The 144,179-nt window shown below is 46.6% G+C and overlaps 3 protein-coding genes across 8 annotated transcripts; 1 reads left to right on the top strand and 2 right to left on the bottom strand.

Moving 5' to 3' along the window:
- The first annotated feature begins 20,907 nt into the window (after positions 1 to 20,907).
- On the top strand, positions 20,908 to 34,442 carry LOC132393802 (zinc-binding protein A33-like). Its single transcript, XM_059969195.1, has 3 exons — positions 20,908 to 21,125; positions 23,949 to 24,064; positions 31,279 to 34,442. Exons 1-3 carry the CDS (start codon positions 21,100 to 21,102, stop codon positions 31,821 to 31,823), a joined length of 687 nt encoding a protein of 228 aa, XP_059825178.1. The 5' UTR covers positions 20,908 to 21,099; the 3' UTR covers positions 31,824 to 34,442.
- An 11,336-nt stretch (positions 34,443 to 45,778) lies between these two features.
- On the bottom strand, positions 45,779 to 120,838 carry LOC132394489 (PHD finger protein 1-like). Of its 6 annotated transcripts, none has more exons than XM_059970706.1 (17): positions 120,693 to 120,838; positions 119,988 to 120,175; positions 110,167 to 110,353; positions 101,422 to 101,633; positions 99,829 to 99,910; positions 98,254 to 98,349; positions 92,509 to 92,606; positions 91,425 to 91,573; positions 85,288 to 85,383; positions 73,725 to 73,793; positions 69,697 to 69,820; positions 67,622 to 67,689; positions 64,831 to 64,980; positions 61,684 to 61,807; positions 55,876 to 55,967; positions 55,282 to 55,374; positions 45,779 to 49,189 (listed from the first exon to the last, which is right to left on the bottom strand). In XM_059970706.1, the coding sequence occupies exons 4-17, from the start codon at positions 101,590 to 101,592 to the stop codon at positions 48,820 to 48,822; spliced, it is 1,782 nt and encodes a 593-aa protein (XP_059826689.1). In that variant the 5' UTR covers positions 101,593 to 101,633; positions 110,167 to 110,353; positions 119,988 to 120,175; positions 120,693 to 120,838; the 3' UTR covers positions 45,779 to 48,819. The 6 variants fall into 6 exon arrangements, with proteins under 6 accessions (XP_059826689.1, XP_059826690.1, XP_059826692.1 ...); XM_059970707.1 differs by having other exon boundaries at positions 119,988 to 120,064; positions 120,693 to 120,832; XM_059970709.1 differs by lacking the exon at positions 110,167 to 110,353.
- Positions 120,839 to 129,016: 8,178 nt separating this feature from the next.
- grcc10 (gene rich cluster, C10 gene) lies at positions 129,017 to 140,232 on the bottom strand. The gene is made up of 3 exons (XM_059970711.1): positions 140,017 to 140,232; positions 138,572 to 138,748; positions 129,017 to 130,767 (listed from the first exon to the last, which is right to left on the bottom strand). Exons 1-3 carry the CDS (start codon positions 140,090 to 140,092, stop codon positions 130,628 to 130,630), a joined length of 393 nt encoding a protein of 130 aa, XP_059826694.1. The 5' UTR covers positions 140,093 to 140,232; the 3' UTR covers positions 129,017 to 130,627.
- Between the last annotated feature and the right edge of the window lie 3,947 nt (positions 140,233 to 144,179).

The raw sequence follows: 144,179 nt of genomic DNA, 5'->3' as shown, positions 1-144,179 counted from the left end.
AATTCTCTGCTTATACAATGTCTTTGTCCCCCCATTCTCTGTTAACACAATGTCCATGTCCCTTCATTCTCTGCTTACACAATTTCCATGTTCCTCCATTCTCTGCTTACACAATGCCCATATGATTCCATTCTCTGCCTTCCCAACGTCCCTGTCCCTCCTTTCTCTGCTTACCCAATGACTCTGTCCCCCCATTCTCTTCCTACCCAATGTCCCCCATGCTCTGCCTACACAATGTCCATGTCCCTCTATTCTCTGCTTACATATTTTCCATGTTCATGCAATCTCTGCCTACACGGTGTCCATTTCCCTTCATTCTCTGCTTACACAGTCCATGTCCCTCCATTCTCTGCCTACACAATCTCCATGTCCCTCCATTCTCTGCTTACACAATGTCCCTGTCCCACCATTATCTGCTTACACATTGTCTATGTCCCCGCATTCTCTGCTTATACAGTTTCCATGTCCCTCCACTCTCTGCCCAAACAATGTCCATGTCGCTCCATTTTCTGCCTACACAATGTCCATGTTCCTCTATTCTCTGGCTGCACAATGTCCCTGTCCCTCTATTCTCTGCTTATACAGTGTCCATATCCCTCCATTCTCTGCTTACACGGTGTCTATGTCCCCCCAGTCTCTGCTTACACATTCAATGTTCCTCCATTCTCTGCCTATGCAATATCCATGTCGGTCCATTCTCTGCCTACACAATGTCCATGTCCCCCAATTCTCTACTAATGCAGTGTCCATGTCCCTCTATTCTCTGCCTACACAATGCCCATGTCCGTCATTTCTCTGCCTACACAATGCCCTTCCCTCCATTCTCTGCTTACACAATGTCCATGTCCCTCCATTCTCTGCTTACACAATGTCCATGTCCCTCCATTCTCTGCTTACACACTGTCCATGTCCCTGCATTCTCTGCCTACACATTGTCCCAGTCCCTCCATTCTCTGCTTATACAATGTCCCCCCCCCCATTCTCTGCTTACATAATGTCCATGTCCCTGTATTCTCTGCCCACAGTGCCCTGTCCTTCAATTCGCTGCTTACACAATGCCCATGTCCCTCCATTCTCTGCTTACAAACTGTCCATGTCCCCCCATTCTCCTCCTGCACAATGTCCATGTCCCTCTATTCTCTGCCTACACATTGCCCATGTCCCTCCATTCTCTGCCTACACATTGTCCCTGTCCCTCCATTCTCTGCTTATACAATGGCCTTGTACCCCCATTCTCTGTTTACACAATGTCCACCTCCCTCCATTCTCTGTGTACACTATGTCCATGCCCCCCCCATTCTCTGCCTGCACATTGTCCATGCCCCTCCATTCTCTGCTTACACAATGCCCGTTTGATTCCATTCTCTGTCTGCACAATGTCCATGTCCCTCCATTCTCTGCTTACACAATGTCCATGTCCCTCCATTCTCTTCTTCCACAATGTCCATTTCCCTCCATTCTCTGCATACACAATGACCCTGTCCCCCCATTCTCTGCCTACACAATGTCCATGTCCCTCTATTCTCTGCTTACATATTTTCCATGTTCATCCATTCTCTGCCTACACGGTGTCCACTTCCCTTCATTCTCTGCTTACACAGTCCATGTCCCTCCATTCTCTGCCTACACAATCTCCATGTCCCTCCATTCTCTGCTTACACAATGTCCCTGTCCCACCATTATCTGCTTACACATTGTCTATGTCCCCGCATTCTCTGCTTATACAGTTTCCATGTCCCTCCACTCTCTGCCCAAACAATGTCCATGTTGCTCCATTTTCTGCCTACACAATCTCCATGTCCCTCCATTCTCTGCTTACACAATGTCCCTGTCCCACCATTATCTGCTTACACATTGTCTATGTCCCTCCATTCTCTGCTTATACAGTTTCCATGTCCCTCCACTCTCTTCCCAAACAATGTCCATGTTGCTCCATTTTCTGCCTACACAATGTCCATGTTCCTCTATTCTCTGGCTGCACAATGTCCCTGTCCCTCTATTCTCTGCTTATACAGTGTCCATATCCCTCCATTCTCTGCTTACACGGTGTCTATGTCCCCCCAGTCGCTGCTTACACATTCAATGTTCCTCCATTCTCTGCCTATGCAATATCCATGTCGCTCCATTCTCTGCCTACACAATGTCCATGTCCCCCAATTCTCTACTAATGCAGTGTCCATGTCCCTCTATTCTCTGCCTACACAATGCCCTTCCCTCCATACTCTGCTTACACAATGTCCATGTCCCTCCATTCTCTGCTTACACAATGTCCATGTCCCTCCATTCTCTGCTTACACACTGTCCATGTCCCTGCATTCTCTGCCTACACATTGTCCCAGTCCCTCCATTCTCTGCTTATACAACGTCCCCCCATTCTCTGCTTACACACTGTCCATGTCCCTGCATTCTCTGCCTACACAATGTCCATGTCCCTCCATTCTCTGCTTACACACTGTCCCTGTCCCTCCATTCTCTGCTTCCACAATGTCCATGTCCCCCCATTCTCTGCCTATACAATGTCCCTGTCCCCCCATTCTCTGCGAACACAATGTCCATGTCCCTCAATTCTCTGCTTATACAATGTCTTTGTCCCCCCATTCTCTGTTAACACAATGTCCATGTCCCTTCATTCTCTGCTTACACAATTTCCATGTTCCTCCATTCTCTGCTTACACAATGCCCATATGATTCCATTCTCTGCCTTCCCAACGTCCCTGTCCCTCCTTTCTCTGCTTACCCAATGACTCTGTCCCCCCATTCTCTTCCTACCCAATGTCCCCCATGCTCTGCCTACACAATGTCCATGTCCCTCTATTCTCTGCTTACATATTTTCCATGTTCATGCAATCTCTGCCTACACGGTGTCCATTTCCCTTCATTCTCTGCTTACACAGTCCATGTCCCTCCATTCTCTGCCTACACAATCTCCATGTCCCTCCATTCTCTGCTTACACAATGTCCCTGTCCCACCATTATCTGCTTACACATTGTCTATGTCCCCGCATTCTCTGCTTATACAGTTTCCATGTCCCTCCACTCTCTGCCCAAACAATGTCCATGTCGCTCCATTTTCTGCCTACACAATGTCCATGTTCCTCTATTCTCTGGCTGCACAATGTCCCTGTCCCTCTATTCTCTGCTTATACAGTGTCCATATCCCTCCATTCTCTGCTTACACGGTGTCTATGTCCCCCCAGTCTCTGCTTACACATTCAATGTTCCTCCATTCTCTGCCTATGCAATATCCATGTCGGTCCATTCTCTGCCTACACAATGTCCATGTCCCCCAATTCTCTACTAATGCAGTGTCCATGTCCCTCTATTCTCTGCCTACACAATGCCCATGTCCGTCATTTCTCTGCCTACACAATGCCCTTCCCTCCATTCTCTGCTTACACAATGTCCATGTCCCTCCATTCTCTGCTTACACAATGTCCATGTCCCTCCATTCTCTGCTTACACACTGTCCATGTCCCTGCATTCTCTGCCTACACATTGTCCCAGTCCCTCCATTCTCTGCTTATACAATGTCCCCCCCCCCATTCTCTGCTTACATAATGTCCATGTCCCTGTATTCTCTGCCCACAGTGCCCTGTCCTTCAATTCGCTGCTTACACAATGCCCATGTCCCTCCATTCTCTGCTTACAAACTGTCCATGTCCCCCCATTCTCCTCCTGCACAATGTCCATGTCCCTCTATTCTCTGCCTACACATTGCCCATGTCCCTCCATTCTCTGCCTACACATTGTCCCTGTCCCTCCATTCTCTGCTTATACAATGGCCTTGTACCCCCATTCTCTGTTTACACAATGTCCACCTCCCTCCATTCTCTGTGTACACTATGTCAATGCCCCCCCCATTCTCTGCCTGCACATTGTCCATGCCCCTCCATTCTCTGCTTACACAATGCCCGTTTGATTCCATTCTCTGTCTGCACAATGTCCATGTCCCTCCATTCTCTGCTTACACAATGTCCATGTCCCTCCATTCTCTTCTTCCACAATGTCCATTTCCCTCCATTCTCTGCATACACAATGACCCTGTCCCCCCATTCTCTGCCTACACAATGTCCATGTCCCTCTATTCTCTGCTTACATATTTTCCATGTTCATCCATTCTCTGCCTACACGGTGTCCACTTCCCTTCATTCTCTGCTTACACAGTCCATGTCCCTCCATTCTCTGCCTACACAATCTCCATTTCCCTCCATTCTCTGCTTACACAATGTCCCTGTCCCACCATTATCTGCTTACACATTGTCTATGTCCCCGCATTCTCTGCTTATACAGTTTCCATGTCCCTCCACTCTCTGCCCAAACAATGTCCATGTTGCTCCATTTTCTGCCTACACAATGTCCATGTTCCTCTATTCTCTGGCTGCACAATGTCCCTGTCCCTCTATTCTCTGCTTATACAGTGTCCATATCCCTCCATTCTCTGCTTACACGGTGTCTATGTCCCCCCAGTCTCTGCTTACACATTCAATGTACCTCCATTCTCTGCCTATGCAATATCCATGTCGCTCCATTCTCTGCCTACACAATGTCCATGTCCCCCAATTCTCTACTAATGCAGTGTCCATGTCCCTCTATTCTCTGCCTACACAATGCCCATGTCCGTCATTTCTCTGCCTACACAATGCCCTTCCCTCCATTCTCTGCTTACACAATGTCCATGTCCCTCCATTCTCTGCTTACACAATGTCCATGTCCCTCCATTCTCTGCTTACACACTGTCCATGTCCCTGCATTCTCTGCCTACACATTGTCCCAGTCCCTCCATTCTCTGCTTATACAATGTCCCCCCCCCCCCCATTCTCTGCTTACATAATGTCCATGTCCCTGTATTCTCTGCCCACAGTGCCCTGTCCTTCAATTCGCTGCTTACACAATGCCCATGTCCCTCCATTCTCTGCTTACAAACTGTCCATGTCCCCCCATTCTCCTCCTGCACAATGTCCATGTCCCTCTATTCTCTGCCTACACATTGCCCATGTCCCTCCATTCTCTGCCTACACATTGTCCCTGTCCCTCCATTCTCTGCTTATACAATAGCCTTGTACCCCCATTCTCTGTTTACACAATGTCCACCTCCCTCCATTCTCTGTGTACACTATGTCCATGCCCCCCCCATTCTCTGCCTGCACATTGTCCATGCCCCTCAATTCTCTGCTTACACAATGCCCGTTTGATTCCATTCTCTGTCTGCACAATGTCCATGTCCCTCCAATCTCTGCTTACACAATGTCCATGTCCCTCCATTCTCTTCTTCCACAATGTCCATTTCCCTCCATTCTCTGCATACACAATGACCCTGTCCCCCCATTCTCTGCCTACACAATGTCCATGTCCCTCTATTCTCTGCTTACATATTTTCCATGTTCATCCATTCTCTGCCTACACGGTGTCCACTTCCCTTCATTCTCTGCTTACACAGTCCATGTCCCTCCATTCTCTGCCTACACAATCTCCATGTCCCTCCATTCTCTGCTTACACAATGTCCCTGTCCCACCATTATCTGCTTACACATTGTCTATGCCCCCGCATTCTCTGCTTATACAGTTTCCATGTCCCTCCACTCTCTGCCCAAACAATGTCCATGTTGCTCCATTTTCTGCCTACACAATGTCCATGTTCCTCTATTCTCTGGCTCCACAATGTCCCTGTCCCTCTATTCTCTGCTTATACAGTGTCCATATCCCTCCATTCTCTGCTTACACGGTGTCTATGTCCCCCCAGTCTCTGCTTACACATTCAATGTTCCTCCATTCTCTGCCTATGCAATATCCATGTCGCTCCATTCTCTGCCTACACAATGTCCATGTCCCCCAATTCTCTACTAATGCAGTGTCCATGTCCCTCTATTCTCTGCCTACACAATGCCCTTCCCTCCATTCTCTGCTTACACAATGTCCATGTCCCTCCATTCTCTGCTTACACAATGTCCATGTCCCTCCATTCTCTGCTTACACACTGTCCATGTCCCTGCATTCTCTGCCTACACATTGTCCCAGTCCCTCCATTCTCTGCTTATACAACGTCCCCCCATTCTCTGCTTACACACTGTCCATGTCCCTGCATTCTCTGCCTACACCATGTCCATGTCCCTCCATTCTCTGCTTACACACTGTCCCTGTCCCTCCATTCTCTGCTTCCACAATGTCCATGTCCCCCCATTCTCTGCCTATACAATGTCCCTGTCCCCCCATTCTCTGCGAACACAATGTCCATGTCCCTCCATTCTCTGCTTACACACTGTCCATGTCCCTGCATTCTCTGCCTACACATTGTCCCAGTCCCTCCATTCTCTGCTTATACAACGTCCCCCCATTCTCTGCTTACACACTGTCCATGTCCCTGCATTCTCTGCCTACACAATGTCCATGTCCCTCCATTCTCTGCTTACACACTGTCCCTGTCCCTCCATTCTCTGCTTCCACAATGTCCATGTCCCCCCATTCTCTGCCTATACAATGTCCCTGTCCCCCCATTCTCTGCGAACACAATGTCCATGTCCCTCAATTCTCTGCTTATACAATGTCTTTGTCCCCCCATTCTCTGTTAACACAATGTCCATGTCCCTTCATTCTCTGCTTACACAATTTCCATGTTCCTCCATTCTCTGCTTACACAATGCCCATATGATTCCATTCTCTGCCTTCCCAACGTCCCTGTCCCTCCTTTCTCTGCTTACCCAATGACTCTGTCCCCCCATTCTCTTCCTACCCAATGTCCCCCATGCTCTGCCTACACAATGTCCATGTCCCTCTATTCTCTGCTTACATATTTTCCATGTTCATGCAATCTCTGCCTACACGGTGTCCATTTCCCTTCATTCTCTGCTTACACAGTCCATGTCCCTCCATTCTCTGCCTACACAATCACCATGTCCCTCCATTCTCTGCTTACACAATGTCCCTGTCCCACCATTATCTGCTTACACATTGTCTATGTCCCCGCATTCTCTGCTTATACAGTTTCCATGTCCCTCCACTCTCTGCCCAAACAATGTCCATGTCGCTCCATTTTCTGCCTACACAATGTCCATGTTCCTCTATTCGCTGGCTGCACAATGTCCCTGTCCCTCTATTCTCTGCTTATACAGTGTCCATATCACTCCATTCTCTGCTTACACGGTGTCTATGTCCCCGCATTCTCTGCTTACACATTCAATGTTCCTCCATTCTCTGCCTATGCAATATCCATGTCGCTCCATTCTCTGCCTACACAATGTCCATGTCCCCCAATTCTCTACTAATGCAGTGTCCATGTCCCTCCATTCTCTGCTTACACAATGTCCATGTCCCTCCATTCTCTGCTTACACACTGTCCATGTCCCTGCATTCTCTGCCTACACATTGTCCCAGTCGCTCCATTCTCTGCTTATACAACGTCCCCCCATTCTCTGCTTACACACTGTCCATGTCCCTGCATTCTCTGCCTACACAATGTGCATGTCCCTCCATTCTCTGCTTACACACTGTCCACGTCCCTGTATTCTCTGCCTACACATTGTCCCAGTCCCTCCATTCTCTGCTTATACAATGTCCCCCCCCCATTCTCTGCTTACATAATGTCCATGTCCCTGTATTCTCTGCCCACACAGTGCCCTGTCCTTCAATTCGCTGCTTACACAATGCCCATGTCCCTCCATTCTCTGCTTACAAACTGTCCATGTCCCCCCATTCTCCTCCTGCACAATGTCCATGTCCCTCTATTCTCTGCCTACACATTGCCCATGTCCCTCCATTCTCTGCCTACACATTGTCCCTGTCCCTCCATTCTCTGCTTATACAATGGCCTTGTACCCCCATTCTCTGTTTACACAATGTCCACCTCCCTCCATTCTCTGTGTACACTATGTCCATGCCCCCCCCATTCTCTGCCTGCACATTGTCCATGCCCCTCCATTCTCTGCTTACACAATGCCCGTTTGATTCCATTCTCTGTCTGCACAATGTCCATGTCCCTCCAATCTCTGCTTACACAATGTCCATGTCCCTCCATTCTCTTCTTCCACAATGTCCATTTCCCTCCATTCTCTGCATACACAATGACCCTGTCCCCCCATTCTCTGCCTACACAATGTCCATGTCCCTCTATTCTCTGCTTACATATTTTCCATGTTCATCCATTCTCTGCCTACACGGTGTCCACTTCCCTTCATTCTCTGCTTACACAGTCCATGTCCCTCCATTCTCTGCCTACACAATCTCCATGTCCCTCCATTCTCTGCTTACACAATGTCCCTGTCCCACCATTATCTGCTTACACATTGTCTATGCCCCCGCATTCTCTGCTTATACAGTTTCCATGTCCCTCCACTCTCTGCCCAAACAATGTCCATGTTGCTCCATTTTCTGCCTACACAATGTCCATGTTCCTCTATTCTCTGGCTGCACAATGTCCCTGTCCCTCTATTCTCTGCTTATACAGTGTCCATATCCCTCCATTCTCTGCTTACACGGTGTCTATGTCCCCCCAGTCTCTGCTTACACATTCAATGTTCCTCCATTCTCTGCCTATGCAATATCCATGTCGCTCCATTCTCTGCCTACACAATGTCCATGTCCCCCAATTCTCTACTAATGCAGTGTCCATGTCCCTCTATTCTCTGCCTACACAATGCCCTTCCCTCCATTCTCTGCTTACACAATGTCCATGTCCCTCCATTCTCTGCTTACACAATGTCCATGTCCCTCCATTCTCTGCTTACACACTGTCCATGTCCCTGCATTCTCTGCCTACACATTGTCCCAGTCCCTCCATTCTCTGCTTATACAACGTCCCCCCATTCTCTGCTTACACACTGTCCATGTCCCTGCATTCTCTGCCTACACAATGTCCATGTCCCTCCATTCTCTGCTTACACACTGTCCCTGTCCCTCCATTCTCTGCTTCACAATGTCCATGTCCCCCCATTCTCTGCCTATACAATGTCCCTGTCCCCCCATTCTCTGCGAACACAATGTCCATGTCCCTCCATTCTCTGCTTACACACTGTCCATGTCCCTGCATTCTCTGCCTACACATTGTCCCAGTCCCTCCATTCTCTGCTTATACAACGTCCCCCCATTCTCTGCTTACACACTGTCCATGTCCCTGCATTCTCTGCCTACACAATGTCCATGTCCCTCCATTCTCTGCTTACACACTGTCCCTGTCCCTCCATTCTCTGCTTCCACAATGTCCATGTCCCCCCATTCTCTGCCTATACAATGTCCCTGTCCCCCCATTCTCTGCGAACACAATGTCCATGTCCCTCAATTCTCTGCTTATACAATGTCTTTGTCCCCCCATTCTCTGTTAACACAATGTCCATGTCCCTTCATTCTCTGCTTACACAATTTCCATGTTCCTCCATTCTCTGCTTACACAATGCCCATATGATTCCATTCTCTGCCTTCCCAACGTCCCTGTCCCTCCTTTCTCTGCTTACCCAATGACTCTGTCCCCCCATTCTCTTCCTACCCAATGTCCCCCATGCTCTGCCTACACAATGTCCATGTCCCTCTATTCTCTGCTTACATATTTTCCATGTTCATGCAATCTCTGCCTACACGGTGTCCATTTCCCTTCATTCTCTGCTTACACAGTCCATGTCCCTCCATTCTCTGCCTACACAATCACCATGTCCCTCCATTCTCTGCTTACACAATGTCCCTGTCCCACCATTATCTGCTTACACATTGTCTATGTCCCCGCATTCTCTGCTTGCAGAATGTCCGTATCCCTCCATTCTCTGCTTACACAGTCCATGTCCCTCCATTCTCTACTTACCCAATGTCCCTGTCCCTCCATTCTCTGCATAGACAATGTCCTTGTACCTCCATTCTCTGCTTACACAGTCCATGTCCCTCCATTCACTGCTTACACATTGTCCATGGCCTTCCATTCTCTGCTTACACATTGTCCGTCTCCCGCCGTTCTCTGCTTACAAAACGTACATGTCCCTCAATTCTCTGCCTGCACAATGTCCATTTCCCTCCATTCACTGCCTACTCCATTTCCATGTCCCTCCATTCTCTGCTTACACAGTCCATGTCCCTTCATTCTCTGCTTACACAATGTCCATTTCCCTCCATTCACTGCCTACTCCATGTCCATGTCCCTTCATTCTCTGCTTACACAATGTCCATTTCCCCACATTCTGAGCTTACGCATTCTCCATGTCCCTCCATTCTCTGCCTGCACAGTGTCCATGTCCCTCCATTCCCTGCGTACTCGATCCATGTCCCTCCATTCTCTGCTTACACAATGTCCATGTCCCCCCATTCTCTGCCTATACAATGTCCCTGTCCCCCCATTCTCTGGGAACACAATGTCCATGTCCCTCAATTCTCTGCTTATACAATGTCTTTGTCCCCCCATTCTCTGCTTACACAATGTCCATGTCCCTCCATTCTCTGCTTACACAATGTCCATGTCCCTCCATTCTCTGCCTACATGATGTCCATATGCTTCCATTCTCTGCATATCCTTGAGCCTACTTAACTGCCTCTGTTGTATTTGCCTTCACCACTTCTGCTGGATGTTCATTCCAGGGACCCACTGCTCTCTGTGCCAAATAGAACACAAAACTTGTTCAGCACCTCCCTATTTCATAATGGGATAGAAGCTGTCCTCTGGCTTGGAGTTACTAGCGTAGTGGAACAAGCCATCAGGCTTTTGTTATCTTCTGCCCGCTGGGAAACTGGGGTGGAGAGAATGCCCAGTGTTGGTGGGGTCTTTTATTATGTCAGTTGCCTTACCCAGGCAGTAAGTGGTGCAGACAGAGCCTACAGAGGGGAGGCTTTTGTTTGTAATGGAAAGAGCTGTGTTTTGAATTGATTGCCTCTTATCTTGTAACTATGTCCTCTTCATCTGAGACTCTCCAGCCAATGGCAACACTTCAGAATCTACCCTGTCAGCTCCCCTCCAGGACTGTGTATGTTGCATAAGGTCACCTCTTACTCTTCTAAACATCAAAGAGTACAGACCCAAACTGTTCAGCCAGAATCCTGGACAAGGTAAGCACTTGCCTCACTCCATGCACCTCCTGAGCACCAGACCATCAAGAACTCCAACAGCATCAGATTGATGTGATAAAACCAGTCTTCTGAAATTGAGCTTGAAGATCTTTTTTAAACCATAGACATTTCTTCTTTCGAGTGGTGGTGAATCCTAATAATTCACTGCCCACATAAGTGGTAGAGGCCAAATTATTGGTTATACTTAATGTGGTGTATGATACACATTTTATGGATCGACGATTTGAGGATAATAGTGTAGGAGGGGTTGAGGATCTATTGAATGGTCGGCAAGGCTTGGGGACAAGTGCCCTTTCTTTGTATCAGTCTGAGGATGCCCAGGGAGGTTCCCTGGTGCTGGAGAACAAGCCGTAGTCCACAGGAATTAAGATCAAGGTTGAGTGATGACAAGAGCAGAAGGACTGACTGCACAAGCAGAAGGGAGCTGTCTGATAGTGTGATATTCTCCATTTGAAGCCTTTTACATCAGCCTGACATGCCACACTAGCATAGGAGCTCAAGAATTGGGACTCCACATTACAGCTGTTGGTGAGGAAGACGTTAGTGAGGAAGTTTATGGTGTGCACTTGATGGTAGAAGGAAAAAATGCATAGACTATTTTCTAATCAGGGAGTAAATTTGGAAATTAGAGGTGCAATATTACTTGGGAGTCCTATGCAGGATACCCTAAAGTTTAACTAGTCGGTTCATTCAGTAGTAAGGAAGGCAAATGCAATGACTAGAATGTAAAAATAAGAATACAGATGCTTATTAAGGATTAAGTTGGACCACTTTTGGCATATTGTGGGCAGTTTTGGATCTATTATCAAAGGAAGAATGTGCTGGCATTGGAAAGCATCCAGAGGTTTACAAGAATGATCTTGGTATTAAAAGGGTTAATGTATGAGGAGCATTTGATGGCTCTGGTCTTGTACCTACTGGAGTTTCAATGAATGAGAAGGGAGTCATCTCATTGAAACCTATGGTATATTGAAAGAACTGGATGGAGTGGCCATGAAAAGGATGTTTTTGATTGTGGGAGAATCTTGGACCAGAGGGAACAATCTCAAAGTAGTAGAATGAGGATGAAATTTGTTAGCTAAAGGATGGTGAATCTGTGAAATTCATTTCCACCAAGCCATTTGGTATGCTTAAAGTGGAGTTTGATAGGTTCTCGATTAGTAAGGGTGTCAAAGGTTATGGAGAGAAGGCAGAAGAATGGGGTTGAAGGGGAAAATAAATCAGCCATGATTGAACATTTACTAGTCTGGAACATCGACCACAGGATGCTCAAGCATTCAGTGTCCCAAGGGAGCCAGGTTATTGGAGTTTTACTGTCAAGGGAATGCTGCCCTGGGACCTAGCACAGACACGAAGTGTGAAAAGGCCTCTTTGTGTTGCTTTGAGATGACTAGTGCAGATTGTAGATAATGCTGGGATGCTGTAAGTGGGAATGTGTTCTTGTTTAGCAACAGCCTATTGAGTTTTAAGTACTTCCTGCACACTGATGCATAAACACTCAGACTTTTTTTGAGACCTCCTGTGCAATCAGTTGTAAATTTCTTTTCAGGATAAACTGGAAAAGTCACTCAGCTTCCTGCAGCAACAGATGGAAGAGGTTTTCAGGAGTCAGAATGAAGAGGAGGCAAATATGCTTAAACTCAAGGCAAGTTTCTGCGAAGAACGTACTCGAGTATTGACACATGGGATGGCAGCTCACCGTCTGTAGCTGGCGATTCTGAAACAAGGCAAGCATATATATCACCAGTGGTTAGCAACTGCGTTAACCACCCATATTAACAATCTTCTTCATGTTGAGAGACATCAGATTTTGTCTGTGGATTCCTCTGGCGAGGTTGTAGGGTTGCATTGAATGGGCCATTCACCCATCTGGTCTGTTCTTATAATACAAGCCCTTTACTGTCACTAGGGTTAGGTACTTACTCTCACTCAATTTCCTTCTAATTGTTTGCCCTCTTGCTTATCTTGTTGTCCCCTAAATTAACCGTGTTGTGGCCACCTCCAGCTACTCTCCATTCCCTAGGGTGAAAACCTTCTCCATTATTTCTCTTGGATATATACATGATTGTCTAATTTCTTTATGTTCTAGTTTTGGAGTCCACCAGGTGGAGATATCTTCTCCATGTCAACCCTTATTCATGGTCCTAAGGGTCTGTGCAGGTGGTCCAAAGTTGAAGTGTTGGCTTTTAATATGCCCTCCAGATGAGTTTGTTCATGCATGCAAAGAGATTGTTCTCTGCATTCCTCTGGGGCACCCTGACTCAATACTCACCACAATTGTACTTCCAGCTCGTCGTCTTGGTTTATTTCTATAGATTACTCGCCTTTGCATCCCAGCACACTTCACTAACTTGGAACCATTTCCCACTTCCTTTATACACCATTTCCCATGACACCTCCTGCCCAAACTGTATTTACAGTGGCCAGTGCAGTTGAATCTCTGGCACAGAGAAATTAGTATTGTACATTCTAAGAGGAAAACTCATAGAGGTCTGGAAAGTTTTTTTTTGGGTGGGGGACTAACTATTGGGCAATGGAAAGTGTTTCTCCCCACGGTCATGTTGGATGCATTTGAGCCTTCAAGGACTGGTTCCCTCTTCCAGCTGGTTTTTGGGTTACTCAGTGGAACCCTCAGGGATGCATCAAACCACAGTTGCCAACCCTTGTCTTTAATAAAGGGCCATGGCTCAACCAGTGCATCTCTATCTCCCACCATCTCTTTGGTGCTGCCTTCAGTGGCCTGTGATGGCCTCTCTGCATGAGTGTCCATAGAAGGCTGCTGGATACTTTCATTGGAGTAAATTCATTACCAAAAGTTTGCACTGGATTTCTGGTCATTTTCCTGTGAGATGATAGAAACCTCGCTGGCTCTCTCATCACAACTGTGGTTGGAATGTGGGATAAAACCCAGTGGAAACTGCATGTCCTCTATTTTTCCTCAATGTAAATAATGGTGAATGACACAACTGTTTATTTCACAGCTGACCAGCTCCTTTACATCTGGGCACTAAGTGTTTGTGCACTTGCATATGTCCACACGTCTCTGTATGGGAAATATGCACATGTGTGGACACGTGTGCAGGATCAGGATTATAAGTGTGCAACCGGCCTGCCCGGTTTATGTCAATGTGCACATGGAGTTTTGTTAATCAGTGTGTGAGATATGAACTCTGATGCATGCAAAACTTGGGAGTGTGGGTTTGTGTGCACCTGTGCAGTATCTATCATAAATGTGCTTGTGCAGTGTAAGAACTTTGTATCCATTCAAACATTGATGCAAAAGTGTGTGGATGAGATGTGTGTGCACATGCCAAATTAGGTGGCTGCAGATAAGTGTGTGTGTATGAATGTGTGTTTTTATGTATAAATACAGTATATATGTGTGTTCATCTATCTGTGAGTGTATAGATGAATGTTTATGTGTAAGTGTAAGTGTAGGTGTAAGTGTGAGAGTGTATGTGTATGTGCGTTTACGTGTGTGCATACAGTACAGCTTGTGCATGTATGCATATGCATGTATGTGTGTGTGTGTACACATAGGTATATGCATTTGTGCATACTGTATGCATGAATGCACTTTTGTGCGTGTATTTACGCATGTTTGCGTGTATACAGTACGTGTGTGTAACGTCTTCCTGTTGAACATGTTTACCTTTGGAGTTACTGACCTTGAATACAAGTGAACCTTTCACCTTTCAGCCTGCACCCTCAGCATGGACATCTCCTGTGTAAGTGCACCACGTAGAGAGTAGAGCTGGTCCATACATACCCCACAATATCCTTTGCTTCATCATAACCCATACACACTTGCATGAGCCTTTCCTCAGGCACACATCAGATCAGAGTGACGGAACCCCCTCCCATTTGGTGAAGTTTTTCTTCCTGATACCAAGCTCCCATTTGAATGGAATTGGCTATAGTCTCGATGTGGGAAGCATATGGAGTTAGGTGGGTTTGGACTGGTTTACTTACAGATTAACATAGGGTAATGACTCTCTTACCATAGCCATCAGAACAGGTCACCATAGGAAAGATGCTGGGTTTGAATTGGTTTCCTGTGATATTTGGGAGGTTTGAACAGCTAACAAGTGACTGACTGGGTTTGAACAGGTTTCCTGTGCAAAGTGATCTAATAATGTAAGATGGATTCATTCCTAAACTGCACACACAAAATGCTCAGCAGGTCAGGCAATGTCCACGGAAATGAGTTAAAGGTCGACATTTTGTGCCGAGACCCTTGATCATGAGTCCTGATGAATGGTCTTGGCCCGAAACATCAATTATTTATTAATTTCCATATATGTTGCCTGACCTGCTGAGTTCCTCAGGCATTTTGAGTGTGTTGCTCTGGATCTGCAGCATCTGCAAAATCGTTAGTGTTTATTTCTGAACTGGGTCAAATCCAGTTGGGTTGGATTGTGTGGGTCCACTTGGGTTTATTTTGGGGACATTTAGTTTGTGAGCAGGTTATTTGAGTTCATCTAATATGGTGCTACTATCATGGGTACTGTGATTACACAGTAGCTAAGTTATTGGGCTAGTAATGCAGAGGCCAGAGTTCAAATCACACTCGACAGCTGAAGATCTTTATATTCAGTCAGTAATCTGGAAATTAACAAGAATCTCATCAAATGGTGAACACAGAACAGCTGGATTGCAAGGGCCCATCAATGTAATGTGCTATCTCTACCAACCTCCTGATCCCTTGGTGTGGTTGAATATTGAAATGGTCCAGCAAGCCACTCCATTGTAATGTAAGTTGTTCTGTTGATGGAAGGGATGTACCACCACTTTCTCAATGGCATTTAAGGATGCCGGTTTTGCCAATGAGATCCAAATCTCCAGAGTGGACTGAGGTAGTTTGGTCATTGTGGAGTATATTACCCAGGGACAGCTCAAAGTGTGCTTGGATTGGTTTGAGCTAATTTGGTAACAGATACTCTCCAAATGGGTTCTTACATCGGTGTACGTCACAGTACCAGTAAGTCAGATTCCATACCAGTGGGCTTCAAATCTCCACCTTAGCGTACCTCTTGGTATCAGTCAAAATCGAAGCAAGAGTCAGGTCTTCTACAGGTAACTCTGGTGGATGACGATTTAAAGAGGGAAGAACTAGGAATACATGGTTTTCTATTCTTCCCATCCTTCGTAGCTCAGCTTAATCATGTTCTGTGTTTTAAGCAACAATTTAGCACTTGATAATTCACTGATGGCAGCCCGGTCAGAGTGTGCAGATGTACATGACCAGACTATGTCACCTGGGGATGAAATAGACACATTGGATGTTAACTTTAATTTTCGTTTGTGTCACAGTCCTGTGATACTAAGTTGACTCATTGCTGAAGGTGTCCAGTTTAAAGGGGGGAAGGGATGTTTTGGGTTATCCGCTGCCTGGTTGCTTTTGGGCTGGTCTCACTGTACACTCTGATACGGTGGCCATTCACAGCTGCACAGCATTCCAATGTATGGCCAAGCCACTGAAATCATATCACTACATTAGGTCAGCAGACAAGGATGACACAGTCTGGTGTATTCCGCCTTCTATTTTACTCAGACAAAAAGCTTACTGATGTCCCAATATGTATTCTGAATCCTTCATCTCTCAATCTCAACAGCTTTTCCCTCTGACTCTCCTGTCCTTCCCTCTCCACCCTGTCCTCCATTTCTCCTTCACTCATCACTTCCTTTCCCTTTCTGTTTAATCCCTTCCCCTCCTTTTTTTACCCTTCTCTCAGATTCTCTTTCTCTCTTGGCCTGTTCTCTTTCACAAAGATGTTCAGCACAGAAGGAGACACAGTCAACCATCCAGGTCACGTCAACCATCAAGCATCCAATCCTGTGCTTTTTCATCTCCCTATGTTTTAACACAGAGCACTGAACTCGACAGCGCAGGAACAAGCCTTTCAGACCACTGTATCTGTGCTGACGATGCTAATCTGTACTAATCCTATCATCGTGCATGTGGTCCATATCCCCTCACACCCTACCTGTTCATGTGGCTCTCTGAAACATCTGATCTGCCTAACCACTAACCCTGGCTGCCTTTTGAGGAATCCAGAACTCCCTGTGTAACAAAAAAAAACCTGCCTTTTTAAACATTTTCCCCTCGCCTGGAACCTGTGCCCTTTAGTATTTTGCATTTCCAATGTGGGAGAAAACGAACTATCCACATCTCTCTATGTTTCTCATAATTTAATAAACCTCTATCAGCTGTTCTCTAGGTCTCCAAAGCTCCAGAGAAAGTAGTCCAAATTTGACCAACCTCACCATGTAACTCTCTTTCTCTCCCACCTTCATCTCTGTCTCTTTCTTGTACTCTCCCCTGTTTATAATCAACTTCTTCTCTCCCCTCCTCCTCATCCTACCTCAAATCCCAACTCTACCTTCTTCTCCTACCCTTTCCCATAACCTCCCCCTCTCTCCACTCCCTTCCCTTTCTCCAGTGAAATGAAAGGCACCCCACACTACCTGGTCTTGTGTCGTTCTTTTATTATATATGGGTGGCTTACTTCAAAATGTAAAGATGATGTTAAACTTTTAGCGATGTCCTCTTCTATCTGGTGAGGCGCCAGGCTTCCTGGATCCATTCAGCCACACAAATATAATATACTGAGAGACAGTAGATAGTCTGTCACCTTGCTGAGCTGCATCACTCTGTACAGCTGATTCAGTAAATTCCAGAGGCACTGAAGGACTTGGGTAATATTACCAGATACCATCCTTACAATGTGACTGTTTGTCTGCTGTCTGGCTACCCCATGCCCTTCCTCCCCACTGGATTCTGCTTTGTGTGAGGGAAGCCATCTTGTCCATCACCTTTGCCCTAAGGGGTAAGCTTTCGGAAGATGAAGTATCCATCTCACCTCCTTGTCCTCTGTTTACAGAGAAAACTTTCTAAGAAGGTGGAAGAACTGATCTTCTGGGAATCCTGGTTTGATTCTTTATCTGGAAGAGGTGAACAAGCTCTGCAATAGGATCATAAGATTGTACAGCACAGAAACAGCTCCTTCAGCCTATTGTCTCCATCCTGACCCAGATACCTACCTACACTAATCCCACTTGCCTGCATTAGGCCTATATCGCTCTACTCCTTTTCTACCCAGATTTCATGTCCAAATAACTTTTAACCTTTGTTATTTAAATGTTGTAATCTGCCTCCACCGCTTCTTTTGGCAGCTCAATCCATACATGGCGCAACCCTCAGAGTGAAATTCTTACCCCTCTGATTTCCTTTAAGTTTCACCCCTCTCACCTTATGTTTGGTGTCCTTAGGATAGGTAGAGTTGTAGACTTCCCTGGCCTGGGAAAAGACTATCTATCCTAACTATGCCCCTCCTTCAACCTCCTGCAATCCAGTAAGATCAACCTTTCCCCTCTATTCCAGATAACATCCTGGTGAATCTCTTCTGCACTCTCTCTCTATTGCTACCATATCCTTCCCGTAGTGTGCCGACCAACGCTGTGCACAGTACTCTACATAAAGTACATCTGTGTGAGGAAAATCGAAATAGTGAGCCCTCTATTCATTTTCAGCTTGTCACAGACATCTGTACTCACTTCGTTTCAGAAGCCTGGGTGACTGAAACATACAGAATTTTTACTGAGGTTGGCAGGGTCTTTGCAGAGTTGGATCACCGCAACCCCCACCCCCACCACCATGACTGTATGTATGAACCAGGGGCCACAATCTCAAAGTGTCAGCCATGAGATGAAGTGTTCAGTTCTGGTAGACTCATTGTTTGAAGGATGTGGAAGCCTTAGAGAGGGGGAGAGGAAATCTACCAGGGTTAGAGGGCCTATCTTATCAGGAAAGTTTGAGTGAGATAGGGCTTTTCTCTTTGGAGTAAAGAGGATAAGAGGGTGACTTGATAGAGGTGTGTAAGATTATGAAAGGCATAGATAGACTGGACAGCCAACACCCTTTTCCAGTGGAGGTATAGGCCATTAGAGGACAACATTTTAAGGTGAATGGTGGAACATCTAGGGTAGATATCAGGGGTAAGGTTTTTTTTCACAAAGAGAGTGTTAAGTGCCTGGATTGCACTGTAGGGGTTGGTGGGTGAGGCTGATAAATTGGGGGTATTTAAGACACTTTTAGATAGGGGCATGAATGAAGGAAAATTTGATAATGGGCTGTGTTGGAAAAAATGTTTAGATTGGTCATGGAATAGGTTTATATAGGTCAGCACAACATCATGGGCCAATGAGTTTGTACTGTGTAATACTGTTCTATGTTCTAAGTGTGGCTACCCAGAGAATAGGGATTCTCCAGAATTCACCACCTAAGCAGGCCATGGGAGTTCAGTTTCTGAGTGTATTCAAGGCAATGTTCCTGATTTCACTTGAATTTCTCAACTGAACTACCGTCGTCTGTAACACCCACTGATCAATCACATCCTGCAAGCTACCTCAAGAGGAGGTTCTCACAGCAGGGTTTCCATTCTGCACAAACCTCTTCCTCAAACTCCCCTCTCCCTGCCGCACCCTCACCAACATATCTGAAGTTTAAACGATGCTGGAAGCTCTTAGCAGGTCACGCAACATCTTAGGAAAGAGAGGGTTAATGCTTGATGTCAATAAGCCACATGCATATGTATTTTCTCTCTCCTGCACGTCATGAATTTCCCCTTCAATCCACCTCTACAGTTTCCCTCAGCTAACCCCATTACCACTATTGGGGATGAGGTACAGGACCCTGAAGACACGCAGTCAAAGCTCTTCCCCTCCACCATCAGGGCTCTGGACCCATGAACACTACCTTGTTATTCCTTTTCATATGCACTATTATTTATTTATTCCATTTTGCGATTTATACCAATTTTGTCTTAGCATGGTACTGATGCCATAAAACAGTAAGTTTCATGTCATCTCGGTCATTGATAGCAAAACAGATCTCGTTGTGATTCTGTTCCCTCTGGTTGTTTGACCACGGCTTGTGGATCAACAGTTGGAACATACAGTCGACAATTGGCCCACAACATCCACACCAATCATGATGCCACATTGTTTAATCTCTTCCATATTCCTCCACTCCTTACATATTCATGTCTATCTAAACACCACTATCATAGCTTGTAAACACATTCATGTCTATCTAAACACCACTATCATAGCTATTTCCAACACCATCCCCTGCAGCCCATTCCAGCCATGTACCACTCTCTATTTAAGAAAGACTTGCCCTACACATAGCCTTTGAACTTTTCCCCCTCACCTTAAATACATGCCCGCTGGTATTAGCAAAAGATACTGACTGCCTGTGTTTTAGACTACTGTCAGGTCTCCCCTCAGCCTGTACTGCTGCAGAGAAACATCCCAAATTTGTCCAACCTTTCCTCGAATCCAGGCAGCATCCTGGTGAACCTCGTTTGCATACTCTTCAAAGCCTAAACGTCCTTCCTGTAACTCCAGAACTCTCAAGTGCAGCCTTTCAACCCAAGTTCAAATTAGTTGTATCATGACCTCTCCGGGAGTCACTCCTGTGAGATCAGGGACACAAAGCCTGGCCCAGAATGGTTAGAAGATTGGGTTGATTCCCTGAGTTTGTAGATTTCAGATATTTCAGTTGGCCCACATCAAGGGAAGCTGCCCATTGATGCACAGACCGAGAGGCAGACGGGATGCGATGGTGCAAACGGAAGGCTATTTGTATCCCATTGACCATATGATGTATTAAACTGGGAGCCAGACGGCAGGACTTAGGCCTTGTGAGGGATGGCTGATGGGGAATCCAGATGGCTCCTGCTCATTCTGGAGTCCTGCAAACCCAACCTGAGCCTTCATGCCTCTGAGATTTGACCTCGGACCAAGGTCTGGAGTGCAGGCCCCTGCCTGAACTAACTGGCTCTTTGACTTGAACACAGAGGATGGCGGAGAGCCTGGGCCAGAACATTGCCGCTGAATTCACCAACCTGCACCAGTTCCTCAACCAGGAGGAGGAGCAGATGAAGGGGAAGTTGAAGGAGGACGTGGAGCGAATCTCCCGGCAGCTGAGAGAGAATCTGCAGAGGATCACCGAGAAGAGGGCCTCCATCGAGCGCACCATCCTCGAGATCCAAGAGCGATTGAATGTGCAGGAGACCGCCTTCCTTGCGGTGAGGGTCTGGCTCAGCTGTTGGAGGGAGTGGCGGCGTTGATGGGTGGAAGGGGGTGGTGCTAGACTGGGCCAGTGAATAAGAGAGTCCCCAGTACCAGGCTCCCGCTCCACTCGCATCTCACTGGCTGAGCCGAGGGATCCCCATGCCTCTCACCCAGCCCTCAAGGGGAGCAGTGGGATCTATCTTAACGGCAGGTCCAGAGGGAGCAGAGAGATCAATTCCTGACACCACAGTGGGATTTACTTCCCAGGGAAGGCAGTGACATCAGTCCCTAGTGTCATCTACACCTAGAGAAAAATGGGATCATCTTTGATGACACTTTGGGATCAGGTCCAGAGGGGTCTCCTTTAATGGCAGGTCTAGAGGGAACAGTGGGATTGATTCCTGACATCACTTTGGGATCTACTTGCAGACAGAGCAGTGACATCATCCTTAAGGGCACATTAGGATCAGGTCCAGCAGTATCCATTCCTAACATCACAATGGGATTTACTTTACGATCAAATCCCTAACATCAGCTAATGATGAACGTGAAATGTGAGTCTGCCTTTAACTGGTGTGCTGGTACCATGACACAATTGGAAATAAAACTACCAACCAATCCGACCAATCTGTCCCCAAAACCTCACCCACTGCCTATCATGCCCCGCAGACAACTCCAGCCACGCTCAGCGCCGCTGTCCCCACTGTGTGCTGTGCCTCCAAATTACTCGCATGCCACAGGCAAGTGTGACTTCCTGGCAGGACCCTGACCAACTTCGCTTCTAAGTGAGCAGGCAGGGCTTGCTTCCAGCCCCTTCCTGGGCATCCGCAGCGTGCCCACTCTCTCACTGAACTGGTGCTTCCCGATGGTCCTCACTCTGTCGAGAGCTCCATGGAATTCGCAGCCTCCCACCCTGTCGGGTTCTCCAGAATGTCTGTGTACGAGATGATAACAGTCTTTCTTTCCTTTCTATTTTATTGCTTCACACCCCAAAGGACGTTAAATCCCTGATTGAAAGGTAGGTGTTGTTTTTCAAAATCCTGGTTTGTGTAGTCACATCAAAATGATTCCTGTTAGTGAATGAATCTGGCATGTCAGTGACCCAGATAACTGTTGACCATTCCGGAACAGGTCAGAATGAAACGCAGTTCTGTCTTAGAACCAAGGAGAGATTGATGCGTTAGGTACTGTAAGCTCCTTGTGGGAAATCATGGTTAGGAAAATCACTGAGGTCAAATGGGCTATAGCTCACTGTGGATTTGGTTAACTTCAGCACTGGTGATGCATGGATTCTGGTTCACCTCACTATTTCCTTTAAGTATGTTTCAATTAATTTCATTATTGATAAACAGTTGGCTTTGGTCAACCTCAGTATTGCTGTTGAATGGGGTTTTGTTAACCTCAGCAGTGGTGATAGGTGGGTTCAAAGTCAAGTCAAAGTTGAATTTATTATATGTACTGATGCAATGAAAAACTTACTTGAAGCAGCTTCGCAGGCAAGTAGCATCGGATAAGCAGTGTTTGTAAGAAAAACATAAATTATAAAATGAAGCACATGATTAGAACAAGAAAAGTCCTTTGGAGTGGTCACAGTGGTCACAGTGATCTCTGAGGAAGAGATTAGGGTTGTGCAGGGTTGGTTCAAGAACCGAATGGCTGAAGAGAAGTAACTGTTCTTGAACTTCATGTTGTGGGACTTTAGGCTTCCGTACCTCCTGCCCATTATGAGCTGCAAGAAGATGACGGCTCAGATGGTAGGCATCTTTGATGCTAGATGATCTCCTCTTAAAAATATTCCCAATGATGGGAAGGGACGTGCCCATGATGTATCAGGCTGAGCCTACTGCTTTCTGCAGCTCCTTAAGTTCCAATACATTCAGATTGCCGAACTAGACCATGCTAGGGTACATTCAACACTCTATCTGTGCAAGTTTTTTGGAGTGTTTGGTGTGCAGCTCGGTAGCGTAGTGGTTAGCCAACACTTTACAGTACCAGTGACCCAAGTTCAATTCCCGTCATTGCCTGTAAGGAGTCTGTACATTCTCCCTGTGACCGTGTGGGTTTCCTTTGGGTGCTCCAGTTCCCTCCCACAGTCCAAAGACGTACGGGTTGGTAGGTTAATTGGCCATTGTAAATTGTCCTGTGATTATGTTAGGATTAAATCAGGGGATTGCTGAACAGTGGGGTTCAAAAGGGCCAGAAAGGCCTACTCCGTGCCATATCTCAATCAATCAAACTCCCTTAAACATAGAAGAAAGTAAAGACATTGGTAGCTCTTCTTTGTGATTGCATCTATGTGCTGGGCCCAGGTTCTGAATTGTTAATAATTAATGACTTAGATGCAAGTGTAACGGTTTAGGTGGCATAATAAAAGCATTTGTAGATGACACTGGAAGTGGTGGGGTGTGGACAATCCTGATCCCGGTACTGTCTGGCGAGCCAGAGGATGAGAGGAGGAATAGATCAGGTGGGATTTCTCTGACAGTTGGCATTGACTGGATGATCAAATGGCCCCTTCTGCACCAGAGAGGTATGAGAAATAATTAAAACAGTGATCCGTGCTTCCAAATCCAGCTTCGACCCATTCTCTCGTTAAGCTGCATCCAAGTACTTGTGAGACAGTGTGGGGTTGGGGATTGGGCGGAAGTGTAGTAGGTATATTCCTTGGTTGGTGTTATCCGGTACCATGTGACCTTCCCCCTTCCTTCATCCAGTCAACATGTAGGCACTGTGTATGCTCCCTGGGTTAAATACCCCTGTCCAAGTCCTCTCAGATGTAAATGCAAAGGGAAAGTGGACTGTTTAATTTTCAGTGTAAACTTTGTGTTCTTCCTAAGGTCCTATGTGAAGTTTAAGAAACCACCCGAGGTACCCCTCAACCTGCTCCTTGGCGAGTTCGGAGGTCCTCTGCAGCTGATTGTGTGGAAACGGATGTTAAAGGTCATCAGTCCAGGTGAGAGAACTGTGCCCACTGCTGAGACCCCTCCTTGTTTGTGACAGAACAGGACAGGTACATGGACAGGATGCAGAGCTGGGCTGAGAAGTGGTAAATGGAGTTCAATCCAAAGAAATGGAAATGATTCACTCTGGAAGGTCAAACTTGAAGGCAAAATACAGGGTTAATGTCAGAATTCTTAGAGGAACAGAGTGATCTTGGGATTCACACCCACAGATCCCTGAAAGTTGCCAGTTTGGTTAAGAAGGCATCTGGTGTGTTGGGGAGTTGAGTTTTAGAGCCGCAAGGTAATGTGGCAGTTCCATAAAACTCTGGTTAAACCACACTTGGAGTACTGTGTTCAGTTCTTGTTGCCTCATTATAGGAAGGCTGTGGAAGCTCTGGAAAGGGTGCAGAGGCGATTCACCAGGATGTGGCCTGGACAAGAGAGCATGTATTGTGAGAATAGGTTGAGTGAACTAAGGCTTTTCTCTTTGGAGCGAAGGTGGGGGGGTGGTGGTGGTGAACGGTGACTTGATAGATGAGTATAAGATGATTAGAGGCATAGATAGAGTAGATAGTCAGCAACTTTTTTCCCAGGTAGCAGTGGCTTATACAAGAAGGCATTATTTTAAAGTTATTGGAAGAAAGTATAGAGGAGATGTTTGAGATCAGTTTAAGTGAAAGTGGTAAGTGTGTGGAACACATTGGCAGGGTGGTGGTAGAGACAGATGCAATGCATTTGGGCATTTAAGAAAAAATAGAGAGCTAGATTAATAATGGGGTAGACTAAATGGTCAGCACAATATCATGGGCTGAAAGGCCTGTACTGTGCAGTGTTATTCTATGTTCTGGGTTCTGTATGAGCCAATTGTGGGCAAATGGGAAGAGCACAGGTAGACAGCTTGGTCGGCCTTAATGAATTGGGCCAAAAAGACTGTTTCTGTGCTGTATAACTTTATGACTCTAGGAACAATAGGCTATTCAGCCCCAGGAGCTGCACCACCAGTCATCTCAGACATGGCTAAATGAGCATTGCACTCACCCCAATGAACTGAGTGACTCAGCCTCACAGTCCTTTGGGGTAGAGTATACCAAATGCTTGCACCCCCCTGGAAGCGTTTCTGCCCATCTCAGTTCTAGATAGCCCACCCCTTATTTTGGGACTGGGACTCCCGGCCCTAGACTCTTCGAGGGGGGAACGCTCTACCTGCTTCTGCAGCCAACCCTTCCCCTCCAGATTCCTCTGAGTTTCAGAGAGATTTCCTCTCATTCTTCCCAACTCTAGTGAATATCGTCCCAGCTGTGTTGTTATTTTTTAAACATACATACAAAAATATAAACATGCATACATAAAAAGAAAAACAGTGCAAATTTAGTACAGTGTCTTATAGCCAATGAGTTCAGTAGTGTTAACACTTTTTAAAAACATTGCCTTAGGGTGAGACACCATTTTAATGTTTCAGAGACTTCCCCACCCAACTCAGCCCCTCCATGTGTGGTCGCGGAAGGAGATTAGATTGTGGTCCATCCCCTCAGAGCCTTAGCACTGGTTACACTAAGCTTCAATGTGGTCCTCAGTATGTACTCCTGCACCCTGGAATATGTCAGTAGGCAGCATTCCCTTATGGAGATCTTGCTATGCTGGAAGACCAACAAGCTTTGGACAGAACAAAGGACATTTTTCACTGTGTTGATGTCCTTTCAGCAGCTCTTGACATCTCAGTTTACTCCAGAGTCCTGATGAAGGGTCTCAGCCTGAAAGATACACTGCTATTCTCCTTTATTGATGCTGCCTGACTTAATGAGTTCCTACCGCATTTTGTGTGTATTGCTCAAGATCTCCAGCATCTGCATAACACCTTGTGTCCAGTCTACTCTCTATCTCCTTATATGGGAAAACCTTGCCACCAGTGGAGTGAAACTTCAGTGCATTCCCTCAATGGCAAGTGTAATTTTTTTACATTAGAGTTGATCTTTCCACGCCTTGTAGCGCATCAGGCGGCAACCTTGCCATTTCTTTAGCATTTATTTTTTTTTGTCTGTTTCTTACAAGGCCGAGTTACTAGCTCGATGATGGAAAGAATGCAGGGAACCAGCCAGATTCAAAGCTGGGACCACTCACCTTGAAGACCAGTGCGGATCCCACTACACCACCAGCCAGCTAAACCTTTTACACCAGGGAAACCAAAACTGCACAATAGTATGTGGTTCTATGTCAATGAAATAAGGCATCTGTACTCCTCAACTCAAGTTCCCTTGGAATGAAGACTGTCATACTGAGTCCGCTTTTCAGGATGTATTCAGTGGGCTTCAATCATCGTGAGCACTTGCTTGTTTTGTTGAGTTGCTGTGAGGTTTGAAAAGAGCTCATAGCCTTTCAAGACTTTTCAACAAGCTTCATTAATAAAAATCGATTAGGCATTCGGCAAAGGCCAATAAAAAGCAAGGTTAGAGTGGTCAGGGTTTGGCTCAACAGGCTTGGACAAGCACAGCTGGGGTAAGTTTTTTTTTCTCTCTTTGTTTGTCTATTAGTACTTAGCCAGTGTGCTAAGAATGGGTTCAGAGTTAGTGGCATGTTCTTTGTGTGAGATGTGGAACACTGAGAGACCTCCAGACTCCCTAAAAGCTACATCTGCACAAAGTGCATTGAGCCGCAGCTCCTTTGAGACCATGTTAAGGAACTGGAGCTGCAGCTGGATGACCTTCAGCTCTTACAGGAGAATAAAAAGTTTATGCATAAGAGTTACTGAGCAGACAGGAGACTCAGTAGTTATGAAAGAGTTGGCATGCTTCTTCCAGGATGCCAAGATCAGGGATGTCTTGGCATTCTAAAGGGGGAGGGTGAACAGCCTGAGGTTGTGCTACATATTGATACCAATGACATAGGTAGGAAAAGGGATGAGGTCCTGAAGATAGAATATAGGCAGTTAGGTAGAAAGCGGGAAAGCAAGACCTCCAGTTTAGTAATCTATGGATTGCTGCCTGTGCCACGTGCCAGTAAGAATAGGATGATTTGGCAGAAGAAAGCGTAGCTGAGGAATTGATACCGGGGGCTCAGTTTCAGATTTTAGATCATTAGGATCCCTTCGTGGAAGGTATGACCTGTACAAAAAGGGTGGGCTTACACCTGAACCAGAGGGAGACCAGTATCCTGACGGCAAGTTTGCTAGAGCTGCTAGAGAGGGTTGAAACTAATTTAGCAGGGGGTTGGGAACTGGTGTGATAGGGCTGATGATGGGGTCTGTAGATATTGTCTGTAGTGAGATGGTGAAGAAGGACAGGCAGATGAAAGTATTGCAGACAGTAGGATGAGTTAAATTGTAATGGGGCCTAAACCTAAGAAGTGATGAATACAGGACTGAAGATGGTATATTTGAGTGCATGCAGAATACGGAATAAGGCAGGTGATCTTGTAGTGTAGTTGAAGATTGGTAAGTATGACGTTCTGGCTATGACTGAGTTTTGGCTGAAAGCTGGTCATAGTTGGGAACTTAACATCAAAGAATACACATTGTATCAAAAAAACAAGCAAGTAGGCAAAGAGGGGCGGCATGCCTCTGTTGGTAAAAGATGAAATCAATTCCTTAGAAAGTAGTGATAGAGGAACGGAAGATGTAGAATCCTTGTGGGCAGAGTTAAGAAACTGAAAATTAAAATGACCCTGATGGGAGTTAAATACAGGCCTCCAATCAGAGGCCAGGATGAAGGGTACAAATTATGAAAAGAGATAGAAAAGGCAAGTAAAAAGGGCAGTGTTACAATAGTAATGATGGATTTCAGTATGCAGGTAGATTGGGAAAGTCAAATTGATGCTGGATTCCAAGAGAGGGAATTTGTAGAATTCTAATGAGTTGAGCCCACTAGGGGAAAGGCAATTCTGGATTGGGTGTTGTGTAAAGAACCAGATTTGATTAGAGAGCATAAGGTAAAGAAACCCTTAAGAGGCAGTGATTATAATATGATAGAATTCACCTTGCTGCTTAAGAGGGAAAAGCTAAAGTCAGAGATATCACTATTACAGTGGAATAAATGGAAATACAGAGGCATAGGAAAGGAGATAGCCAAAGTTGATTGGAAGGGACACTAGCAGGATGACAGCAGAAAGTGCAGGATAGATGCATCCCAAAGGCGAAGATGTATGCTAAAAGGAGGATGATGCAACCATGGCTGACAAGAGAAGTCAAAAACAAAAAGGAGAAGGCACATAATATAGCCAAAAAAATGTGAAGTTAAGAGTATTGGGAAGCTTTCAACAACCAACAGAGGGCAACTAAAAATCCATAAGCACAGAAAAGATGAAATATGAAGGTAACCTAGCCATTATGGTAAAAGAGGATACAGATATTTTTTTCAGATACATAAAGAGTAAAATAGAGATTAGGTATTGGACTGCTGGAAACTGATGCTGGAGATGTAGTAATGGGGGGAGAAAGTAATAGTGGACAGACAATAAGTATTTTGCATCAGTCTTCACTGTGTAAGACATCAGAAACTCAAGGGGGTCGGGGGCAGAAGTGAGTGCAGCTAGCGGTGTTTCACAAGAGTGGGATCACTTCATTTCACAATGTATGTCAGTGATGTGGATATTGAAATTTATGGCATTGTGGCCATATTTGCAGATGATAGGAATATAGGTAGAGGGGCAGGTAGTGTTTAGGAAGCAGAGAATCTGAAGAAGGACTTGGACAGTTTGGAAGAATGGGCAAAGAAATGGGAGATAAAGTACAGTGTAGGGAAGTGTATGGTCAAACAGCTTGGTAGAAGAAATAACGGCATTGACTATTTTATAAACAGGGATAAAAAATCAAAAATCTAAGGTGCAATGGAACTTGAAAACCCCTGTGCAGAATTCCCTAAATGTTAACTTACAGCTTGAGTCAATGGTAAGGAAGGCAAATGGAATGTTGGCATTCACCTTGAGAGGACTAGATTATAAAAGCAAGGATGTAATGCTGAATCTTGATAAGGCAATGGACAGACCACATTGGAGTTTTGCAAGCAATTACAGGCCCCTTTTCTAAGAAAAGATGTGGTGGCTTTGGCAAGGGTGTAGAGGAGGTTCATGAGAATGATCACAGGAATAAAAGTGTTAAAGTATGGAGTTTAGAAGATCTGGGGGGTTTGGTGGTACCCCGCTGAAGTCTATAGAATATTGATAGAGTGGATGTGGAGACGGTGTTTCCTATCAGGGGAGTGTCTAGGACCAGAGGGTACAGCCTCGGAAAAGAGGGACATTTAGCCATTTAGAACAAAGATGAAAAACTCCTATAGCCAGAGGGTATGAATATGTGGAATTAATTGCCTCAGACAGCTGTGGAGGCCAAGTCATTGAATATATTTAAAGTGCAGGTTGATAGTCAAAGGAGAATTGATGGATGTTATTTACTTGGTTCTTGATTAGTCAGGACATCAAAGTTACGGAGAGAAGGCAGGAGAATGGAATTGAGAGGGAAAATTAATTCATCAAGATGGATTGGTGGGGCAAAGCCAGTTGGCAGAGTAGCATAATTCTGCTCCTGCAGTATGTCTTATGGCCTCATAGTCTTGCACAATTTTCTGCTCTAATTACTGCACATGAACTTTGCAAAACAAAGCCACTGAGGTTCACTACCACATCAACATTTTCTAACCTGTCTCCAAAGAGGATGACCCCAAAGAGACCTGTAAGACTCTGACTCTATCAATGACCTGTCCCACATCCAGGTGTGACTCAGATTTTCAGAAGGATAGGGGATCAAATGTTACAGGGAGAAGGCAGGCGGATGTCCTTGTCAGTGGGTTTCACAAGAACCAAAGTATACTCTCAGGAGATCAGCATTGGGGAGATAACAAAGGGTTAATATTTTAGATCAAGGACCTGTCATTATGACTTGATGTTTCAGTGACCTAACCTCTACGGCACCAGGGAGGGGCTGATATTATCAACCACCTGCCACTATCTCAGGGTCTTGAAATACTTTGCAGCAGTTTTGGAAATTTAGTTTCCCACTTCTTTCCAGACTGTGGATTCGCTAAGAGGGCATGGAGACCGATGCAAGAGCCCATGCCTCAGTCCATACCTGACAGTTGCATGAAAGAGGACTCTCTACTCTACAACCTGTCCCTGAGGACATACCAAAACAGATGTAAAGTGCTTCTGGAAGGCTATCAGCTTGGTGGAAGACACCCAATGGTCTGTCCAAAGCTCATTGGTCACCCTGCACAGCTAAATGTCCATAAGGGAATGCTACTGATTGGCACAATTCAGGTTGCAGGAATACGTACTGAAGCTCAGTACAGCCAATGTTGCCTCTGTGGGATAGGTCTGCAGTCTGGCCTACTTCCACTACCACATCTAATGGGAAAGCCCCTGAAATGTTGAACCCCAGGGAAACACGAGTGGTTACAGAGCTATAGTTTGAAACAACGATAGCACTACTTAATATAATGACTGTGAATGTAAAAAAATTAAGCACTGTTTCTGTATAGGTCTTTTTATTATGGATATAGTTTATTTTTGAAATATATTTTTTTTAATGTGGAGGTTTAGTTACTGTTGTAGGAAATGTGGCTGCCAATTGGTACACAGAAAGATTGGATAAACAGTACTAGGGTTAACAGTGAGATAATCTCACTCGCTTTGGTAATTGGGTAAATGTTGGACAGATGAGAGGCAAAAGGAGAGAAGAGTGGAGGACGGCGTAAGAATGTGGTAGAGAAAGGCAAGTCAGGAGTCAGGAGATCAGTCCAAGGGAAAATGGTGAGGAACAGAAGATGAGTGAGGAAAGGGGTGAGGTGCAATGTTTGAGGAGGGAGAGGAGCGAGGAGGAGAGTAGTGGGGAGAAGGATGGGAGGTGCAGTTTGATGGGAAGAGCATGAGGTGCAGAAATTGACAGTGAGAGGAGGGGCAGGTGTTTTTGGGAGGAGTGTGGGGGGAGGATTTTGAAAGAGAGGTGAGTGGAGTAGTGGAGCTTCGGGAAGTAGGGGACAGAATTTGTGCTGGAGGAGTGAGGGAGTGAGGCTTGAGGGGAAGGAAGAGAAGTGCCGGGTGGTTTGAAGGAAGAGGGCGAATGAAGGGTGGTAGGACAGGGAGGAAGGAGTGAGAATTTGAGAAGCAGTCTGATTGGGCAAACTGAATGGCCTGTCCTGTGCTGTGTTGTATGATGTTGAATGGCGGGGCCCTCCCGATTTGCCGAGTGGCCTGCTGCTGCTACCTTCTAGTGTCTGTTACCTCCCGCTCACCCCAACAGTGCCCGCTGCCTTGACGCTGGAGCCCAGCACGGCCCACCCCGAGCTGCTCATCTCGGAGGACCTGAAAAGTGTGCGGCTGAGCGACACCTGGCAGGAACTGCCCGACAACCCCGAGCGCTTTGACGACTGCGTTAGTGTGCTCTCGGCCCAGGGCTTCGACTCGGGCCGCCACTACTGGCAGGTGGAGGTGGGCAACAAGACCATGTGGGACGTGGGACTGGCCAAGGAGTCGGTCAGCCGCAAAGGGAGCATCATCCTCTCACCTGAGGACGGCTTCTGGACCATCTGGCTGCGAAATGGCAATGAGTACGAGGCTCTGTCCACCCCCTCGTCCTTCCTCTCCCTCCGGACCAAGCCTAAGACCATCGGGGTCTTCCTGGACTACGAGAAGGGCCAGGTCTCCTTCTACAACGCCGACGACATGTCTGTCATCTACACCTTCTGCGACAGCTTCAGCGAGAGACTCTTCCCGTACTTCAGCCCCGGCGAGAGCGACGGTGGCAAGAATGCCGAGCCGCTGAAGCTGTGTGCCCTTCGCTTGTAGGACCTCCCGAGTGGACCAGGACATTTCAGAGGAGCCTGTTTATTTTTCAGAAACAGATATTACCCCGACGTGCTTATTTTGATACAGTATTGTGCAGAGAACTTCCTCACTTTTTTTCCAACAGAGGTGTGGTTTTGATAACGTGTCAGACTTTCGGTGGACGTGGGGCTGATGATTTATTTCTCTAAAAGGAACTGTGACCCTGTACAGATTAACTGCTTCAGTGGAGATGTGTAAGTGGCTGACGACTCCCTCCAATTTAGGACAATGGCCTTCACCTGGCAGCTCCTCGATATTCCTCGGAGGCCTGTTTGTTTCCCTATTGGTGGTGCATTTGGACCTCCCTGTTTCTGTTCCATCTTCCACTCTCTTCATCCTGTGAGCCTTTGAAGTTCCCAAATGCACCGCCCACCTCATCTTCATCCCTCCCTTCAACCCTTAATACCTCGAGTCCATTGCCAACCACACCCATTCCCTGCACCCCAGACTACCACCCACTCTTCCATAAGCATTAACTCCATCTCCTACACCAACTCTCCATTTCTCCCGAAACCCAACACTATCACCTCCTTTTTTACACTGAACCCCTTTCCTCAACCTTATCTTATTTTCAACCTTACTCTCCCCTAAACTCCAGCCCCACCACTTCTCTCTGCCACTTCCCCACCTTCTGTACATTTTCATCTCTCCTCTCCATCCTTCTCCTCAATCCCACCCCAACTCCACCCTCTCACCAGCCCATTCCCATCCTCTGTCTCACCACATGCCCTTGATCGCTGCTATTGACCCTGCTCCTAATCCCCTACATACGTCCACACTTATTTGCCCCCTCCCCACTTTCCATCCTCCTTGCCCCAATTCCAACATCCAGCCTTCCCACCACTCTTCATTCACAAGCCCTCATGTTTCCCCTACCTGTTCCCTCTTATTAATTTTCAGTGGGGAGTGTCTGGGTGAGTTGGAGTTTGGACAATTTACCGCGGTATTCTTTTGGGGCCTTCTCTTGCTTCTTTATCATCTATTATAAGCTTTGATTGATCTGCTGGTGAAATCGATTCAACCTTGGGGGGGGGGGAGGAAGCCAAACCCCACCCACTGAGCAAGAAATGGGTGCTAATACCCCACCCCAACTGACTCTAGAGGTCAGTGGAGCTCCCAACCCAAATGGGCCACAAAATTGGGTTTAATGGACTCTTTCCCCACTCCTGAATGTCATGGGACTGGACCTTTGCCCAGCTTTGGAAATGAAATGGCAGCCACTGATATTCACGCTGGGTTGTTGGGATTAGCTGACCTCCACTGGCGTATGGTAGGAGGCAGGTGGCATTGGCTGGGGTTGTAGATCTGTTCCCTTCACCTCCCTAACATGGGTCTTGTCAGCAGTGTTTGGAGAATACATGTAGTTTATATGTATCCTCTCTATATGCAAGGAAGCCCGAATGTATGTGGTAAGAGTACAAGGTGTTTGATGGAGGTGTTTCATAAGATTTCTTGAGTGACTTGGGAGCAATAATGAAAACATGTTTATACATTCTGTACCGAAGAGGTCCTGATTAAGGACGTTTATTTGCAACTTTAAGGTCCTTTCTATTTGTGTCCACAATGTGAACGATTTCTGGTTGGATCTGTAATGAATAATTCCTTCCAATCAGCAGCTCAGAGCCTGTGTTATGCTGATGTTTAGGGAATTGCAGAGCAAATATTTTTATGTATGACATGAACTGGATGGGCTGAAGGGCCTGTTTCTGTGCTGTCTTGCTCTATGACTCTACGAGAAAGATGGTGCATTACTACCCCAGTCCACACAACTGGACATGACAGAACCAAGCCACCACCCCTAAGTATCACCCACAGCCTCTGCCTCCATCACTCACCATCTCTTCCCAGTGTAAGATACATCTTCTTGGTTACAGCCGCTTTCGGGACTTTTTCTTTGGAAGGTGATCCATCCACATAAAATCATACAAACTGCTTGCGTTAGGAACCTCTCTTTCACCCAAATTTAGTCACTCAGGTAAGAGACTGGAAGCTGGCAGAATTGGGTTGTATCCCTATAACATTCGCACGATAAATTTGTGGTATCTCCTGGGCTCAGAAATTTTAGACTTGAACAATGAACGGTGGTCAGCCCCGATGTTGCTTTACCTCATTCCAGCTTATAACAGTTTCATATATAACATTCCAGTTTGTTTCCCCGGTTACCATTGCCAGGGATGGCCTCTGATTTAGGTCTCTTGCTTTTAAGTATTTGGCCGCTGAAAGAAAGCCTTGCATATATGTAGCAATTTCCTCAAGCTGAGGATGCCCCAGAGGTAGTGCCAGCATGCAGATCGAGACTTATGGTGTGGGAGTGATGTTTGTTCAGGGTCGGGGTCTCCGTTTCATGTTTCCTCCACTAGGCAGGACATTGGACAATGCAGAACTCCCTCGGCGCTGCATTGCGGGCATAAGGCACTCTTTTATCTACTAGCCTTACTTCCATCTCCTAAAAACTTAATGTCTAAAGCTCCAGTGAACCTCCAGTCTCTCGAGCATGAATCTGAGAGGAACCCTCACAGCTGTCCACCCTTTGGGTGAAGCACTGCTTTCAAATCACTTCACAGCAAACTTGATACCACCCACTTCTGCCTCTCCCCCACAAGATATCGCTTCCTTCCCTCCTGCTGAACTTTCAATTATTGCCTTCCGATCACCATCAAATCTGTATTCAGAGCAATTTAAGCCAAATTTGTACAGCCGGTTCTCATGGGGACGTTGCCTTTATCCTATTCTGGTTCTTCAATGCTCAGGGTACAGCTCTCGAATTACATAACGGACCTACCAGTTTCAGCTCAGTATTCAAAGTCTGTTCATGCAGCTCAATGTAAATGAAAATTTCACCTGAGGAGCTGATGTTCACCCTTTGAAGAACTTAAATAACTACTTGATGTCACAAAATTATCATAGAAACACACCTCAGGCAAATGGGACAAGCTTCCTTGGTTGGCATGGATGAGTTGAGCTGAAGGGCCTTTTTCTGTATAACTTTGTTACATTGGGTAAGGAAACTTGATATCCAATGTTCATGTGTTTCCACCTTTTGTACAGGGTCTTGCTGAACAAAGTCTAAAAATCCATGTAGATGCCGTCTACTCTATTTTCATCATCTACCTTCTCTGTCACATCATTAAAGAACTGGGAGGTTAGTTATGCATCATTTTCTTTTAACATATCTGTTTTAGTTTCCCGTTCTTAACAAGGTCCTCTCAGCGTTTTGTATTATTTCTCTGGGTTTCCCCACCATTGAATTTAAACTGTAGTCACTGTAGTTATCCTTGCACTCCTTTCTGGAACAAGGCGTTGTCAGATTCCCCAGTCTACTGGCATCCCTTGTCCCAGGAGGATTGGAATATTATTCCCAGCTGCCCTACATCCTCCTCATCCAACAACCTGGGATGCACCCCCTCTGCACCAGGTGACTTGCTTATTCCAAGGATGGATCTCAATCCCAAACGTTGACCGTTCATTTTCCTGGTGCTTGGTCCGCTGAGTTCCTCCAAATTCCATAAGACATTAGGTAGCACAGTTGAGTCTGCCCTGACGTTCCATTATGGCTGGTTTACTATCCTTCTCAACCCTGTTGTCCTGCCTTCTACCCATACTCTTTGATGTCCTTACTAAACAACCCCTACTTTAGATATAGCTCTGTAGACACCTGTGGCAATGAGTTTCACAGATCCATCAAGAAATGTGTCTGTATCACGGTTCTAAAGGTATGTCCTTGTATTCTGAGGCTGTGTCCCTCGGTCCTAGACCCCCTCCCCCACCAGAATATGTAGTCTCTTGTGTCCCCATCTGATGCTTTTTTTTGTTCAACGCATTGAATCTTCAACTCTTTGGCAGAATATCTTCCTTTCATTGATTCGAAATTCTCATTGAATTCTTTCCAGCCCTGCCCTCCCCCACCCCACTCCCAGTCACCATTTGGTCCCATTCCCTTGCCTTATAATCGGAAACACTGGAAAATAGGAGCAAAACTGGCCATCTGGCCCTTCCTGTCTGTTCTGCCACTCATTAAGAACATGGCTGTTTCTCAACACCACATTCCTGCTCCTTTTCTGATGCATGGAAATATATCTGCTTCTGAAACATATTTGGTGACCGGGCTTGCAGCTGGTGGAGAAGTCCAGGGATTCTCCCCGCGCCCCTAGGGTCTCTCTTTGTCACCGTTCCTCCGCCAAATCTTGGGATTGTGACCCCTATTTCGAGATAACAACCCTGCCCTCCACTCCAGACCGGGAGAAGCATCCTCCCTGCAGCCACAGCCTCGAAGCTATCAGAATCGAGTACTTTTCAACAAGATCTACTGTTGTTCTTCCAAAACAAGTTGATCCAACCAAATCTGCCCTCAAACCGCAGTGCCAAAAATTAGGCTGGAGACGCAAGAGACCGGAGATGCCAGAATCTGGAACATCGACATCTGCTGGGCGAACTGAGTAGGGCAGGCAGCTTCTGTGAGGGGGAAGGATGGATGGTCAATGCTTTGGGTTGAGAACTTAAATAAATGCTCTATCAGTTCCTTCCACCACCACCTCTACCCCCCACCCCCATACCGATACTGCTCGACCCATTGAGTTCATACCGTGCTTTCTCTGCTTCAGCCTTGTGAATCATCGCTGCACTGCCAGGTACATCCATAATTGGACTGAGATTTATGCAATCGAGTGAGGGTCCACATTTTAACCCACCTCGCGGGTTTCTTTATCCGTGCTGATTTCTACAAGTTATTCGCCCGACCCATTATTTTCCTATCCTCGTATCTGAGATTTGCTTCACTGTGTACCTGAAACACAGCGGCCGGCGAGGAAGGAAGTCGTCATAGATCAACTGTGAAAGTGGGCAATGGAGCGGCGAATGGGATTTCTCTAGAATAGTGCGGAGTGATCTACTTTGGGAAGTACACAGACAGCCCTGGGGAGTGCTGTTATACAGAGAGACCTAGAGTTCCCCGAAAGGAGCAACACAGGTAGACGGTGTTGAGAGAGGCGTGTGGTGTGCTTGCCAGCGGACGAGGTGTTGAGTAAAAAAACGAGATTAGTATAGATGGACAAAATGACACGAGGGGCCGAAAGGCCGGTGTCTGTGGTGTACTGGTTTGCTCGCCATTGTTTACACTTGCTTCCGCTTTACTCTGACCGCATCCCCGTTTGCTCCATTGCCCTCCTCCCGTCAGGAATACCTGCGCAATCGTGCCTTGGCTCTCCCACCACCCCCCACCCCGTCGCCAATTTAAACCTACAAATGTAAATTGCCCAGATATCGCGGAGACTTTCACGAAGATTTGCACCTCTTTCTTCCCGGATAATCTGCATGCCGGGACAGATGTCCGAAGCCCCGCAGCAGCGGACAAATACACCCCATCCATTCTGCCGGTCTCCCAAACATCCATTCAAAATCAGAATCAGGTTTATTATCACTGACATATATTGTGAATTTTGTTGCTTTATGGCGGCAATACAGTATAACACACTTAAAAATACTTTGTGTTTGTAATTGCAGTGCTAAAGAAGAATAGTGAGGTAGGTGGTGTCCATGGGTTCGTAAATCTTAAGCACAATATATTCTGGGGATGCTGGAAATCCAGTGTAACATACACAAAATGGTGGAGGAATTCAGCAGGTCAGGCAGCATCTATGGAGAAGAATATAGAATCCTTTCAGAGGTTTTGTGGGTGTTATTCCGTTCAGAAATCTAAAACGTAGAGTGTGGGACTTTAGGCTCCTTCACCTCCTCCCTAATGGTTGCAACGAGGAGAGAGCGTCTCCTGTTTGGTGAGAGTCCTAAGTGATAGCCGCAGCATTTAGACAACGCGTTTTGAAATCATACATAGAGATTGTATATAAATCGGGCGATTGTAACATGTCCTTTTCCAATCGGAGCATTACGTGGCCATCCCCTCCCCTCTTTTAGTTATGGTCTCTGCATTGTATTTCCGCGAGGCTCTTTGCTCCTGCAACATTCCACCTTCTTCCCCCGCAAGCTGATAGGTATCTTATGGATAGGGGAATCAAGGGATATGGGGACGAGGCAGGAACCGGGTATTGATAGTAGATGATCAGCTATGATCTCAGAATGGCGGTGCAGGCTCGAAGGGCCGAATGGTCTACTTCTGCACCCATTGTCTATTGTCTGTGCATTTACTTTGATTCCGTGCTTGTTTTCTACCTCGTCTTCTCCTTCAGTCTGCGCTCACCCAACGCTGTACAGTACTCCAAAGTTCCCTGTCAACCCACTCCTGCTCTACCTTATTCCACTCCACTGCCCTACCTGGTGCCTTTAACCTGCCCACTACTTTACCCAATGGCACTAGATAACATATCCGCGGGGTAATTGACCCCTCTCTGTTGAGCTACAACCTATTAGATTGCGTGTTCACTACTAAGCAGAAGGCTTTTCAGCCTGTCGTGTATATGCCAATCCCATTCCCTAACCCAAGCCCGTTTACACCCTCCTACACTGGGGGTAATTTCCAACGGCCGCACGTCGTTGGAAGGTGGGAAGAAATCGGTGCGCCCAGGGTGAGGGCGCTGGTGATCTCGCACGGTCACAGGGGAAAAGGGCAAACTTCACACATCTAGAGCAGATTTCCGACGTCCCGGTGACCTGAAGCGAGGTGTAATATTCTAGGTCATCCTGTTCCAAGTCCTTGTTTATGTCTGGCGCTGGAATAAATAATATTTTGCCTTCCTCTGCTACTTCTCGAAGTTTAGCTGTACCATCGCTATCGCAGCCCTTCTGACGTTTTCGGGACCAATGTACACAAAGACCTCTGGGTCAATCACACGCCCCCCGACGCCGAACTCTCTATACCTTCATCTTGAACTCCAATACCCCGATGGCGCAGCATATAGGCGTTACGTTGCTGTCAGAAAGCCTGGCGTTTGCACATCTCCGGGACACCCCATCCGATGAAGGACTCTTTCACCTTTGGCATCGTACAGCCAGATCCCACGAAGAGCGGGCCACTGATTTTAGAACCAAGTTGATTGAAGGACAGGAGGGAGTGTCTCTGATCATTCCATAGTAGCGTTCATGAAACGGTAGACCGGAGCACCACCCAACACGTCGAACAAGGGTGACTACGCCCACACCCCAACCCCCACCCAGTTCATCACTCACAGTCCCAGGTCCTGGACCTTAGTTCTGTAACTTAGGGGCAAGAAATGGGTTAGGGCGAACAGTCGTGGGCTAAATGTTCATGTAACTCAAGGGCCAAAATTTTATAATATTGGGAACCACCTGTAATTACAGTTTCCTACTTCAGGTATCCCACCCCCAGCCCTGCTCAAGGAGGTTATCTCAGGTATTCTACCAGTTGCACTTAAAATTGTCCTCTACCACTGTTAGCGTTATCCTGTCTGGCTAACCTGGTCCATCTAGACTCCAGAGCATATACAAGTTATCCATTCTGTTCGTCGCATTATCTGTATTTTTCGTGTTTGTCATGATTAATATTTTATTATCCAGTCTGCCACTCCTAATATCCCATATCAATTAGTCATTAATATCCAGTCTGTTAATATATCACGATTACTAAATAAGATGGATATTTTTATCTCTGGGATTTTCAGTACTAATATACTTAGATCACCAAATCTCTCACACACGTAATACCAAGTGTGTTAACCGGTCTGTTATCTATTAAGATCTGTTGGAGTCTCTGTCCTGATATCTTTGGCAGTTTCCCTCGTCCTGTGATTCCTGAGGGCGGAAACGACAGACTCTTCCGCCTAGGGGATAGGAAGTGTTTGACGAGGAGCGGTAGGTGTATAATCCGCGACGCGGGGCTTCAGTGTGTCCCCGACGTCCGGACTCCAATCCCATTCCGAGTGCTTCTTCACCACTACGAGGCCTGAAATTCCCGATAGTCGGAGGCAGTGACCACTACGAGCCCTACAGCTCCAGGAAGCCGGTTCAATCCCGACCTCCGGCATTCTCCCTGTGAGCACCCGGAGATGTGAGGGTGCATGGGGGGTTGTAAACTGTTCTAAGAGTTAGTGGGACAAACGGGGAGTAGGGAGAGGTGATGGGATGCAAAGAGATGGTTCGAAGGGCCTAATTCCAGTCTCCCTCTACAAAGATCAACCTGATTAGTAATCCTTTCCAGGGACAGTGTGTGTGTACATTTCAGGACTCTGGTGTGGGACATGTGAACGAGGTGACTTGGAGTGGACGGAGGCGCGACTGGGGCCTCTGTGCTGGGTGTGTCGGTCTGGGAGGGTTCGGTCCCCCCTGGACGTGGTTAATTCTGACGAGCTATTGCCCCTCAAGCTTGCCTTGGGTTCTTTCAGAAGGGTCAGAGTGGGAGTGTGTTGTGGGAATTGAAGTGGCAGGGAGCAGGAAGATCAGGGTCCTTCTGTTTCACGAAACGACCACCATTCACGTAGTGGCAGAATATTCAGTAGGTGACGGGTAAGCGACCCAGTTTGTGCCGCAACTTCGGTGGAGAAAGGGATGAGGCAGATGTTTTAAGGCAAGCAATTAAGAAGGACCCTCAAAGGTAGGAACCTCTATACTACTCTTTCTGTCATGTGAATGGGGTGATTGTGTGGCCAGAGACAAAGCCCAGGAGGAAGGCAATTGGACCCATTTCTGGAGTTGGGTGTGGTCTATGAAGGTCAGAGAGATGACACTGCCAGGGCGCCAAGAAGGAGATTTTGGGAGGGGGTGTCTTGCTGGAGACTGGAGGCGGCGAGTCTTGGTGGAAGCTGGAACTTGGTTTCAGAGGGGAGACGAGCATAAGGAGAAACAGAAGAATGGGATTACCGAGAGAGCTGAAGGGCAGCGAAAGGTTAGAACAGAACTGAGAGCACAAGGCTGCAGTTAGTGCTGAAGGGAAGGAGATTAGTGGCTGGAAGTGTGATGCTAGACTATTGGAGAGAGGGGCAGGACTGGGAGCCTTCGCTATGTTTTTGCAAACAAAAGACAGATGGGGAAGGAGGGCAAAGTCAGAGGCAAAAGAAACAACGATAGTAGCTGTGATGTCGGATCATCGGCTGAGGCTAAGAACAGAACACAGCCAGATACAGCGTGTTGCGGACTCGCAGACAGCTCAGGGGATGAGACCAGGAAAGGCATAAACTGCTGCACTGACCAAATCCTCAACCACCTCCCTTAACCACGGGACGAGGGTATCCCACCGCCCCTCAACCACAGGACAAGGGGAGGGTATTCCACCACCCCCTCAACCACAGGACAAGGGGAGGGTATTCCCCCCCCCAACCACAGGATAGCGGAACTAACCCGCCCCCTCACAAACTATTGGAATTAACTCGTACTTGCATGCGTTGTTTAAGACCCAGTGCAGGGAGGTGGGAGAGATTTCTTTTCGTCAGCCACTGTGATTTTCAGGATCAGAATCAGGTTTATTATCACCGGCATATGTCATGAAGCTTGCTGTTTTGCGGCAGAAGTACAGCGCAATACATAATGTATGCAATAAATTACAATAAGATATATATATATATATATATATATATATATATATATATATATATATATATATATATATATAAACAAATAAATAAGTCGCGCAAAAAGAGAGAAAACATATGACGTTGTGTTCATGGGTTCATTGTTCGTTCAGAAATCTTATGGGAAACTCCATGATTCATTTCTCACCTATTTTAATTTCTTAAAACTGAGGGAATAATTTCGTACCTAAAGGGAGCGCTTCTCATTTGCTTTGGTGTCATTTTACCGTCGGGTCTGTCCTTTCATTCATTTTGTTCGACTCTGAGGAGGGGGAGGTTTCCAAAACAGAATCCGACTGCTGATTAATATTCATGAGCTTGCCTTGGACCCTTCCTCTGTGCAAAATAACAGAGGAACGAGTTGTTGACAGGTTCTCCAAATCTTCCATCCGCCGAGTTTCCCCCTTCTCCTTTGAGGTTTCTGTACAGCTGAAGGTCAGTGGTTCGCGGATTTAGTGTAGGAGTGGGGCTGCTGCGATGTGAGAGTCTGGGCCTTCAACCTCACCCAGTGTGATAGCCACGGGACCCCAGTCGTTGATCTTAGGGGTGTCCAGCATGGTTGTTCTGGTTGTTAAGGCAAACGACGCATTTCACTGCGTGTTTCGATGAACAAGTGATGAATAACTGAATATACATCTGAATCTGAGAGGATACACAAACAGGCCCTTCAGACCACCAATCCATGCCGACCATTCTATACTCATCCCGTTCACCGCCACTTGGCTCGTTGCCTTGGTGACTCAAGCGCTCAGTTAAATATCCCCTTGGACAGTAGCTCCAGATTATAGCCACCCTCTTCCTGCTCATCTTCGAGCTATGCCCTCGCGTCTTTCACGTCTCACAACGGATAAAGGTTTCTTCTCATTCACCGTTACCCAGATCCCGTGATGTTCATACGCCGCCGTCAGATGTTTATACGCTTCCTCAGCCAGAAAAGCAAACCCAACCTCTCCTCTCTCTCTCTCTCAACTGAAACACTCCACCCTTGGCAACTCCCTGGGTAATCTCTCCTGCACTTCACCGCGTTCCTTTCAGAATCCCTGAAGGGGGGGAAGTGAGGTTCAAAGTGCACCCACTCCCCGGAAGGGCTGAGGAAAAGACGGAATTTCGACTATGCTTACTGCCTCACTGGAAGGAATTTGTAACTGTGGATCGTGGGATGGAGAGGAGGGAAGACGGTCGACGCGGTAGCTAATCTCGGCCCTTTATCAACCTGCTGCATCTTGTATAAATTGCCCGGCTTCCAATGTCAAGATTACTCGTTCATAAATCGTTCACCAGTTCTCTCCTGTGGCATCAGTGTCCACGCAAAGCCGGAAGTACCAGATTGCACCCCACGAGAGCCAGATATTCATGGTGTCAACAAAGCAAACGGCGTGGAAGTGGCACCTTTGAAACAATGGTTGGTGCTTCTTCCTTGTAGTTCAGGGGGCCCTGGTTCGATCCTGATCTCTGGTGCTATCCGTTTGGAGTTTATGTATTTCCCACCGTGTCATGACATTTTCTTCCTCCACCATCCCCTCAGGAAGTCGTTCCAGATTATAGCCACCCTCTTCCTCAGGTCTCCTCTTCCTCCTCACCTTCAGATTATGCCCTCGTGTCTTTCACGCCTTAGCACGATCTCCAAAGGGTTCCACACACCGCTTCACAGGGTGCTTCAGACCCCCATCTCCCAGGTCGGTGGGTCAATCAGCTGCTTTAAAGGTGAGTGGTGGAATCTCAGGAGAGGTGACGAATAAGTGATCCACACGGTGGCCTGTCCAAAGCAGACAGTGACTCGATACTGGGGCACTGGGCTGGGAAAGGGCAACAATATCAGTTCAGTTATCCTGCAGTTTGTGGAGACGGTGTTGGTGTGAGGATATAAGGAAAAGAAAGGGCGACGAGAACTGCTGGGAACTGGAATGCACAAGAGGGTCAAGTTAAGTTATACGATGATTTTTTTTTTATTTTTCATTTTAATATTCACCTATCTGAAATACTTAGCAGGGTCAGAGAGGGTGAAGGGCCGAACCCCAGTTTTATCCTAATTTAATCCCAGTTGTGGGACGTTAGTATCACAGCCCCCGCCTGGTGAGCTTGTGCAGGGCACCCTGCTATTAATGTCTGGTTCAATTGCATTCTAGTTCTTCACGAAACAAGAACACAGACGAAGCGTGTGGAAAGGTCCAGTGTGTGTGCATGAAACCGTGTTTCCTGGGAGTTTATACAGCTAACTGGTCATGTAAAGTGTACGAAATCGATACTGTAAATCTCAGGTCTTGTTGGAGAATAAAAAATGTTATTTTGAAGCATAATTGCGCCAAGTGTGGACTACTCAATTGATTATTTAAACAGAGAGGGGTTGGGTAGGCCCGCGCTGGAGAGTTGAGGTCGGGCACACTGTAGTAGTACTGGTTTATAGACAGCCTCTTTTCTCTGCAAGCAGTGTCTTGGGATCAAGGCAGACACACTTTGTCTGCGTTTTACGGTATCGGAGCAACTGCAGTAACAACTACTTACGTGACGGGGGGGCGCGAGCGGGTGGTCATTGGTATTGGGGTGTTAAGTCCATTCTTCCGCTTACACTGTGCCTCAAAATTCCCAATACAATCCAACATACCCCGTAACGGCTTTGAATGGTTTTACTCTAGAGAGACTCCCAAACACCATAAGGGGTTCCTGCAACTTCGCAAAAATCCGACCTCTTTATCTCCCACCCTGCCCTGCCACCTCTTCCCATGACAGAGCACAGATGAGTGTGACAGTATCAACAGGCTGGAGTGGTGCTTCTGAACCCCGTGGGATATTAATTTGAGAGAGGTCATTGGTTCGCTTCTCCTCCCTGAAGATACGGAGAAAACCGTGTTGATTGTACCTTTCCAGTGTCGTGAGCTCCCAGAACTGGGTGCATTGACATGGGAGTGGGGAGTGGGGCGAGAGGTGGCGGCAGTAACTGGAGGCTTGAGGTGAACACCACTCTACATGCCGTCAACCAGTTGGGCAGACATTTGCGTTTCGGAGTTGGATCCAGGTTGCTCCCTGATTTGTGGAGAACTCCCCTCATTAGTCCAGCAGGAGGGCTTCACGCTCTGAGGATGACAGGTTTCTTCTGGCCTGGTGTCTCGAGCGCTCTGCAGCTTCCCCAGTCTCAGGCTGGTTCAAGCTCAAGGATGGCAGATCTTAAAACCTGGCACATGGCGACCTCCGTCGACATCAGTAACTGGCCCTCGGTAATGGATTGAATCCCGGTGTGTTTTGCAGAGTTAAGTAACAAGAGTAGGGCTCTCAGCTACTTTAGCCTGCCTTGCCATTCAATATGACCATGGCTGATCTCACCCAGGTATCGACTTCCTTCCCTTTGCTAGTTCTCTTCACCCTGAAAATCCTGACAACTCAAACATGGCCCTGTCTCCATTTTGAGATACTTCTGAGATTCAGAGAATCCATACCCCAAATCTCAGTCATGTTACGTGCACTAACATAACGCAGACCACAAGATACAGGAGTAAAATTAGATCATTTTTCCCACTAATTCAATCATGGCTGATTTATGTACCCTCTCAACTTCATTCTCGTCTTCGCCCCATAACCGTAGGTTACTAATCAGGAACCTATTAATGTCTGCTTTAAATATACCCAACGATGGCCTCCACAGCCGTCCGTGGCAATAAATTCCAGATCTGCCACCCTCTGGCTAAAGAAATTAATCATTTTTGTTGTAAACGAACGTTCTTCTATTTTGAGGCTGTGCTCTCTGGTCATATGCACCCCCACTAAAGGAAACATCCTCTCCACATCCAATCTATCTACGCCTTTCAATGCATGGTAGATTTCAACAATATCCTCCTGCATTCTTCTAACCTCCAGCGAATACAAACCTAGACTCATCAAACGCTCCTCATACTGTAATACGTTTAGTCCTGCATACCTCCTCTGGAGCCCCTCCATTGCCAGTACATCTTTGATAAGCGGTGAGATTTGAGTGCCAATGTAAATCACCTCTTACCAAGCCTTTAGTCCATCGAGGATTAAGGGGCAAGTGAAGGCATTGATGGGGTGGGGCACAGTAACAATGCACCTCCCCAGTTAAGAATCCAGAGCAATTTTAAGATGGAGCTACTGATGGAAGGTGCCTCTCTGCATTAACATCAGAAGTACTTCTGCCAGGTACACCAGAGAGGCTGGGAAATTGCAAATCTGGGAATTTTGGCTCAGTGTGATAATGGGGTTGAGGAGACCCTTTTGTTCAGTAACACATGGTGAGGCTTGAGGGAGTCCATGGTGTACGCAGGGTTCTGAAAGCATGACGCAAGATGCCTGGAGCTTGACAAATCCAGTCACTAGCTTTTAAAGCAGAGAGTGAACCAGGGAGAAGAACAGAAGGGAGACACATCGCACCTTCCCACTTCTCACCGAATCTGGGAGGAACAGCAAACCTTTCCACTCCAATTACAAAATCAATTTACACAAAGCAAAATCTTTATTTTATATAATTATATATTTATATATACTTATCTATATACTGTATGTGTGTAGAATATTTTTAACAATAACAAAATAAACTTTCCCTCACTTCACTTTGACATCGGAGACTGGTGCCTCCTCCCTCGTTGTCCAACTCTCTCTGGTGACACTTCGGAGACCTCCTCAGTGCCTATATCTTTGGGGGTGTGGGCTGTCTTTGAGAGAGACAGCCGACTCCCTGGGACACTGGACTTGGTGCAGGGAAGAAGCCAGTGCCTCGGTGGAGTGTCTGCGTGTAGCTTGTGTGCTAGCCATCAGTTTCACGCACAGATGACAGGAGGCAGCTGTGTATTCGGAGGGCAGCAGCCACTCTTCACCCTTCCGCCTGGAGTTATGCAAGTCTTTATCCATCCCCGCAAGGCGCCCACAGCAGAGACCTCTCCTTGTTCCATCTAGCTGAATGACTCCCCTCTCCCCCACCACACCGCATCCAAAACTGACCCCGGGCTATTCGACTCTGAGAGGCTGCATAGCAGAAACCGAATCTCTTTGCTCCCATCTCACTCTATCTCCCAGGGGTACTCGACTCTCTTCACATCCCAATTCTTCGGATGGCACTGAGGCCAGATGTAGCAGTTTAAACCATGGTTTCATGTCGTGTTTGCACAGAGCATTGGGGGGGGGGGGGGGGAGTGAGGGGAAAATACCGAGGAGATAATGTGGGTCAAGGAGGAGGAAGGGGGGAGAATAAGAGTGGGGGAGCAAGACAGAGGGGGTGGGAGGAATGGAAGCTGGGACAGTCCACCTGCTCCCTCACCTTGAGGACACACAATTCCCATAGGGAATTCTGATCCAAGCGCCTCGGAGGTAGAGGAAAGGACAGTGCAGGTGGGTCGTGGGGGGCGACTCACTGGGAGAGGGATGGGGTGTACATAAAGATTCCCAAGTGTGGCTCCCTCACACAGCAACAGGTCCAAGGACCACTCAAGGAGGGTAGGGAGTGTCTTATATCAGCCCCTCCTCCCCAGCAGAGTCTCTTGGCTTTGGGACAATCCCCGACCCCCGAGGCTCAACTGCCTACCCACAGTCAGCATGAGATCCCTATTCTCACCCCACACATCCAGCCCCTCCACGAGGGAGCAGACGGGGTAGGCAGCCACAAATCCCAAACCCCGGGTCAGCCAGAGAGGAGGTGGAGATGGGTGAGCAGACCCCACTGTCCATAGGTTCACCTCTACGCTAAACACAGGCCCAGCCGAGAAACCCACTAGTCACTGGGTCCAAACCCAGCACCTTCCTTAACCCTCCACAGGGTCGACACCAACATCCCGCTGGGATTAACCAAACGACCGTGCAATGAGAGATATTAAGTCCTGATTTAACCACCGCCACCCTATAGGATTAAGCCTAAAAATCCCTGTGCGATTAACACCAGCACCACATGGACTCAATACTCACAATAATTTTGAACATGCTCTCTGCCACCAGGATGGAAGGATAACAGCTCTGGGGCTGAGATGGGCGGTACTGCCCATCTCCTGTAACAACAGGGCACGACCTCTGGACACTGTGGCTGTCATGCTGGGGAAACTGGGGGTAAACTTGGAGCTTGCCACCACCAACAGAGCAACTCCAGCCCCCAAATCCCAGCCCATCTTTGGCAAGGAACAGATGGGGGCGGGGGGGAGGGGGAAGAGAAGGTTGCTGTAGCTGTGGGGATGGGATGGGGGGTGGGCAAGGGTGTGAGAGGAACTGTCATGTGACCAGAGGGAGTTTCCAACTATGAAGGTTATACCCATCGACAAAGATAGCAGGCCTTGGGGAGGGTTCGATTTTGGTGTTTGAAATAATGATAAAGGCTTGGAAAAAAGATATACATAGAAAGATGGCAGGGAGAGGGTGTGGGAAAGGGGTAACAGACTCGGTGGCCTAATTCTGCTCCTATGTCTTATAAGGGAGAAGAGAGTGAGTAGAGAGGTGGTAAAGAGGGTAGAAAGGGGGGACAGAGGTGGAAGGAGTGGAGGATAGAGGGAAGAAAATGGGAAGAGAGGAGAGAGAGGGAGGGGCTATTCCTATCTGTCAGATAGAGGAGAAATAAACAAAAAAAAGATTGTTCTCCGAGGTCAGCAAACGGAACAATGCGGGGGTTAATCTAAAAACCTGGGTGTGAGGAGATGCCTTTTGCATTGGAGTCTCGTTCCTGACTCCAATCAGCATCACATCAGAATGGCGGAGGCTCTGGTCCACTCCTGATCGAACCCTCTTGCCAACGGGATGGAGGCGGCAGGGAGAGGAGGTTACAGGCAGAGAAGAGTTTATACAGGAAGAGGAGCACAAGGAAAGAAGCAAGAAGCTGAGGCAGAAGAAAGGAATAATGATGAAGGAGGAAGGGCAGAGGACAAAGGGAATATAGATATACAGAGAGGGAGAGAGGCAGAGAGAAAGATGGAGTAGTGGGGTGGGGAGATGTGGAGGAAAGGGGGACGGGGAGATGTGGAGGAAAGGGGGACGGGGAGAGAGAGATATGAGAATAGGAGAAAGGTGGGGAGAAGTAGGGAGGAAGAGGGGGAATAAGCAGAATGCAAAAGCATCATTGGGTGATGGGGCACACCCATGGGTGCCATAGACAACACAGTACGTTAACAGGATCACCAGTGGGTGACAAACATATCGATGTATATCAGAGACACACTCATGGGTGATGACGACACACGGCCAACATCCAAAACACTGGCTAATTTACGAAAGGGCGGACTGGACGAGGATCTCTGCACACCCTCTCCCCTCCCCACTCTCAACTCCGCGTCTCGCACGTCATGTCCCAGCAGGCCGTTGGTCTCCCAGGACAGGTATGACTCCCACACTCACTTCTGAGACATGACGAGGGCTGAAACCCAACCATCTGAAAACAGTAACAGTGTGCTCAAAGCCTGCAGAGCTGCAGGGGAGAGGGGAGCGAGACAGCCAGAGACAGGGAGCAGCTGACACCTCTGTCCGTGCGACCCCAGCTCCCTGCTCTCCCATCCCCTCGACAGCTGCTAAAACATGGAAGAGCCGCCCCACTCGACCAGGTACTGGACCTTATTGTCGAGAGTCAGCCGGCGGGCCAGGATCCGCACCGTCTCGCCCCGTGCCAGTCTGCCCATCGCTCCGAAGTAGCTGTTGACCGAGGAGCAGAAGTAGGAGAGGGGCAGGTCCTCGTCACTTGAGTCGCACTGGGAGCGGCTGTCCGCCATGTTGTCCAAGCACTCCTCCTCGTCCTCCTCTTCTCCCTCCTCCCCTGCTTCCTCTTCGTCGTCCACCTCTGCCTCCTCCTCCTCCTCTTCCTCAGGAGGATCAGCGCCTTCCTCACCGTCTGATAGCCGGGCCCCGCCTCCAGCTGCTCGGGTCGGGCAGCCCGCAGTGTCACTGTGGAAGAGCAAGGGTGTGGGGGTGAGAGTGAAGCAGCACTGAGGGGGGGATGTGAGCACAACAGCAATCTTTGTATTGAGGGGCACAGTCCTTTCTCCCTCTGTGTATGTGCGTGGGGGGGGGGGGGAGCAAAATTCCCCACCCTGGGCATGTGGGGAGGGAGTTACAGTCCCATCCCTCTTTGTACGCAGGTGGTACAATCCCATCTACCTCTGTATGTGCATGGTGAGGGTTTCAGTTCTGCCGCATGTGTTAAAGCAGTACAAACCCCTCCACGTATGTGTGCGTGTGGTGGTGGGTGGAGGAGGGGTTGGAGTTATAGACCCCTCCCCCTCACTGTGTGTGTGGACCTCCCATCCAATTCCACTTTACCAGAGAACCCATCCGTCTGAGCAGTTCATGTAGAGAGGTGTAATATCATATAACCTATGAAAACACCTGTCTTATATTTAAAGTACAGGATTGTTAAAACTGTAACTATCTTATATAATGCACAGGATTATTATTATTGTTGCACTGTGTGATTTCAACTTCCCCAATATAGACTTGGATTTCCTTGGTGCAAGAGGTTTACTTGGGGAAGTTCTTGTTAGGTGCATCCAGGAGAGTCTCCTACATCACTATGTAGACAGACCAACAAGAAGAGGACGATACTGGACCTGGTGTTGGATAATGAGCCCAGCTTGGTGAGATCAGTGAGGGAACAGCGATCACAATTTCTTAGGTTTTAAGACAGCTGTAGATAAGGATAAGTATGGAAAATGAGGAAGGGTCTTAAATTGGAGAAGGGCAAATTATGGGACTAGGGAGAATTAATTCGGAACAACTGCCTCCGACAAGTCCACATTTGACATGTGGAGGGTGTTTAAAGACCATCTACACAGAGTACAGGACTGATATATTCTGGTCAGAAAGAAGGACAGAGGTGGCAAAATATGTCGATGGAGGTGATGAATTTAGTCAATAAGGAGAAGGAAACATAAGTTACATTTAGGAAGTCGGGGGGGGGGGGGGCATTTAAAGTTCACGGCAAGTAGAATTAACAAGAATCCCAGGGCATTCTACACAAAAATCAAGAGCAAGAAGGTAACTAGGGAGAGGGCAGGACCACTAAAGGTGATAGAGGTGTAAGACGTAGATAAGGACCTTAATGAGTACCTTACATTAGTATTTATCAACAAGGATGTGGAGGATAGGGAGATCAGTGTTGAACATGCTAATTTGCTGGGGCATTGAGATAATTAAGAAGGTAATATTGGTTAGCCTGTAGAAGCATTAAGGTGGATAAGTCCTCAGGGCCAAATGGTATCTACCCCATGTTATTGAGAGAGGGAAGAAATGAGATTGCTGAGGCCTTGGCCAATATCTTCGTGTTCACTCCAGCCACAAGTGAGGTCCCAGAGGACTGGTGAGCAACTAATACCGTTTTACTATTCAAAGAAGGGAAATGGGAATAACTGTGGAAACTATGGACTGGTGAGCCTTATGTGAGAAATGGCAGATTGAGTTTAACCAGGTCAAATGTCAAGTATTGCACTTTAGGAGTTTAAATGTAAAGAAACAGTATGCTGGTAATGACAAGATTCTTAACAATGTTAATGAGCCTGGGGACCTTGTTCATAGCTGCACTGGTTGATCAGAAAAGACCACACAACCATTACATATATTAGGCCATTGGGCCCATCGAGTTTGCTCTGCCATTTCATCACGGTCAATCCAATTTTCCTCTCAGCCCCAATCTCCTGCCTTCTCTCTGTATCCCTTCATGCCCGATCTAATCAAGAATCTATAAACTTCTGCCTTAAATATACATAAAGGCAGCTTCCAGAGCTGCATGTGGCAACAAATTCCACAGATTAACCTCCCTCTGGCTGAAGAAATTTCTCCTCATCTCCATTCTAAAAGGAAAGCCCTCTATTCTGAGGCTGTGTCCTCTGGCCTTGGATTCTCCTATCATACGAAACCTCCTCTCCACATCCACTCTGCCAAGGCCTCTCACCATTTGATAGATTTCAATGAGGTCACACTTCATTCTTCAGAATTCCAGTGAATACAGGCCCAGAGCCACTAAACACTCTTCATATTACAAGCCATTCAGTCCTGGAATCATTTTTGTGATCCTCCTTTGAACACCCTCCAGTTTCAGCTCATTCTTTCTAAGGGGCCCAAAACTGCTCACAGTATTCCAAGTGTGGCCTCACCAGTGCTTTAACAAGTTTCAACATTACAGCCTTGGTTTTATATTCTAGTCCTCTCGAAATGAATGCTGACATCACAGTTGACTTCATCACCACAGACTCAACCTGTAAATTAACCTTTAGGAGTCCTGCACAAGGACTCCCAAGTCCCCTAGCGCCTCAGTTTTTTGTGTTTTCTCTCCATTTAGAAAACAGTCAACCCTTTCATTTCTTCTACCTAAGTGCATGACCACACACTTCTTGACACCGTATTCCATCTGTCATTTCTTTGTCCACTTATCTAAGTCCTAATGTAGCCTCTCCAATTCCTGAAAACTACTGGCCCCTCCAGCTATTTTCATATTGTCTGCAATCTTTGCAACAAATTCTATCATTCAAATCACTGACATATAAAGTAAAAAGATTCGGTCTCAACACAGAAGGCTGCAGACACCACTAGTCACCAGCAGCCAGTCAGAAAAGGCTCCCCTTACTTCCACCTTTGCCTCCTGCCAATCAGCCACTGGCTTACCCATGCTAGAATCTTTCCTGTAATACCATGGCTCGTGGCTTGTTAAGCAGCCTCACGTGTGGCATCTTGTCAAAGGCCTTCTGAAAATCCAAGTACGTAACATCAACCCATTCTTCTTTGTCCATCCTGCTTGTTGCTTTTTCAAAGAATTACAATAGATTTGTCAGCCATGATTTTCCCTTAAAGAAACCATGGTACTGACTCCAACATCTTCCCCACCACTACTGGCAGACTAACGGGCCTATAGTTTCCTTTCTTCTGCCTCTCCCCCTTCTTGAAGAGTGGAGTGAGATTTGCAAGTTTCCAGTCTTCTGGAACCATTCCAGAATCTAGTGATTCTTGAAAGATCATTACTAATGCCTCCACGATCTCTTCCGTCACCTCTTTGAGAACTCTGGGGTGTACACTATCTGGTCCAGGTGATTTATTTACCTTCTGACCTTTCAGTTTCCCAAGAACCTTCTCTCTAGTTACAGATACTTCACACACTTCATGCCCGACACCTGGAACTTTCAACATACTGCTAGTTTTCCATAATGAAGACTGATGTAAAACACTTATTCATTTTGTCCACTATTTCATTGTCGCCCATTACTACTTCTCCAGCATCATTTTCCAGTGGTCTGATATCCACTCTCAGCTCTCTTTCACACTTTAAGTATCTAAGGAAACTTTTGGTATCCTCTTTGATATTATTGGCTACCTTACTTTTGTTTTCCATCTTTACCTTCTTAATGACTTTTTTAGATGCCTTCTGTTGGTTTTTAAAAGGATTGTAAAGGCATATAATATTCTCAACTTTATTAGTTGAGGAATTGAGTTCAAGTGTCAGGAAGTTATATTGCAGCTTCGTAAAACTTTTATTTCGGCTGCATCTGGAGTACTGCATTCACTCTTGTTGCCCCATCACAGGAAGGACATGTGGCTTTGGAAAGGGGCAAGAGAAGAGAGTTTACAGGACGTTGCCTGGATGAGAGTGTGTGTGGTATAGGGGGAGGTTGGACAAATCTGGGTTGCTTTCTCTGGAGTGGCAGAAGCTGAGGAAGATCTGCTGGAGGCTTCAAAGATTATGAGAGGCAGAAACAAACAGCCAGTATCTTTCCCCTAGGACTGAAATGTCTAATAGCAGAGGGCATGCATTTAGGATGAGAGGGGAAAATTCAAAGGAGAGATATGGAACAAATTTGTCACGGAGAGAGAAGTAGGTGTCTATAATGTGCTTCCAGGGTGGTTGAGAGAAATATGATAGAGGTGGTTAAAAGGCTCTGAGGTAAACACAGAAATGTGCAGTAAGTGGATGGATATGGCGGGTCTCATCAGCAAGAACAAGTCAGCTTACAGAGAGGAGGTGCAGCAGCTAACGGACTGGCGCAGAGCCAATAACCTGTCTCTGAATGTGAACAAAAGAGATGGTTGTTGACTTCAGGAGGGCACGGAGTGACCACTCCCCGCTGAACATCGACAGCTCCTCGGTAGAGATTGTTAACAGCACCAAATTTCTTGGTGTTCACCTGGCGGAGAATCTCACCTGATCCCTCAACACCAGCTCCATAGCAAATAAAGCCAAGCAGTGTCTCTACTTCCTGCGAAGGCTGAGGAAAGTCGATCTCCCACCCCCCATCCTCATCACATTCTACAGGGGTTGTATTGAGAGCATCCTGAGCAGCTGCATCACTGCCTGGTTCGGAAATTGCACCATCTTGGATCGCAAGACCTTGCAGCGGATAGTGAGGTCAGCTGAGAAGATCATCGGGGTCTCTCTTCCCACCGTCACGGACATTTACACTACACACTGTACACGTTGCCCTATTGTCCTGTTTATTATTTATTGTAATGCCTGCACTGTTTTGTGTACTTTATGCAGTCCTGGGTAGGTCTGTAGTCTAGTGTAGTTGTTGTGTGTGTTTTTTTTCTCTGTGTTGTTTTTATGTAGTTCAGTCTAGTTTTTGTACTGTGTGATGTAACACCATGGTCCTGAAAAATGTTGTCTCGTTTTTACTATGTACTGTACCAGCAGTTATGACCGAAATGACAATGAAAGTAACTTGACTTGCCTTAATGGACATTGTGAAGGCAGAGAGATTAGTTTAGTTGGGCACTTAAATAGTCTGGCACAGCACTGTGAGCAGGAGTGCCTGTTCCTGTGCTGAACAGTTCTCTGCTCTATGTTTCTGTGACACACATACTATTTTATGTAGCAGTATTAAACTCAGTAATATAGAGATACAACAGAGCAACAGGCCCTTCGGCCCACTGAGTTCATGCTGACCACCAACCATGCATTTACACTGTTCCTATTCTATTTTCCCCACGTCCCTATCAACTGCCCCCAGATTCCACCACCCACCTACACACTAGGGGCAATTAGCCCACTGACCCGCACATTGTCGGGATATGCGAGGAAGTCGAAGAAACCTGTGCAATCACAGGGAGAACACGCAAACTCCACACACAGACAGCGGTGGAGGTCCGGATCAAACCTGGTGTCTGGATGCTGTGAAACAGTGAGACGAAGATGAGTTTAAGGGGACTGTGGAAAATGGGATCCTGGTGAGCTTCAACACAGGGCCTTGCTGACAACAAACCTTTGGGATTTCCAATTCATCTGGAATTACAACTGCAGCACACTGCATGCCACCATAGATGTCCAAGCCCTCTATCCCATATCCTAGTGTGTATATGTTATATATTGCATGGCTGCATCAGACCTCAGGAATACACGATATCGTACGAGTCCCTACTATGTACCTAATAAACGTGGCCGCATTTCACCCCAAAAATACCATAAAGTATATAAATATGAGATACGATGGCGAATACTGAGGGCACAACTCTGAAGTGCTGGGAGAGGTATGTCAGACACCTTTGTTTTTTTTTTACACAGAAAGCGGTGAGTGAGTGAAATGCACTACCGGGGGTGCTGATACACAGATATATTAGGGACATTTATGACACTCTTAGAGAGGCACATCAGGGAAAGGAAAGTAGGGGTTATGTTGAAGGGAGGGGTTAGATTGATCTTGGAGCAGGTTGAAGAGGTGGAACAACATTGTGGATAGAAAGGCTAGTACAGCGTACTAAAAAAGAGTGATACCCTGCAGCACGATGTGGTGCAGGAAATACACATCTCTGTATCAGCTGTACTTGGTCAGCAAGGACTGTATACCCCACCCCTACACCACACTGTGTTACATGGTAAGCACAGCAATGCTGTAACCTAATGATTTGCTGGTTATTATACACAGCACATCCTTTGGCATTGTCATAGGTATCTTGGAATTCAAAACCAGTGAGGGGAGAGGAAGGGGGATCAGTGATGGAGGAGTGGGAGTAAACAGACGTACAACAAAGTATGAGAAAGGGAGGAAGGAGACTCTTACCCATATTCCAAAGAGGAGGAGGACGATGATTCCAGACTGCGGACAGTGTTAGATGACGGCTGAATGGAGGCGAACATCATCTTGGGAGGCGTTCTGCTGAGAAGGAAAATGGCTGAAACACTTGTCCACTACAGCACACTACCATGCATTCACTGGCTTACTGTGTAGTCAGCTGGATATGACCTCTGGTTTGTATTTCAACAACTGGACATCACTGGGAAGATTGGCTTTTATTTCCCATCACTGGCCATCAGAAGGTGGCGGTGAGACGCCTCCTGGAGCAGATCTTTCAACAGTGTGATACCCAGTGACGAAGCAAGACTGCCACACAGGGAGAGGGGTGGGAACGGACTGGGGCGTGGGCAGATGAGGGGGGCAAGCAGACGGGGGGGTGAGGGGACGAGGGGGAGAGAGGGGGGGAAGGGCCGGAAGAGGGGAGGAGAGTGAGGTGGTGAAAGGGGTGTGTATGCACAGAATAAGTATGCCCCTCTCCCTGGTCCTCTATGAACATGTTCAGCAGCCCACTGAGAAGGCCGAATGCCGGCTGGCTCCCACCCACCTGGCCTGCCTGCCTATCTGTGGAGTGGTTCCTACCTCTCGATGTTTTCCCAGGCAGGGCATGCACTCACACTGCCTTTGCTGCCTCGGTAGGCCTGGTTCGGGCTGGAGGGGTTCACCACCACATTCTGCAGGCAGAAAGACACCATCAACACCCCAGACAGAGCCCAGCCCTTACTGAGGACCTGCCAGCCCCGATAATGCAAAAACCTACCCACCCAGGATTGAACACACCCAGCTGGAGAGCCCAGGTGTGAGGACAGTCTGGGCCCTGCCGAGTCCCAGGGCAGCAAGACGTCAACTACTGTCATCCTCGGCAGTAAACAGTGCCTGTCCCCTGCTCCACTGATCTCCCCACAGACCACAGATCCCATGGCTGAGACTTTCCGGGAGAGGATGGAGGGATGTGCAGGAAGGAGCTGGAAATCGTCAGCAAGTGTGGATCAGATTAAACAGACAAGTCATAGATAATGCAATATCATTCCTAATATTCTGATTTCTATACACACACATCCACATTTACACTCACTACACACACATGCACCTCTTATGCACCTATCCACATTCATTCCACACTCTTCTTACACTCACCCAAACTCTCACACTCACTATACACACACAGAAACAACCTCACTCACACCTCACACAATGCATTCATATGTACATTGCCCACTCTCTCAGCATCATATATACATCCAGATTCAGAAACACTAAGGATTTCTCTCACACACACACAAACAGACATTCTCTCACAAACTTGTATATACACAGTTGGAATGCCAACTGTACTGTTGCAGTTCAGACAACGAGTAGGCAGAGAATATGAAGTGCAGGGGCTACAATGAGGGAGACTGGAAGATCAAAAGGTCAATCTTTATATCTTAAGCAACACACGCAAAATGCTGGAGGAACTCTGCAGGTCAGGCAGCATCTATGGAATTGAAGAAACAGTCATCATTTTGGGCTGAGAGCCATATTCAGGACTGGCAAGGGAAGCAGAGAACAGCTGAATAAAATGATGGGGGAGTGAACGAGGACAGTCAGACGATATGTGATGCCAGGTGGGTAGGAAAGGTATTGTTATCGTCATAATTGCTCAAACTACACAGAACCTCTCTCTCAATCACACACACACGGTCTCTTTCTCTCAATCACATACTCTCTCATAGTCTCTCTCTCACACACAGTCCCCCTCTCCCACACATGTACACGTGCACTCTCTCACACATACAATCTTTCACAAATAGGCACACGTAAAGAAGTACATACACACACAGTCTTCCTCTCTCTTACACACACACACACAGAACTCTCAGATTCTCTCACACACAGCTCGCTCTCCCTTCTCTCTATCATGTACGTACACACAGCTCTCTATCTCTCATACACATACACACAGAGGTCTGTATCACACACACAACCCTTAGTGTATCTGTAACTTGTTGTTAGGAAGGAATAGTGAAGAGTGTGACATCATGGGACTGAGGTGAGTGGGAGATTGGTGGGTACCCCCTGTCCTGGTACACCACAGTGATCTGTGGGACCAGCTTGGGCACGATAGCAAAAGCGGCTTTGTCTTACAAAGGAGTGAGTGTGGATTCTGATCATCACAGAAGGATTGGTCAGCTGTAGAGAGGACTGTGTGTTATAGAGAAGGAGTGAGTTCGAACTCTGATCATTACAGAAGAATTAGTCAGGATGTAGAGAGGACTGTGTGTTACAGAGGAGTGAGTGTGGATTCTGACTGCGTGTTACAGAGAAGGAGTGAGTTCGGACTCTGATCGTCACAGAAGGATTAGTCAGGAAGTAGAGAGGACTGTGTGTTACAAAGGAGTGAGTGTGGATTCTGATCATCACAGAAGGATTGGTCAACTGTAGAGAAGACTGCGTGTTACAGAGAAGGAGTGAGTTCGGACTCCGATCATCACAGAAGGATTAGTCAGGATGTAGAGAGGACTGTGTGTTATAGAGAAGGAGTGAGTTTGGACTCCGATCGTCACAGAAGGATTAGTCAGGATGTAGAGAGGACTGTGTGTTATAGAGAAGGAGTGAGTTCGGACTCCGATCGTCACAGAAGGACTGATCAGATGTAGAGAAGGGGAAGTAGAATTCAATGTGGAGAAGTGTGTGGCACTGCACACTGTCCTCTGAGGGGGCAGGAGAGGGAATGCCGAGTAAATGACACGGAGGGGCAGGGGGATTTTGAAACAGAGTATACAGTCACACAGCACAGAAACATCTGATCTGTGCCGAACCATTAATCTGCCTCGTCCCATCAAGCTGCACCCAGACTATACCCTTCCATAGCCATCTACCCAAATTTCTCTTCAATGTTGAAACTGACCCTGCATCCACCACTTGTGCTGGAAGCTCATTCCACACTCGCATCACCCTCTGAGTGAAGAAGTCCAACTTTATGTTCCCTTTAAACATTGCAACTTTCACCCTTAACACATGAACTCTAGTTGTAGTCTCACTCAACCCTGATGGAAAAAGCCTGCTTGCATTTACCTTATTTACACCTTTCATAATATTGTATACCCTTATCAATGTGCCAGGGAGAAAAGAACTAATCTTTCCAACTTTTCCCTATAATTCATCATGAAGTACTGACAACATCCTTGTAAATTTTCTCTGCACTATTTCAATCTTAGTTTCATCTTCCCTGTAGCCAGGTGACCACATATTCCATATTAGGCCTCACAAACGTCTTGTAGAATTTCAAACTAACATCCCAACCCCTGAATTCAATACGTTGATTTGTGAGGCCAATGTGCCAAAAGTTCTCTTTATGAACCTATCTAACTCTATCACCCCTTTCTAGGATCTCGCTATGTAAGATCTACCCTGGTTGGTTCTCTGAAAGTGTAGCACTTCACACCTGTCCGCATTAACTTGCATCTGCCACTTTTCAGCCCATTTTTGCAGTTGGCTGAGATCTGCTGCAAGCTTTGATAGTCTTCCTTGTTGTCCAACCCGAATCTTGGTGTCATCCATAAATTTGCTGATCCAGTTTACCACATTATCATCCAGATTGTTAATATAGATGACAAACAATCACGGACCCAACACTGATCCCTGTGGCACACCACTATTCACAGGCCTTCAGTCAGAGACAACCATCTACAACTATTCTCTTAGCTTCTCCTGCGAAGCCAATGACTAATCCAATATAATACCTCATCCTGAATGCCAAGCGACAGAAGCTTTCTTGACCAACCTCTTATGCGGGACCTTATCAGACATCTTGCTACAGTCCATGCAGACAACATCCACTGCCTTTTCTTCATCAATTTTCTAGTATTTCTCTAAAACAAATTCTAGATGATTGGTTAGACACAGCCCACTGTGCACAAAATATGACAAATGTGCAGATGCTGGAAATCCAAAGCAACACACACAAGAGACCTGATGAAGGGTCTTGGCCTGAAATGTTGACCATAGATGCTGCCTGACCTGCTGAGTTCCTCCCGCATCGAGTGTGCTATTATGCACAACTGCTGGCTGGTGGTGTGTTGGCATCAGCTCTGGAGTTCAAGGCGACTTTGTATCTGGCTGGCTCCTTGCACGTCTTCCATGCTGGGTTAAGCGTTGAGCTAACAACTCGATCTCATAAAAAATGCTACGGAAACGGCAAAAATACCCAATGCGCCAAAAGTTGTGAAAAGGAATGACAACAACGCACAAAGCCAAGTTGAATATCTCCAATCGTTCCCCATCGATCCAAACGCATATATGTCCAATGCTTTAGAATACCTTCCAATAACTTTCACACCATAATGTCAGGTTCACAGTCCTATAGTTTCCTGGTTTATTCTTAGAGCATTTCTTAAACATTAGCTATCCTGCAATCCCCCAGCACCCTACCACGGCTAAGGATGTTTTAAATATCTCTTGTTTGGGAACACTTTGTCAGGCCCTGGGGATTTACCCATCCTAATTTGCTTCAAGACAGCAAACATCTCCTCCTCTGTAATCTGTACAGGATCCATGATCTTACTGCGGCATTGTCTCACATTTACAGACTCCGTGTCCAGCTCCCGAGTAAATACAGATGCAATCAAATCCATTTCAGATCTCTCTGATCTCTTTCGGCTCCACGCACTGATTACCACTTTGACTGATTTGTCTCTGGCTTTCCTTTTACTGCTCTTACTGTATGTGTAGAAGTCCTTAGGATTCTCCTTCACCTTGTTTGCTGGAGCAACCTCATGCCTTCTTTTAACCCTCCTGATTTCCTCTTAAGTGTTCTCTTGCATCTCTTACACTTCTCAAGTACCTCATTTGTTCCTGTCTGTGATGTCTCTCCTTCATTTTCTTAACCAATATTTCTCAAAAACAAAGGTTCCCTAAAACTGTTATCCTTGCCAATTAACCTAACAGGAACATACAAACTCTGCACTCTCAAATTTTCACTTCTGAAGTGACTCTTTGTCAAAAATCAACCTGTTCCAATCCATACTTGCCAGATCCTTTCTGATTCCATCAACACTGACCCCATTTCCCTTTCAGGTGTGTGGCAGGAAGCAGAGGGAGAATAAAGAAATTTCTCCACAGACAGTGAATGTAGAAGGTTTGGGTCTGGCTGCCCAACAAGGCAGTAGAGGCAAAGAGTTCTTCTGAGAAACTAGCCTCTCCTCCTTTGACTCTCTTCTCACTGTCTTGGTAAGGCACCCAGCATAATCAAAGACCCCACCCACCGAGGACATTCACTCTTCTCCCCCATCCTATCCGACAGAAGATACAAAGTCGACAAAGCACCTACCAGCTTCTCCCCGACTGCAATCAGATTATTAAATGGTCTCTTGATAACACTATCTACCTCATTATGAACTTGCAGTTCATCCTTTACCTGCACTGTACATTTTTTGGTAGCTTTTACACTTTATTCTGCAATTGTTATTGTTTTATCTTGTTAAACTTCAATGCTCTGTGTAATGATGTGATCTGTATGAACAGTACCCAAGACAGGCTCTTCATGGTACATGTGACAATCAAAAACAAAAACCATTGAGACACGGAATAGTCTATGGATTGACAGCTCAGGAGAGAGATGAGCCTTTATCCCTCTCAACAAACTGGGCTATCATGCCAGAGTTGTGGCTTACAGTTCTATGATGTGAAAAGTTCGAGGGGCTTAGTGGCCTTATCCCGTCCTGAATATTTGTTCACATGGAAGCTCTCCATCACCGCAACAGACTCTCCCCATCTCCACCATCCGCAACGCTCAGTCTCATGTGCCAGCCCCTCTCCTGACCTCCAGTACCTCTTTCCCTTTTCCACTTTATGTCCCAACCTCCCTTGTAACCTCCGTTACTCCCCCCGCCCCCCCACATTCATATCACTCGGAGTTCCATCCCGAGCCCAGCCTCTCCCCTCATCTCCATCTCCCTTCCTTCCCACTTCATGTCTCAACCTCCCTTGTAACCTCTGTTACTACACCCCCCCCCATTCATATCACTGGGAGTTCTATCCTGACCCCAACCTCTCCCTTTATCTCCATCTCCCTTCCTTCCCACTTCATGTCCCAACCTCCCTTGTAACCTCCGTTACTACAACCCCCCCACATTCATATCACTGGGAGTTCTATCCCGACCCCAGCCTCTCCCCTCATCTCCATCTCCCTTCCTTCCCACTTCATGTCCCAAACTCCCCCGTGACCTCCACTACTCCCCCACTACCACCACATCCTTATCCTTATCCCAGCCTCTCATCTCCCATCCACCCAATTTTTGCCCTATGGAGGACCTTGTGTCCCAGCCTCTCTCATCTCCCATCCACCCAATTTGTGCCCTATGGAGGACCTTGTGTCCCAGCCTCTCTCCTCAATCCTGACCACCACACCTGACTGATGGCTCTTTGCAGCAGGCGTCGAGCTTTCCTCGTCTTCAGGGCGTACAGGTCCTGAGGGTCTCTCCGGCGCAAGGGTCTTCTCACCTTCGGTTTCTTTAGCCCTTCGAGTACAGACCTGGACGAGACAGGTAATGAGGTCTGAGTGAGCGGGAGGGGAGCGAGGTCCGAGTGGGCGGGAGGGGAGCGAGGTCCGTGAGGGCGGGAGGGGAGCGAGGTCCGAGTGGGCGGGAGGGGGAGGTGAGGGAGGTTGGAGTGGACGGGAGGGGACTGAGTTCGGAGTGATGGGGAGGGGACTGAGGTCCGAGGGAGCGGGAGGGGAGCGAGGTCCGAGGGAGCGGGAGGGGAGCGAGGTCCGAGGGAGCGGGAGGGGAGCGAGGTCCGAGGGAGCGGGAGGGGAGCGAGGTCCGAGGGAGCGGGAGGGGAGCGAGGTCCGAGGGAGCGGGAGGGGAGCGAGGTCCGAGGGAGCGGGAGGGGAGCGAGGTCCGAGGGAGCGGGAGGGGAGCGAGGTCCGAGGGAGCGGGAGGGGAGCGAGGTCCGAGTGAGCGGGAGGGGAGCGAGGTCCGAGTGAGCGGGAGGGGAGCGAGGTCCGAGTGAGCGGGAGGGGAGCGAGGTCCGAGTGAGCGGGAGGGGAGCGAGGTCCGAGTGAGCGGGAGGGGACAGGTCGGAGTGAACGGGAGGTGAGTGAGGTCGGAGTGGACGGGAGGGGACTGAGTTCGGAGTGGACGGGAGGTGAGTGAGGTCAGAGTGGACGGGAGGGGACTGAGGTCGGAGTGAACGGGAGGGGACTGAGGTTGGAGTGAATGGGAGGGGGCTGAGGTCGGAGTGAACGGGAGGGGACTGAGTTCGGAGTGATGGGGAGAGGACTGAGGTCGGAGTGAACGGGAGGTGAGTGAGGTCGGTGGACGGGAGGGGACTCAGGTCGGAGTGAACGGCAGGGGACTGAGGTCGAAGTGATGGGGCAGAGAGTGAGGTCAGAGTGCCAGGGAAAGGAATGATGGGGAGAGGGGAGTGGTTGGAGTGGCAGGGAGGAGCAAGGAGAAACTTATACCCAACACTTGCAGAATGGCACCTCACGTGGAGGCCACAGGAAAACAAAACAATGCAGGGCTCAGCATAATGCTGATCCCTACCCCAGTCCATGCTTCGATCTGACTGTCCAATGTCCACCACCATCACTGTGCTGGATCTGCTGTTATCAGACACTGGGGGGGGTTGAGCTCAGGAAACAGGTATATGTGACAGGTGGTGTCAGCTCGAACACAGCAAACTGTGACCCTACCCGGCTGTATGACATACTGACAGAGGCAAAGATAACCGTGAGGAGCCATGGGACAAACCCGCAAGGACTGGGAGGATGGATTGACGGTACGGCTCTTCGAGTCAAACATGGAAACAGGCCCCTAGTCCCCACTGGCTCTGTCAACCGTATACCCCCACTTTCCCTCTCAGTGGCTGAAGAGGAATACAGGGGGAATCTTCGGCAGAGTAACACACAAGTGTGGACAGGCACGTAGAACATCACTGGCTTCAATCAGCTGAGCTGCAGAACCTCAGAATGCAACTGTGAATGAGCTAGTGAGGTCAACCAATTTTTCGATAGGTTTGACAATTGCCCTCCTGTCAGTGCCAGACTCCAGAGCGAAGGTTCCAGAGTTCGAATCCAAGTCGGGTTGAGCGTCGAGCTAGCAACTCGGCCTTGTAAAAACAAGAATAACTTGCTACGGAAACACCGTCACGCCGATGCCCCATTAACTCCACTGAGTTAAGGGCTATTCTTGTCCTTCTCCTGTTCCCACCTACCTCAGTACACCAGTCCAGGTGCCGAGGCACCCAGTGCTCCCTCTGCGCCAACACCTCCTCCGTCTTCCAGTTCAACACGTGGATGAACAATACAAGCTACCACTGCCTACTTCCTCTCCTTGCCCTGCACCTACCACTCACACCTCCATGAACTAATAGGTTGTTCCATTCTTCACCTCCCCCGGCTCCTACCTTCCACCAATTCCCCAGTCATCATGGACTCACTTTCACTACTGAGCAGGTGAGAAGGACTCTGGGGAAACTCAGACACGGCAAAGCATTGGGACTAGGTGGTGTGAACTGAGCTGAGTAGCTGTGTGGAGTTCTCCAGCGCATTTTCAATCTGAGTGGAAATCTTTCAGCTTGGAAAACATCATGTGTGGCCCCAGTATCCAGGGAAGGCCAACCAAAAGTCTTGAATGTCTACCATCCAGTGGCCCTGGCCTCAAACTAGAGAGGCTGTTCCTGATTCTCTTCTAACCCCTGGTCAGATCAGCCCTCAATCCCCTGCCGTTTTCCTACCAGGTGTACACTGCAGTCAACGATGCTGTCTACCTGCTGAACAGAGCCCATTTCCATTTGGATAAGTGCAGGGCAGCACGGTGAGGGTCATGGATTTTGATTTCTCAAGTGTCTTCCGTACATATAGCCCTCATTTCTAGGGGAAACGCTCCGCACTTCCATTGTACCCTGGATAATAGCTTACCTGACTGGCAGACCACGGTTTCTGCGTCTGTGTTTCAGACATGGCTCTAAGCAGTACTGGGGTCCCACAGGGGACTGTACTGACTTCCTTCTAATATTTATATATTTATATATCTGTGTACTTGCAATGCTACTGTGACATTGTAATTTCCTTTGGGATCAATAAAGAATCTAAATCCTTCATATCAATGTACCACCAACCCAACCTCACACCTTTCCACCTCAATCTCTAATCCCCCTCGCTCCCCTTCGCCGTTGCTCTCACCTCACTCCCCTTCCCCTTCACTCTCACCTCACTCCCCTTCCCCGTCACTACCTTGCTCCCCTTCCCTGACCTGGCTCCCACTCCCCGATCTTGTTCCGTCTATCCATCACTTCAATCTCACTCCTTTCCCTGTCATTTCGACTTCCCAGGTCTGCAGGCCATAACCCTCTGTGCTGCAGCACTGTTGCCTGATGGTATGGTGATGGTGGTGTGGAGAGGTAACCGAGGCCACTGAGGCCAAAGGTCAGTGCGAGCTGGGGATCGGTATGGAGACGATGATGGGTGGAGGATGGTGCAGGGTGGGGGAATGAGGAGTGATGGTTCTTGCCTTCAATATTGGAAGGAGGTGAGCCCAGTGGAACACCAACCTGGTGGGGGGTCGGGACGGACTGAGCAGAGGCACTGACGACTTGCTGTACATCTCCTGTAGGCAGGCAGCAGGGGGCGGTGGAGGGGGGAGGCGCTCCTGCAGGCCGAAGATGCACTTCTTCTTCTTAATTTCCTTCCCTGACACGAACCTGGGAAGAGAGGCAGAGGGTCAGGTACAACAGAGAGAGTGGGGGAGAAGGAGAGGAACTGCACATTCCCAAACCAAAAGCCGTGGATGAACCAGGAGGTACGTCATGTGTTGAAGGTTAGATCTGTGGCATTCAAGTCATTCAACCCAGGCCTGTACCAGAAAACCATTTGCTGAAGGCTATTTCAAGGGTAAAGAGACAATTTCGAACCAGGTTGGAGGTGACATCGGATGCATGGCAACTCTGGTAGGGTCTGCAAGACATTACTTCCTACAAAGTGAAACCTAATAGCATGAATGGCAGCGATGCTTCACTATCAGATGAACTCAACTCCTTCAATGCCCACTTTGAAAGGGAGAATATAACTACAGCTGAGAAGATCCTTGTTGCTCCTGATGATCCTGTGATCTACATCTAAAAGGCCGATGTTAGACTGTCTTTAAAGAGAGTGAACCCTCACAAAGCAGAAGGTCCTGATGGAGTACCTGCTAAGGCTCTGAAAACCTGTACCGACCAAGTAGCGAGAGTATTCAAGGACATATTCAACCTCTCACTGCTATGGGCAGAAATTCCCACTTGCTTCAAAAGGGCAACAATAATACCAGTGCCTATGAAGAATAATGTAGGCTGCCTTAATGACTATCGCCCGGTAGCACTCACATCTACAGTGGTGAAATGCTTTGAGAGGTTGGTCATGACTAGACTGAATTCCTGTCTCAGCAAAGACCTGAACCCGATGCAATTTGCCTATCACCACAATAGATCAACGGCAGATGCAATTTCAATGGCTCTCCACACAGCTTTAGACCACCTAGACAACAAAAGACACCACCTAGACTCCAACAGGATGCTGTTCATTGACATAGCTCAGCATTTAATACCAGCATTCCCGCAATCCTGATTGAGAAGTTACAGAACCTGGGTCTCTGTACCTCCCTCTTCAATTGGATCCTCGACTTCCTAACTGAAAGATCACAATCTGCACGATTGGTGATAACATACCCTCCTTGTTGACGATCAACACTGGTGCACCTCAGGGGTGCGTGCTTAGCCCACTGCTCTACTCTCTATATACACATAACTGTGTGGCTAGGCATAGTTCAAGTACCATCTAGAAATTTGCTGATGATAGAACCATTGTTGGCAGAATCTCAGGTGGTGATGAGAGGGTGTACGGGAGTGAGATACACCAACTAGTGGAATGGTACTGCAGCAACAACCTGGCACTCAAAGTCAGTAAGACGAAAGAGCTGATTGTGGACTTCAGGAAGGGTAAGACGAAGGAACACATATCAATCCTCATAGAGGGATCAGAAGTGGAGAGTGTGAGCAAATTCAAGTTCCTGGGTGTCAAGATCTCTGAGGATCTAACCTGGTCCCAACATACCAATGTAGTTATAAAGAAGGCATGACAGCAGCTATACTTTATTAGGAGTTTGAAGAAATTTGGCATGTCAACAAATACACTCAAAAACTTCTATAGTTGTACTGTGGGAGCATTCTGACAGGCTGGTATGGAGGGGCTACTGCACAGGACCAAAAGAAGCTGCAGAAGGTTGTAAATCTAGTCATCTCCATCTTGGGTACTAGCCTACAAAGTATCCAGGAGATCTTTAGGGACTGGTGTCTCAGAAAGGCAGCGTCCATTATTAAGGACCTCCAGCACCCAGTGCATGCCCTTTTCTCACTGTTACCATCAGGTAGGAGGTACAGAAGCCCGAAGGCACACACTCAGTGATGCAGGAACAGCTTCTTCCCCTCTGCCATCTGATTTCTAAATGGACATTAAATTTTTGGACAGTACCTCTCTTTCTTTTTATGTACCGTATTTCTGTTTTAGCACTTTTTAAAAATCTATTCAATATACATAATTGATTTACTTGTTTATTTACTTTTTTCTCTGCTAGATTATGTTTTGCATTGAACTGCTGACAATTAACAAATTTCACGTCACATGCCGGTGATAATAAACCCGATTCTGACTCTGAGGTGTAGGAACACTCAGGAAGAGGTGGGGTGGGGGGGGGGCAGAGAAGCGGAGGGTCAGGAACAACCAGAGAGAGTTTGAGTGGCGGGTGGTGAGAGGGGAGAGGAGATGGTGGAGAATGTCAGAAACAACTGGGGGAGGCTGTGAGGGGGTTGAGAAGGGAGGGAGAAGAGGTAAGTGAGCGTGTCAGGAACAACCAGAGACAGGGAGAAGGGGGGGTGAAGGAAGGAGTGGGAAGAGTGAGAGAGAGAGAGAGAGAGAGAGAGATGGAGAGAAAACAGGGGGAAGGGGAGGGAAGCGCCCGCATGAGGTGAAGGGGAATGGCTAGAACATGAGCATGGGGAGTGCTGGAAGAAGGGGGAGAGAGAGTGCACAGGAGAGGGATGGGGGATGTGGGGGAGAAAGAAGGGGGAAATAAAGTGAGTGTAGGGGGGTGAGGTGAAAGGGGAGAGACAGTGAGGAAGAGAGAAAGACAGAAAGATGGAGGGAGGGGGAGAAAGAGACGGGGGAGAGAACATAATAAGCAGGTTTTTAGTTAGAGCGACTGGTAATGAGGGATTATGAATGCAGCTGGTAATGGTCAAGACACTGCCCTGTGCTAGAGCGGAAGTGGTCCTGAACCCACCACATTTAAATCTGGGTTTTTTTCCTCACCTCTCCCGATGGCTGTTCAGGGTATTCAGGAGCTGATTGTAGCGTTCGGTCTTCGTGGTGCTGGAGAGCTGGAAACAGATGCCGGGAGGGAGTCAAAAATGGTTCCTTAAAATCACTGTTCCTTTACCCCACCAAACCCACTGGAGAAAGACATGCCCCCTCCCCCCCCCCACTTCAAGGGGCATGGTGAGCTGTCGAAACCAGAAGGCTTTGTATTCAGTGTCAGCTCTGTGGTGGATTAGCCATTCCATTCTCCCTCAACAATCCCTCATGATCGAGGGAGACCTGCTTCCATTCCACTGGCTGACGACAACAGTGTGGGGCGGGTGGATTCTGATGGAAGGACGTGATTAAGCTTGAGAGGGTGTAGGAAAGATTCACAAAGATGTAGCCAGAACCGGTGAATTTGATTTACAAGGAGAAATTGGGTAGGCTAAAGGGTGACCTTACAGAGACTTATAAAATCATGTGGGGCAGAGATAAGGCGAATGGTTGTCATCTTTTATTTTACAGGCCAGGGGAGTACAAATGTAAAGGGCACAGGTGTAAAGTGAGAGGGGAAATATTTAAAAGGGGTCAGAGAGGTAACATTATCGCCCAGTGTGTTTGGAGAAAGCTGCCAGAGTAAGTGATAGAGGTGGGTAAAATTTGGATATATATGTGGATAGAACGGTGGGGAGAAAGGCCAATCACAAGCCAGTGGGATTAGATCAGGAGGACACCTTGGTTGGTATGGATGAGTTGGGCTGAGGTAGAAGTCTTTGGCTCAATGAGATAAGACAGGAGGTGCCTGACGGGTTGGTTGGGGCAATGTGAGGTGTGGTGCTCCACCCGCTGATTACCCAAGAACCCTCTACACTCCTGACGCACAGCCCTGAATCGTTCCGTCTACGATGAGCAGACATGTGACAGAGACTGCCACATTTCCTCAAGGACATTTTGAGCTGGTCTTGAACTCCTTCCTCTCTCTGACTGGTGTTGGATTAGGATCATTTTTCCTGTAGTTTAACTTTCCTGTTACTGCTTATATCTTTGTTGAAACACCCTCTGTAAACGTTGAATGGATTTTCAGTATTTGTAGTTTCTTCATACCAGCCTCAATCAAACTGTCTCATAGGCTGTTCTGATTAAAATAATTTTCGTATCTGTTTGAGCTAGTTTTTGGTTAAAAGATTGGCCATGAGACAAGGTTCTTTGTTCTTCCTTCTTTTCTTTCTTTGCTCTCGCTCTCTCTCCCCTCCTTACTTAAGGTAGAGTGAGTGAGTTACTCTCATTTCTTTCAGACGAACATCTAATGGCTACGTCCATCAGACTTGAGCCTTCTGGACAACAGCGTCTCCAGACCCAATCACCGACTGGTCAGACTCCTGCAGCACAGCAGGTCGACGTCAGAGAAAAACACTTAACTCCTGGTCACTCCCACTTGCCCTAACCCAGTTAAGTGGGAAGGAGTGACACCTAGGCAATGGGCAAATCTGATCCTTGCTGCAAAAGGTTTCAACAATTTTAGGACCCACACCCCTGCTAACCCAGTGTGGGGGATGCGAGGTTATCAGTGACCCCTCGGGCATCTCCATTCTGGTCCACTCAGTCACCCGTTGGCTATCCTGAACTGTTGTGTGACAGTGCAGTGGCTACTGGATCACAGTGGTTACACCAGTCCCATCCTCGTTCATTCAGCTGGCAAGGAAAACACCAAAAGCCAAAGGCCTGTGGAGCCCAAGCCCGATGTCATTGTTCCGCTTGGCTCAGGGGTTGCTAACAGTCTGGGTTCATAGAGCTCTGAGGTTCAGAGGCTGGGAGAGGCAGGAAGAGCGAGACACTGAGAAGTACAGATGTGGCTTACGTATCTGAGTTAATGTCCATATGATTTCAGTCCCACTAACACTCTCTTTCAGGGGTCAGGTGTGCACCTCTCTGACCCCTACACTCTGACTGCATCAGAAACAGTTCACTCTTGCACCCAGCTCTCTGACCACCCCACCCCCCCCACAGCAACAGACTTCGCTCATTACGTCCTACACCAAGCTCTGACCTCCACTCTCCTCAGGAAGAGTCTGGCCCCTCACACTCACCCCTCCGACGAGCAAGCTGCCCCAGTTCTCGTTGGCAAACGCCAGGATCTCCCGCTCGAAGTCGAAGTACTTCCTCTTGCAGCAGCTGGTGAGGTGGTAGAGGACCAGGTGCGCGATATCCACCCTGTAGGTTAGAGTGCCCTGGAGTTACTGCTGCCGAATCCACGCACCCCAAAGCAACTGCCACAGCAGGCTCTGTCTACTCACCCAGTGCTGATATTCTGGAGAACACAGGAGACTGCAGGAATTAAATCCTAGCCGCTGGACGTGAGCTCATTGGGTCAGGCAGCCTCTGTGGAGGCGGAAGGCTGGTCAACATCCTGATGAAATGTCAACTACTCTTCTTACCCCTTCAGATGCTGCCTGACCTGCTGTGTTCCTCCTGCAGCAGGGATTTTGATCTAATACCCAGTCTCACCCGGGATCTTGCTAATGGGACATGATTCTGCTTCAGTTCAAATCTTTAGGGTTTCCCAGTCCCTTTCTATCCCATAATCTGCTTCTAATTTAAAAAAAAATCTAATATAGGCCACTCAGCCCAAAGAACTCCCATCTATCCCACCCCCACTTGTTTCTGTTACCCATTCTCTCCCCACATTCCACCACTCACCCTCACACCAGGGGCAATTTACAACAGCCAACTAACTCCCAGACTCACAGATATGCTGCCACAAATCAACAAATTTCACTCCTACGTCAGTGATAACAAACATGTTTCTGACCTTTGGAATGTGGGAGGAACTGGAGCACTCGGGGGAAACCAATATGGTCGGAAGGAAAGTGGGCAGGCTTCACTTACAGACAGGGAGAGGCCCGGATCAAACCGGGGTTTTTGGAAGAAAGGAGCTCGCAATCCCAGATTCTGACTCACACTGGAACATTTTATCTGCATGCTGGTGTTAATGTTGCGTTGTACCAATGCAACTCTGGACAGGATGCCATGCTGCAGTGTGCAGCTTCCAGCTTTTAGACAATGGCGACCTTCTTACTCAGTAACCCCAGCAGCAGCAGTGAACCTCCCCCCACCCCTGGAACAGATGTGTGGACGCATTAACTGGGGGGTGGTTCTGTGTACTGCTATGGGTGTAGGGTTAAAAAAAAAGGCCCACATTGCACAAAGAAGGACACGGCCACCAGGGCGTTGCCTCTCACTAAGGCAGCTGTCTCCTTGTACATGGAAACCCGGGGACACTGGAAGACTTAGGAACTGCAGGAAGCCACTTACCCCCCGAGGCCAGAGAAACAGTCAGCATTTTGGGTCAAAAATTATTCCGACAAAGCCTCTTCAACCTGAATCGTTAACTCTCTTTCTCTCTCCACAGAAGGTGACCTACTGTGTGTTTATATCTTTGGTCTGAAATGCTAATTCTATTTCACCTTTCTCAGATGCTGTCTGACATACTGTGTATTTCCAGCATTTTCTGCAGTATTTTCTTTGATTGTCACTTACCCGAGCCCGCTCAGTTATTCACTGATACCGTGACCGTATTCTCTTCCTATTCCTTTAATAGCTTCAGTTAATAGAAGTAAAATCTGGGAGTTAAAATGAACAATTGTGATTTATAGATGAGAATCCCAAATGTCTATATTTCTGATTAGAAATGAATATTAATTTTAAAAGGTCAAGTTCTTATTTTTGGTCAAAAGCTGTTTTATTGAAATTATAAAATGCAAGAGATTGTGCAGATGCTGGAAATCCAGAGTAACACACACAAAACATTGGAGAAACTCAGCAGGCCAGTCAGGATCTGTGGAGAGGATAGAAATCATCTTCTGGGATGATGTAAGTGAACAGGGAATCAATAAATCTAAATGGAGAATCCTGCATTTATTTAGTAATTTGCAGCATTCTGTTTGTGCATCATTTAAGTAAAAGTAATGCATTAAAAATGACGATACCAGAGACTACAGAGGTGAAATCTGGAGCAACGACCAATCTGATGGAGGAACTCAGCAGGCCAAGCAGCGTGAGTGTGAGAAAATGGAGAGTTAACATTTTGGGTTGAGACCCTTCAAATGGATGGACAGTCTAGACCTAGAACGTAAACTGCCCATTTCTTTTCACAGATTCAGCCTGACCTACTGAGCTCCTCCAGGATCTTGCACTTTTCTCGCTGCTACCACAGAAAGTGGTACAAGAGTGTCAAGACGCACGCCAGTAGGTTCAGGAACAGATATTACCTCTTAACCATCAGACTCCTAGACCATAGGGCTTTAACTTCCCTCACCCCATCACTGAAATGTTCTCGCAACCCATGGGCTCATTTTCAAGGACTCTTCATCCCATGTTCTTGATATTAATTGCTTACATATTTATCATTATTTTCTTCTTTTTTATTCTTTTGTTTTTGCACAGATTGTTGTCTTTTGCATACTGGCTGTTCACTCTGTTGGTGCAGCCTTTCATTGATTCTATTAAGCTTCTTGGATTTATTGAGAATGCCCACAAGGAAATGAATCTCAGGGTTGTATATGGTGAAATAGATGCACTTTGATAATAAATTTACTTTAAACTTTATATTAAAATTGATACTGCTTTGAGGCTACATTTTCCTTTTATTTTATTTACATTTTTTTTCCTTTTGTAGCTGTACCCTTACTTTATCCATAGTCTTTGGACAAAAAGTTGTCAGGGTCTGCCTCTACCAGGAAGTGGTCAGGTGGGGGAGGGGTGGAATGTTGTTTACCTTCAAGGTACATAAGTGTAGGACTTAAATTATGGAACAACAGCCAGATTTGTGAACCAGTGATCCAGAGATGGCAGCTAAGGAATTTCAACTCAAAATCAGAATCAGGAAAATTGTCATTATGTAGTGAAATTTGTGGCTTTGGGAGAGGTACACCAAGTAATGGTTACCATGAAACCACAGGTTGCTCCAAAAATACATCTGGTTTGCAAGTGTCCTTCGGGTAGGGATCCTGTCTTCAAAAACAACTAGAATCCCAAAGACAGGAAAATCTGTAAATGCTGGAAATCCAAGGCAAACAGGCAAATGCTGGAGGATTTCTGCAGGTCCGGATGAAGAGCCTCAGCCCGAAGCATCAACTGTATATTCATTTCCACAGATGCTCCCTGACCTGCTGAGTTCCTCCAGCATTTTGTGTGTTTTGCCTTCAAAAACAGCTACTTCCCTTCAACTGTTTGGTTCTTGTTCCAAGTTTAATCCTAGTTTAAAAACACCAGGACCACATTGTACTAAAATGGACTTTTTTTGTTTTGTGTTCTTTTTTGCATAATTGATGCTTACACCTTTCTCGCGAATGCTGTTTATGTGATGCGATGGGCCTGTGATTTGCTGCTGGTGTTTCAATGCACCTGTGCATATGGCAATATGTTCAACGCTCTCCTTTCCCAGTCTTCCCTGTACGTGAGTCCAGGAATCTGGCCAATTCTCAACTGACTCCTCAGTTTAGGAGCAATTGGGGGTAAACAACAAATGCTGGCATTGTTGATGTTGTCCATATCCCATACAGTAATGAATCTCTATTGACATACCGACAAACTCCACACTGCTATTTTTTGAGAATCAGAATCTGGTATGTTATCACAGACCCAGATTGTCCAATGTGGTGTTTTGTGGCAGCAGAGCAGTATAATACACAAAAAAAAAACTGTAATTTACAATTTAAAAATATATATTCAACATACTGGTGGTGGAGGGGGAAGAAGCTGTTTTGGGAACTGTTCCTTCCCCACTGCCATCTCAGATTTCTGAATAGACAATGAATCCGTATACACGCCCTAGCTATTCTTTTCTCTTTTTGCACTACTGAATCTAATTATATACGTCTTATAATAATCTACAGTTTTATTATGTATTGAAATGTACTGCTACTGTAAATCACCAGGTTTCAAGATGTATGCCAGTGATATTAAACCTGATTCTGATATACAAGATTAAATAATTAGTAAAAGAGGAAAGCAAATAAAAGTGAGGTCTTGTCCATTCAGATATCTGATGAAGGGGTGCTTCAATAAACGGGAAATGACATCTCCAACTTCCCAAAAACATTAATACTCCACTTACCAGTCTAGGGGCAGTCGCTTCACATATTCTGGTCCACCTGTGCAGACACTGCACAAAAATAGGTAAAACCTACAAATTAAACAAAGGGAACACGAGTGAATGCTGGAAATAAATAAAAAATACAAAATGCTGGCAGAACTCAGCAGGCCAGACGGCATCTATGGGAGGAGGTAATAACGACGTTTTGGGCTGAAACCCTTCATCAGGAGTGAAGTAACATGGGATGGTCGAGGGGGGGATAAGAAGTGAGGGGAGGGATAAAGTAGAGAGCTAGGAAGTGATAGGCTGGAGGGAAATGGGTGAGGGGGAAGGTGGAGAATTATGGGAAATAAAAGAGAAAGAAAGGTAGGGCTGGGGTGGGAAACTGGGGTCCCTGGAGTCACTGCGAGTCAACTGGGGTGATGTATCCGGTGCTCCCGATGTGGCCATTTATACACTGGGGAGACCCGCCACAGACTGGGAGACCGTTTCGCTGAACACCGGCGCTCAGTCCTCCAGCAGTGGCAGGATCTCCCTGTGGCCACACACTTCAATTCCACAGACCACTCCCACTCCGACATGTCTGTCCATGGCCTCCTCTACCGTCAGGATGAGGCCACACGCAGGTCGATGGAGCAATACCTTATCTCCCGCCTGGGTAGCCTCCTTCCTGCCGGCATGAACATCCAACTCACTGACCTCCATTGTTACACTTGCCCCCCCTTTACCCCATCTCTGTCTATTATTTTAGTCTGGTTCTCTTTCTCTATTTCCCCCCTCACTATAATCTCTCCCTCCAGCCCTACCTTTCTTTCTCTTTTATTTCCCATAATTCTCCACCTTCCCCCTCACCCATTTCCCTCCAGCCTATCACTTCCTAGCTCTCTACTTTATCCCTCCCCCAACTTCTTATCCCCCCCCTCGACCATCCCATGTTACTTCACTCCTGATGAAGGGTTTCGGCCCAAAACGTCGTTATTACCTCCTCCCATAGATGCCGTCTGGCCTGCTGAGTTCTACCAGCATTTTGTGTAAATTAAACAAAGGGGCTCACTTGCCAGCTTTCAGCCACTGCAAATCACTTCTTCTGAATTTTGACAAATTATATTCAATCACTGGACTACCATGGCGTGTTGGGATGGTGGACAAGGGCCAGGAAGTGGCGGGTGTAGAGCAGCAGCCCAAAGATACCTCCTGCTTGCATCCCTCAATGGGATTGTGGGTGTCGAGGAGAGACTGTCCCTACTCCTGGAGCGTGTGACGGGACAATGAAGAGGGAGCTTTACTCTGTGCTTAACACATTATGCCCCTGCCCTGGAAATGTGTGATGGGAAAATGTAGAGGGAAATTCACTGTGTTTAACCCGTGACATCCCTGCCCTGGGATTGTGTGATGGAAGTGTATAGAGGGAGTTTTACTCCATGTCTAATCATTGACGTCCCTGTTCTGGGAATGTGTGATGGACAGTGTAGAGAGAGAGAGACTCACTTTGTGCCTGACCCTAGGAGTGTGTGATGGGACAGTGTACAGAGACTCACTCTGTGCCTGACCCTGGGAGTGTGTGATGGGACAGTGGAGAGAGAGAGAGAGACTCACTTTGTGCCTGACCCTGGGAGTGTGTGATGGGACAGTGTAAAGAGAGGGACTCACTCCGTGCCTAACCCTTGGAATGTGTGATGGAACAGTGTAGAGAGAGACTCACTCCGTGCCTAACCCTGGGAGTGTGTGATGGGACAGTGGAGAGAGAGACTCACTTTGTGCCTGACCCTTTTTTTTTTTTTTTTTTATTACAAAATCCTTTATTACAAATTTCGGTGCTATACAATATATACAAAACAGTGGCAAACACAATTACTGCACTACAAATAGACAATAGACATTACACCAGAATGTTGCCATCCCTATCCACGATGGCATTTACACCCCGCGGAGCCCAACGGTCTCGAAACTCCTCCAAAGCCGCTGTGGACTGCGCGTGTTCCTTTTCAATAGTTACCCGAGCACGAACATACCCCCTAAACATTGCCAGGCAGTCTGCCCGGGGAGATCCTCCCGCCACCCGTTTCCAAGACCCTCGGATGGCGGATTTCGCCAGCCCCAGGAGCAAGTTGACTAGGACATCCTCATCCCTCCGTGCCCCCTTCCTTACTGGATGACCATATATAAACAGGGTGGGACTAAAATGCAGCCAGAAGGCGAGAAGCAGCCCACGCAAATATGCAAAAAGAGGCTGCAGCCTCACACACTCCATGTACATGTGGTACACGGTCTCCTCCAGCCCGCAGAAGTGGCATGCGGGTGGGAAGTCCATGTACAAACTGAAAAACTTATTGCAGGGCACTGCCCTATGCAGTACCCTCCAGCCGAGATCCCCCAGGTGCATGGGAAGAACCCCGGCGTAAAGGGACTTCCAGTGGGGACCCTCCTCACCTCTGGGTGGAAGGACCGACCGCCATGGCGTGTCGGGACGGTGTACAAGGGCAAGGAAGTGGAGGATGTGGAGTAGCAGCCCATACAGATACCTCCTACTTGCATCCCTGAATGGGACTGTGGGTATCGATGAGAGACGGCTCAAGTTGTGCGGACACGGCTCCCGGAGAAGATTGCGGGGTCTGGGCCCGACCAGCAGCTCGGCCTGAGTCAGTCCACACAACTGAGCCGCACCGACAGCCACTGAGGTAGGGCAAGGGCCGGCCAGGACCCCGCCCTCCGCCTGAGGAGGGGATTCCCGGCCTGAGGCGACCATGTTCCAGACTCTCAGTAGGTCCTGATAGAAGCCGGGCAGACTCCGCAAAGCAGTACGGCTGACACCCGCCGGTGGTAGCCGCATGTCTTCGTGAAGACAGCAGCCCCTCCGGAGGAAGAAAGTCGCCAACACGTGCCACCTGGGAGGGTGCTCGGCGTACAGGAATCTCTGCAGAGTCCTGAGGCGGAGAGCCGCCAGCTGCGTTCGGACGCACACCAGCGACTGTCCGCCCTCTCCCACTGGGAGACTCAAGACCGCTGCAGAGACCCAGTGTTTCCTGTTGCCCCAGAAGAAGTCCACTAATTTCCTCTGCAGTCTTGCAACAAACGGGGCAGGAGGGGCCAAGGTGACCATCCGATACCACAACATGGAGACCACCAGCTGGTTTATGACCACCACCCTGCCTCGATAGGAAAGCACCCTGAGAAGGCCTGACCAGCGCCCCAGCCGGGCCATGACTTTCATCTCCAGGTCCTGCCAGTTCGCCAGCCAGGTCTCCCCAGAAGGACTCAGGTAGACTCCCAGATAGAGGAGACGCCGAGTACTCCACTCAAAAGCTCTCATCTCCTCCGGCAGGGAGTCCACCTGCCACTGACCCACTAAGAGTCCGGAACATTTCGCCCAGTTGATCCTGGCGGAGGATGCTGCCGAGAAAATGTCTTGGCACTCGCGCATCCTCCGCAGGTCATTGGGATCTGTCATCATGAGGAGTACATCATCGGCGTAGGCCGAGAGGGCGACCTCCATGTCCGGTTCACGCAGAACCAGACCTGTCAGCCTTCGCCGTAGGAGGCTCAGGAATGGCTCGACACAGATCGCGTACAATTGACCGGACATGGGGCATCCCTGACGTACTCCTCTCCTGAAGGGAATGGGTGCTGCCAGTGATCCATTGACCTTAACAAGGCACTCTGCGGCAGAGTAGAGGAGCCGAACTCGGGCCACAAAGTGTGGTCCGAGCCCAAAGGCCTGCAGAGTGCCCACCAGGAAACTGTGGTCTACCCGGTCAAACGCCTTCTCCTGGTCAAGAGAAAGAAACGCTGCCGGGGTCCCAGTCTCCTGGTACAGGTGGATCAGGTCCCGTACTAGGTGGACATTGTCCTGGATGGAGCGGCCCGGGACTGTGTAAGATTGGTCAGGATGAATCACCTGTCTCAGTACTGAACCAAGACGGTTGGCCATTGCCCGGGCGAAGATCTTGTAGTCCGCGCACAAGAGGGAGACCGGGCGCCAGTTCTTTAGCAGGCGAAGGTCTCCCTTCTTGGGCAGCAGGACCACGACTGCTCTCCGCCATGAGAGGGGCAATTCCCCGGTGGCTAGGCTCTCCCCTAGAACAAGGCTGTAATCGACCCCCAGGACATCCCAAAAAGCCTGATAAAACTCCACACTCAGACCATCTGAGCCAGGGGATTTACCCCTCCGGAGTTGCCGAAGGGCAGTAGACAGCTCCTCCCCAGTCAGGGAGGCATCCAGACGCGCTGCGTCATCTGGGCTGACCTTTGGTAAATCTTCCCAGACCTCACTGCACGCCCCCGCATTTGACGGATCCGGTGAGAATAAGGACCGATAGAAAGTGCGGACTTCTTCGATAATTTCGTCAGGATCCGTGATGGAGGAGCCATCAGCAGCCAATAGCTCCACCAGCTGCTTTTGAACTCCCCGCCACTTCTCCAACGAGTAGAAGAAGGGTGAGCCGCGGTCCAAATCTGACCCTGGGAGTGTGTGATGGGACAGTGTAGAGAGGGACTCACTCTGTGCCTAACCCTGGGAGTGTGTGATGGGACAGTGGAGAGAGAGACACACTCTGTGCCTGACGCTGGGAGTGTGTGATGGGACAGTGTAGAGAGAGACTCACTTTGTGCCTGACCCTGGGAGTGTGTTATGGAACAGAGTAGAGAGAGACTCACTTTGTGCCTGACCCTGGGAGTGTGTGATGGGACAGTGTAGAGAGAGACTCACTCTGTGCCTGACTCTGGGAGGGAGTGATGGGATGATGTAGGGGGTTTTACCCTATATTTGACAGTGGATGTGTATGATTGGACAGTGTATAGGGAGATGCACTCTGTCCTGACCACGGAAGTGTGTACTAAGATGGCGTACAGGTAGATTCACACTGTGTCTGACCCTGGGAGTGTGTAATGGGATGATGTAAAGGGAGATTCACTCAGTGTCTCACCCTGGCTGTGTGTGATGGGATGGTGGAGTGGAAGCTTCACTGTGCATCTACCCTATCCTTGTTGCATCACCTCCTAAAAAAGTAGTGATGCAGCCCAGTCCCATCATGGGTAAAGCCCTCCTCACCACTGAACACATCTACATGAAGCGTTACCGCAGGAAAGCGCCATGCCTCATCAGGGACCCCCACCACCTAGCACATGCTCTCTTCCCACTGCTGCCATCTAAAAGGTATTACAGAAGCCTCATGACTCCACCAGGCGCAGTTGTTACATCTCAAAGGTGCTGTTGTTACATCTCAACCATCAGGCTCCTGAACCAAAGGGGTTAACTTCATTCACTCCATCACTGAAATGTTCCCACAATCACTTTCAAGGACTCTTCATCTCATGTTCTCAATATTTATTGCTTATTCATTTACTAATATTTTTTTTCTTTTTGTATTTACCCAGCTTGTTGTCTTTTGCACACTGGTTAAACGCCCAAGTTGGTGCAGTCTTTCATTGATTATATTATGGTTATTATTCTATTTTGGATTTACTGAGAACATCCACAAGAAAATGAATCTCAGGGCTGTATATGGTGACATATATATACTTTGATAATATGTTTACTTTGAATTTTGTACAGAATAAACCTGCATTTGGATTCTCAAAAGTAGCTCACCATTGACTGTTTAAAATTACTAAAAGAAAAAAAAGTTACAGAACTATCTTTAACTCAAACTAATCGAGGCTAGTTCTGGCATGGAACTCATCCAGGAATTAATGGCAGAGATAGACCAGAGGGGCAGTTCTAAAGCCCAAAACTCTGCGTTACTTAGAGTTTCCTGCTGTTACTTCTGAGAGCTCATTCCACTTGTATTCAGACCTGTTATCATGCAGAGGAAAATGCTGCACAAACTTAACCACACCACATAACTCAAAGCAACTGAACCAACACGATGCTGCATTCTAGCCACTCAAGTGATCTGGCACCAGCTTTGTGCACTGTGACTCTGGTTCTTATAAATTTCAGTTAATGAGACCATCTTATTTATTCAGCATTTAGACACAGCTGAGCTGCAGCAGAGAAATTCATTCAGCAGGAAGTGGAGGTTTGAAGTATTAATCCATGTAATTGTTGCTTGCTGCTCCACTTTGCACAGTAACAACTACTCCACTAGAACATGGACTCATTTCCTGTAGCTCTTGTTTATTCAGTGGGCTGAGGACAACGACACCACACAGTGTACCTCGTGCTTGTGCAATAATTTATTCAGCAGGATAAGGAAGTGGTAAGAGTGGGTCTGGGGCCGGATGGCTTGGAGGCTGTTAATTTTCTAGGACAGGGATAAGCTGTGTGGTAAGGGTGCATGATGGGACAGTGTGGAGGGAGCTTTTTTTCATACAAAATATCTTTATTATAAATTCAGTGCTATATATACAAACCTGTGACTAACACAATTATTTCACTACAAATACACATTAAACTAAAAGTTTCCATTTCTGTCAATGATGGCAATAACACCCCCCCCCCCACCCCCATGAATGCCAACGGACATGGAACACCTCTACAGTCGCTGTGGGCTGCGTGTGTTGCTTCTCAATATCTACCCAGGCATGAACATACCCCCTAATTGTTGCTTGGCAGTCTGCCCAGACAGATCTTCCCGTCACCTGTTTCCAAGACCTGATTTCGCCAGCAGGAGCACATTGACAAGGACACTCTCATCTCTCCATGCCCCCTTCTTACTGGATGACCGCATAAAAATAGGGTGAGGCTAAAATGAAATCAGAAGGCGAGAAGCAGCCCACGCAGATACGCAAAAAGGGGCTGCAGCCTCAAACACTCCATGTATGTGATACCTGTCTCCTCCCACTCGCAGAAGTGACATGCGGGTAGGAGATCTGTGTACAAACTAAAGAATTTATTGCAGGGCACTGCTTTATGCAGCAGCCTCCACCCTAGACCCCTAAGGTGCATCGAACTTCAATTGAGGACCTCCCTCACCTCCAGGTGGAAAGGCTGACTGCCATGGCGCTTTGGGACGGTGGACAAGGGCTAGGAAGTGGAGAGTGTGGAGCAGCAGCCCACAGAGGTACCCCCTACTTCCAATCCTGAATGGAACTACGGGTGTCGAGGAGAGATGGCTCGGCTCTCGGATGAGATTGCAGGGCCTGGGCCCGAGAAGCAGCTCAGCCTCAGTCGCTCCACACACCTGAGCCGCACCGACATATGTTGAGATAGGGAGCTTCTTGGGAGAGTGTGACAGGACAGTGCGGAAGGAGCTTCACTCTGTATCTTATGTGTCCTGGGAGTGCATGATGGGATAGTGTGGAGGGAACTTTACTCTACGTTGACCAACGGTGGTAGAAGATTGGTCAACTGGCAGGAGGCAATGACTGTGAATAAAGAGGACCTTTTGAGTTCTGCAGGCATTGATGTTGGGACCACTTTTTAAAAAAAATTATACTTCAAAGATTTGGATGACAGAATTGAACTCTTTGTGGACAATACCAAGATAAGTGTAGGGGTAGGTCGCGTTGAAGAAGCAAGGAATCCGCAGAAGAACTTAGATTGGAAGAATGGGCAAAGATGTGACAGATAGAATATGGTGTCGAAAGACAAAAGAGATGATTGTGGACTTCAGGAAGGCAAAGGTCAACCACTCTCCAATGCACATCAACAGCTCTACCATGGAGAGAGTAAAGATCACAAACTTCCTTGGTGTTCACATAACGAACGATCTAACCTGGACCCACAGCACCCCCTCATTAGACAAGAAGGCAAATCTACGCTTTCTGAAGAGACTGATGCATGCAAGGCTCCCTGTCCCCATTTCTAAAAACTTTCTACAGGAGCACCATCGAGAGTGTCTGGTCTGCCTGAATCACCACGTGGCACAGAAGCTGCAAGGCACTGAAGACCCTAAAGGATAGTAAAAACGACTGGGAGGATCACCAGGGTTTCTCTCCCCCTATTTGTGGCACTTATCGGGAGTGTTGCATACAAAGATTGTTGAGGATCTCTACCACCCATCTTACAATCTCTTTGACCCACTACCATCAAGAATGAAGTACAGGAGCATCAGAACTGGGACCTCCAGATTGGGTAATAGCTTCTTCCCTTAGGCGGTGAGATAAGTGAGTGCCCTGCCGTTGCCAAGATCTCGTCACTCGGTCAGTGAGCTTATTACTGTTCTGTTACTGCTCATCTGTGCTGTGCACTACGTCTTATACAAACCCCATTTCCAGAAAAGTTGGGATATTTTCCAAAATGCAATAAAAACAAAAACCTTTACTTAACTGACAAAAGTACAAAAAGATTTTCAATAGATTTACTGATCAACTTGATTGTATTTTGTAAATATACACAAATTTAGAATTTGATGGCTGCAACATACTCAACAAAAGTTGGGACAGAGGCATGTTTACCATTGTGTTACATCACCTTTCCTTTTAATAACACTTCTTAATCGTTTTGGAACTGAGGATACTAATTGTAGTAGATTTGCAATTGGAAATTTTGTCCATTCTTGCTTGATAAAAGACTTCAGCTGCTCAACAGTCCATGGTCTCCGTTGTCAGATTCTCCTCTTCATGATGCACCATATATTTTCAACAGGAGATAGATCTGGACTGGCAGCAGGCCAGTCAAGCACACACACTCTGTGTCTACAAAGCCACGCTGTTGTAGCCCATGCAGAATGTGGTCTGACATCAATTATGCTGAAATAAGCATGGACGTCCCGGGAAGAGACGTCACCCTGATGGCAACATACATCTCTCTAAAATCCTAATATACACCTCAGAGTCAATGGTACCATCACATACATGCAACTCACCCATGCCGTGGGCACTGATGCACCCCCATACCATCACAGATGCTGGCTTTTCCACCTTTCGCTGATAACAATCAGGATGGTCATTTTCATCTTTGGCACAGAGAACTCGACGCCCATTTTTTCAGAAAACTAGCTGAAATGTGGACTCATATCTGACCACAGCACACAGATCCAGCCTTTCGGTCCATCTATGATGAGCTCGGGCCCAGAGAAATTGCTGGTGTTTCTGCATAGAGTTGATGTATGGCTTCCTCCTTGCGTAATAAAGTTTCAAATTGCATTTCTGGATACAGCAATGGACAGTATTAAGTGACAATGGTTTTCTGAAGTACTCCCGAGCCAGGTGGCTATAATTGTCACAGTAGCATGATGGCTTCTTAGGCAGTGCCGCCTGAGGGCTCGAAGATCACGCGCATTCAACAGTGGTTTCCGACCTTGCCCTTGACGCACAGAGATGTCTCTGAATCCTCTAAATCTTTTCACAATATTATGTACTGTAGATGTTGAAGGAGCTAAATTCTCTGCAATCTTGCGTTGGGAAATGTTCCTTTTGAACTGACTAACAATTCTCTCATGAATTTTGGCACAAAGGGGTGAGCCACGACCCATCGTTGCTTGCAAAAACTGAGCCTTTGATGGACGCTACTTTTATACGCAGTCATGATACCTCACCTGCTTCCGATTAGCCTGCTTAACGTGGAGTCTTCCAAACCGGTGTTACTTGAATATTCTGTGCACTTTTCAATCTTATTTTAACTCTGTCCCAACTTTTGTTGAGTGTGTTGCAGCCATCAAATTCTAAATTTGTGTATATTTACAAAATACAATCAAGTTGGTCAGTAAAACTATCAAAAATCTTTTCTTTGTACTTTTGTCAGTTAAATAAAGGGTCATGTGAATTAACATATCACAGGTTTTTGTTTTTATTGCATTTTGGAAAATATCCCAACTTTTCTGGAAATGGGCTTTGTATGTTATTAACTGTGGTAATATTTTGTGTTATGTGCTGTGAGTGATATACATTTTGTGGGTGTCCGGTGGTCCAGAGGTAATCTCATTTAGTTGTATATACGTACATTCAGATGACAAACTTCAACCTGAACTGCGGCAGTGTATGCTCATGGGCTTTGATAAGGAGGAATAAGGGTGTAGACTATTTTCTAAATGGTGAAAAAATTCAGAAATCAGCAGTACAAAGGGAGTTACTCATGCAAGATTCCCTAAAGGTTAACATGGATGCATTCTGAGTCAATAGTAAGGAAAGCATTCATTTTGAGAGGACTGAAAATTAACAGCAAGGTTATAATGCTGAGGCTTGACAAGACATTGGTCAGATTGTACTTGTGGAGTATGGAACAACACACACAAAATGCTGGAGGAACTCAGCAGGCCAGGCAGCATCTAGGAAAAGAGTACACTCAATGTTTCGGGCTGAAACCCTTCGGCAGTACTCACAGCAGTTTTGGGGATATCTAGGAAAAGATGTGCTGGCATTGGAGAAGATCCAGAAGTTTCAGGAAAATTATTCTGGGAATGAAAAGGTTAATGTACAAGTAACATTTGATGCTCTGGGCCTTTTCTTGCTGGAGTTTAGGCAAATGAGCTGGGATCTCATTGAAACCTATTGCAAACTGCAAGGCCTAGATAGAGTGCATGTGCAGAGGATGTTTCCTATAGTGCGGAACTTCGGACATGAAGGCACAACCTGGGGATAGAGACACATCCCTTTAGAACAGAGGTGACAAGGAATTTCTTTAATTAAGATGGTGAATCTATGGAATTCATTGGCTATGAAGGCCAAGTCATTGGGTATACTTACAGCGGAGTTTGATAGGTTCTTTGGTAAGGGCACCAAAGGTTATGGGGAGAGGGCAGGAAAATAGGGTTGTGAAGGATAATAAAATCAGCCATGATGGAGCAGACTCAATGGCCCAAATGGCCTAATTCTGCTTCTATTCAGTCTCACGGTGATCTTCTCAGTTTTTATTCCTAACACATATTGCTTGGAGCATTTAGCCTCTAGGTCAAAACCCACTTTGCTGTCAAACTCCAGATTCTTCCCTTTTCACCTTTTCTGTTCCATCTGAAGCAATGGACAGGGCCAGAATTTGCAAAACCCAAAGACTATTGACGTCATATTCCTCTGTGTAAACCAGATGAGATTCCTGGCTCTTGCACCACTCCTGCTCTTAACTGCTCTGCCTCTGTGTGACCATTACCGCCAACAGCCTCCCTTTTTTGATGCAAAACTTTGTGACTTCCCATCCATACACAACCCACAAGCTTTTCTGATTGTGTCTATTTTGCTTGCACTGTCCTGCCTTTGCACAATCTGTAGTTTAATTTTATGTATGATTTGCATACAATTTATATTCTGTGGATCTCCAGTACCAAGGTAACTTACACCACCGTACGTTTTTCATTGTACCTGTACCTCACCACAAATGACAATACACTCGAGCCAACTTGAAGAGCCTGTTTCCACACTGCCAGAACTCTCAGCAAAACCCAAACACCACCTCCAACTATATTTCCCTCAACTTGCACCAATGTTGATATGTTTAGTTTACTTTTTTTATGCACGAGTCATTCCAGTTTGAAGTCCACTTGAAGTTATATTTGTCTTTTGTTTGTATGTGCTGTGCTGCAATCCCTGGCACATATACCCTAGGTGTATATGCCTATGGTAATCAAATTAAATGTGAAATGGTCCCTGTGTTGTAACCCTTTCCAACATAATGTGTGGTGTGGGGGAGGGAGACAGGGCTTCATAGCTCCAAACGTTACCGATTCTAGCAGCTGCAAGGCAGGCAGTGGGCTCACAGTGACGGGCTCACCTGTCTCCATAGAGCAGAGGCTTGGTCAGGCACTGTGTGCAGGCCTCGTGGAACCAGTGCTGACACCGGTAACACTGCAGCATCTTCACATTCCACCTAGAGAGAGGGAGAGAGAGCGAGCGCTTATTAGAGTGTTTTAGAGACAGAGAGGAAAAAACAAGGATGCATTTTTCAGCAGCTTCACCCATTCTGCAAATTCCAGGGCAACTCTTGAGCTGGACACATGGCGATACTACAGGAGGGTCTGGGCAGAAATCTAAATCCTTTCCACATGTCAATCTGAGGACAAGCAACATTTTTCTATCCCTGAAACCAAAGGTACTTGTACAAAAATGGGAACACAGGCTACTTCCATCTGCCACAAATTCACATGGAAACTGACTCCTAAGTCCATCCCAGATTAGATGTCAACCGCCCATTTGATCTGAACTACTTTAATCCCATATTGATTCTTCCAATATACCCAACAACTGGTGTGAGTGAGTGGCAATGTCTTTGGTGGTGGGGGAAGGGGGGGGGGGGGGTGGAGAGCTGATGGGAATGCAAAGAGAATAGAATAGATGGCTGATGGCCAGCAGGGGGTGGGCTGAAGGGCTTGGTTCTGTGTTTTACCTCTGGAACTCCAGAACTAGCTTCTGTGTGACTGTATTCCCTTTAAGGTTCACTGAACTCTTGGTTCTCCGATACTGGGCAATTTGTATATTCTTCTGTCCTCTTTGCCCATTTGGAAGAGAAATTAGGAGGAACTTCTTTAGCCAGAGGGTGGTGAATCTGTGGAATTCACTGCCACAGACACCAGAGTAGAAGAAGCCTTTGGGTACATTTAAAGTGCAGGCTGATAGGCTCTCGATTAATCAGGGCATCAAAGTTCATGGAGAGAAGACAGGAGAATGAAGTTGAGAGGGACAACAAATCAGCCATGGGGGAATTGCAGAGCAGACTCGATAGGGAAAACTTCCTAATTCTGCTCCTATACCTTACAGGCTTCTGGCCCTCCCTCCTTTGTGAAGTTCAAAAATGTTCCCAGTCCTTTAGAGTCATAGAGAAGTACAAGTACAGAAACAGACCTTTGGCCTATCAAATCCACGCCAAAACCACTTAAGCTGCCTACTTCCATTGACCTGACCTTCATATCCCTACTATCCACGTACCTATCCGAACTTCTCTTAAACGTTGAGATTGAGCTCGCATGCACCACTTGTGCTGGTAGCTCATTGCACATTGAGTGAAGTAGTTTCCCCTCATGTTCCCCTTAAACTTCTCACCTTTCACCCTTAAACCATGACCTCTGGTTGTCACCCCACCCAACCGCAGTGGGAAAAAGCCTGCTTGCATTTACTCTATCTGCCACATAATTTTATACATACTTCTATCAAATCTCCTCTCAGTTTTCTATGTTCTAAGGAATGAAGTCCGAATCCATTCAATCTTTGGCTCATTGCCATCTCCAGTAACGATATTCACCTTGTAAACACTAGAAATTCTGCAGATGCTGGAAATCCAGAGTAACACACGCAAGATGATGGAGGTACTCAGCAGGTCAGGCAGCATCAATGGAGGGGAACAAACGATTGACAAATCAAGCTGAGACCCTTCTTCAGGACTCATCGGGGTTGTTCATTCATCAGGGCTCATTTCTCTCCGTAGATGTTGCCTGAACCGCTGAATTCCTGCAGCATTATGTGGGTGTTGCAGAATCCCTCGTGTTTATGATCTGCTGCTCCACTGTGAAGTCTGTTCAATCTTCTTCTACCCTGAAGGTGATTAAATCTTTTCTTTGGCATCCCGATGATGGGACCTGGCCCCAAATGTTGGCAGGTTCTTCAGCCCTTCACGCCTGCACCAACCAACAGGGATCCCTTTGCATTAATCCTATTTATCAGCAACTGGGGATGTCTTGATGATTTAAGTGTTTCATCTATATTGCTCTCACATGTTGAGAGAGTCTGTGTCCACCAGCCCCTCAGGCAATGTATTCTGGATTCCAACTACCCCCTGGGTAAAGAGGCTTTTCCTTCAGAGCCTTCTGAACTCCTGGTCTCTCACCCCAAACTTACGCCCTCTTGTTTTTAACTGATTTAGAGTCATAGAGCGTTACAGGCCCTTTGGCCAATTCAATCTATGCTGACTTGCTACTTTGCCGAGTCCCATCTACCTGCACAAGGACCAGGGCCCTCTGTACACTTCACGTAATGATGCAAACTTCTCTTAAATGTTGCAATTCAACCCGCATCCACCACTTCCATTGGCAGCTTGTTCTACACTCGCACCATCGTCTGAGTGAAAGAACCCCCTGATATTCCCATTGAATATTTCACTTCACCCTTAACCTATGATCTCTAGCTCTAGACTAACCCAACCTCAGTGGAAAAAGCCTGCTTGCATTTACACTATCTATGCCTTTCATAATTGTGTATACTTAGTGCAACAAATCTCTCCTCATCCTTTCATGCTCCAGAGAATAAAGTCCTAATCTTCAATCTTTCCCTTGTAACTCAGGTCAAGTCGAGGCAACATCCTTGCAAATTTTCTCTGTATTCTGTTAATATCTTTCCTGAAGGTAGGTGACCAGAATTGTAGAAAATACTGCAAACTTGGCCTCACTAACAAGACTGCAAGATATAGGAGCAGAGTTAGGCCATTTGGCCCATCGGGTCTGCTCTGTCATTCCATCATGGCCAATTTATTATCCCTCTCAACCCCTTCTCTCCATAACCCTTGGTACTGATTAAGCAAGAACCTATCAAATATACCCAATGAACTAGCAATGAATTCCACAGATTCACCATTCTCTGGCTAAATCTTATACAGTTTCAATACAACATCCTTACTCCCTAATCATCTGCCACCTCATTCTTCTTGCTCTCCTCAGTCTGACTTCTCCCCTTTCTTTCCCATGCTGAAACATTAACTGTTTCCTCTTTTCTAGAGGTGCTGCCTGGCCTGCTGAGTCCTCCAGCATTTTGTGTGCTTTGGCTCAGTGGACAAAGCCTATGGACCCTACCTATAAACCTCCATCAAATTTCTCTCAATCTTCTACATTCTAGGGATTATGTCCTAACTTGTTTAACCTTTCCCTGTAATTCTGGTCCTCAAACCCCAGCAAAATCATTGTGAATCTTCTCTGCATTCTGTCAATCTTATTTACCTCTTTCCTGAAATTATGTGATTAAAACTAGACATGATACTCCAAATTAAGCCTCACTGACATCTTAGAACATTTCAACATAACATCCCAACTCCTTACTCAATACATTGATTTATGAAGGTCAATGTACCAAAAGCTTTCTTTACCACCCTACCTACCTGTGACACCACTTTCAGGGATTTATGGGTCTGTATTCCCAGATCCCTGTTTTTCTGCACCACTCAGTGTCCTATCACTCACCATGTAAGACCTACCTTCCCAAAGTGCAACACCTCACAGCTGCATTAAATTTCATCTGTTTTTCAGCCCATTGTCGCAGCCTGTCCAGATCCCACTGTATGTCCACCACACCCCCCAATCCAGGTGTCATCTGCAAATTTGCTGTTTCAGTTAACCACATTATCATCTATATGTGGATGATAAATAACAACGGACCCTGCACCTACCCCTGCAGTACTCCACTAATGGCAGGCCTCCAGTCAGACAGGCAACCATCCACTACCACTCACTGGCTTCTTCCATGAAGCCAATGTCCAATCCAATATACTACTTCATCTTGAATGCTAAGTGACTGAACCTTCTTGACCAACCTCCTATGTCTACTTTGCCTAAGACTATGTAGACAACACCCACTGCCTTGCCTTCAGTGACATTCCTGGTAACTTCCTTAAGATCTCTGTAAGATTAGTTAGACGATGTGTACCACACAAAAAGTGATTTTATTATCCCTAATCAGTCCCTGTCTATCTAACTAATTATATACCTTGGCCTTTAGAATATCTTCCAATAACTTTCCCACTATTGATATAAGCACACTGGCATATTATTTCCTGGCTTATTCTTCGAGCCTTTCTTAAACAACATGACAACATTAGATATCCTCCAATCCTCCGGCACCTCACCTGTGGCTAAAGATGTTTTAAGTATCTCTGCTAGGGCCCCTGCAATTTCTGCACTTGCCTCCCACAGGGTCTGGACCTGGGGATTTATCCACCCCAACTTGCTTCACGACAGCAAACAGCTCCTCCTATAGAATCTGTGTGGGGTCCGCGACCACACTGCTGAATTGTCTCACATCTATAGACTCTATGTCCATCTCCCAAGTGAATACAGAGCCAAAAAAAAATCCATTGAAGATCTCCATCTCCTTCAGCTAAACCCCTCTGTGTAGCACTTGCAAACCTTCTCACTAAGGTATTAAACCCCCTTGAGTTCAGGATCAAACCATCCCTTCTGTACAGGTCCCACCTTACCCGGAAGTGAGCCCAATGGTCCAATAATCTGAAGCCCTCCCTACTGCACCATCTCCTTAGGTACGTACTAAAGTGTATGATTTTCCTGCTTCTGGCCTCACAAACAGGTGGCATGGGTAGCAATCCTGAGATCACAATCCTGGAGGTCCTGTCCTTTATCTTAGCACCTAACTCCAGAACTCACTTTGCAGGACCTCATCAGTCCTGCAATGAAACCAACATGGATCTCCATCTCTGGCTGCTTACTCACCCACTTAAGAATGCCCTGGACTCGATCAGATATGCTCCTGACCCAGGCACCCAGGAGGCAACAAACCATCTGGTAATCTCATTTTCGCCCACAGAACCTCCTTTCTGTTCCCCTAACCAACGAATGCCCTAACATTACATCACCTCTTCTTCCCCCTCCCTTCCCTTGTAAGCCCCAGAGACAGACAATGCCAGTGACATAACCACTGTGGCTTTCCAGCTTTGGTTTCCAGCATTTTCTGATTTTACTTCAATTTGCATGTTTCAACCCAACCCCCCTCGTTCCCCTGGAAGGGGCTGGGATGGAGCTGGAAGGAGCCTGTGGAGGTTCTCCAGAACCTACCCTGGAGAAGCTGCTCATGGGTCTTTCCCTGATGGCCTCCCACAGCCAATGGCAATTGGAGCGATGAGCAGGGAGACACAGTTCATGGTCGGGAGTCAAGCGGCTTCCTCCCAGTTGCAGAGTCAAAAACTGGAGGGCACAGGTTTAAGGTGAGAGGGTGGTGGCTGTATGGAATGTGTTGCCAGAAGTGGAGAGGGTACAACATTCAAAAGGTATACGGATAGGAAAGGATCGGAGGGACTTAGACAAAATGCAGGCAGGTGTAATTAGTTCAGGAAGGTACTTGGTTAGCAGGGACAAGTTGGGCCGAAGGGTCTGTTTCCATGCTGTATGAATCTTTAGCCTCCAGCTCTGTCGGGCCTCGGATTCTGGGTCAAGGCTACTTGGGAAGAGCATGGAGGACTTCCAAAACTGGGGCGGGAGAGGTTCCAAACATTCATGGATGCAAAGTGAGGGATGTTGAAACAACTTATGTTAAAATTAGAACTTACAACACAGTGCAGCACAGGAACAGACATCCATATCCTTCCATTTCTGAACACCCGTGAACCTATCCAGAAGCCTCCTGAACAGCCCTGCTGTATCTGTGTCCGTCACTTTTCCAGACAGCACATTCCAGGCACTCATCACTGTGTAAATATCACCTGCCCCACACACCACCTCTGAACTTGCCTTTTCTCATCTGCAGTTCTAGGCCATTAATTTAGTCCCATTGTAACTAATGGACAGGGCGAAGGGCTGGATCGTGAAGGTGGGGGGCAGTTAGTGCTGCTGTCTCACACCACCAATGCCTAACGTTCCCCCCAGCAATGTTTATTAACAGAAGGTCATTATAGTAGGTTCAACATGGATTTGAGGTCAGAGCACGAACTAATAAACCACACTACATAACCCCTGCCCCACCCCAGGATCCCAAGCTCAATAAACCTCACTGCTAGGGTCCTGAACTCTATTAAGCATGTGCCTGCACACACATGTGCACGCCCCACACACACAAACACACCCCACCCCAGAGTTCAGAGAGCACCAGAGGGAAGGCATTGGGTGGGGTGCAGAAGACATTCCGGGAGGAGTGTGCGTGTGGGAAGAGACGGACTTGGCAACCGAACTCTGCAAAACCAGCAGAGGCAGGTGGGATACTCACTCGCCAGGGCCCCCGCAGTAACAGTAACACTGCTGCTGATTGGTGAGGTGCTCGGAGTCCCACTCCAAAGACTCAAGCTGGTAGGGCAGCGCCTGCTTCATAGCCAGCATGGCTTTGGCATAGAGACCCTTCTTCAAGGCGCCTCCTTTCTGGCAGAAACATAAACAGAAACATGCACAGACCCTGGTCAATAACATGAACACACACTTCTGAAGGAAATTGACGGAGAATCTATCTACCTGCGCGGCTAAAATTTGGCTAAGGCTCCTTTGTAATGTCCCGCACTGTAAATGACAGTTTGGTCCTTTGCAAGAGGGGTAGGTGTACTTGAAATTCCTATGCTACACTTTGGAACTCTCTACACTGGCTCCTTCCAGGTTTCATTGGCGCCGGAGCCCAGACAAGCCCAATCACAGAAAGTGGCACCCTCGTCTCAGCAGGGCTGCTCACTCCAGATACCACACCATTCCATCACTAAGACACTCGTCAGTTCCAACGACAATGTGCAACTCGAGTCGGAATTGCTATTCAGTGAGATTGCAGGAGACACACTGGTGGGTTAATTAGCTACAAAATCAGGTTTATTACTACTGACATGTTATGAAATTGTTTTTTTGTAGCAGTACAGTGCAATACAGAAGATGTACAATAAATTGCAACAAGAAACATTAGTGAAATTAAATTAGTGCAAAGAGAGAGCACAAATAGAGGTGGTGTTGGTGTGTTTATTATACGTTCAAAAATCTGATGGCAGAAGGGAAGACTAAACTAAGATCAGAACAGATCTGTACGACTGGATACTGTACATGGAGATGCTTCAAACAGGCCTTGAATCACCGGTGTGAATAACAACTGGAAACTGAAACGAGGTCAAGATGGTGAATGCTACCTTACTAGGTAGGCCTGGGTACAACAGCCTACCATCCGGTTGTCTTATTACTATTCAGCTGTCGTACTGTCTTATCTAAAGACATTGCTACCTGACCGACAAAGCTGTGGGTTCTGGGTTCTCCAGAGCATCACCCTCATTTCACCATCTGCTGAGCACCAGAGCTGCCCAGGTTGACAAGAGTGCCGGTCTTACCTTGGTGGCCACGGCAAAAACACAGGAACGGCAAATCCACGAGGACGGGGCCACCCCGTCAGCCTTGATTGGTGGGGCATGGCACTCCTGGTGATACCCTGCAGGGCAAGAGGAGAAAGTGGTTCACATTGAGATACCTCGTGCCAGACTGTGGTCACTGGGGCAACACCCAAGGGGTGTAGGTTTGAATCTCTCCGGAGTCCACTGGCAACCACACCACCATAGTGAAAGAGAAATTAAGGGTTAATGTGAAGCAAAGCAACAACATTCAACAATTATAAAGAATAAATTATATAAAAAATTAGCCCACCCATGAAGGACAGTCATGTATGTCTGAATAATGAATCCAAAAGGTAATATATCGAATATTAATTGCCCAGTACTACAATCTAAGATTTGGCAAAGCCATACCACCATCCTTTTTCAGTTTCTGCAATAAAGGTTTACACAATCTAGGAGTTTTATTATTCCAAATATAGGATGGGATTTTTGAGTCTATCAAAAACCAGTTTAGGAACGAAGAAAGGGACTGCTTGAAATGTATACAAGAACTTCGGTAGCACTATCATTTTAAAAGCATCAATTCGACCAATTAATGATAGCGTCATAGGAGATCATTTAGAAAGTATTTGTTGCGTATAATCAATTAATGGGAGAAAATTATATTTATATAGGTCCTTAAAATTTTTAGTAATTTTAATACCAAGATAAGTAAAGTGATTTTTAACAATACTAAAAGGCATTTGATTGTATTGATCCAAGTGATTATTAACAGGAAATAACTCACTTTTGTGTAAATTTAATTTATATCCAGTAAAACTACTGAATTCAGAAAATATAGATAACATAGAAATAATAGATTTCTTAGGATCTGAAATTATAGACTAACAAATCGTCTGCATACAACAAAACGTTATTACCCTGAACATTATTGGAATCCCGAAGAGAAATAGCAAGAGGTTCTAAAGAAAAGTTAAATAACAGAGGACTGATAGGACAACCCTTCCGGGGACTGCTGTATAGTCTAAAATAAGGAGATTTTCGATTGTTTGTTAGAACTGCAGCCATAGGAGCTTGACAGATCAATTTGATCCAGGAAATGAAACCCGGACCAAAATAAAATCTTTCTAAGATCTCAAATAAATAAGACCATGTAGCGGTGTGCTACATGCAGCGCTAAAATTACGACACGGAGTCAGTAACTGCAGTCGAAGGAAAAACTTTATTCGAAATCTTCAGCCTCACTTTTAAGCCTCCCTCAACCTGCCCCCCGTGGCGCAGAGGCTCCAAAGCTCCGTGCTCGCAAACCCCTGTAGGCTATCTAATTGTGAGCCGGTTCGGATGTGCCAGGAAATGGGTCGCCACATAACCCCCCCCCCCCACCCCCACCAGAACCGGCGATACACCCCCCAATGTCCACAGTCTGGGCCGGAACCTGCTTGGGAGGTCGACCTCTGCGTCGAGGTGCCGGAAACTCGGCCGGTTGCGCCAGGTCCACATGGGCCGGTTTGAGGCGGTCCACCGTGAAAACCTCCTCTTTCTCCCCAACGTCCAGCACGAACGTGGACCCGTTGTTCCGGAGCACCATAAACGGCCCCTCGTATGGCCGCTGCAGCAGTGGCCGATGCCCGCCCCTTCGTACAAACACAAACTTATAGTTCTGCAGGTCTTTGGGTACGCAGGTCGGATTCCGCCCGTGCTGTGAAGTGGGTATGGGGGCCAGGTTACCGAGCTTCTCACGTAGTCTGCCCAGGACTGCTGCGGGATCTTCCTCTTGCTCCCTGGGGCTGGTAGGACCTCCCCGGGGACGACCAGGGGCGCGTCGTATACCAACTCGGCCGACGAGGCGTGCAGGTCGTCCTTGGGCGCTGTGCAGATGCCAAGTAGGACCCAGGGAAGCTCGTCCGCCCAGTTGGCTCCTCGCAGGCGGGCCATGAGGGCCGACTTCAGGTGACAGTGGAAACGTTCCACTAGCCCGTTCAACTGTGGGTGGTAGGCAGTTGTGTGGTGCAGCTGAGTCCCCAAAAGGCTGGCCATAGCTGACCACAGGCTGGAGGTGAACTGGGCGCCTCTGTCGGAGGTAATGTGGGCCGGTACACCAAAGCGAGATATCCAGGTGGTGATCAGGGCTCGGGCGCAAGATTCGGAAGTGGTGTCGGTGAGCAGGACCGCCTCTGGCCATCTTGTGAACCGGTCCACGATAGTCAGAAGGTGCCGCGCTCCGCGCGGGCCCACGATATCCACATGAATGTGGTCGAAACGCCGGTGGGTGGGATGGAACTGCTGCGGTGGGGCTTTGGTGTGCCACTGCACCTTGGCCGTCTGGCAGTGCATGCACGTTTTGGCCCATTCACTGACCTGTTTGCGGAGTCCGTGCTGGAAACCATCCGGACAGTTGTCCGGATGGAGGGATGCGCCAAGTTATGAATGGAGTCGAAAACACGGCGCCGCCAGGCTGACGGGATGACAGGACAGGGCTGGCCGGTGGCGACGTCACAGAGTAGGGTCCTCTCACCCGGGCCCACGGGGAGGTCCTGGAGCTGCAAACCGGAGACTGCGGTTCTGTAACTCGGAATCTCCTCATCTGCCTGCTGTGCCTCTGCCAGTGCCTCAAAGTCTACCTCTTGGGAAAGGGCATGAACGGTAGGGCGAGAGAGCGCTTCAGCCACTACATTGTCCTTACCCGAGACGTGCCGGACATCCATCGTGTATTCAGAGATGTAGGACAGGTGGCGTTGCTGGCGGGATGACCAGGGATCGGACGCTTTTGTAAACGCAAAGGTAAGTGGTTTGTGGTCCGTGAACGCGGTGAAGGGCTGACCTTCTAGGAAGTACCTGAAATGCCGGATTGCCAGGTAGAGCGCCAACCGTTCCCAGTCGAAAGCACTGTACTTGAGCTCGGGTGGCCGCAGGTGTTTGCTGAAAAACACCAGGGGTTGCCAGCGACCTGCGATGAGTTGCTCCAGCACCCCACCAACTGCCGTGTTAGATGCGTCCACTGTGAGGGCGGTAGGGGCGTCCATTCTGGGATGTACTAGCATTGCGGCGTTCGCCAAAGCTTCCTTCGTTTGAACGAAAGCGGCGGCAGACTCCTCGTCCCAGGTAATGTCCTTGCTCGGACCCGACATCAGGGCAAACAGGGGGCGCATGATCCGGGCAGCTGAAGGGAGGAAGCGGTGGTAGAAATTGACCATACCTACGAATTCCTGAAGGCCTTTGATCGTGGTGGGTCGGGGGAAGTGGCGGACCGCATCTACCTTAGCGGGCAGAGGGGTTGCTCCGTCTTTAGTAATCCTGTGGCCCAGGAAGTCAATGGTATCGAGTCTGAACTGGCATTTGGCGGGGTTGATTGTAAGACCGTACTCACTCAGTCGTGCGCAGAGTTGACGGAGGTGGGACAGATGATGGCATGAATTTTTTGTTTCAATAGCCCTACAGCACTTTCCAGAAGGGAGCTTTTAGAAAAGGCAGTTTGCAGGGTGGGTAGTGGCCGCAATTTTTTTTGCCTGCTTTCTTGTCCTGGACGCATAAAAGTGGTGCAGAGAGATGTCCTCCCCAGGATGGCAGAGTGATCAAGCGCCAGAGACACACTTGTGACCCTGACCTCCGGCACCGTGTGCGCATGATTGTGTAGTTTGCACATTCTCCCCGAGACCACATGGGTCTTCACAGGCTGCTGTACTTTCCTCCTATGTCCCAAACAAGTGCGGGTTGGTGGACTAATTGGCCACTGAAAATTATCCCTAGTGCATGGCTGAGGGCTACAATCCAGGGGGAGCTGATGAGAAAGTGGGGAGAATTAAAGTGGGATCAATACACAAAGAGTATAAATAAGTGGTTAGGTGGTTGATGGCCAGCACAAATTGGTTGGATCAAAGGGCCGACTTCCCTGCTGCTATTCTCTCTGATTTCATTGACAATCCCATGGGAATAATTCAAAACAGCAGCAAATCCTCACTGTATCCCATCAAGATTTTTAATCCCTTAGCCAAGATCTCTTGTAACCAAGATGTGGAGGTTATAATCATTGTTGTCTGTGGGAGTTTGTGGCAACATTGTTTACTATGGCAGTGACTCTACTGCAAAGGGACATCACTGGCTGAAAAACCAGGTGTGGGGAAAGGCTTTGGAGTAGCAAGTCTCTTGTCAAATATTAAATCTTTTTCATAATCTGGGCTGCAAACACGAAAAGACCTGCTTAGATCTACACCCACCACTAGGGGTCAGACTGGAGTCACTCACGGATCTTGGGTTGCACACAGGCAGCATGTTGGTCATCAACGAAATGCATGTTTTTTTAAAAACACTTATCCTATGGTCTGGTACCCGTCATTGCTACTGACTTTCTTTTTAAAATCTGAAAACTATTATTAACTGAATTTTTAATTCCACAGCTGACATGGTGGGATTTGAACCCGGATCGCCGCCATTGTGGGATTTGAACCTTGAACTTGCTCTCGGTTCCAGGGCTCCGGGTGTCAACATGTCAAGCCCACCAAGTCTGCTCAGACGGGAGCCTGTGTCCGTCACTCCCCAAACCGTAGGTGCACTGCACATAAACAGGCCCTTCAGTCCATGCCAACCTACTTGCCTCATTAGGGCCACATCTTTCTGTGTCTTACCTATTTAGAGTACGTCCCTTAAACATGATGATTGTATCTGAGGCAGAATGTTCACCACCCTCACTGAAGAGAGCAGTAGGGGGGAAAATTGGGTTGGTGGAGTGGGTCACATGGATGGGGAGGTGAGACAGGTCATGGGCCATGGGTTCGGGAGGCCAGGAAGCAGAATAGTTACCAAGAATAAGGCCACCTACAAATCCAGAAACTCCAGACCCTGGACCCTGCCCCACGTTGAATAGGTCCACAGCGAGACTTCAATCTCAGCCCCAGTCTCCTGCAATCACCCCCTATCATTCTTCCCACCCAGAGCTCTATCCATCTCTCTCTTGAAGGTTACCGAGCCCTCTTCGGAAGAGGATTTCAAAGCCTTGCCAACCTCTGACCATGTAACTTCGCCTGATCCCCCATCCTCGGTGACCCCTGGAGCTGGACACAGCAAATGGGCAGAGGTGGGGGAGTATCTCCATTCCACACCCTCCACCTCATTTAACCTAAGCACTTACAATACTGTGAAGAGATCATTCTGCCCATCTTCTGAATTTGTATCCAAGGTGAGCAAATCCCAGCTCACTGTCTATCTAACCCAGGAGTTCCCAACCTCGGGTCCATGGATCCTTTGGTTAATGGAACTGCTCCATAGCATAAAAAAGGTTGGAACCCCTGATCTAACCGTTCCGTCTGACACATCCATCCATTTTTGTTTCATCCAAGTGCCCATCCGAGAGCTCTTCAAGTGTCCTTATCATTTCAACCTCCATCAGGACTCTGGCAGTGCATTCCACGCCCTTTGTAAAAAAAAAATTACCTCTGATATCCTCCCCTATACTTTGCCCCACTCACCCTCAATGGATATCCTCTGGAATTAGTTACTACCAGCCTGGGAAAAAGATGCAGGTTGTCCACTATCTATCCCTGATCACCTTATACATCATCTATAAGCACCAAACCTGTGTGCATTTATTCATTCCTGTGAGATCAGCTCTTGTTAACCTTTTGAGAAACCAAACAGGGAACTAAAGTGTACAAAAAACAATTAAAAGTAAGACAAATTCAAAGACGATGCGAAGTGGGCAGTAGACAGACCCTGCTCTGCCACAAAGCTTTGCAGGCTGCCATTCCTTACCTTGCTTGCATTTCGCACAGATGACAATCAGGTTGTGCTGGCTGGAGGTGTTGTCGCTGCAGAGGAAGCAGACCTGCTCCGAGCCTGGGAGGGCAGCTGGAGACACAGAGCGAGACATTGTGTTACTGGCATCACGAGGTCAACAGATTGAAGAGGTGGGGTTAACACCCAGATCCCAATGCCACTGTCACTGGGAGCAATGGATCGCAAGGCTGTGTTACGTCTGAGCCGCAAAGTTGTGACGGGTGGGACTAGAATGAAGCAATCTAACGCAGGTTGGGGTTACAGCAGGGCATTTGAACCTCTGCATTTGATACACCGAGAGACAAAGCATCACACACCATCAAAAGCCATAGGGTGTGTTGGCCTTCATTAGTCGAGGGATGGAGTTGAGGTAATGCGGCAGCTCTATAAAACTCTGTTTAGCCCACACTTGAGAGTATGTGTGTTCAGTTCAGGTCTCATCAACACAGGAAGGATCTGGAAGCTTGGGAGAAGGTGCAGAGGAGATTTACCAGGATGCTGTCTGGTTTAGACAGTATGTTTTATGAGGATAGGTTGAGCTAGTGAGACGAGAGGTAACTTGGCAGAGGTGCATAAAATGATAAGCATCATAGAAAGTGAGCACTTTGCTTCCAGAGCAGCAATGGCTAATACCAGAGGGCACAATTTTAACGTGTTGGAAGGAGGCATTGGGGGGGGGGGGGGGGGAGGGGTTGCTTTGTTTACGCCAACAGTGTGTGGAATACATTGCCAAGGGTGGTGGTAGAGGCAGATACATTAGGGGCATTTTATAAACTCATAGACAGGCACATGGAAGAAAGGAAAATGGAGGGCTGTTGGAGGGAAGTGTTAGACTGATATACCAATGAATAGAGGGGTCTGGAGAAAATAGCACAGAAGAGGAATTGAGGGAAGCATAGATCAGCCCTGTTCATAATGAATGGCAGGGGTAGGCTTGAGGGCACTGGTGGCCTAAAACTGCTTGTATTTTGTAGGAATACAAGGTAGTGTTGTGCTGTATTTTTCCCATGTTTTAGAACAAAGATCACAGAACAGTACAGGCCATTCGGCCCTCCACATTGTGCCAACCTTAAGTAAACCTACTCCACAAGCAATCTAACCCTTCCGTTCCGTTTTTTTTATTTCCATGCGCCCATCTAAGAGTCTCTGAAATACCCCTTTTCTATCAGCCTGTACCACCACCCCTGGCAGTGTGTTGCAGGACTCACCACTCAGTAAAAAAACAACCTTTGGCATCTCCCTTAAACTTTGCTCCACTTATCTTATTCTCTGATATGGGCCATTGCCCTGGGAAAGAGATGCTGGCTGCCCACTATTATTCCTGTTATAGTTTTAAGCATCTCAATCAAGATTCCTCTCATCCCCCTTTCCTCCAAAGAGAAGAGTTCTAGCTGACCCAATCTTGCCTTGTTTAACACATTCTCTCATCTAGCTAGCATTCTGGTAAATCTCATCTGCAAGCACCCTAAAGCTTAATTGTGCTTCCTATAATGATACGGCCAGAATGTAACACAGTACTCCAAGGATGGTCTGACCAGAGTAGATACTCACAGGGGTATATGTCCTTCCACATCTCCCAGAACTCGGAGTTGTCCTCAAAGCGAACGAGGCAGATATGCTTCCAGCGGTCCACCTACACACCAAGGGAATGGAAGGCAGGCAGTGAGTGTGATCCCACAAGGTCTGTGGCCTACACATTGGCAGCACTGGTGGGGACTGAACCACACTCAATGCTGGTACTGATCTGTCCAGAACACATTACCAGCAGAAACTGGGCAAGAAAGGAAGCCTCCCCTTCCAAGCCCCACCCAACATCTCAGCACCTTACAAAGAGTTGTGAAGGCTTCTGAAACATGAACTCTCTGAGACCATTCCCCATCCTGACCGCACTTCCCAGTGGGTGGCTGGACTTTTCCCCAATCGATCTTAAAGAGGAATTAAGGAGTAGAACTACTTAGTTCTGTGACAGATGCATCAGAGACAGAGAGAATGTGAAAGTGGCTTTGGCATGCTGACCTTATCAGGGCACTGAATGTAGATGCTGGAAGGTTATGCTGCAGTAGTACGCCATGGTGAGGCCACATTGGAATATGGTCTTCAGTGTGGTCACTCTGCTATAGAAAAGATGTTATCAAATGGAAAGGGGTGCAGAATAGGCATACAAGAACGTTGCTGGGACCTGAGGGACCAAGTTCTCTCAATTTCCTGCAACTTCTCACTGCTGCCATTGGAGAGGTGGCACAGGAACCTTGGGACCTACACCACCAGGTTCGGGAACAGTTATTACCCCTCAGCAATTAGGTGTGGATAACTTCACTCACCTCTATGCTGAGATGATTGCACAGTCTAAAAACTCACTTTCAAGGACTCTACAACACATGTTCTTGTATTATTTATTTGTTTGTTTGTATTTACGGTTTGCCTTTTGCAAATTGGTTGTTTGTCTGCCTTTGGTGTGCAGTTTCTCATCAATTTCTTTGTACTTCTTCGTTCTACTGTAAATGCCCTCAAGAAAATAAATCTCAGCAGTGTATGGTGACATATACACACTTCGAACTTTGAATTTATGGAGGGAGTTTGAGACTTTCTCATTGGAAAGTAGGGGAGAGAGTAGTGGTCTTATAGAGGTGTAAAAAATTATGAAGAGGACAGAGCGTTTGAATGCAATCAATGTTTTCCCCAGAGTTGGAGAACCAAAAGCCTTGTCAGTGATAACAAACTCGACTATGATTCATGCATCTGCTGAAATGTCTCTTCATCTCTGCACATAAAGCCCAACAACTACTCTTTGCATTCGTGCTGTGGTTCCAGTTGCCCAGTGACCCCGTAAACACCCATTCCAATCACCCTCATACACTAGACTAAGGTTCCTGTTCCAATCGTTTCATTGGCTCCATGTCCTAATTTAACCAATCCCTCTGACGTTTTGCTCCATTTCTTTCCCAGACTCCGCACAGATCCAAGTTCTATTTGCCTACATAGGCCCATTGTCCAGCTAAAGCCCTCCATACTTTCAAAGACCTTTGCTGGTCACATCTCCTTCTCCGACCCTGATTCTATGAAACTTTCACTGCTTCACCTGGAGGGTCCGGACAACGAGGCGAGAGGTTGAGGTTCTGAGTGCATCCTCTGGGTAACTGTTACCTTCCGGATCTTGCCCAGGTACAGCAGGCCATCGCTCCAGCGAGCCAGCACGTCCTGGCCCTCCCAGAGCCGAGTGTGGGTCCCTTCAGCGCCCCCTCGGGCTCTCCTCTTGCTCATCGGAGTGCAGTCTCTCCTGGCCTTCAAACGTCTCCCTGAAGGCTTGTTCTCCATGGTGCTTGGCAGGGAGAGAAGGGTTCGGGAGGGGGCTTGAGCTGCAGAGAGAGAGAGAGAGAGAGAGAGAGAGAGAGAGAGAGAGAGAGAGAGAGAGAGAGAGAGATAAAGTGAGAAGCAGAGAAAGAGACAGAAAGTCAGAACTGAATGGCAGAATTAGCATCCTATCCGAATGCATAACAGCTTGGTCCAGCAACCAACCACCGCATGAAAATTCACAGAGCTGTGGACACAGCTCAACACATCATGGAAACTAACCTTCCCTCTAGAGATCACGTTCACACTTCCTGTCGCCTCAGCAAAACAGTTAGTGTAATCAAAGACCTCACCCACCACAGGCATTCCCAATTCTCCCTCTCCCATTGGGCAGAAGATACAAAAGCCTGAAAACTCAAGACACCAGCGCAAATAGTTTCTACCACGTTGTTATAAAACTACTTAATGGCGCCTAGTACTATAATACAGACTTTTGACATCGCAATCAACCCCATTATCATCTTGCACTTTACTTTCTCTGTATCTGTTACACACTTTATTCTGCATTCTATCTTCCAGTTAAAGATGGCGCAGGAGAAACTCAGCGACTTCTTACAGGCAGCAAAGAAAACAACTAAATACCTTATTAATAACGATTAACACTAACAATGGGAAGGCCAGGTGAGGCAACATCGAGGCAAGCGGAGGCAGAGTCAAAGCAGTTACAGCATCCCTGAGAGTGAGGAAAGACCCAATGTTTGACCAATTTAAGACTGAGCCAAATTGGAAAGGTTGGGTAGGGGCCAAATCGTGGTGGCAGAGTCTTGACCTCAGAATGGTTCGAGTGCAAGGAGTGACCTGAGCTTTAGATGATTTCAGCAGCCAGGCCAGAGCGAAAAAGTCAGGGTGTTGGTACAAGAGGCAAGGGACGGGCCAGTTCTGCTCACTGCTCTGTGACATTGAAAGCTCAATGTTCAAATTAAAACTTATTACCAGAGCACATGCATGACTCCACATACAACCCCGAGATTCTTCTGCAGATATACTTAGCAAATCGATAGAACAGAATGTAAGCAATAGACAACAAACTGTCCCTCAGCTCTACGTTGAACTGAGGTTGTGGCCTGCTGCAGCTGCAGTGAGGTCTGGCTTCCTGACTTTCATAAAACTTCACTTCTGAAGCTATAAGCTTACTTCTATTGTTTGTACAATTTTTGTTTCCCTCTCTGCACACTGGGTGTTTGATTTTCTTTTAAATGGGTTGTTCTGGGGTTTCTTTGTTTGGTGGCTACCTGCAAGGAAAAGAATCTCAAGGGTGTATAATGTATACATACTCTGATAATAAACATACCTTGAACTGCAATTGTTTACCTTATACTACCTCAGTGAATTGATCTGTGTGTACAGTACATAAAACCAGTTTTTCCACAGTACCTCCATACATGTGACAATAATAACCCAGTTCTAATCATAGCAGGGAGGGAGACCAGCAAAAGTTGGAGAGCTCAGTCATGTTCCTGGAAGTTGGGAAGGGAAGCTGCTGATGGGAAGATTCCACTCGGCTGGACAGCAGACACCTCGCAAACCTGCTTCCCCTTCATGGACTCTGTCCACATTTCCCCACTGTGCAGACATCACAATCAAAGACTCCACCCATTCTCTCTTCCTACTGGGCCGAAGATACAAACTCTTGAGAACACACACCACCAGGCTCAAGGACAGCTTCTATCCAGCAATAACAGGAGTCTTGAGTGGATGATAAAGAGGAACGCTTGATCTCCTAATCTATACCACACTATTGTCTCTGGTGATGTCAGGGCTTCCTTCATCGCGTTAGTAGCTTCCTCTCGGTTTTCACAACTGTCAGTCACGCCGGTCCTAAATAGAGACTGGAATACCGTTGCACTGAGATGTAGAGAGAATCTTCACTGCTGTTTCTGTAACAATTTTGTTTTTCCAGTCAGGGTTGTTAGCCCTGAGCTAAACCCCCAAGACCTGGAGGAGCAGTGCACCACTCTTAGCCTTGCCTCTACCCTTTCCGCTGATTGGCATGGGTGACCCTACCAAGAACCAAAGAATAAAGCTCTGACTCCAGCTCACTTCGCTCTCCAGGTCACTGAGGTAGATGAGCTTTCAAACCATGGCGAGGATGTGGTCATTGCACTTTAATTGTCCCCCTGCACTGCACTTCCCGCATTCTGTTTTCTTATTACCACCTCAATGTCCTTATGTTTAAAATGATCTGCCTGGGTGACAGGCAAACAAAAGATTTTCACTGTATCTGAGAAAACAACCAATTACCAATACACCTCTGCTCTAGCCTGCATCAAGGTCCACCATCTTTCCCTTATCTTGTTCCATTTATCCCCATCCTTATTCATCAGATTCCAGCAGAGCTTTCTCTGTCTCCACTTATCGCCTTCCAGAATCTGTCTCCAGCTCTCACCCTTTCTCCTTATCTGTTTCTAAACAACCCCACCCCCACCCCGCCAGCCAACTCCTCCACTAGGCCCATATGCCCTCCATCTCTCTCCTCACCTGGTTTTGCCCATCACCTGCTGGCCTCTGCATCACACCCACCCATCGATAACACCACCTCTCGACACTCTCAGTCCCCCGCTCCTACGATGTCGACCATCTCTCTGCCCCCAGAGATGCTGCCCCGGCCGCTGAATTCTTTCACTGGTTCAGCGTCGGGTGCTTTGTGTGCCCAGGTCTGCAGGGAGCTGGAGCTTGCTGGCATGGAGAGAGCAGTTTGGCTGGTTTTAACCTCAGCGTGTGGACGTGGAAGGAGCCCGGGAGATGGGACGGGATGTGTGTGCGTGTGTATGCTTGCAGGAAAATCTTCTCATCACTGATGGTGGACCAGGATTTGGATGGGCTGGAATCAGCAACAGATTTTTTTTTCTAAAAAAAAAGAAACAAGCTTATTACAAGTACATAAGCTAGAGATTCTGCAGATGCTGGAAGTCCACAGTAATGCACACAAAATGCAAGAAGAACTCAGCAGATCAGGCAGCATCTATGGAGGGGAATGATCAGTCGAATTTTCAGGTCCTGACCCTTCATCAGGACACAAGGACTATAATACAAGTCACTACAGACTACAATAAACACTTGTTAACTTAAAATATTCCCATCTTTACCTAGGATGCCCAATGGTCCCAGAATACCTCCACGATACCTGTGGACACTTCACCTTGTGATCCTCCCCAGGGATATCTGGGTATGAAAAATCCCCCACAAGATTGACAGGCAGTCAGTCTAGGGCGGGGGTCGGCAACCCGCGGCTCCGGAGCCACATGTGCTCTTTTACGTCTGTGCTGCGGCTCCCTGTTGCTTTGCGAAATAATTGGTTGTGGCGACCCTATTCCTGGCACATCCGAACCGACTCACTATTAGATAGCCTACGGGGATTTGCGAGCACAGAGCTTTGGAGCCTCTGCACCATGGGGGGCAGGTTGAGGGAGGCTTAAAAGTGAGGCTGAAGATTTCGAATAAAGTTTTTTCCTTCGACTGCAGTTACCGACTCCGTGTCGTAATTTTAGCGCTGCGTGTCGCACCCCGCTACATGGTCAGTATTTAATTAAAATGTATTTTATGTTAGTTTGTTAGTTTTTGAAATGTAATTCTAAATTTGAAGATTATGGTGATCTTGTACAATCTAAATAAGACGTTGTGGCGACCCATTTCCTGATACATCCGAACCGGCTCACAATTAGCCAGCGCTCAGGCTAAGGGAGATAGCCTACGGGGGTTTGTGAGTACGTGCCTTTTGCAGCATCCGCGCCCATGGGGGGCGGGTTGAGGGAGGCTTAAAAGCAAGGCTGTTTAGTTCGAATAAAGCTATCTTTGACTGCAGTTTACTGACTGCGTGTAGCAACCGCTACAACATGTTTTTATCGCTGGCTGTCCAGAGGGGAGGTGCTGAAACGCTTTGTCGCGTGTCTGGAAGAAGAGAAAACTTTCCTGGGCAGCAAAGGGCTCAACTTTCCTGAGCTGGAACAGCCAGAGTGGCTGGAAAAGCTACACTTCATGGTAGACATGACAGCGCACCTGAACATGCTGAACACAGCTCTTCAACGGGGTAAGGACGTACAGCCCTGCACATGTTGGAGGATGTTTTGGCATTCGAGCGCAAGTTGACGTTGCTTGCCAGAGATTTACAGAAAGGCACATTGTCTCACTTCCCCAATTTGAGAGAGTTCAAACAAGGTCACGACATGATAAATTCGGAGTATTTACATTCTGCAATCATTGCAATGCAAACATCGTTTGGGAAACGCTTCTGTGAGTTCAGAGAGGAAAAAAACACATTATCCTTCCCGGTCACTCCCCTAAGCATCGATCCATCCCTACTGAATACGACTGCATTGTCAGGTGTGAGTCAACCTGAACAAGTATGATAAATATTTTAATTGCCTATTATTTTACGTATATTCATATGTTTTCATTTTTCAGTGAAATAGTCCTTTTATTTTTCAGGTTGACAGCTGGCTGACGTTATTTTTGGTTTGCTGCTGGCGGCAAATTTAAGTTTGGCGTTTTTCATAAATACAAGAAGGACTCAAATAGACGTTGAGTATTTTACTTAAAAGTAACCTTCAACCAACGTCTTTTTTTCGGAGTTCAAAATGTTTTTGTTGCATGCAGAAATGTAATTTCGTTTTCTCTGCAGGAGTTCATCAATTTCATAAATGCAACACATTATAGTTTGTTTATACATAGCATAAAGGCAAAACAAATCGTTGTATGCAGTGTTATTTCATTTTAAATGTCAAACGGGTTTTGCGGCTCCCAGTGTTTTCTTTTCTGTGGGAAACGGGTCCAAGTGGCTCTTTCAGTGGTAAAGGTTGCTGACCCCTGGTCTAGGGGATGCCCACTGGTGCCTGCCTCCAGGACCCACAGATGGCCCGTTCGGCCATGACTAGACTACCAGGACATGCTCTGTCTGACTCGACCACCCTCCCTCCACACCAGCTGTCAGAGCGTTGGTCTAAATGTAACCAACGGGTGAGGAGCAGATCCTTTCAGACATGCAGAAATAGAGGTTGCAGCCTGACACCCCCCCATGTACACTTAGTACACCGTCTCTTCCAGCCTGCAGAAGTGACAAGTAGCTGGGAGGTCCGGGTACATGCTTGAAAACTTACTACGCAATCAGGGCTTATTGCAGACCCTCTGCCCCAGGTCCACAGTGTACAGGGAAGGATCTCAGTTTGGATGCCACTGCAGAGGGGAAACTTCCCTGCTCACTTTAACTCAGAATGAGAAGCGATAGCCCAGAACATGGGCTAAACTCACCTTCTATCAGGTAGAAAGTGTCAAGTTATGAAAGGGAACTGGGCCAATAGTTTGAAAGCGAATGAGCTTTACATAGGTCACTCAGTCCATTAAGTCCAATACCAGCTTTCAGAGTATCCCATGCCCCCTCTCACTTAGCTAAGAGTGACTGTTCTCCCAGCGTTAGAGTTCCTGATATAATGTACGAGCTCCCTTGCCTGCTGACAAACTGTCTGTAAAAAGGATCCTTACCACATCAGCACAATTGGCATTGTTCAGCAACAATCTGAGCTGCTGAAACGCGACTTTAGTGGTTTCTGAATTTCTAAAAATCAGTACAAGGGCATTTTTAACTCTGGACCAATTCTGCAGCTTTAGGCATTTTGGCAGGCTTCTTAATCTGCATGATTGGCCTCAGATGCTGAACTTTGGCTTCACTGACAATTTTAATCTATTATGGGAACATATGCTGGTCTTCACCCAAAGAGTCTGGGCTCACGGATGCTATCTGCAAACATACTGCACTGCAGTCTGGCAAACCTGCCGGTATCAGTATTTACAATCAATGGAGCATGTGATACTTCTTCCTCACTACCCAAAAGTTCTGTAGATGTCACCTATCCTATTCAGACCATTGTCACTGGAAGGGCCCCCAGATTACAATACTCCAGGCTACTTTCTTTAAGCCAGCTCTTTTAAATGAGAAATATCTTTCAAATAAGACTTTTAATCTATGTTGTTTACTGAGAGCAAATGAGTACAGCCAGTTATCTGAACTACAGCGTGTCCCCGACTGACAGATTGAACATGCCAAGGCTTAGTGGACAAGGTGGTGGACTTGCTACCATGTTCAAAAAGCATTTCAGCTGCAATCCACTGTCTGCCAACAGTTTTTCAAATTCTGAGCTAAATATATTTAAAATTTGTGGCACAGATCTTGCCCTCTGCGTTAACATTCATCACCCTCCGAGACCAAGTGCCTGCTTTCTCTCGGATTTCTCATCCTCTGATATATATCGAACTATGACAGTGATTTCAATATTCATATTAATGATCTCTCAAATGCAAACCCTCTGACAGCTGAATTCATGAGCTTACCCGACAGCCTAGATCTTACCCAGCATGTCACCACACCCACCCATCAACTTGGAGCTGCACTTGAATTGGTAATGCCAAAGGGGCTAAATATTGTCAATGTCTCTCTGTCCGATCCATCTCTGATCACTGTTCAGTAAGTTTTGATTGCCTCCTTCCTGTAACCAAGACCATGTAAGAAATTATAGTTAAAAACCAGTTTCTTGATGCTGCAATGCAAATTAAATTTGCATTGTTAGCTGGTTAGTTTACCTAATCCATGTGACCTAAACTCCTCAGTAAATGAAATGAACGTGTTGATGAAGCGTCTTTTCCATAGATGCTGCCTGGCTAGCTAAGTTTATCAAATGGTTGATTATTTCAACAATCATTTGACAAATATATTGAACACAGTGGCCCCAATCTGGGCTAAAGCTTTGCCATGGCTAAGCAATTCTGTCTGCAAACTCGAGAGATCGTACAGAGTAGCTGAGAGAAAATGGAGGAAAACTTAACTGGAAGCCCGCTGTACTATTTTCAAGGAAAAACTAGTCCCTTTTATACGCTCTGCAAAAATAGTGGCAATTCAAAAATATTATTCTCAGCTATAAGCCAACTGTTGAACACTGGTCCAAACCGTAATATCCTCAGTCAAGCATCTCCACAAAATGTGAGGGATTTTTAATACTTTTTTGAAATCAACAAAATTACTTCCACTGGGAGAATGTAGCTACAGATACTGGTAACCACTAAAGCCAACCTCAAAAAGACTGGAGCAATGTCAAAATTTACTAGTATTTCGGATTCAGAACTTTATATGATTGAAACAAAGATAAAACAGTCTTCCCACTGTCTGGACCCTGTCCCCAACACATTTTTCAGAACTATTTTAATAGTGTTTTTAATTCTGTTAAGGAAAACTATTAACACATCCCTTGAAACTGGAGCTTTTCACTGGTGCCTTCAAAACTGCTACTGTCAAACTCCTACTTAAAAAGCCAAACCTTGAAAGTGAGGCACTACGCAAACACAAGAAAAACTGCAGATGCTGGAAATTCAAGCAGCTCACACAAAATGCTGGTGGAACGCAGCAAGCCAGGCAGCATCTAGAGGAAAAAGTAAGTCGACGTTTCGGGTTGAGACCCTTCGTCAGGAGGTACAGCTAACTACAGGCCTATATCAAATCTTCCATTCCTGGGCGAAAGTCATTTTCAATCATTTCAATGACTTTTTGAATGAGAACAATATTCTAGAGAAGTTTCAGTTAAGATTTTAGATCAAAAAACAGCACGGAAACAGCCTGCAATAAAATTGCCTCAGTAATGATGCCAAGTCTCAGTCTAATTCTTCTGGGTCTTGGCACTGCCTCTGACACAGTTCCGTACAATGTTCTCCTAGGTTGCCTTGAGAATTAGGCTGCCCTGTCTAAAAGTGCCCTCAATTGGTTTCATTCACATATCTTAAGAGAGAAAATTTTGTCTGCTTTGGAGATCAATTTTATAAGGCATCTTGTGGCATTGCTCAGGGAAGCTGTTTTGATCCCCTACTCTTACTATTCATGCTCCCCTTAGGAGACATCACAGAGAGCATAAGCTTGGTTTCCAGTTATGCAGATGAAATGCAATAGTGTATTTCTGTTGAGCCTTTATATTAAATAGACAAGATTACTGCAATGAGCTTTTTACTGATCTTCCAAAGCAATTTATTTATAAAATTGAACTGATTTAGAACACCACTGCTGGACTTTTAACCAAAACCAGCATGATGGTACATACCTCTCCTGTACTATCTACTCTGCACTGGCTTCTTGTATTAAACAATTCTGTCTGTGAACTCAAGAAATCAAGAATTGATTTTGAAGTTCTCTTACATGTCTTTAAAGTTTTCAATGGTCTGGGACTGGAGTACATCAAAGAATCATTTTCTGTTTATAATCCACTCAAGCTCTCAGGTCTTCTTCCGCCAGTCTCTTAAATTTAAACAATCTCCCTTGAAGGATAATTGGCAAGACATCAATTTTGAACTAAGCTCCTAAACTGCGGGAATTCAATATGTAAAACTATAAGGGACACAGACTTAGTTAACACTTTTAATCACCAGCTCAAGATTGAATGGGCATTTGCACCAATAAGCAGCTAAAGAGTCAACCGGCTGAATGGCCACAAGTTATGCCATTCCTTGACGTGCTGTTCCCCATCATGAAGGGCCACCCCATCCTCAGAAGCTGGCAATCAAAATTACGTCCGAGCTGGGGTAGGTTGCAGGGGTGGGATCCACCAGTTAAACCAGGGGGCAGTGTGTTGGAGGCTCAGAGATGACCCCTTCTCGCTCGGAATGCGATCCTGTCACGGGTCCTTTGCATGGGTCACTGTGCTGAGCGAGGTAGCGGGAGCACATGTCGTGGTACCACAGGAGCGTTTCCTCAGAGCTGTGCAGGGAGAGTAGACCTGGTCAACTAGCAAAGAACAAGAACGGTGCACTCAAGTTTCACAAATTGTTCATCATTTATGCTTAAGCTGTGTTTTACATGTGGATGCTGATGATCCGATCGTCTATCTGTGATGCTGCTGAAAGTAAACTTTCCATTGCACCTGTTCATTCGTTATTTGTGCAGATGACATTAAACCTGACTTTGAATCAGAAGTAGGCTTATTATCTATGGTAAAATTTGTTGCCTTGCAGCAGCACAATGCAACACATAAAATTACAACAAAATACCAGTTAACTGGGATATGTCAGGAGCACATTTTGGCCCAATTAAGTGGCTGCCCCAATAGCCAAAATTTCATAGAAATAGATAAAAAGGTATTAAAAAAAAATGACACTACTGGTCAACAAATTATTTAAATGAAATACAGAATAGATTAGAACTATCAGTACTACCACAAGTACAATACATCGTAACCTTCAAGAAAATTACTGATTCCTTTTAAACTCTTCATTATTCCTAGCTTGTTGAAGTAATTAAATCATTTCAGTTTCATTCCTGGCTGTCTCTTGCATCTCCAAGCCCGAATGCTTGAAACCGCAAAGAGCAAAACAGTTCTGAATGTCTTGCTGCTCATTACTTGCCAACTACCAGTGCTGCTTGAATTCAAGCACACACAAGTGACACTATTTATAAACTGTTTGTTCTAAGCACGGTGCAGTGTCTAACTGTCACACGACATGCACATGAATGATGCTGGTTAGAGAGCATTTGGCAAGCGGCACAGTGTTCCAAACAAAGGAAGGGGATCCCAGCTATTTTCTTGATTTGCTTTTGTTCCTTAGAAGCTGTCCCAAATAAGTGGCTGTCCCAATTAACCAGTGGCCCCATCAATTGGAATCTACTGTGCATGTGTACACAGTATATCTACTTTACAAGTAGGGTAAAAAAAAAAGAGCAAAGATAGCGAGGCAGCGTACATGAGTTCATTTTTTGTTCAGAAATCTCACGGCAGAGGGGAAGCAGCTGTTCCTAAAATGCTGAATGTGTCTTTTCGGACGCCTGTACCTTCTCTCTGGTTGGTAGCAAAGAGAGCATGCTCCGGATGAAGGAGGTCCTTAATGAATGATGCCCCTTTTTTGAGGCATTACCTTTAGAAGATATCCTCGATGGTGGGGAGGCTCGTGCCCATGATGGACCTGGCTGAGTTTACAGCCTTCTGCAGCTTTTTCTAAGCCATGCAGTTGCCTTGCCACAGCAGACAGAGATTAAACCAGTTAGAATGCTCTCCACAGTGCATTTGTAGAAATTGGCTAGCCTTTGGTGACATAACAAATCTCCTCAAACTCCTAATGAAATACAGCTGATCTCCTGCCTTTCTAAATGTGTTGATATGTTGGGCCCAGGATAGATCTTCAGAGATGTTGACAACCAGGAACTTGAAAATGCTCACCCTTTGCACTACTGACCCCCTCGAGGAGTCGTGTGTTTGCTCGTCTTCCCACTGTGCAACAGACACCACATCTCCCACTCAACCGGGCAGTAAAACAGATTATGGTCATCACAGAGTAGAGCAAAAAAAAACATCAGCCCTCACAATATGGAATTAACAGGACCAGTAGGATTGACCATGTTGATACAGCATGGTAACAAGCCCTTTCAACCCAACAAGTCCACACTATCCAATTACACCCATGTCATGAATTAACTCACTAACCCACAAGTCTTCGGAGAATAAGAGGACACTGGAGTGCCTAGAGGAAAACCATGCTGTCATGGGTAGAACATGCAAATTCCTTAGACAGCGACAAGAATTGAATCCTGTACTGGTGTTGTGATAACGTTATGCTAACCGCTATACTACCAGGCCACCCAGAGTTCAAGGTTAAGCTTATTATTGTCATGGGCACTTGCACTCAGTGTAGTAAGTGCCATGGTAATCAGCTTTTTGCAGCAGCACAGTACATGTTTGATTATGAAATCAGGGATAAGGTATAGGTACAGGAAGATGCTGCTCAGCTAATACTTTGCTGTGATGTGATCTGAATAGAGAAGCAACAGAGACCAGCTTCCTCCTGTTTCAGATCAGAGTCTCTGCCGTCTCCAACACAGCCACAACCCACCCCAACATCGAGCATGTCTTCAAAAAGCGGTGTCTCAAGAACCCTCACCATCCCGGATATCGACCTTCAGAGAGGAGACTGAAAACCCCTACTCAACTACTCAGGGCCACCTCCATTCCCTCTGATTTCTGAATGAATCACAGACACTACCCTATTATTGGGGCAGCATGGTAGCGTACTGGTTAGCACAACGCTTTATAGTATCAGTGACCCGGATTCATTTTCTGCTGCTCTCCGTGCAATCGTCCTGTGTCTATATGGGTTTCCTCCAGTGCTCCAGCCCAAAGTCATACTGGTAATTGGTCATTGTAAACTGTCCCATGATTCAGCTAAGGTTAAATTGGGCATCGCTGGGCAGCATAGCTTGAAGAGCCTGTTCCACACTGCATCTCATGCACTACTTATGTTTAATCCATAGTACTTCTATGTCTCCGTATTATATTGAAGCCACAAAATAATGCATTCCACGTCATACAAGTCAGTGATAATAAATCTGATTCTGAGATGCTTATGATCCAAGCTGGGATGCCAGATACTAACTGCGTGATTATAGACACGAGAGGGGTGTTGCGTGTTCACACTCAGTTTGCCCACAGGAAGTTCACTCATGCACCTGAACAGATGTTAGCTGGCTTGTTGTGAACAAGAGGCTGTAAAGTGTGGTTCTATCATGGGTATAACTCTCTCTACCATTGAGGACATCTACACTAGGTGATGTCTCAGGAAGACCACATTCATCATCAGGAACTTTCACAATCCAGACCTTGCCCTTTTTACAATGCTGACTCCAAGCAAGAGCTTGAAGATTCACACCTCAAGGTTTAACAGCTTTCTTCCCCACGGCCATCAACCAACTAGAAAGATCTCAATTCTACATGTCCCTCAACTTGCACTAATGCAGTTATGTTTATTTGTTGATTGTGTCATGCAAATTATACAAACTTATGCCAATTTTAGTTTATGCAGTTTATGTTTGCAATGTACAGTGTTGCTGCTGCAAACAGTGGACTTCCATAGCATTTATATCCTGGCTATGTAAGCCCATGACAATAATCTGTAGAGAGTTGTGGACACAGCTCAGCACATCACAGAAACCAGCCTCCCCTCCATTGACTGTGTCCGCTTCCTGCTGCTTCACAATAGCAGAGAGCACCACGGTGGCATAGGGGTTAGTAGGAGGCTATTGCAGCTCGGGCATCGGTGTTTAAAGTTCAATTCTAACAAAATCTGTCTTGAGTCTGTACGTCTTCCCTGTGGAATGCATGGGCTTCCTCCAGTTGCTCCGGTTTCCTCCCACATTCCAAATCTGTTCTGGTTAATAAGTTTATTCGTCACTGTAAATCGTCACGTGATTAGGCTTGAGTTAAATCAGGGGTTCCCGGGTGGCATGGCTCAAAGGGCTGGAAAGGTCTCTTCCGTGCAGTATCTCAATAAATAATAAATAACGAAATAACATCAAAGACCCCACCCAACCCCAGGCATTCCCTCCTTTCCCTTCTGTTACTGGGCAGAACACACAAAAGCCTGAAACCACCAGGCTCAAGTACAGCTTCTACCTCATTGTTAAAAGACTAATTTATTGTTCTCTAGAATGATAAACTGAAGTCTTGACTTCACAATCTACCTCATGATCTCATTGTTTACCTGCACTTTCTCTGTAGTTGTTAACACTTTATTCTGCATCTTTTACTGTTTTACCTTCCCCTGCCTCAATGCACTGTGTAATCATGAATGAACAGTATGCAAGTCAAACAGTTCATTGCATCTTGGTTGTTACATGTGACAATAATAAATCAATTTCAATTACACCAAAATGTTCACGAGGTGCAGTACACTACAAGATCAGTAGATGGCAGTGCTCCACCACCTCTCCACAGGAACAGGCCTGTCCAGAGAGGAAGTACAGGTGGCCCCCCGCTTTACGAGCGTTCGTTTTACAACTCGCTGTTACGAAAGACCTACATTAGTACTTGTTTTCACTAACCAAAAAAGATGCCCGCTTTATATGTGTGTTTACCCCGAGAAAGACTACAATGACCATGAAGCCTTGTGCGGGCAGTTGTTTGCGCATGCGTATACGTGCATAGGTGTGTGTGTGCGTACGTACGCGCCGATTTTTTTTCTCCAAATCGATTTTGCCTCGCTGTCTTCCCGAGTTTGATAAGTGAAACAACAGCACCATACCTACAATATTTCTACTTAAATAGGGTGTATATTTATCTTATCATTCCTGCTTTTACTATATGTCAGTGTTATTTTAGGTTTTATGTGTTATTTGCTTTGATTTGGTGGGGGGTTTTTTGGGTCTGGGAACGCTCAAAAATTTTTCCCATATAAATTAATGGTAATTGCTTCTTCGCTTTATGACATTTCAGATTACAAATGGTTTCATAGGAACGCTCTACCTTCAGATTGCGGGGGAAACCTATGCATCCAACGTTCACATGGCATTTCTAAATCTGGGGGCGATGGGATCTGTGGAACCCTAATGATGCACAGCAAGATCCCACAAACACCAGGGATAACTTCCAAATGACTGCTGCAAACTGTGCTCTACTGTGTGGGTGATGGGGGTAGAATCTTGGTGGGGGGGGTGGGGAGAAATTGATGGTATTATAGGGAGGACATCTGTTTAATGGGTGCTTGATGGTCAGTACAGAGCTGATGGGCTGAACAGTCAGTTTCTGTGCTCTAAGTGCACAACTATCCGACAGACACAACAGGATCTCCAGGTTGAGCTGCCAGAGGATGGCAGGTTTGGTATCACGTCACTGGGATGGAGCACAGCTCCAGGCAGGACTCACCCCTCTGACAGGGACCACCTCAGGGCAGTCTGCAGAGGCTCCTGACTCTCAGACAAGCAGCAATCACCAGTCCGGACCTCCTTTCTCGCATCCTGAACTGCCCAGTAACCAGAAGGCCCTGGCCCCCCCCTCCACCCCGTCCTCAACCACTGACCCTATAAGCAGGCTCCAGACTGACAGGATGTAGTGGAGTGTTGGATGCTGTACTCCCACCAAACACTCAGTTGGGGGGTGCTTTCCCCCAAACCCTGATTCCATCACCCTTGAGGGGCTGGACCTTCTGTAACACTACTACAGTCACCTTAACCCCCCCCCCCACCCCGCTACTGTAAGGAAGGAGGTACAGAAGTCTGAAGTTCCACAATATTAGGCTCAGAAATGGGTGGTGCATAATGGTGAGCCCCGGGGCAGGAGGAGATGGAGGTAGACATGTGCTGAGACCTTCAAAGAAGATGATGAACCAAATGTGAGGCCCCTGCAACGTGCAACAATGAGCTCTGGCTGGAGGATTCCTGTCCATCAGGGAGTTCCTCAGAGGACCCTCCTGGGTGGGAGTATGGAATGGGGAGTGAAAGATCTCTGATGGGAGGTGCTGGTGCTGCCGTCTCCCATCACCACTGGGGTGAAGTGCCCAAGGTCAGGAGTGGGAATGACTGACGGGCCACTCTCCAACCGAAATCCCCGTCCTGGCTAAAAGCTGCCTAACCCAGGGGCAAGTTCTGTGAACAACACAGTGAAGTCCCTCACCCTGGGGACGAGGCTGGATAAACGTACACAGGACAACACAGCACAAGAACATGCCCTTCAGCCCATTGTGTCTGTCTCAACCATGATGCCAATTTTAACTCGTCTCATCTCCCTGCACGAAGCCACATTCCTCCAACCCTTACCTGTACACCTGTCTTTCTAAATCCCTGCTGGTATATCTGCCTCCACCTCCACCCTGGCCGCCTGTTCCAGCCACCCACCACCGTCTATGTAAAAAGAAATCATAAAACACCTTTAAACCTTCCCCCTTCACGTGCTGGATATTTCCACCCTATGTAAAAGACCATCCATACCTCATAACTTTATACAATCTATCAGCTCTCTGATGCTCTAGAAAAAGGAGTCCAAGTTGGTTCAACCTCTCCTTGTAGTTAGTACTCTCCAATCCAGGCAACATCCTGGTAAACCTCTTCTGCACCCTCTCCGAAGTCTCCACACCCTTCCTGTAATGCAGCAACCAGAACTGCACACAATGCTACGTGGTTTGAGCAAAGTTTTAAACAGCTGCAACACAACTTCCTAACTCTTATACTCAGCACTCTGACCAATGAACTGAAGCTTGCCACAAGCCTGCATTACCACTCTATCTACTGATGTGGCCACGATGGACTAGGACCCCAACATCTCCCTGTACGTCAATGCTCCCATGGGTCCTACCATTTAAAGTATACTTTCTCCTTACTTATGACCTCCCGAAATCCATCACAGGGTACGCCATCTCTGTGGGATCTGCCATAAGGCTGGTACCTGTGGTGAGGTGATGCAAGGAGACAGCCCCATCAGGTTTAGAACCCTGGCAGATCACTGGTGGAGCTCAACCAGGGAATGACAGAGATTGTACAGAGCACACGTAGGAATGGATGATGGGCATCCTCAGCTTTCTTAATCTCTCAAAATTGCTAAACAAGTCATATTATTTCTCAAATTTTCTTAAGACATACAGGAGGGCCTTTGGCCCATCGAGTCTGGCCTTTACCAAAGGATACATTCCCTTTGCATTTTCTGCATATTTTTCTGACTCAATCTACAACTGTTCTTTTATACACTTCAGTTAAGGCTCCCCTTGGTCTCCTCTACAATGAAAACAACCCCAGTCTAGCCAATGCTACCTCTTAGTCACAACCAACCAGCTCTGGGTCCAACCCGACACATCCCTTCCACTGCAATCACTCCTTTCCTGTTACGTGGTGACCAGAACTGCACTTAGTTCTCAAGCGTGATACAACTAATGTTGTCTACGATTCTAGCATAATCTGAGCAACATACACAGAATGCTAGAGGGACTCACCAGACCAGGACGGGAGTAAACAGTCAGCATTTTGCACCAACACTGGAAAGGGAAGTGGGCAGAAGCCAGAATAAGAAAGTGGGGAAGAGGAAGGATTACAAACTGGCAGGAGATAGGTAGGACCAGGTGAGGCGGAAGCTGGGTGGGTGGGTGATGTAAACCGCTGGGAACTGATAGGTAGAAGTGAAGGGCTGAAGAAGGATTCGAATAGGAAAGGAGAGTGGACCATGGAATAAAGGGAAGAAGGTGGGGGACTAGAGGGAGTTGATGGGTAGGGCAGGGAAGGGGAAATGGGTAGCAGGTTCTAGCATAACCTCCTTGCTCTTATTAAGAAATGTGGCCTTCACCTTCTCAGCCACCTATTGACGTGTCCTACTACCTGTGTGCCTACACTCCAAAGTCCTTGTTACTCCACACCACTCACTATCCTCCCATTGACTGAGTATCCCCCGGCCCTACCTCACTGCCTCACATATACAACCTCACCCTTCTCGACATTAAATTCCGGTTGCCAGTTTTCTGTCTGTCTAGAACATAGGCATCTTCCTGCAATCCATTGTACCCCTCCCATCAACTACACTGCCAGTTTCATGGTGGCATCTGAATACTTCTTAACTAAGCCTTTTTTTAAAAAAATCTAATTAACCCACATCATGAATATTCATACCAAGAAGCAGTGGAATGAGTACCAAACCTTACAGTACCGCGCTGATACCATACTTTCAATCAAGAAAACCCCCACTGGCTGGAGTCCCCAGGTTCACTTTGTTGACCAACCTGCGGTCGGTACAGGGCCTCCACCCGACAAGGCCAACATCAAAACATACCCTCACCTTCCTTCCTCAAAGAATTCAAGTCTTCAAGTGGCCATAAAACACAGAAACTGAGTCTGTGCTGGCCACCACCCATCTATTTACATTAATCCAACTCAACTGGCTAGTTTATTGTTGTCAATGCCTTCGTTTGAATCATGCCATAAAGCAAGCACACTGAGAGGGTAAACAGAAACAGAAGGCAGAATGTATGTAGTGTTCAGTATGCATGTAGCAATGTTGCATAGTGTAGAATGGAGTGATGGGCCAGCATTCCCTGAGGTTTACCCATCCCTGCGCTGAACTGAGGCTGAGGCCTGCAACTAACAGAGTCCTGGGTTGGGTACAGCATTGAACTGGCTTTGTGGCTGTGGACTCATTTTCATGAACTTTAGTTCTAAATGTTACTTGTTTGCATGGTTTGTCTCTCACCCCCCCCCCCCCCCCACCGCACACTGGGTCTCTTTGATTTTGTAGTTGCCTGCAAGATGACAAATTTCAAGGTTATATCTAGCATACACACTTAGATATTAAATGTATTTGAACTTTGTAGTTACAGCAGTTGTGCAAGTAGCTAAATGAAGTGCTCCCACCGTCCGCTGTTCCTATAAGATTCTTCAGTCCTTTAGCTTTTTCATATATCACCTCCCAGCTTACTTTCCCCATCCCCCCCATCTTGTTTTCACCTCTCACCTTCCAGCTAGTATTCTCCTCTCAGCCTTCCCCTTTATTATTCTGGCTTCCTTTCTAGGCCTGCTGGAGGGTCTTGGCCTAAACCGTCGACTGTTTATTCCTCTTCATAGATGCTGCCTGACCTGTTGAGTTCCTCCAGCATTTTGTGTGTGTTGCTCAAGATTTCCACCATCTGCAGGATCTCTCGTGTTTATGACCTGCTGAATGTTCTGATATTTTTTTCCTTTTTGTCTTTTACATAAAGGTACTCTAAACGTAATTCAAAAGTTCCGTCATCGCCTTTACATCTCAAATCACCCACCTTTGTCGCCCTGAAGCATAGGTTGTTTAAGGAATTAGCTGTCCATTCTCCCCGGCATGATTCGGAGGTGGGTTCTGTAGAACGCTCCCAATAGCGACATTATGTGGGGATTTTTACATTTTTTTAAAATGAAAGAACTGTGCAAGTCAGCAGCAAGCCTCCCTGACTGCGCAATTCAGTTTCATAGTTGCTCCCCCACAGGCCGAGACCTCAGTTCCGGGACGCTAAGCCACCCCGCGGCAGAAACTGGGTCTGAATGAGTTTACACATTTAAGCAGAGGGAGGGAGGGAGCGTCGCGGAAGCCGGTCCTCTCCCGCCCCCTCTCATTGGCGCAGCACCCAACTTTACAGAGAAAGAGAGGCAGGCGGAAAAATAATTGGGAACAGGCTTACCCCGGAAGCGTACGGAGCGAGGTTGGCTGCGAACGCTGCGTAGCAAAGATCCCAAACTCCATCCCTCAGGTTCCCAGAGACGGGGGCATTTTTCACCACCAAGCAGTACAATCTCGCGGTGGTTAACTTGTGTCTAAAACCCTGCAGTCACTACACGCTTCGGGGTAGCAAACCTTAGAAGAATTTTGCAAGAGGGGAGGGGAAGTGGCTTTCATTCTCTCCCCCCCCCCACTCTCCCAGCCGTGGCATTCCCTGCTTTAACACATGGGAATGAGAAACTTAAAAGTGAGAACAGACTGGATCATGTTACAAAATCCATCCTGCAAAAGAGGAAGTGATAGTGCGGAGAACCTGGTGTGATGTCTGATGTATTCTTATTTATACGTACGTGTGTGCTCACACACACAGGTTTAATCGTACCCCACCCCTCTCGGCGCAGTGAAAGTACTCACCTGTAGCATCAGGTCACACCTCCGTCCTCTCCCTAATTCTCCCCGCCCAAGTACGCTCGTCCCAGGGAAGATCGCAACTAAGATGAAAACACACACCACACATAAACGACTCCACCAATCCTAACCAGTCGCCATCTTTCTGTGACGCAGGACTGCAGCTAATTTCGGTCCAGCGTTTGTAATTCAATCTGCGTGTGGAAAGTGAGAGAGGAACTATATAAACAGGCGTGCATGTCTACTTGTATCCGATCACACCCCCCCGCCCAGCACCATTGCAGGGCTGTTGCCGCTTATGTAATCTACACTTTGTGTTGCAAAATACTTTATTCCTTTTCAAACAAAAATATACTAGCAGGTTTCTTGGAAATTGCACCCTGTTATTCGAAGTGCATTTCAAGGATATAAATTTCGCCGACAAATATAGATAGATCGAGAGAGAGAGGAAGGGAAAGGAACTGGGCTAATTGCGGAATAAATGGCCACAGGAATTCATGGAGAGGTTTTGGTTGTAAGTTTATTTTTGGCCAGATTGTGTCTGGGAGCAGGGGTGGGGACAGAACGATCCACGAAGCAAAAGCAACGATTAAAAAGCACGGACGCTTAAATTCACCTCTGCTTTTCTTACTGGGAAGAGCAACCCGTGTTGTGTTGATAAATAAAATGCGATATACACTCAGTGGCCACTTTATTAAGTACAGGAGGTACCTGCGTGTATTTTCGTGGCCTTCTGTTGTAACCGATTCACTTCGTTTCGACGAGATACTCTGGTAACTTGTGGTTTTAGAGTTACTGTCGCCCTCCCGTCAGCTTGAACCAGTCTAGTCATTATCCTCTGACCTCTCATTAACAAGGCGTTTTCGCCTGCAGAACTGCCACTCACATGGTTTGGTTTGATTTGTCACACCATTCTCTGGACTGTTCTACGTAAAACTCCCAGATCAGCAGTTCCAGAGATACTCAAACCACCCTGTCTGGCACCATTCCACCGTCAAAGACACTTAGACATTTCTTCCCCATTTTGATGTCTGGTCTTAACAACAGCTGAACCTCTTGACCATCTCTGCATGATTTATGCGGGGGGGGGGGGGAAGCACAATTGTGTAGTGGTTAGCACTTAGCAAGTGACCGGGGTTCAATTCCTGCCATGGATTGCAAGAAGTTTGTACATTCTCCCCATGACTGCGTGGGTTTCCTCTGGGTGCTCCAGTTTCCTCCCACAATCCAAAGACTGACTAGTTGGTAGGTTAATCAGTCATTGTAAACTGTCCCATTATTAGGCAAGGGTTAAATCGGGGGTTGCTGGGCAACATGGCTCAAAGGACCAGTCCCTTGCTGTATCTCACATAAATAAATAAATTATGCATTGAGTTACTGCCATATGATTGGCTGATTAAATACAGCTGTACCTAATGAAGTGACTACTCTGGGGAGGTAATCGTATCATTTTTATTTCCTGAGGTGCAGCCTGTTGCAAAGAGTAAACTTGCACACTCAGAAGTGCAAAAGCAAGGTCAGCGACCTGTTATGCAAACTGTGCTCCTTCCTCCACAGATGCTGCCTGGCCCACGGAGCATTTGCTAGTGACCCAAAAGCAAAATGCTGCGGATGCTGAGGATTCGGAAATAAAAACGAGGTGTCACTCGGTACCCACGGAGGTTTAGGGTTCCAGTTCAATGACTCTTCAGCAGAACTGGGGAAAGTTAAAGATACAACACACCTGGTTGCAGAGAAGGGGTGGGTGAAGGGCAGGAGAGAAAAAAAGGGCAGGAGAGAAAAAAAGGACAGGTAATGGGGCAGGGAGGCTAGATAGTGATTTCCCACCATCAGAAGTATTGACAGAAGGTGCTGCCTCAAGAAGGCAACATCCATTATCAAAGATAACAACAATCTGTGGCATGCCATCCTTTCACAGCTATCATTAGGCATGAGGTGCAGAGGCCTGACATCCCATACCACTAGGTTCAGGAGCCATTCACTTCCTGAACCAACCTGCACGACCCTAATCACTATTTCAGCATAGAAACGCTATGATAACTTTGCTCTACAATTGACTTTGTTTTTTTTTCTAATTGTCTTCTTTTTTGTATAGCATTATGCAATTTCTTCATGCTTTCTTAAGAATGTTGTGTATTTGATGCAATATGCTTGTGATGCCCTGCAAGTAAGATTTTCATTGCATCTGTGCATACATATACTTGTGCACATGACAATAAACTGGCCTGCAGTGACATAGACTGGGAAAGACAGGGGAATAAAAAAGGTACTTCTGATTATTGAGATGCCAAATACCAAAACAGAGCGCCATATCTCAAAAGCAGCATGCTGTCATTGGAGAGAGTCCAGAGAAGGTTCACGAGGATGATTCCAGGATGAAGGGCTGAGGAGCATATCATATGAGGAGCATTTGGCAGCTTAGGGCCTGTACTCACCGCAATTTAAAAGAATGGGGGAGATCTCATTGAAACGTACCGAATGTTGAATGAACCAGATAGAGTGAATGTGGAGAGGATCGTTCTTGTGGTAGGGATATCCGGAACTAGAGGGCACAGCCTCAACATGTTAGAATAGAGGTAAGGAGGACTTTTTTTTTATATAGCCAGAGAGTAGTGAATCAGTGGAGGCCAAGTTTGTGGGTCAAAGCTGATCATTTCTTGATCGGTCAGGTCATCAAAGAATATGGTAAGAATGCAGGTGTATGGGGTTGAGTGGGATCTGGGATCAGCCATGATGGAATGGTGCAGCAGACCTGATGGGCTAAGTGGCCTGATTCTGCTCCTATGTCTTATGATCTTATGGAGAGTGAACAAAAATATTAAATACCTAACAACATGAATTGGGTGGCAGGGAGGGGATGCCAAAGGAGGCGTAAGATGTTCCTCCCCATCGCTAATCTGCAGATCACCCTTGGGCAAGGTGTACACCTGCTTAGCACCCAACCCCTCCAACCAAACAGGGTCCATGAAATCGTGGGAACAGGAGATGGGTGGTTGTATGAGCAGCTGGTGCATGTCACAAGTACTATTTATGTTATCACAGAAATCAGCTATACAATCTCTGAAGAGTATTGATAATGGCTGGGGTCACCCGGCTTGTAAAGACACTGCCCAAAGGAAGGCAATGGCAAGCCACTTCTGTAGAAAAGTTTGCTCAGAACAATCCTGGTCAAAAGACCATAATTGCCTACAGCATTTGACATGGCACAAAATGATGATGAATAATATGAAGCAGGAGGCGATTTGGCCCCTCATAGCCACTCAATTAGGAATAACCTTACAGAGATTTTTAAAGTCATAAGGGGTATAGATAAGGTGAATGTTTGCACTCGTTTTCCCAAGGGTGGGGAGTCTAAAACTAGAGAGCATAGGTTTAAACTAGGTTTAGGTGAGTGGGGAAAGATTTAAAGGGCAAATGAGGGGTGAGATTCTCAGAGGGTGGTGGATATATGGAATGAACTGCCTGAGAAGTGTTATAAGTGGGTGCAATAGTAACACTTAGAATATACTGTATTTGGCCAGCTACATGGATAGGATAGAGGGATATGGGCCAAGTGCAGGGAAATGGAACAATGAAACAATTCTTTTTAACATTTCTTTTCCAAGTCAGATGATCAATGGAACTGATCATGAAGTACAAAGATTCAGAATTGGTATTTGTAATCTTTATGGGGCCCTAAATGCAGATATCCATCTTGGCATTATGAGTTGAACATATTTTCAAGACTAAATCTGTAAGAATGACCTGGTCTCAGTTATTGTGGTTATAAGACTTTGAGTGAATCACCCGGGCGATTAATTACGATCCTTTGGCTGGCCTAGTCTCTGTGTAGTACCAGTCCCAAAAACACTGACACGAACAGAATGCTGGAAACACAAACAGCATCTGTGGTGAGAGAAACACAGTTAATATTTCAGAACAAAGATGGAAACACTCAGCAGGTCAGACAGCATGTGGAGAAACATTGAACAGAAAGCAGAAATAATATTTTTATGTTTCAGGGAAGGAGGAGGGTCTGGGATGGGTAAGACTAAGGAAGTAAATGTGATAGAATGAGACCATATCAACCACTATGGCTGACTCTGGACTCCTCTCTCAAATGCCTTAGTTAAAAAGGAATAAAGCCACACAGGCAATGGGACAAATGACCACCTTTGTGATCTATAATTTTACAATGAAGGCTGCAGCATTGGGTGCATTTAGTGATAGAAATGGCTCTATAACTAACTAGGTCGGACAACAAAAGAGCAGTGCGGTCTATAGCACAAAGTTCAATGTAAATTTTATTATCAGAGTACATACATGTCACCACATACAACCCTGAGATTCTTTTTCAGTAGGCATATTTAGCAAATCCATAGGACAGTAACTGTAAACAGGATCTGTAAACTATAAACATCAGTAACTGCAAACTGAAACAAATTGCAAATGCAGACAATAAATAATGAGCATGAAATAATAAGAGTCCTTAAATGAGTGTAGTTATCCCCTTTTGTTGAAGAGCCTGATGGTTGAAGAGTGGTAACTGTTCTTGAACCTGGTGGTGTGAGTCCTGAGACACCCATAGTTTCTATCTGGTGGCAGCAGTGAGAAATGAGCGTGGCCTGGGTGGTGAGGATCTTTGATGATGGATGCCACTTTTCTATGGAAATATTTCATGTAGATGTGCTCAATGGTTGAGAAGGCTTCCCCATGATGTGCTGGGCTGAATCTACTACCACTTGTAATATTTTCTGCTCAAAGGCATTGGTGTTCCTGTACCAGACCACAATGTAGCCAGACAATACACTTTCCACCACACATCTATAGAAGTTTGCCAAGGTTTTTGATGAAATTATGAATCTTCGCAGACTCCCAAGGAAGTAGAGGCACTGCCGTGTTTTCTTCCTAATTATATTTATATGATGGGTCCAGCACAGGTCCTCTGAAATGGTGATACACAGGTATTTAAACCTCTGATGATTACTGGCTCATGGACCCCATTTCCCTCTCCAGAAGTCTACTGTCAGTTGCTTGGTCTTATTATTGAGTGCAAGGTTGATGTTATTACACCACTCAGCCAGATTTTCAATCTCCCTCCTGTCATCAGCAAACTCGTATATGGTGTTGGAGCTGTACTTAGCTACACAGTCATAGGTGTAGGGTGAGTAGAGCAGAGGGCTAAGTACACATCCCTGTGGTGCTCCTATGCTGATGGGAGATTGTGGATCTTGCTGTCACTTTTTCTGTATCAGGAATTCCATGAGACGACTTTTCAAGTGGTCTCTCACCAAATTGCACCTAGAATCTAAATGGAAGGGCAGGTAGGAGGGGCCAAGACTTTACCTTGCTGTTTGGTACCACTTGAAGTCCCCTCTGTAAACTGTGAAGGACCTGCTGCAATGTATGTTTTGGAAACCATTCAAAAATCCCCATGAGACAGAATGTGCCAAAGACACTTGAGTGTGGATGAAATCAGAGTTTGGAAAATGACAGCAGTTTGGCAAGGAGACAATGAGCATTACTCTGTGTCCAGCCAGCGACCCTGCTGCCTGAACTGTTTCCATTCTTCAGCACTGTCAAGTGTCCGCCCGACAGCCAAATCAAACTCACCAAGAAACCTTTGTGAAACCCATCCTCACAAAGCAGCAGCTCAGCCAGTTGGTGAATCCGTGTCTCTGGAACGGACAGAATAACCACGAGCTGTCAGGAGTGGTCACCGATGAGGTGGAGGAAGTCCACTTCCACTCTCCTGTGGAAGGGAAAGATCAGTCATTGCAGTGGCATTTCTCAGACACCCTTAAACCAGCCAGCAGGGTCATGGCACGGGGTGTAGTAACAGTGGCCCAATAGCAATGTTGGTTCCTGGGTATGTATTGTCCAGGATAGCAGGGAGAGTATCTCTGCTCCCCTAGCCGTGGAAACATAGCAGAGAAATAAGACCTTTGACATACTGTATCTGTCATCTACTCTAATCCTGTTTTCTAGTACTTGGCCGATTGCCTTGTATGCCTTGGTAAGCAGCTTATATCCTGTTTTTATCAAATTCTTGAATGTACAATAAGTTGGACACTTGAAATCACAATCTACCTCAAAACAAAGTTGCACTTTACTATTTACCAACAGTTCTTCTGTAACCTTTACACTTTATTCTACATTCTGCTGTTTTACTTTGTACCATCTCAATTCACTGTGTAATGATTTAATCTATACAACAGTATGTTCTACAATCCTTCCATTGTATCTCTGTACATTAACCACTACCAATAATAAATCAATAACAAATGTTTCATACAGTAAATGTATCTTCCTCCACCACCCCCTCAGGAATTCCTGGTTGCAAACAACCTATGGATCAAAACAAAATCTTCCTCCAATGGTCAGGCATTGAATGCAGAATTTGGGATGTTACAACTCTCCAAGTCTTTGGTATTTGGCAGGAAAGATTCACAAGAATTTCACCATGACTGGAGGGCTTGAGTAATAAGGAGAGACTTGTTAGGCTGGAATTGTTTTCCCTGAAGCATTGGAGGCTGAGGGATAACCATATAGATGTAAATGAAGTCATAAGGAGGAAAATTAAGGTGGAAAGTCATACTTTTTACCAGGGCAGAGAGTCAAAAACTAGAGGACATGGGTTTAAAGTGAGAGAGCATTGCTTTAAAGGTGGTTTGAGGGACAAGCGTTTTTTAATCCCCACACAGAGTCTGGTGGGTACGTGGAATAGTACGTAGTTACAATTACAATGTTTAAAAGACACTTGTACATGTACATGGATAGGAAAGGTATGTGGGGCAAACAGGACTAGTTCAGGTAGACAGCTTGGTCAGCATGGATGATTTGGGTTGTAGGGCATTTCTGTGCTGTATAATTCTGTGATCCTGAGGTTCCCTCTATATCTCCTACCCTTAATCTTTTGCTGTCTAGTCTTTGATATCTTTAAAATCGAGAAAAGTTTCTTACCACATCTACACCATCAATGCCTCCATTTTCAAAACTTTCTCGTTCATCCGAGACAGAAGGCAGACAGGGTTTAATGCCTTTCCGTGCCTCCAACAGTGCAACATTCCCTCTGCCATGTACTGAGTTGGTAGCCCCAACTTTATGGTCATAAATCTGGGGTACAAATGAAGCCTACAACCCTCTGTCTGAAAGGCAAAGTGTTCTTTGAAATGTTCCACCCCCCCCATCCCCACAAAGGTGAGAATTTCCTTCAAATGCACCATCAATGATATCTGTTGCAACATCACCTTGCATCTATAATATCCCATAATGCAGTTCAAAAGATGACCATTGGGCCACAACTGAGACCTGGCATGGTCTGACAAGTGGACAACAGACTAGAAAAACAAGGCTAGGATTAACTGTGAGTGAGCAGTTGAATGTCCAACATCTCAAGATGATCAGCCAGAAACATCATCTTCTACAAGTCTCCAACTTAATGGGCATTTTTTGGTTTTATTACTGATCTGCCTTCTCCTCTAGTGAAGCTGAGGTGAGGAGAGAAGAGGGAAATCAGGTTAAACCTAGTGTCCAGGAAGTGATTAAAATTACCCAGCCGACCACTTTGGACAGAGCTGAGGAAGTGCGTGTTATCTGCTTGGCAAGGACATGAATGAAGTGATTGTGTCAGTGGAATGTTTAAAAGATTCCTATATTCTTAATATTGTAGATGTGATTCAGTATGTTCCTTACTCACCTATGAGTCAGAAGGATCTGGACTCAGTCCCACTCTAGAGTATCGAACACATAATCTGGGTCAAAAAGCAAATTGCAGGATGAACTCAGTGGATTGAGCAGTACCTGTGGATGCATGGAGATGTTCAACACCTTCGGTCAAAGCCCTGTGCTATGTTCAAGCATCTGCAGCCTCTTATGTTTCCATCTCTGGGCTGATGTTCCCATGGGTCAGCCCTGGAAGAGCCTTTCTCGGCTGGCAAAGGTAGACCTATCTGAACTTTCCGAAAATTTAGGATCAAAGGCTCATATTCTGCGTGGGCAATGATAAAAATGCTGAATTCTCCAACAGTTAATCTTCACTTTTGATGCATCTTTCCCCAGTCTCTCTCTCATTCCAATTTTTCATCCCTCTCCCCCTCTGGGTTCTGTCCACCTATTACCCAGACCCTTCACCCACTGGCTCTTCCCTCTCACTAATCACCTCTACCCACTATCACCTTCTTTGTCCAAAAGATCCCAGCACTGGTAGACACAAGACTATAGATGCCAGAATCCACAGCAATAAACATTTGCCTTTTACTTTATCTGGGTCTGGGTTTCCCCTGGTTTCCTCCCATAGTCCAAAGAACTTTCAGTTGGCAGGTTAAATGGCAGGAAATGGAAGGATATTTATTAATGTATTGAGATGCAGCGCAGAATAGGCCCTAAGAGCCACACCACCCGGCAATCCCCCAGTTTAATCCCAGCCTATTGATGGGACAACTTACAATGGCAATTTAACCTGCCAACTGAAAGGTCTTTGGACTGTGGGAGGAAACCAGGGGAAACCCATGCAATCATGACGAGAACTTACAAACTCCTTACGGGCAGTTGCAGGAATTGAATTCAGGTCACTGTACTGTAAATTACAGTATCACCAAGCTACTGTGCCACCCTTTGCAGAATTTGCATAGACAGGAGGGATTAGTTTGGCTGGGAATTTGATTACTAATTTAGTTTGTTCCACATTGTGGGTCAAAGAGCCTGTTCCTCTGTTGAACGGTTCTACGTGGCAGTTACAGTGAAAGATTACAAACAGGGGACAGAGTAGAGCTCCTTGAGCCTGCTCCACCACCTAGATGCATTTCGCAGTGGTGTTGAATCTAGTAAGGCACAGAACAGTGCCTGGCAAGTTTACCTTGGCTTCTGTTCCACTTTTCTACCTGTTCCCTCATAATCCTTCAACTGCCATATAGAAGACACAACATTTCTCCTTTTTGGCCCAGAATATATTCAGTGATTCTGCCAGAATCTGGTTTCTCAGCAGCAAGGAGAATCAGACACAAGAGCAACATGACAACACAAGAAGAAACAGTACAAACAACAGACAGCCTCTGTCACATTATCACACTTTATTGTGTACACAACATGATATCTTCAGGTACAGGACAATGGCTTGTGATCATGCTAAAGATAAAACCACAGAATGCCAGGAGCAAGAATGAAAAGCACAGACAGATTCAGGACAGGAAGTCACCCCAAGGTGTGCATTCCCAGAGCATTTGATCACAGTGCCCATTATTCCCAAAAAACTTCCCAGCCAAGTCCAGATCCCTTTTGAAAGTTATTTCTGAAGTTGGTTCAGGTAGTGCATATTACGTGCTGGTCTCACCTCGAGCCCTTGGCTTCTCATGTAGGACAAATATTTTTTTCTTTTTAAATGTTCCTTCTTTGGGCAAGCCCAACATTTAGTGCCCATTCAGAGGGTTGTGACAAGTCACCTTCTTGATCGCTTGTGGTCTTGAGCTGAGGGCACTCCCAGAAGTTGTTAGGTCAGGAGCTTCAGGGATTGGATGCAGGAATGAAGAGGAGAGAGGTGCCTTCCCAAGTCAGGTTTTGACTGAACCTTCACTACCCCAGATGATCATTACTTCAAACATCCAATTTACATTCACTAAGGGACACTTTGTTTCCCAACAGCACCAGATAGCTGATGTGATCACTCAGCAGTGAAGGATGAGACATTGACCTGGTGAACATATTCAGGACATGGGGCTGGGCTGGATGGGATACTGAATGCTTGCATTGTTCCTCCACAGCACTTTCTCCAATCTGGGTCAGTTTTTGGGAGAGCTGGGACGGTTTGGTGTCCCAACTGCAAGCATTTCCCCCAACTCTTCGGGAACTGGACCTATCTCCTGAAATTAAACGGGATGGGGAACCAGTCTATGCCCCCAATCCCACAAGAATCCACCCAGTTATCAGGTTAAAATTACAATCCTCACCACCACCCCCACCCTACAGGGAGCATCGACAGCAGACAAACTCAGCAGCAACCTCTGACCCAGGAAAGGTAGAACAAGTATTCCCCTCACCGGATACATATTGGTACAATGAAAAGGACACGGCTTGAGGGGGCTGGAGAAGTGTTGCACCCCACAGCAGAAGAAAGCACACGAGAACTGAACCACACTGTCAGGGTATGACTGTAATAAAAACTCTCCACTTGTCAGGATGAACGACAGCAGCTGGCACCTTCACTCAGTCCTGAAGAAGGTTCTCGGCCTGAAACACTGACTGTTTATAACCCTTCCATAGATGCTGCCTGACTTACTGAGTTCCTCCAACATTTTGTGTGTGTTGCCCAGAAGGTAGCGCATAGCAATCCCCTACTCTTTTGCGGCCTCTTTGTCTACCCACGCGAGTGGTTCTTAAGATTGTCTGGCTTGTGTGTTTCACACACGGGACAGAACAGTCTTTCACTGTTGCCTTACAGTACTCCTCTAGGGATATCTACTATCCACTCCAGCCTGAAGATTAAAGCACGTTGAGGCTCCTGACATAAGGGGAAAAAATGCTGTAAGTAGAATCAAGAGCAACTTGAGGAGATGATTCTGTGGAGGGATCAGTGTCAATTGTCTGCAGTCCTGTGGCACTGGGGGTGGGCCTATGAGGCCTAGACTGGTATCCCTGGCCCTGCGAGGCTCCCAGCGCCCCAATTCAGCAGACTACGAGGAGGGGATGCTGGAGCTGTGTGGGGGGGCAGTCATTGGAGGCAGGAACATAGACTTGAGCTTCCCGGACATGGCTGCAACCTCGGGGTCCTGCCCTTCGTAGGCCTTGACGATGCGAGCGAACTTCAACACACCTTCAACAAAGAAAAACACTCCTCAGTCACTCGTGTCCACCACATCTCATGCTGCCTGGGCCCTGAAGAGTCTAACGATGAGGGTAGTACAGACTCCATTCCCCACCCTCTCGAGATGTGGGTGCACTCCATTCATATTGACGAGGAAGTGGAGGGTAACCGCTCTGATGGGGTTTCCAAAAAGTGAGCGAGGGGCACGCGAATGGAGCTGGTGGTGATGTGATGAGGAAGAGTTCTAGAGGCATGAAGTGAAGGGAGTGACAACTGTTGACTCACAACAAGGCTGTGGGCCCTTTAGGGCATTTCAAAAATGTCTGTAATGGCTTTGGGTTGGGACATGGGTGCAGAGGCACTGGAAAGGAACTGGGGCACCAACTAGGTGAAGAGGGTAAAAGGGGTAGGAGGGTGGTGAGTAGGGAGGGTAGGGATGAGCTGGGTAGGGAGAAACGGGAGGAGGGAAGGGGAAAGGGGGCAAGGGGAAGGATGGTTAGTGGGGACAGTGGTGACGGTGGGGAGGGAGATGTAAATTGCCAATCTGTGGAGGATGGATGAGTGGCAGAATCTGAGGGAGGTGAGGCAGGTGGTGACTGATGGAAGAATAAATTGAAATTACTGTCAGTGGGTGTTTGATGGTCAGCAGAGTAAGTGAGCCAAAGGGCCAGCTTCCACAGTATGACTATGTTACCAGTGAATCTACATCTAGCGCATAAAAAATGTTTTCATCTTCCCACAGGAAATTTTACTTCCAGATACTTTGAATTACAAAATTGATTTATTTATTAGTTTTGGTGGTGATAGGATGTGTTGCATTCAATGAGGGGTTCCAGGGAAAAAGACACTGATCATCAATGCCAACAACACCCAAGGGAGGACCTAAGCCTCCAGCAGAAACACTGTAATAAAAGGCGAAGCAATAGACAACAGTGAGCCACAAGCTCGACAATGTAATATAATACACCAAGACATGACTCGAATTATGCCATCAGATTTCTGAACAGACAATATTTCTTAGTGTATTTTATAGTTTTTTAATGTATTGCACGGAATTTCTGTGGCACAACAACCAACTTCACTGCATATTAATAAACCTGATTTTGAGTACTACAAAATAAAACATGTCAACGATTTGGATATTGGAATTGATGGCTTTGTGGCCAGGTTTACAAACACCCACCACTGTGAAATACCACTAGTCACTGGCGGCCAAACAGAAAAGGTCCACTTAATTCTCACTCAGATTAATTCTCCTAATCTGACAATCTTCTATCCATGCTAATATCACGGGATCTTATTTTAAGCAGCCTCGTGTGCGGCATCTTGTCAAAGGCCTTGCAAAAATCCAAGTACAACACATCTACTAACTCACCTTTGTCTATATTGCTTGTTATTTCCTCAAATAATTCCAACAGATTGGTTTGGCAAAATTTCCCCTCAAGGAAATCATACTGACTTTGTCATGTGCTTCCAAGTTCCCCAAAAACTCTTCCTTATTAATGGACTCCAACACCTTCCCAACCACTGAAATTGGGCTAACTGGTCTATAATTTCCTGAACCCCCTCTCTTCTTAAAAGAGTGGAAGGACTTTTACAATTTTTGAGATCAATGCCAGAATCTAAAAATTCTTGAAAGATCATTAATATCTCCACAGTTTCTTCAGATACCTCACACAGAACTCTGGGGTGTAGTCCATCTAGTCCAGGTGATCTGTCTATCCTCAGACCTTACACCTTCCCAAGCACCTTCTCCTGAGTAATAGCAACAACATTCAGTTCTGCTCTCTGACCCTTGAATTTTAGGGACGTTGCTAGTGTCTTCCGTAACGAAAACTGGTGCAAAATAATTAATAACTCTCCAGTATAATTTACCAGTGGTCCCAAATGCACTATTGCCTCTTTTGCTCTTTATACATTTGAAAAAAATTGGTATCCTCATACTAATCTGTCAGAATTCTTCAAGGAAGTAACAATCAGTGTGGGTAAAGGAGAAGCAGTGGATGGTGGATGTACTCTCCAAAATGGGATTTGGGGAGGGAATCCAAAATTGGATCAAACTGCTCTACACAGACATCTGTAGCGGAGTCCAGGTCAACGAGTGGGAAACAGACAGCTTCCCCATCAGGTCTGGAGCCAGGCAGGGCTACCCTCTCTCTCCTGTCTTGTTCGTGTGCTGCATAGAACCCTTTGCCGAAGCCCTCAGGAGGGATGAGGGCATAAGTGGGGTGATGCTGCCAGGCAATGGAGGGACCCAAGTCAAAACCTCCCTGTACATGGACAATGTCACTGTCTTCTGCTCTGATCCGAGGTCGGTTCACAGGCTGATCAGCATTTGCGAACAGTTCGAGCAGGCGTCGGGGGCCAGGGTCAACCGTAGAAAGAGAGAAGCCATGCTCTTCGGCAATTGGCCTGACCGATCCAGCGTTCCCTTCACCATCAGGTCTGATCACCTGAAGGTGTTGGGGATCTGGTTCGGAAGGGCTGAGACGTGCAACAAGAACTGACAGGAGCGGACTGCCAAGGTCAAAAAGATACTGGGACTGTGGGGAAGGGCGCTCCCTGTCGATAGCGGGCAAGAACCTGGTCATCAGGTGTGAGGTGCTCTCAGGGCTGCTGTGTGCAGGTGTGGCCAGTTCCCCGCTCCTTCAGCTCGGAAATCACCCGAGCCGTCTTCAGATTCGTCTGGAGATCAAGATGGAGCGGGTCAGACGGACCACCATGCACAAGTCCCTGGACAATGGGGGCAAAACGTCCCCAATGTCGCCCTCACTCTGATGGCCAGCTTCGTGTGTGGCTGCATCAGGTTGTGTGTGGATCCCAGGTACGTGGGCACCAAGTACCACTATGTGCCCAGGTTCTACCTGTCGCCCTAGCTACGAAGGATGGGTCTGGCCCCTTTACCGTGCAACACCTCCTGTCAGATGGTCGTTGCCGCCATACCTGTCCCTCGTAGAGAAGTTCTTTCAGGTCAACACCTTTGACCACAGGGCCATCAGGCAGTGGTCAGCACATAAGGTCCTGCAGGCACTGCAGGAGAAGGATGAGATGGACACAGTGAGGAGGTTCCCTGAGGAGACCGTCCAGTTCATCTGGCAAAATGCCTCATCGCCAGACCTCACCAACAGACACCAAGACCTCGCCTGGCTGGCGGTGAGAGGGGCCCTCCCAGCCCGATCCCTCCTGTACGTCCAGAACGTCGTCTCCATACCCCTCTACCCATGGGAAGACTACAGTGAGGAATCAACGGTGACCCACCTCTTTGCACACTGTGGGTTCACCGAGAAGGTGTGGAGGAGGATGGAAGGGGCAGTGTCGAGGTTCATCCCCAGCAGCTGCATAACAGAGGACTCTCTGATCTACAGGCTGTTCCTGGGGACACACATGGAGACCAACATCCGGTGCTGCTGGCAGATCATCAACTCGGTGAAAGATGCTCTTTGGTTGGCCCGGAACTTGATGGTCTACCAGCACACGGAGATGTCTGTGGGGGAATGCTGCTGACGGGCACATTCTCGGCTGCAAGAGTACGCGCTGAGGGACGCACTCAAACTCGGGGCAGCCAAGGGCCCGGTGGGGAAGGACCAGTCTAGGGTTCTTCTTCCGCGGGAGTTGAGGGGTGGGGCGGGGTGTAAACCCCTGAAAAAGTGTATGTAAGTATGGAATAACAGAGTGCCAAGTGGGTGGCAAAAGTGTGGGAATGTAAAGATTGTAATGGAAACATTTGTAAAGGACTGAGAGTCATTGAATGGTTTATTGTATATAATTTTATTTTTGAATAAAGTATATTTTGATCTCTGAGGAGTTTCTGTACACCTTGCGTAAATGTCATTATCAGGGACACTGGAAGTCTACAAAAGTTCTCACTTTTCACACAAGAGACTAACTGGACCCATTCTCAGCATACTAGCTATTTATTAACAGGAAAAAAATTCACTAAGAACTTACTTAAGAGTTGCTGTCTGTGCTTGCCAAAGCCAAGACCACCCTGACACTGACCGGCCCACTCCAACAATGGCTGCTCTGCTTACACCTCCTGCCTTTTTATTGGCCCAAATAAGACTCACTCCCAAAGGGGCTTGCAGTCTTCAAATAATGCAAGTTATCACTCTCTCACTTGCTCCTTCAATGACTCACTCCCAACAGGATTTTCAGTTCGAAGTGGAGGGGCAGGTAGTGTTGAGGAAGCAGGGAATATGCAGAAGGGCAGATAGATTGGGAGAATGGGCAAAGAAGTGGCAGATGGCATATCGTATAGGGAGGTGTGTGGACATGCACTTTGGTAGACTGAATAAAGACGTAGACATTTTATAAATGGGGAGAAAATTAACAAATTGGAGGTGTAAAGGGATTTAAGAGCCCTTGTGCAGATTTCCCTAAAAGTTAACTAGTAGGTTGAGTTGGTGATAAAGAAGACATATGCAATGTTAGCCGCCCATTCATCTGCAGATGTTTTAGTGTGTTGCTGGATTTCCCGCACCTACAGATTTTTTCTTGTCTTTTGTTTGCAATGTCAGCATTCATTTCGAGAAGAATTTAATACAAGAGCAAGGATGTAATGCTAAGGCTTTATGAGGCATTTGTCAGATCCCACAGAATATTGAGAACAGTTTTGGGCCCCTTATCCAAGAAAGATGTTTGGGCATTGGGGAGGGTCCAGAGGAGGTTCATAAGAATGATTCTGGAAATGAAAGGGTTGATGTATGAGGAGCGTTTGATGGCTCCGGGCCTGTACTCACTGAGTTGAGATGAATGAGGGGTATCTCACTGAAACCTATTTGAATATTGAAAGGCTCAGATAGAGTTAAGTTCAAGTTCATTGTCAATCAACCATATGCACGTACACAGCCAAATGAAACAACATTCCACCAGACCAAGGTGTACAACACAGTACGTATAACTCACACACATAACAAAAAGTAATAACTCCAGCAGTAAATTAACAAATAACACAGCGCATTTATTATTCAAGTTAGGAAGTAGACAATATAATGCTACTGGCACTTTGTACATGATGAGACCGAGGTGGTGGCTGGGAGCTCAACAGCTGGGATGAAGCTGTTTTCCATCCAACTTTTCTTGCCCAAATGCTACAGTAACTCCTGGCTTACATTAAGGGGTCGAAGAGATTGTCGTATGCAGGGTTTTGGCATTGTCAATGCTAAGGCTCTTTGTATGCAATGCTTCTGATAAATATCTCCGATGGATGGAAGACATACCCTGATATGACCATAAGATATGGGAGCATTTGGCCATCGAGTCTGCTCTGCCATCATGGCTGGTCCAAATTTTCTCTCCAGTCTCCTGTCTTCTCCCCATATCCCTTCAAGCCCTGACCAGTCAAGAATCTATCGACCTCTGCCTTAAATATACTTAAAGACTTGGCCTTCACAACTGTCTGTGGCACTACCCTCTGGCTAAAGAAATTCCTCCTCATCTCCATTCTAAAAGGACACCCCTCTATTCTGAGGCTGCGTCTCAGGAAGGGTCTCAGGCCAAAATGGCATCTGTTTATTCTTTTCTATAGATGCTATCTGCCCCGCTGAGTTCCTCCAGCATTTTGAGTGCGAGACTCAAGTTGTGCTTGTGGCATTCTACCAACCTCTTTACCTCCTTGCTGTGCACCATCTTGTTGCTGTTGTTGAGGCCAAACATTGCTGGGTCATCAGCGAACTTGATTCGGTTTGAATATTGAAAGGCTTAGACACATACGTTCGAATGCTGTTCATAGACTTCAGTTCAGCATTCAACACAATCATCCCTCAGAAACCAATTGGAAAGCTGAGCCTACTGGGCCTGAACACCTCCATCTGAAACTGCATCCTAGACTTCCTGACTGGGAGACCTCACACTGAGCATGGGGCCCCCCCCAGGGCTGTGTGCTCAGTCCACTGCTGTTCACTCTGCTGACCCACGATTGTGCTGCAACACACACAGCTTGAGCCACATCATCAAGTTCACCGATGACACGACCGTGGTGAGTCTCATTAGCAAGAATGACGAGTCAGCTTACAGAGAGGAGGTGCAGCGGCTAACGGACTGATGCAGAGCCAATAACCTGTCTCTGAATGTGAACAAAAGAGATGGTTGTTGACTTCAGGAGGGCACGAATCGACCACTCCCCGCTGAACATCAACGGCTCCTCGGCAGAGATCGGTAAGAGCACCAAATTTCTTGGTGTTCACCTGGCAGAGAATCTCACCTGGTCCCTCAACACCAGCTCCATAGCAAAGAAAGCCCAGCAGCGTCTCTAGTTTCTGCGAAGTCTGAGGGAAGTCCATCTCCCACCCCCCATCCTCATCACATTCTACAGGGGTTGTATTGAGAGAATTCTGAGCAGCTACATCACTGCCTGGTTTGGAAATTGCACCATCTCGGATCACAGGACCCTGCAGCGGATAGTGAGGTCAGCTGAGAAGATCATCGGGGTCTCTCTTCCACCCATTACGGACATTTACACTGCACGCTGCATCCGAAAACCAAACCCATGCACCCCTCATACAAACTCTTCTCCCTCCTGCCATCTGGGAAAAGGCACCGTAGCATTCAGGCTCTCACGACCAGACTATGTAACAGTTCTTCCCCCAAACTATCAGACTCCTCAATACCCAGAGACTGGACTGACACAACTTACTGCCCTATTGTCTTGTTTATTATTTATTGTAACGTCTGCACTGCTTTGTGAACTTTATGCAGTCCTGGGTAGGTGTTTAGTGTAGTTTTTTTTGGTGTTGTTTTTTTAACGTAGTTCAGTCTAGTTTTTGCACTGTTTCATGTAACACCATGGTCCTGAAAAACATTGTCTCGTTTTTACTGTGTACTGTACCAGCAGTTATGGTCGAAATGACACTAAAAAGTGACTTGACTTGAAATGGACCTAGCAGTGTAGTCATGTGTCACTCTATTGTGGAGAGAATGTTTCCCATTGTGAATGAGCCAGGTTCAGAATAGAGGGACGTCCTTTACAACAGAGATAAGGAAGAATTTCTTTACTCAGAGGGTGGTAAATCTGTGGAATTCATTGCTGCGCCAAGTCAACGAGTATATTTAAAGCAGACTTTCATAGGTTACAAGGAGAAGATAGGAAAATGGAATCGAGAGGGATAATAAGTCAACTGTGTTGGAATGGTAGAAGAGACACAAAGGGCCCAGTGGCCTAATTCTGCTCCGGACTTATTTATTTATTTAGTGATACAGTACAGAACAGGCCCTTCTGGCTCTTCGAGTGATGTCATCTCACCAACCCTCCGACGAACCCGATTAACCCCTACCTAAATCACAGGACATTTACAATGACCATTTCACCTACGTCTTTGAACCGTGTGAGGAAGCCGGGGGAAGCCCACGCATTCCACGCGGAGGATGCAGAGAGATTCCTCACAGAACAGCACCGAAATTAAACGCCGAACTCTCGAATGCCCTGCAATGCTACCGTGGTGCCCCTTACAGTCTAACAAGCCACAGAAACCTACCGGATGGCCAAAGACGTGCTTGGAGAAGTAGATCTTACATTAAAACACAAGAGGTTACAGGGGGAGGCAGGATAATGGGGAAATACATCAACAATGATCAAATCACAGAGTGGACCTGATGGCCTCAGAGGCCTAATTGTGTTCCCCTATTTTAAGGTCTGAGCGTGCAAAGAGATTTAAGGAGGGAATTCAGAGACCAGGCAGCTGAAGATACTGCTGTTATTGATGGAACAAACTGAGAAAGTCTGGGAACCTATGCTGAAGGAAAACAATGATCCCCGGACGAGGGGCAGGAGAAGCTGCAGGGGGTGGGTCATTCCAGGTATAATGCATACACTTACCTTCCCCATCATTGCTGAATCCATACGATTTAATGACCTCTTGCTGGATCTGGGTTGCCACGGGCAACACGAACTGCAGCATCTTGCCCATGTCATTGCAGGCATTGTCTCGGGCTTCTTCCATCCTCATCGCGTTCTCCGGCAAGCTGAAGGCCTTGATCACTTCAGCCAGAATCACTGGGCGAAGGGGAGAGGCAAAACGTGTCAGGCGGGGTGGGGGGGGGGGGGGGAACGGCGACAAGGCAGCAGCAAATGGACAAGGTTTCTGTTACTGCACAGTACTGTTCCTCGGGTTCCTGAAATGTGGCCGAACGTCAGCCCCAGGACAACTACTGGCCCTGGTATACAAGATGTTGGTAAGATGGCAGCACTCATACTGTATAGTTTTGATTACTCTGTTAAAGTTGTCATTAAGCCAGAAAGAGGGCAAAGGAAGTTTACAGAAACGTTGTCAGGATTTGAGGGCCTGGTTTATAGGAGAGGTTGGGCAGGGATGAAATTATTCATTGCAGAGGGAGGAGTGATCGTAAAGAGGCGTACAAAACCATGAATAGCAGATAAAAGGCAAAGGGAGGGTAAAACTAGAGGGCATTGGTTTAAGGAGAGAAAGAAAAGATTTGAAAAGGATCTGAGATACAACTTGTGTGTACGTGTGGTACAGATATGGAATAAAGGAATGGGCCAAACACCGCCAAATGGGAACGGATGAGATAGGAATCTTGGTCAACTCCAACGGGTTGGAATGGAATGGAACTGGTTTATTGTCGGACGAACTAAGATACAATGAAAAGCTTGTCTTACATACTGTTCAAATACATCAAATCACTGTACGGCGCACTGAGGAAGAACACGGTAAACCAATAAAGTGCAAGATCACAACAATGTAGACTTGAAGTCTTGTAGTACTAAGGCACTACTTATAACAACAGAGTAGAAGCTGTCCTTGAACCTGGTGGTATGTGCTTTCAGGCTTTTGTATCTTCTGCCCCTGTAGGAGGCTGAAGAGAGACTGTCTTAGTGGATGGGGGCTGCTTTACCGAGGCAGCGATTAAGTATAAGGTCTGAATCGGTGATATGGATTCCTATGACACGAAACTCAGCCTGTACCAGATCCAATCCCAACCCTCGGTCGAATGTCGAACCCTGGTTTCCTCACTCAAAGGGCCCTTCGGACAGTGGCTGGTAAAGGGAGCTAAAACGACGGCCTGGATAGTCCATTGTCTCCGACCCCACCCGCTTTGAACCTGCCATAGACAGAGAGACGATCCCACTGAATCAGCATAGGACTCAGAAACAATAGCCTTGGTACCAACGGTATCCCGACCTGGGTGACAAACATATCCTTGGGTCCCAGAATCCCAGGTCCATTGTAAGGCCTCTGGACCGGGGACTGGGGAGCTAAGCCCATCCTTAGGGCCCGCGTTAAGACGGGGCCCCGGTCTCACCTTTCGCCTGGTCCACTGTCAAGCCCGGCTGCTGCGGCTGTTGTTGCTGCTGTTGCGGTTGTGACGCCGACGCCATGTGCGCCCTGTCACGAAAAAAGCGTCAATTCCCCGGCTACCCAACAATAAACACCAGCTCCCGACCCGAGATTCGTCCGTCAGGGCCTAAGCACGGCACCGCCGCGCGTTCGGAGGACCGACGGCCGGAGGACTCGGGCAGCATCGCCGCCGTACGGCCGGAGGACTCGGGCAGCATCGCCGCCGTACGGCCGGAGGACTCGGGCAGCATCGCCGCCGTACGGCCGGAGGACTCGGGCAGCAGCACCGCCGTGGGGACAGAAATTCAAACTTTCTCCTTTACTCTGGCTAGAAAAATCTGCAGCTGCTGGAAATCCAAGCCACTCACACAAGATGCTGGAGCAACTCAGCAGGCCAGGCAGCATCTATGGGAAAAAGTACAGTTGTCATTTCGGGCCTTGGGTCTGTTGCAAATGGAAATAAAGCTTCCACAGCTCACTTTACAAGGGGAAGATAGACTTCTCTCAAGGAACACAGCATTGCTTGTGTGTATTACTTGGATTTCCAGCATCTGCAGATTTTCTCTTGTTTGTAATCAGGATTCTCCAAGGCGTTTTGAGATAACTTCCAATTGTAGGAAGTTTTTTTTTGTCCTAAGATCAATGAGTTCATCTTTGGCTAAGTCAACATCTTCAATACAGATTATATCAGAAAGAAAAGGATTGCAGATCCATGGTTCAACTTTAATGCCATCAAGAAGGAAGCAACATGTGAAAGCGTTCTGAACTGTTTCCAGATGTTCAAAGAAATTGGCAGGGAATTTTGCATCTCAACGCCATCTTGTAAAGCACTTCCCCAGCATTTGAAAATTTGCAAGGATGTTGGCCTCCACTCTCTCATTCCATATCAGCAGCTTAGCCAAGGAAGTTTGTGATTTTTCAGCAGCATCTGTAATGGTGACTTCAGGACAATGAATTGAAAGATTCATATGGTTAAAGACATCTGCTAGGTAAACCACCCCATGGATACAATCCTTTTTTTCAAAGTGTACCGGTGGGGTGGTTGTTTTTCAATAGAAAATGTGAAACTTCTGTCCTTAGTTCGAACAAAGAAAGGCAGTGAACTTCTGTGTAGGAGAGAAGCATTTCATATTCACCACCCATTTCGTGACAAAGTCTTTAGAATACGATTATTCAAATAAAGTTGATGATTTTTATAGCTGTTGTGTATTTAACATTTTAGTTACATTTGAGTAAACTTGTTTATGTGTTTGTTGAATAAGCATTCTTGTTCGTTTAAATAATTAATCATAGGTTAAATGTAAAATTATGATAATTGTACACGTCATTGCGCTACCACATGATACACGCACGACTTGCTTAAAGTAAAGTCGAAGTTAAACCTAAATTAGTTGAATGCTTTGAATTTCTTTCAGGGTTGTTCAAATAACCTTTGTTGTCGGTGCACATCTGAGTGAGAAAAACAATGAGTGATGATGATGTGAGGAGCTTCCTTTTCAGGAAAGTAGCAAAATGAAAATAATATTGGACTATGTGGGAGTTGTACTCCAGTAATTTGTTCCAATAAAAGTCTTAGATTTATCCAAAGTGATTGAATTTTAAAATGTAAAAAAGTACCAATTTCTTGATTATATCGAAAACATTGGTCAGACATATTTGAATTTTATCTATTTATTTTCTGTGGTGTTATATATAATTGATGTAAAAAATTATATTGTACTAATCTAAGTCGAACATTTATTGTATTTATCATACTATCAGAACATAATCTTAACCAGCTTTTTCCATCAATTTTAATATTCAAATCAGATTCCCATTTTTGTCTTGATTTATGAATTCCTGATTTAATTGTCTGTTTTCAAATCAAATTGTACATACAAGATGTAATTTTTTAAATTTTTCCTTTTTGAATTAATATTTCTATTTCACTAGGTTTTGGCATCAACATTGTTTGACCCAGCTTTTCTCGTAAATAAGCCTTTAATTGAAAATAACAGAAAAGAGTGTTGTGAAATTGAGTTACTAATTGACATTGATTATAATTTCCTTTGGTAAGGGGTAAAATTTCACTTTTATCCCAGTTTACTTTATACCCTGATACTTTCCCATATTTTTCCAATCTAAAAGATAGCAATGAGTTTGTTAAATAAATCAAAACCAATCAAAATCAATAAATCCAATATTATTTTTATTAGGAGACATTGAAGGGACAATACCGAAACTTAAATTGAATAAGTATCAGAAAAAATTTGTAGAAATTGCATTGGCAGTAGCCAAAAAATTTATCACAGTTACTTGGAAATCTGATTTATATTTAAATATGGATCATTGGAATAATGAAATATATAGTTGTATTCCACTTGAAAAAAATACATACAATCTAAGAAATGAATATGATATATTTTTGAAAATTTGGCTCCCATACCTACAAAAGATAGGATTAAATACATAGGTCCTTTGAAGATAAAATTATAAAGTGATTGGGGAAAGTAAAAATAAATATTAAAATTATTTTGAACTCCATGGAGCATGTGGGGATCCTCCGATATCCAGGCAAACTTTTTCTTCTTTCTTTCTTTAGACAAGGGTTAAGGGGGGGGGAGGGTTAATATTATTTTTTTCTTTCTTACTATTTTATCATTACATTTATTCTTTGTAATTTTCTAAAAATTTAATAAATAAAAAAGAAAGGAAAGTAACAAAACCAGATGTATCACCAAACATCGCAGGAGCTCCACCTCTGCGAAGAGTGTGGAGTCTTTCATCAAAGTTTTGTTTTCCAAAACATTGAAGGCCTTTGCAGTTTGCCCAAGGGGCTCATAAAATAGGAATTCTTTGCTGGGTCAGAATGTGCAAAATGAACAAAAATAAGGAGCTGACTACACTGAGAGATGTCTGTAGTCGTCAAGTTTATTGTCATTTCGACCATAGACTGCTGGTACAGTACACAGTAAAAACAAGACAACTTTTCTCCAGGACACTGGTGCTACATGAAACAACACAAAACTACACTAGACTATGTGAGACAGCACAAGGCTACACTAAACTATGTAAAACAACATAAAAACTGCACTAGAGTACAGACCTGCACAGGATTACATAAAGTGCACAAAACAGTATGGGGCAGTACAATAACTAATAAACAAGAAATAGGACAAATTACAATATAATAATAAATGATAAACACAAAGTACACTGTAGATGCTGGGGTCAAACCAACACGTACAACACTTTGAAGGAACTCAGCAGGTCGGGCAGCATCCGTGGAAATGAGCAGTCAATGGTTCGGGCCAAGACCCTTTGTCAGTCCTGATGAAGGGTCTCGGCCCAAAATGATGACTGCTCGTTTCCACGGATGCTGCCCGACCTGCTGAGTTCCTCCAGTGTGTTCTACATGTTGCTTAATAATAAATGATGCAGATGTCAGTCTAGACTCTGTATTGAGGAGTCTGATAGTTCGGAGGAAGAAACTGTTGCACAGTCTGGTTGTGAGAGTCCGAATGCTTCGGTACCTTTTGCCAGATGGCAGGAGGGAGAAGAGTTTGTGTGAGGGGTGCGTAGGGTCCTTCACAATACTGTTAGCTTTGCAGGTGCAGCGTGTGGTGTAAATTTCTGTAATAGCGGGAAGAGAGATCCTGATGATTTTCTCAGCTGACCTCACTATCCGCTGCAGGGTCTTGCGATCCGAGATGGTGCAATTCCCGAACCAGGCAGTGATGCAGCTGCTCAGGATGCTCTCAATACAACCCCTGTAGAATGTGATGAGGATGGAGGTGGGAGATGGACTTTCCTCAGCCTTCGCAGAAAGTAGAGACGCTGCTGGGCTTTCTTGGCAATGGAGCTGGTGTTGAGGGACCAGGTGAGATTCTCTGCCAGGCGAACACCAGGAAATTTGGTGCTTTTAACAATCTCAACGGAGGAGCCATCAATGTTCAGCGGGGAGTGATTGTTCTGTGTCCTCCTGAAGTCAACAACTATCTCTTTTGTTTTGTTCACATTCAGAGACCGGTTGTTGGCTCTGCATCAGTCCGTTAGCCGCTGCACCTCCTCTCTGTAAGCTGACTCATCATTGTGCGTCATTGGCGGACTTGATGAAGTGGTTCCAGCTATCCAGCAGGACAGTGATGC

This window comes from Hypanus sabinus, chromosome 5, assembly GCF_030144855.1.
Source record: "Hypanus sabinus isolate sHypSab1 chromosome 5, sHypSab1.hap1, whole genome shotgun sequence".
Taxonomy (NCBI): Eukaryota; Metazoa; Chordata; class Chondrichthyes; order Myliobatiformes; family Dasyatidae; genus Hypanus; species Hypanus sabinus.
This window is presented reverse-complemented; position numbering and strand designations above follow the sequence as displayed.

What these genes read in the sequence shown, in the direction of transcription:
- LOC132393802 (XM_059969195.1), top strand. Translation starts at nt 21,100, where the DNA reads ATGTGCAGGAGACCGCCTTCCTTGCG. An exon ending in AGGAGACCGCCTTCCTTGCG is followed by an intron (nt 21,126 to 23,948) that starts GTGAGGGTCTGG and finishes GTTCTTCCTAAG; the next exon opens with GTCCTATGTGAAGTTTAAGA. An exon ending in GTTAAAGGTCATCAGTCCAG is followed by an intron (nt 24,065 to 31,278) that starts GTGAGAGAACTG and finishes TCACCCCAACAG; the next exon opens with TGCCCGCTGCCTTGACGCTG.
- LOC132394489 (XM_059970705.1), bottom strand. An exon ending in TACTGCGGGGGCCCTGGCGA is followed by an intron (nt 85,384 to 91,424) that starts GTGAGTATCCCA and finishes CCCTCTCTCTAG; the next exon opens with GTGGAATGTGAAGATGCTGC. An exon ending in CTGAACAGCCATCGGGAGAG is followed by an intron (nt 64,981 to 67,621) that starts GTGAGGAAAAAA and finishes CTCTCTTCCCAG; the next exon opens with GTTCGTGTCAGGGAAGGAAA.
- grcc10 (XM_059970711.1), bottom strand. Translation starts at nt 140,092, where the DNA reads ATGGCGTCGGCGTCACAACCGCAACAGCAGCAACAACAGCCGCAGCAG. An exon ending in GACAGTGGACCAGGCGAAAG is followed by an intron (nt 138,749 to 140,016) that starts GTGAGACCGGGG and finishes CCCTTCGCCCAG; the next exon opens with TGATTCTGGCTGAAGTGATC. An exon ending in ATTCAGCAATGATGGGGAAG is followed by an intron (nt 130,768 to 138,571) that starts GTAAGTGTATGC and finishes TCTTTGTTGAAG; the next exon opens with GTGTGTTGAAGTTCGCTCGC.